This window comes from Copadichromis virginalis, linkage group LG1, assembly GCF_057382275.1.
Source record: "Copadichromis virginalis isolate Kocher_CV1m ecotype Utaka linkage group LG1, C_Virginalis_male_GT1.1, whole genome shotgun sequence".
NCBI lineage: Eukaryota > Metazoa > Chordata > Actinopteri > Cichliformes > Cichlidae > Copadichromis > Copadichromis virginalis.
In genome coordinates this window covers 20,563,721-20,704,802 of record NC_140618.1, presented here as the reverse complement: position 1 = coordinate 20,704,802, position 141,082 = coordinate 20,563,721, and the positions used below count along the sequence as shown (strand labels likewise).

The 141,082-nt window shown below is 39.8% G+C and overlaps 9 protein-coding genes, 1 long non-coding RNA gene and 1 other non-coding gene across 19 annotated transcripts; 7 read left to right on the top strand and 4 right to left on the bottom strand.

Moving 5' to 3' along the window:
• Positions 1–1,064: 1,064 nt before the first annotated feature.
• On the bottom strand, positions 1,065–3,120 carry clec3a (C-type lectin domain family 3, member A). Its single transcript, XM_085450535.1, has 3 exons — positions 2,907–3,120; positions 2,734–2,820; positions 1,065–1,776 (listed from the first exon to the last, which is right to left on the bottom strand). Exons 1-3 carry the CDS (start codon positions 3,031–3,033, stop codon positions 1,379–1,381), a joined length of 612 nt encoding a protein of 203 aa, XP_085306661.1. The 5' UTR covers positions 3,034–3,120; the 3' UTR covers positions 1,065–1,378.
• A 1,878-nt stretch (positions 3,121–4,998) lies between these two features.
• Positions 4,999–18,511, bottom strand: vat1l (vesicle amine transport 1-like). Of its 2 annotated transcripts, none has more exons than XM_085453931.1 (9): positions 17,986–18,511; positions 17,304–17,433; positions 16,862–17,077; positions 16,534–16,676; positions 14,447–14,550; positions 13,731–13,786; positions 13,397–13,591; positions 9,411–9,494; positions 4,999–5,268 (listed from the first exon to the last, which is right to left on the bottom strand). In XM_085453931.1, exons 1-9 carry the CDS (start codon positions 18,198–18,200, stop codon positions 5,113–5,115), a joined length of 1,299 nt encoding a protein of 432 aa, XP_085310057.1. In that variant the 5' UTR covers positions 18,201–18,511; the 3' UTR covers positions 4,999–5,112. The 2 variants fall into 2 exon arrangements, with proteins under 2 accessions (XP_085310057.1, XP_085310049.1); XM_085453923.1 differs by lacking the exon at positions 4,999–5,268 and adding an exon at positions 6,922–8,884 and having other exon boundaries at positions 17,986–18,505.
• Positions 18,512–20,385: 1,874 nt separating this feature from the next.
• On the bottom strand, positions 20,386–25,131 carry bola3 (bolA family member 3). Its single transcript, XM_085453921.1, has 4 exons — positions 24,969–25,131; positions 24,727–24,850; positions 21,676–21,764; positions 20,386–21,039 (listed from the first exon to the last, which is right to left on the bottom strand). Exons 1-4 carry the CDS (start codon positions 25,035–25,037, stop codon positions 20,974–20,976), a joined length of 348 nt encoding a protein of 115 aa, XP_085310047.1. The 5' UTR covers positions 25,038–25,131; the 3' UTR covers positions 20,386–20,973.
• Positions 25,132–26,421: 1,290 nt separating this feature from the next.
• Positions 26,422–45,312, top strand: LOC146718685 (polycystin-1-like protein 2). Its single transcript, XM_085465018.1, has 41 exons — positions 26,422–26,743; positions 27,557–27,715; positions 27,807–27,995; positions 29,105–29,215; positions 29,399–29,546; positions 29,632–29,861; positions 29,950–30,360; positions 30,460–30,587; positions 30,693–30,840; positions 31,262–31,460; positions 31,558–31,669; positions 31,750–31,891; positions 31,998–32,225; positions 33,005–33,147; positions 33,253–33,432; positions 33,546–33,683; positions 34,138–34,284; positions 34,375–34,499; positions 34,575–34,695; positions 35,091–35,219; positions 35,299–35,524; positions 36,411–36,601; positions 36,700–36,930; positions 37,102–37,203; positions 37,351–37,529; positions 37,615–37,761; positions 37,865–38,064; positions 39,079–39,302; positions 39,395–39,611; positions 39,692–40,158; positions 40,405–40,501; positions 40,623–40,763; positions 40,846–41,031; positions 41,313–41,643; positions 42,300–42,433; positions 42,527–42,654; positions 42,759–42,919; positions 44,031–44,241; positions 44,376–44,477; positions 44,564–44,695; positions 44,842–45,312. Exons 1-41 carry the CDS (start codon positions 26,422–26,424, stop codon positions 45,007–45,009), a joined length of 7,485 nt encoding a protein of 2,494 aa, XP_085321144.1. The 3' UTR covers positions 45,010–45,312.
• Positions 45,313–52,850: 7,538 nt separating this feature from the next.
• On the bottom strand, positions 52,851–57,880 carry LOC146718684 (ubiquitin carboxyl-terminal hydrolase 37-like). Its single transcript, XM_085450110.1, has 15 exons — positions 57,821–57,880; positions 57,567–57,622; positions 57,195–57,267; positions 57,006–57,089; positions 56,282–56,337; positions 55,968–56,024; positions 55,736–55,867; positions 55,520–55,643; positions 55,283–55,434; positions 55,078–55,177; positions 54,861–54,937; positions 54,575–54,683; positions 53,883–53,940; positions 53,554–53,711; positions 52,851–53,467 (listed from the first exon to the last, which is right to left on the bottom strand). The coding sequence occupies exons 1-15, from the start codon at positions 57,845–57,847 to the stop codon at positions 53,462–53,464; spliced, it is 1,269 nt and encodes a 422-aa protein (XP_085306236.1). The 5' UTR covers positions 57,848–57,880; the 3' UTR covers positions 52,851–53,461.
• A 5,364-nt stretch (positions 57,881–63,244) lies between these two features.
• Positions 63,245–106,059, top strand: nfat5b (nuclear factor of activated T cells 5b). Of its 7 annotated transcripts, none has more exons than XM_085453871.1 (13): positions 63,245–63,537; positions 82,835–82,960; positions 90,188–90,794; positions 91,810–91,996; positions 93,092–93,282; positions 93,414–93,586; positions 95,738–95,872; positions 95,960–96,012; positions 96,898–97,030; positions 97,701–97,775; positions 97,920–97,984; positions 98,181–99,954; positions 100,877–106,059. In XM_085453871.1, exons 1-13 carry the CDS (start codon positions 63,465–63,467, stop codon positions 101,113–101,115), a joined length of 3,831 nt encoding a protein of 1,276 aa, XP_085309997.1. In that variant the 5' UTR covers positions 63,245–63,464; the 3' UTR covers positions 101,116–106,059. The 7 variants fall into 7 exon arrangements, with proteins under 7 accessions (XP_085309997.1, XP_085309985.1, XP_085310012.1 ...); XM_085453859.1 differs by having other exon boundaries at positions 98,178–99,954; XM_085453894.1 differs by lacking the exon at positions 63,245–63,537 and adding an exon at positions 78,080–79,889 and having other exon boundaries at positions 98,178–99,954.
• A 752-nt stretch (positions 106,060–106,811) lies between these two features.
• Positions 106,812–119,372, top strand: kars1 (lysyl-tRNA synthetase 1). 2 transcript variants are annotated; one of them, XM_085453835.1, is made up of 15 exons: positions 106,817–106,893; positions 107,606–107,764; positions 108,052–108,190; positions 108,307–108,472; positions 108,559–108,652; positions 108,989–109,175; positions 113,594–113,719; positions 113,882–114,001; positions 115,119–115,281; positions 115,587–115,760; positions 115,918–116,003; positions 116,087–116,172; positions 116,259–116,385; positions 116,509–116,652; positions 118,862–119,372. In XM_085453835.1, the coding sequence occupies exons 2-15, from the start codon at positions 107,634–107,636 to the stop codon at positions 118,934–118,936; spliced, it is 1,818 nt and encodes a 605-aa protein (XP_085309961.1). In that variant the 5' UTR covers positions 106,817–106,893; positions 107,606–107,633; the 3' UTR covers positions 118,937–119,372. The 2 variants fall into 2 exon arrangements, with proteins under 2 accessions (XP_085309970.1, XP_085309961.1); XM_085453844.1 differs by lacking the exon at positions 107,606–107,764 and having other exon boundaries at positions 106,812–106,893.
• Positions 119,373–123,092: 3,720 nt separating this feature from the next.
• On the top strand, positions 123,093–127,225 carry gcshb (glycine cleavage system protein H (aminomethyl carrier), b). The gene is made up of 5 exons (XM_085453823.1): positions 123,093–123,274; positions 124,294–124,373; positions 126,650–126,713; positions 126,809–126,940; positions 127,118–127,225. Exons 1-5 carry the CDS (start codon positions 123,133–123,135, stop codon positions 127,210–127,212), a joined length of 513 nt encoding a protein of 170 aa, XP_085309949.1. The 5' UTR covers positions 123,093–123,132; the 3' UTR covers positions 127,213–127,225.
• Positions 127,226–128,568: 1,343 nt separating this feature from the next.
• Positions 128,569–130,227, top strand: LOC146718680 (uncharacterized). Its single transcript, XR_014918267.1, has 2 exons — positions 128,569–128,878; positions 129,535–130,227. It is a non-coding gene; the product is annotated as an uncharacterized LOC146718680 (long non-coding RNA).
• Positions 130,228–133,138: 2,911 nt separating this feature from the next.
• rpl13 (ribosomal protein L13) lies at positions 133,139–138,234 on the top strand. Its single transcript, XM_085453811.1, has 6 exons — positions 133,139–133,221; positions 133,653–133,770; positions 134,603–134,744; positions 136,669–136,842; positions 137,571–137,627; positions 138,032–138,234. Exons 2-6 carry the CDS (start codon positions 133,667–133,669, stop codon positions 138,188–138,190), a joined length of 636 nt encoding a protein of 211 aa, XP_085309937.1. The 5' UTR covers positions 133,139–133,221; positions 133,653–133,666; the 3' UTR covers positions 138,191–138,234.
• On the top strand, positions 137,809–137,883 carry LOC146718679 (small nucleolar RNA MBII-202). Its single transcript, XR_014921782.1, has one exon. It is a non-coding gene; the product is annotated as a small nucleolar RNA MBII-202 (small nucleolar RNA).
• Positions 138,235–141,082: the final 2,848 nt, after the last annotated feature.

Genomic DNA, 141,082 nt, shown 5'->3' with positions numbered 1-141,082 from the left:
CAAGATTGGTCCACTTGTCTAGGAGGAGATAGAGAACACATAATGTATACACTAAAGTCATTATAGTATGACGATAGCTGGATAAAAGGTTAGCAAAAGGGATGGATGGGTTGGTACACATCAGTTTTGGCCAGCACTCAGTCTACAGAAAAGGGGTGGAACAGGTGTTTAATGGGGTCCCAGCTGCTCGTTTTTGCCTGGGGCTCTCTTTTAGAAATGTAATAAAGCTGTCTCCATATACCGCAGATGTGAATTCATCATTTTTTAATAGCTTATTGTGGGGAGGGATATAGGTGCTCATTACAGATTGAAGATTTAGCACAAAAAGAGGGAGAGAGACATAAATGTCCCTGCCTTGAACCGTGGTTAGTCGCCATCTCAACCATCTCAGCTGGCTGTGACTGAAGAGCAGATGTGGCGGACAGTGACACAGTAGTTGCTGAACTCTCATCTGTAGATTGTTAAACTGGTGTTTTGTAGTTAGATGACCAAAAATATTTTTCCTATAACCGGACATCTGCACTGCAGTGTGGCAGCAGCAATTCGGAGCAAACAGGGGTAAATATTTGACATTGTCACCTCACGAAGGTTCAAGGTGTGATAACGGCTCTATTCGGTGTCACTGCAATAAAAAATCTGAAATGTTGAGCACAACTGAGCCTGCAACTCCAGTTTTATCACAGCCCTGCTGTGTTGCTCAGGCCTCTTATAGATTGTAGCCAGGAAATGTTTAAACGTTACTCAACATTCAGAACTGCTTGTGCTACTTTTTTTTAAGTCAGTACATTTTATGACTGTTGTGCAACAAGGGTCCCTCAAACATGTTACATTTCCCAATAAAACAAAATGTTATCATTTTGTGGGTTTTGTTGCAGTTTCACACCAATGAATGTGAAACAGTCAAAAATACTTCATGAGAAGTTGAAGTGTGCACCGAGGAACTTTCTCATACTTATGTATGGAGTTGCATTAATGTAAAGTGTAAAATGATGAAATTAATAGACTAAAGCTAATGTAGAAAAGTAATGGTGAAATGAAATCATTTCCAGGAAACAACAGACGCTTACATTTTTGTTTATTTCAGTGAAATTTCACTCATAATTTTTAATTTCATGATCTGCTCAGTCGATGTCCAAGCCATTGGGAATTGCTTCATGTGAAGATAAAGTTCTTGTATCACAGAGAACTCATATAAAATCCACCTATAGTTACTATTTTGAATATTAGGATTGTTTTAGAACCCAATTAATAACCACAGAGAAAAAAACTTCCTATCATAGACACAAGGGTTTGTACAGTTTTAGTCAAATAAACCTGCATCAGTGATCATCAAATCGTCAACATCCTTTTATTTAATTTCTTTTTTCCACTTCTGGTTTCAGGGAATGACATATTCACAGATGTACTTTTTCAGGCTGCGACACACCTCATCATACCACTTTCCTTGTGCAGCCACTGAAAGAGCAACACAGCTCTCCCTCTTCGTTCCTGTGGGCTGCTTCTTGGAGCGATCCCAGTTAAAGAAGCGGACTGGCTGGCTGTTGACATCGACATACTCGCCTTCTTTCACTATGTCTGCCACACCGATCCAGAAGTCCTTAGACCCGGGAGCACTCCTCTTTGCATAGTCTCTCAGTTCATTGTTTTCCAACATGTCCCGCGGTGTTGCAAGAGTTCCACCTTGTGCAATGCAGTCTTCATTTGCTTCATGGTAATGTTTGGGTTCCTCAATTGTAAGATAACACTTTCTATGAACTTTGATGCCCCGGAGACACACTGAAAACACAAAGCATTTACTTCATGAATTAATGAATGGTAAAGTAACACTATAAACTAGTCCCATCAAATTACATTGCAAGAACTATTCATGTAACCATCATGCAGCTTGCAAGTGAACCTGTTACTTTGCATTTAAAGGCTTCTTGGAGTGTTGCTGCCCTCTGCTGATAAGCTGGCACCATAAGGTTCATTCTACAATTAGGGGTACGCTTCATGTCTGCAGGCTGTATTGATCAATTTCATTAAATATTAATTTCAAGAAATTATCAAGTTTATATTCAGGCACATTTCTCTTTAATTAATACAGAAAAAGTCAACAGTTTTCATAATTTATATAGCAGAAAATTGGTATGCTATATCAGAATTAGCCTTTTGAGTTTGTGTATTAATTTAATTTTTATTTCTTCAAAGTCTCTTCTAACCCATTGATTTTCATTAAATCATTCACTTTGTGTTCAAGAAATCCTTGTTAAAGATTTAAATTCCTTCTGTTGAGGGAATTTGAAATGGTCAACTGTAACTTGACCTCAGTAGCTGATTAAAGAATAATTTGCTCTTCAGCATCCTCAGCAGCCTCTTCTCGGCCACAGAAAATCCAGTGCTGTTCTCAGACTTCAGATTTTGAAATCAAATAGGTGGAAAACCTCCCAAGAGACTCGAGGACTTTCTATGACACTGCTAATATCTGACAAAATATTGAATTTAAACATTAGCACTTAAGCAGCAGTTGATGGATTTTACACACTATAGGAGTATGTTGTGAAAGCGTCTCGATTATTATTTTTTCTTCCTTTTTTAGTTGATATGAAATGTGCGTCAGATTACAGAATCACTCTGACTTTTAAACTCTGGCTATTAAGTTATAAATGCAGCACTGTTCACACTCTTGCTCGTCTTACTTGTCTGTACATTAATATTAATTTATCAGGAATGCAGAAACGCTCTCACTAATACCTGTCTGCAGTGCCTGCATCTCTTTCAGAGAATTGACCTCCTGCCACAACCTCTGGAGCTGTGACATCACATCCTCCTCCTCTGTAGCTGCACAAGGAGGAGACAATTAAGAAAAAAACACACACACACACAGGTCAGATAAAGCCATGATTTGATAGGATTTATACAATTACCTCCAGACTGGCGAGGTGAAACAGCCTTCCTGGTGCGAGATGGACCGCTGTTGCAGATGTGGAGCAAGGAGAAGCTGAGGACGAGGAAGACAGGGAGGCCCAGGCGTGCCATGTCTGCGGCCAGCATACAGGACACAGTGGCCCACGTTGTGCTGCTGTGAAAGGAACCAAAAGCTCTGCAGGCTGCTCAATATATACAGGTCCTCTGTATGCCTTTCCCTGTATTGGCTCTAAATGTGTTTGTTTTTGCCCAGACATCAGGAGGAGGTGAGGGAGGTTAAAAAGGGTGGAGGCCAATAATGATTTCCTTGTGTCGAGTTATTTTTAGATAAATATTTACTTGGGACAAGGTGCGCTAAGAAGCATTCACTTTCATTTCACAAACAAACCTGAAATCCATTGACTGCTTCAATACTACAGAGTGTTCTTCCTCTTTTCACATGTTAAGTTTGGACGTAATCAACTTGAGACTTGAAAACTTATACCACCTCTTAAGTGTCAAATGATGCAGCCTGGCAGTGAATTATCATTGTGCTCAGGAAAGGTTTAACCAACCACTTCAATAAATTTAAGCAACTAAATATACCTGGTACATCAATACAGCCTAGCTCTAGGCCTGTTTCAATCACAGGGACAGTTATGCAATATTTGAACATAAGGCTGCTATTAGAAGTCCAGTTTACAGCTTTAATGCAGGCGAGTTATTTTTAGAGGGAGATGTATACAGATGGGAGTGGGAGCTAAATAAGAAAAAAAAACTATTGGGCATATTTGCTCAATATAGCTATTCAACTGTCAAAACCAGTTCAAGCACGTTTTCCTATTTTAGAATCTCAAACTGTTTTTTTAATAATACATCCACCCCCTGAGTGACATATTCTCTGGAATAATGCATTCCAATTATTTATTAAGAAATTTAATACATATAGATGCATATATGTCAACATGATGCGGCGAATGTGTGAGAAACAAACAATCCTACAAAATGAGCTTTTATAGACTTGTTGCTTAGTGGCAGGAATAAAGTTGTGCAAGCACATTAATGTATGATGTTTGAATGCAAGCTACGTAGCAGGTTATTTCTGGTTTGACTAATAATTGCTTATTGCTCAAGACCAAATGTGTGTGAATCTTCAAATAAGGCGGCGTTTGCAGCAGTTTTGCCTAGAGTGCACTCCTGATTCTGACCAAACAAACTGGGGGGAAATCACAGCAAAAGCCAAAATGAAACGGAGTAATGTTCGACCACCATCGTCATTAGACACAAGCACCATTGTCCTCCTCTGAGATCCATATGTTCTTTAGCAACACAACTGTGTTTCAGCTCTCTGTTTAAAGAGAAATCCCTGATGCTGTTGTCATCTTGTGCAACACTGAAGGCTTACAAAGAATCTGATTTACTTGTATGTCATGAGTTTTGTGTTTCAGATTCCTGTTAATATATTTTGATATTATGTTTCAGTTTTTGTTTTGTTTTGGGGGTTTTTTATTCCTTTTTCTATCCTGGTATATCATGAGTATTATTATTTTGAGTGTAGTCCCTGCTTTGATTTCATAGCCATCTCCTCATGGGTTTCCCTGTAAGTCCCTTTCCCCTCTTGTGTACCTTTTTCTTCTCCTCTCGGTCATCCGGTTACTTCCTGTTTTACTTTCAAGGTGTTTTTTACCTGCAATTTTTCTCCTTTGTGATTCTCAGCCCCACCTTGACTGTCTTCACTTGTCTTGATTAGTTTCAGCTGTGCCCCGATCCCCACCTGTTTCCTGGTAGTGTATAACCCTGTGTTCATCTTTGTTTGCAATGTTCATTCCTTTTTGAATTTCTTCCTTGGTGCATTATTTACTTTCATGGTGTGTTATCCTGCTGTAGACCATCAGATGGGTACACTGTCGACATTAAGAGATGGACACGGCGTGGTGTTTAAATGATGCTCAGTTGCTACCAAGAGGTCGAACATTGTGCTAAGAAAATATCCCCCACACCATTGCACCAGCAGCAGTCTAAACTGTTGACATGAGGAATGCTCTCACGCTGTTTACACCAAATTCTGACCTTACCCTTCAAATGTCACAGCAGAAATCAAGAGTTGTCAGACCAATTCAATAAAATTTTATTTATATAGCACCAAATCACAACAACAGTCGCCTCAAGGCGCTTTATATTGTACAGTAGATCGTACAATAATAGATACAGAGAAAAACCCAACAATCATATGACCCCTATGAGTAAGCACTTTTGGTGACAGTGGGAAGGAAAAACTCCCTTATAACAGGAAGAAACCTCCAGCAGAACCAGGCTCAGGGAGGGGCGGCCATCTGCTGCAACCGGTTGGGGTGAGAGAAGGAAGACAGGATTAAAGACATGCTGTGGAAGAGAGACAGAGGTTAATAACAGATATGATTCAATGCAGAGAGGTCTGTTAATACATAGTTAGTGAGAAAGGTGACTGGAAAGGAAAAACTCAATGAATCATGGGAATCCCCAGCAGCCTACGTCTATTGCAGCATAACTAAGGGAGGATTCAGGGTCACCTGATCCAGCCCTAACTATATGCTTTAGCAAAAAGGAAAGTTTTAAGCCTAATCTTGAAAGTAGAGATAGTGTCTATCTCCTGAATCCAAACTGGAAGCTGGTTCCACAGAAGAGGGGCCTGAAAACTGAAGGCTCTTCCTCCCATTCTACTTTTAAATACTCTAGGAACAACAAGTAGGCCTGCAGTGTGAGAGCGAAGTGCTCTAATAGGGTCCTACAAGGTCATTAAGCTAAGATGGTGCCTGATTATTTAAGACCTTGTTCGTGAGGAGCAGGATTTTGAATTCAATTCTGGATTTAACAGGAAGCCAATGAAGGGAAGCCAAAACAGGAGAAATATGCTCTCTCTTTCTAGGCCCTGTCAGTACTCTTGCTGCAGCATTTTGGATTAACTGAAGGCTTTTCAGCGAGTTTTTTGGACATCCTGATAATAATGAATTGCAGTAGTCCAGCCTGGAAGTAATAAATGCATGAACTAGTTTTTCAGCGTCACTCTGAGACAGGATATTTCTAATTTTAGAAATGTTGCGCAAATGGAAGAAAGCAGTCTTACATATTTGTTTAATATGTGCATTGAAGGACATGTCCTGGTCAAAAATGACTCCAAGGTTCCTCACAGTGTTACTGGAGGCCGAGGTAATGCCATCCAGGGTAAGAATCTGGTTAGATACCATATTTCTAAGATTTTCAGGGACGAGTAAAATAACCTCAGTTTTATCTGAATTAAGAAGCAGAAAGTTAGCGGCCATCCAGGTCGTTATGTCTTTAAGACATTCCTGCAGTTTAACTAATTGGTGTGTGTTATCTGGCTTCATGGACAGATAGAGCTGGGTGTCATCAGCATAGCAGTGAAAATGTATGCTATGTCTTCTAATGATGCTGCCTAAGGGAAGCATGTATAATGTAAACAGAATTGGTCCTAGCACTGAACCCTGTGGAACACCATAATTGACCTTAGTGTGTGAAGACGACTCTCCATTTACACGCACAAATTGGAGTCTATAGATATGATACAAACCACTGCAGCACAGTACCTGAAATACCTACAGCGTGCTCTAATCGCTGTAGCTATTTCAGGCCAGGCAACATTTTTCCAATCTCACATTGTCTAATTTTAGTGAGCCTATGTGAACTATATCCTCGTGCTCTTAGCTGACAAGAGTGGCTCCCAGTCTGTTCTTCTGCTGCTGTAGTGCGGCTGCTTTAAGTTTCAATATTGTGGACATTCAGAGATGCTCTTCTTCATACTGGTTGTAATCAGTTATTCACATCTGACATGAACTAGACATTTTCACCCAACAAAGTATTTCTGAAATAGTCAGCCCATCTGTGACCAAAAAGCACGAGTTCAAAGTCACTTAAATCACCATGTTCACCATAATAACCATATCTAGATGCCTACATGAATGGAGTTGCTGCCATGTGATTGGCTGATTAGACATTTGCATTAACGAGCACCTGAACACGAGTCAAAATCGCAAGAAATGCTTTGCAGATAAATTTATTCAAGTAAACAGAGCAGTGCTCAAAGAAAGTACACAACAAAAATGTGACAAAAATATATCACAGGTAAACCATAGTTTGAGGAATTTTGTGAACACACTACAGTGCTGAACAAGTTGTACACATTTCTTTCTTTTGTTTTTTTTAAACGAGGCAATATGAATACACATACAACTGTCTCTCTCACGCACACAGACACTAACAGGGACATTGAAGGCATCGAATTTTAGATTTTCTTCCCCAAATTGTCTAAATAACGCCCTAAATTTCAAGTCTAGGATATAATTTATCTGATCACTTTAGTAAACCCATTGAACATCTTCTCTTCACTGTTTATCACATTCAAAGCATGCAGTGTTTACTCATAACTTTTAAGCTACACATTGACTAGTTTCTACTTTTTTCAATTACAAAACACTGACATCCTGTGTTGTTTTTGTAGATGAGCCTAAAATGATGAAGGATTCAGACAGCTAGCCGATACAAACACACCGAGTAAGCAAGGTAGTGTAATTAGAGAAATTGAAATAGTGTAGCAGATTCTCACAAGTTTCAAAAATAAAATCGTCTGAGTAGGTGGGTGTACTTGCAGAGTAAAGGCAGAGCTTGCCATACTTAACTAAAGCGCTGCACAGTGTTCCTAAATCAGCCTCATACACGAGCTCACTTTAAAAATACGTCGTCAGTTATGGAGTTTTACGGCACTTTTGTTGTGAGGCACCAGCAAGTAAACAACTTTGGTCAGACAGGCAAGCTAGAGACTCTAAATACCTTAAACTGCAGTCTGAGTCCGACTAACTACTTAATGCTCAAGAAAAACCAGGATTTTGACGCAGGTATAAATTGAAATTTGTCCTGTTCTACTCAAGTGTTTACAAATCTGTTCATGGTTTTCTGATCGGAAACAATAAATGTTACAATCGTGGTGTTACACATTATGTAAATTCTGAATATACAGTTCAGTGGGAAAAATAAGTCCAAATCCCTCTTATTACATGATCCAATGATGTTTTTTTTTTTTTTTTTTTTAAACAGATTACACTTCATTTTCCACCTAAAAATAACTTTTTGTTTGTTTGTTCAATGTGAACTGCACATAAGGAATACATTTCAAGCATTTTACACTTGTTTGTAGCTCAAAGGCACTAGTGATCCCATAATATAAGGTTGGCACATTAGCATAAAATGTCATGCAAATATCTACACTCAGTCTTTTCTGCCTCTCCTGGCTTACATATTAGTTAACACAACAAAGGGATGCACTCCCTTGATCGGAACAATTAGAACACTGGGGTCACTTTCTCAAACCTATTTCAGCTGTTCGCTTTTAATTCTCACAGCCGAGCACAGAAAAATACTTCTTTTTTCCCCCTGTGCTGTGAAATATTTAGAAATGTTTCCTTGTTACTATTTGACACTTAGGCGCTTTACTTAATCTATTTCATGGGGTGCTAATCATAAAACGAGAATAGCAGGTCGGCAGGTTTAAATGCTTATGTGGTTTGCTGTTAATTTAATAAACTGTGGGCAGATGCAGTTAACTATAAAGTGAACACAAACCTATTCATATTATTGGCTAGCAGGTAATTACTTCATAGTACAGCATATAATGTAACACTGTGTTGAAAATGGCTCTTGCACATTGTGGCATCCTATCCTTTGCTTAGACTAATCAATTGACACATAATAGGAAACGGACAAGAGGCACTAAAGTATACTGCACATACATACATTCATGCATACAGCACATGCACACAAACACACACGACTGGGGTTGTGTTGCTCTGGTGAAACTGTGCTGCCTCTCCAGTGTCTCTAGGTGTGCTGCAGTGGGATTTTGTCGGGTCTAATGGATAAAAGGCATTCGCTCCTTGCTGTCGTTGTCTCCCTCGGGCTCCTCTTCTTCCTCTCCTGCTTCACTGGTCTCCGTGCTGTCGCTGGCCATCTACAGATAAAACATTTTTTACTGCCACCATTAACCGTTTAGTGGAAACAGAGGTGGAAATAAATGTGAGCTGACATCAAATCACACAGCGAACTCTACTAATGGGCAGAGGATGGGCTGACATGACAATGGAAATGAAGAGGACAGCAGGAAATCCAGCTCTCACAATCCTGACATGAGAAGAAAATGTGCAGTTACTTATGTGGTTTGCTGTTAATATATATATATATAGTTTTACTACAAATGCCACTTTGTATGTCAGCTAGCAAATGAAGTGTGAGAAGAATACCTTTTGCATTTCTAAAAAAAATCATTTTCATTATAGATTTTCTTAAAAATGTGGACTTGGAATTCATATTTATCCAATTTTGCATCCAGACAATCCTACATAAACTACAGTAGGCTTGAATATAAGACCGATCCATACGGAGAAATTAAAACTCTTAACAGCCATGTCTGTTTATGTATGCAGTCTGTCACCTTTTAAAAGAGAAAATGTCTATATAGCAATAAAAGCCTTTCGTACCAGAGGGGTGGGAGACTTCTCAACATCCAGAATGAGTTTTCCTATGTTGCCTCTGTCATGAATTCTCTGCATCGCCTCTTTTACCTGAGAAGAAAAGATCTTATTCTCAACATGTAAAAAAAGCTGGTTTAACAATAAAAGATCTCTAACAGAGAGACTGCTGTAAAATTGGATTAAAAAAAAAAAACACCAGCTGATAAAATTTCAAAATCACAAAAAGATTCAATAATTTTCTGCAGATTGTAGACACGGGATCCATTTTTAGCACAGCTATATTACAGACTTCCTGTGCGAGGAAAGTTAATGGCCTTAACGGTGACAAAATGATGCTGACTCACTCTGCTGGCTGATATTTGACATCACGCTGAACACCTCACTGATGCAAGATCTATAGCAAGAGATTGAATTGAAAATCTGGCAGGGAGGGACAGGCTCTAATAACAGATACATTAAGAATAACTGTTTCTGCAGTCTTATTCCAGAAATGGTTTATTCTACACTGCAAAAAATCTTAGTCACATTCTGCAAAATAAATAAAGTCTCAGACCACACCTCCTAATAACCTGGCTCACTGTTATCCCCACATTCAATAGCTACAGTAGATAGAATTAAAAATAAAGAACAACCCTTCTAGGAACTGAACCAAGGACTCCAAACTCAATTAGGCAGCTACATCTATAGCACACATTATGCCGTCTTCAGAGATAAAATGTGATGCTGTGCACTACACTGCAGAGTAAACCATAGGTGACCTATCACGTCTGTGATATAATAAAGGACATCATGTATCAACATGATAGGGCTCTTAAACTATCTTTAAATGAAGATGAGGCTTCTGCCACTCGGCTGTCTGTGGAAAAATACCATGACACGTTCAAATTCAGCAAAACCCCTCAATTCAGTGCTCCTGCTAGGAGAGCAAAACTGAGTAAGACAGTGAGTCAGAATCTTTTAGGTTTGTGTGATCTTTACTGCCAGCTAAAGAAAATCAGAAATAAGGTGTGTATTGTCGGTAGACTGAGGCAAGCGGGCTGCTGCAGAGAAATCCCTGTGCACATCATCAGCGCCTGTAAACAAAATCCCAGAACACTAAGCACTGCGTTGTGGCGAACTCTACAGCTTGCATTCAAATGAAAATAATTCAATATCCAGTCGTGATGCAGCAGTTGAGGCAACAGTTTGCCATGCACTGACAAGGCTCCTGCAAATGTACACTGTTTTCGAAAAACCCACACTTCATATGCTGTCATAAAACATCACGCTCGTGTTCACCAACACAGCCTGGGAGCAATAAGAGGCACAACATGTGACAACGAGCGACGCTTTCCGGTTCCGTGTTGCCATCCAGCAGGCAAAAGGAGACCAGAAACAACGTTTATGAACGACTGCTAGGCCATTCAGTCATCATTATTTATTTTGCTGTGACAGCAACTTACTTAACAGGTTAAAGAATCAACTCTGTTAGGCATGGTGCTACTGATAAAAGGGCAAAAATAAAGTCAGACCCACCACAAAAGATTACCATGCCATATCATGCACTCACGCAGACGCAGCTGAGTGTATGCCTTTGTCTGGAACCCGTTGTGTCACAGAAATCAAGCCAATAGGAAAAGTGGGTCATAAACCTGTACAGCACTTTGCTGTTAGGTAGCAACTTTCCAGAAGAGGTTGGGGGTTGGATAAATTCCGCTTACATTTTGAGCGAATTAGGTCTCTGTGCATAATGACCAATTTTCATGCAACGTGGGTTCGATTTTGTTTTTCAGGATTTTTAATAGCATTCAGCGTAGAAGCTGTACAATATTTTCCTGACTGAAACTAGCAGCGATTAGAAAAACTCCCATTATTCTGTCCCAGCCATGCATATTGTCCAACTTCTCATTCCGGAAAGAAAGGTTGCTATGGTCAGCATGTAAACTAACCTCTCCTTCCAGGCATATAAACAACCGAGGCAAGCTGTGCCCCTGACACTACATCCCACGCTATCCTCCCCTCTAATGAGATTCTTCATGGGCAATGGTTCCAGTGAATAGCCTGAACAATCTGCCAAAGTAATGACAACAGTGCATGGAAAGTTTCCCATGAGAAATCATTTCACAAAAATATCTCTCCGACTGTAGACAGAGTCTAGAATAACTTACAGTAAGCTTTTTGTGATTATTACTTACACTGCCTCTGCTTTCATCTAAATTCCTGAGGTATTTTTCAGTATGAAACAAAGTCCAAGGATAAACTTTCTGCTTCTTTTTCCAGTAACCAGAAAATCAGTGGACTGGGGTGGCCATGGATCAGGAGATAGAGCAGATTGTCTACTAATTGGAAGGTTGGTGGTTCAATCACTGCCTGCTCCACTCTGAATATTATAGTATTCTTGGGTTGCTCCCATTATGTTAGAGTGAAAGTTAGATGTTGAAAAAAGGGCCCGTTTTTTAAAGTGCTTTGAGTAGAAATGCACTATACAAAAACCAGTCCATTTAGTCTCAAGTCCCCAGCTGCAGGTTCTTCATTGATTCTGGCGTTTGTTAGGTCTGAAATGGTGCAGAGGTAAGTCATTCAGAGCTGCAAGGCTTTGCCGAATTCATTAACCTACAAGAATATTAAAAGTGCAGCTTTTCCACCCCACAGGTGCAGAAAAATGAATAAATCAACCACCATCTGTACAGCCCACACATTCCTTGTTTGCAAATGGTTTAATTAAGCAAATAAGAGAAAACAGCTGTGGCGATGGGCCATGGTTGTCCCCATCTTTGTGAATCATTTAACTACAGACGAAAAACACAGAACTGTTCCTGCCTTACTCCGATCCCCGTTTTACTGTATCCACTGCAGGTACACGTGGACATCAGAGGAAGGATCACAAATATGAAAAAGGGGTTAAACTGAAGCTGTTCTCATGAAGGAGCCCAGCAGTGGTCAAATGCACACCGGCTAAACCCGCATCACAAGCCGGAGCTTTTATGGATAAATATGGGGATTAAGTGGATGAATAAGCATGATGGCCCTGCATACAGTTAAAGTAGTGAGTGTGTGTTACCTTGTATAAAACAAATCAGTGCATTTTCTGTTATTTCGGACCATTTTAATAAACAGAAATGATTATTATGCTTGGACAACTAAAACCCCCAATTAGCAAACTTGCTTTATAAAAAAAAGTATTTCATTACGATGCCGGTGATTGTCCTTTGGCTTGGATTTAAGCGTTTTTGGGGGGCACTAAAAATTCTTTTAGGCAGGAAAAACCCTGTAAGTAGCATAGGTACGCTCTCTTAAAGTGGTACTTTTCCATTAGGCTTATGTACCAATGGGGATGTGAGCCACAAATGCCCTTGTAAAAATATAGCAGAGCGAGCAAAGTAAAAAGAGGAACTCGAGCATAGATGTGGTAATATTCATCTGTCTGTAAAATTGCCTATGTGATGGAAAGAGTCTGGTTTTCAATGCTTCAATATGTTCTACACACAACCAATTGTGACAGTGTATTTATGAGTCTCTCTTTTTCCAGTCATGGGTCTTCATTTACTACTGATGTTCCCCTGAACTCAAATCCCTTTTAAATGTTGCACAATGCAGGAAAAGACTGATCCGGATCTCTTAATGTAAATATCAAATTATTAGAGGAAACATGCATCTACTGTACAAAGGTTCCTGAGAAACTGAATGATCACAGTTATAGGAAGACTTAAAGAGTCTGTAGAAATCGAGTGTCAAGTGCTTGATGTATGGGCTGTTTGGCTTTTTGTGTTGGTGTGACATAATAGTTGAACAGGAAGATTCAACCTACCCACCATCTGTGGAAGAATGTCCAAGGACAGCTGACAACGTTCAGCAGCGACAAACAACACATTATATTCTGTCCAGGATGTTTAAACCAATTCTTCTTAAAATCTTTTCTGGCATCTCGGATTGCCCGACGTGATCGGGTCATTTTTAATTTGATCCTCATCGATCTCTGTGTCTTAAACCCTCTGATTACTTCAAGTTCTTACCTCCTCCAGCGCCCAGAGGGAGTCCACTACAGGCTTGATCTTCTTCTCTTCATACAAACACAGGAGTTTGTCCATCACTGATTTCACGAGGCCACATCTCCCTTGTTTGAAGAGCAGGTTGAGGAGCGAAAATCCAGCTATGACTTTGTTCTCTTCGTATAGCTTAATAGGGTTCACCTTCTCCACCTGCCACCACTGTAAAAACAAATAAACAAGCAAACGAGGGTGACGGATGTGTGCGTGCGTTTCATTTCCTGTGACTTATAATTGATTGGGCAGTTACAGGGTGTAGTTTCCTTTCAAATATTGATGATAGACTGCATCTCTGACTCACAGATTTTGCAAAGCTGAAGAAACTCTTTGTTTCCCCAGTTACCATGTTTGACGCGCCTGAAAAAACAAAAATAAAAGGATTTCTGTATACTGGACAGAAGTGACTAGTCAATAATTGGCAGCCATGAAGCATGAAGGGAGAGTGGGGGAGGATCAGCTGGCACCTTTAGCCCTTTAGATCTGTGCAAGTATGCCTTTGCACATTTTGAGTATGGCTGCAGATAATGAATTAATCTCTCTGTAATCATGTTACTTGATTCATGAGGCTTGACAGAAGCTAAAGTAATTAACGGAGACCAGATAAGACTGGTTGCTGTGAAGGACAATACATTCAATTTGCAGGCTCTGGAGTATATATTATTCAAATGACACTCACTATTTTGCGACTAGATCTGTGCCACTCTTATGGGTGTGTGTAAAAATTGAAGCTGCAGCAAGAAGACAGATAGATTGCCATGAGGAATGTAAAACAGCTACTCGGGCTCTGTGCAAAAGTAACAAAATCCAACTAAAAGTACCTCTAAAGCTTCTTTAATCCACACGCAAACTGGTATAAAAATCTCTGCGTGTTCGTGCCAGACTGCTTTTTTGGGCCAGGGAATTTGACTCGAGAGTGAGACTGTACTTCTCAATATTTGAAGTAAGATTTAAAATGTAGTTATTTTGACTTTGAAGCGATACATTTTTGCACAGTAAAGGAATACATATCATCCCCACCATACAGGATGTAAGTTCCCAGTGGCTTCAGCAAACTCAGGCCTTTGCCTGTGTTCTCCCCACACAGGCAGTCAAGCACAATGTCCACTCCCTCTGGAGAAATCCTGAAACACCAAGAACAAAGGGACAGTTAAAAAATATTCAATTGAGCTAATAAACATGCAACATGCAGAGATTTAAACACTTCATTAGAACCAGTAAATTATTTGAATGTTGTCTCATAAATGAACAGATTATTTTAAACACAGATTTGAGCTGAAACATTTAGCCTCGATGGTAAGATTAGCAGAAAAAAGATTTGGACACATTTTGGACAAATTTGAATCGATTTCAGACATAATACTTTTTTTTGCCTTTTTAATGTAGTATTCCACTTTTGTCTAAGAAAACAAGTGATTTAAGGAATGGAGGCAGTTATATGAAAGGTTTCTACTCTTACTGAGCCCGCAAGAAACTTAGACGCTACAAGCCACATTCACACAGCACTATATTTTATCTGTCACCCCCACATTCATTTTGGGGTTAAGCATCTTAACGTTTTGAAAGGCAGACCGGAGGAGCTGCGGATCACACTACCCACCTTTCAGCCGGCGGATAACCCACTCTACCTCCTGAGTCCCAGTCACCCAGATTTAGAAAGCTCACAAGGGTAAAAATATAACCAGTAGATTAATCTAAAATCCAAATAACAGGCAACATTCAATTACCATTAATCAGTTAAGCAACTAATTGTTTCAGCTTTACTGAAAATGTCATGAAGAATTCGAGCAGTTGAGTTAAAGTACAGTGAAAGGCAGAGATATGACTGCACTGGCTTGTTTGTGTCCACAAGCACTAAATGTAAACGTGCAAAACATACTCTGTAAGCATATATATAGATATATGTATATATAAATATATATATAATTTATTTATATGTGTGTGTGTGTGTTTTCAGCCTGTGATTCATGCTGGAGCAGCTTCAGGTTTTGTCTAATCATGGATTCATAAGATAAGGAGCTTGGTTCTCTGGAGTATTACTCTGAGAAAAAGTTGCAGCCCACGTTTTCTTATACAGGGATTATTGATGTGTTGCAGTGCCCACGTAGCTCCTCATCGGTAACATATTTTACACTGTGTTACAAAAAGTTTCTGATCTCATCGCACACAGAATCAGCCAGTGGAAAAAAAAGGGCCATAATGAGACTTTTTAGAGTACGGTATATGAAAGAATGAAAGGCATGTTATTATCAAGGGGACATTAAGTCCATACTTTCTGCCTTGTGGCCCCAAACACCCGGCTGGCTGAACAGCTTGGTGGTCTTGTGATTCTCATGGTTTTTTGCCTTTTGTAAAAGGGCTAATTTAATTGTACTTTGCACTTGATCCTGAGAAGAATGTGTGGACCAGTGAGATGAAAGGCATATTAATCCACTACCACTGCTGACATGTATGCAGAAAGCACTCAACATCATTTCCTAATCAAGCCATTTGCATCTGTAGGTACTACAACGTGGCAAATATGGATTTTCATACATCATACTAATGCGCATCTACCCTGTTTCTAGTATAGCCACAGATAATTACTGCCAGAGCTCTGTGAAGCAGAGGAGGCCGTTTGGTGATGAAATAATCAAAAGCTTTGCAACATTGTTAGAACTACATGAAACCTCCGCAGATTAATTGTAGTAGACCTGTGGCATACCGCATCCAATCCCATGAACGTTTGCAACCAGCGGTTTCTTTGTAGCGTAAACCGTCTCTGATGTCAGTGTAACGTGTAAGAAATCGCTCCTCTGGCCTAATTGGCTCAGCTGTTCCACATTGCCGCTACAGACCTCCACCCTACACAATGCTGCTGCTTGCTGAGATGAGCTGTGAGTTGCCATGGTGACCACAGCCACACATGACCAATAAAGCAAGCAGTAACATCTGCATCCTCCAGCAGGCCTCTTACCCTCTGTTAACTAAGCGTTGTCACGTTAGTTTAAAGGGGTAACCGGCAACATCTTCACCTGACTACATCTCCACATTCAGTCTTGACTCAATGAGTGAATGTTGCCAAAATTTGTCAAAAAGAAGTAAAACCACTTACACAACACACTTACTTTTTGACTTCTTGGATGTAGTCAACATTTCTGTCAAAGAGGTGAGCCACGGAGTCTCTAATGGCTGCGTGTTTGAAACACGAAGCGATCCCAAACACAGTGACATTAGGCACGGTGGAGCAGAGCTGAGCCACAGCTTGACCCTGAACATAATAACAGTTATAATAATGTATCAGTGCCCGAGAGCACAGAGGATAAGGAAAGCAGACATAAACATAAATCATACCACGGCATAAATAGCACTATTAACAGCGGGGATTAAACAACAATTCCATATGTGTGCATTTGTTTAGAGGGTGTGCACTAGTCATATGAGAACTGGACTTACTACACCACCTCCTACTGAGTGGACCAACACTGACATCCCTTCTCGCAGATTGGCAACCTCAAAGAGCATCATATAAGCAGCCACAAAGTTCAGGGAGAAGGCTGCTGCTTCAGCGAACGTCATTTCATCTGGCATCTTGTAGACAAAATCCACGGGTGCACAAACCACCTCCGCCCAGGCGTTGTAATTCACAAAAGCCATGACTCTGTCGCCTATCTGAAAGAAACATGTGAGGGAAGGAGGTCAACACACGGCAGACACTAACGTGAGCCCGTCATGTGGCAGTAAATGTCATCAGATTATGAATTAACAGCAGTATATTTCTGATTGTTACGCTTACAGCACTTATTGCAATCTGCATCCTCTCTAGTTTTATTGGTGTACTTCTCTGGCAGCATGTACTCATAGAACAACTGCATCAACAAGCTGTAATTACACTAACCTCAAATCCCTTTGTGTTTTCACCCACTGACTCTACTATTCCAGAGCACTCAAATCCAGGGACAAGAGGGGGTTTGGGGGGATTATCGATAGTCCCCTGACGTACCATCAGGTCCAGGAAATTCAAGCCACTGCAACAAAGAATAATTCTTGTTTGTTTACACTGGAATCCATCTGATTCGATATCTGGATGACGACCATGACCCTGAACAGTCTCTAACAGCTTTTTAATATCAAATATTTAGCATGAGGTGTTAAGAGATGTAGGGATTACCCAGCACTGTTTATTGCATTATTATGAGCAGTGAGTCACAGGCTTTTCCTCTGTGAATAAACAGTACACTTTAATTTTCCCAATGTTACACTGCTAACACTGGCAAAAGCTCAGCTGCAACCTGGGGAAAAATGACTTGCTCAATATCTTGTAAACAAGCGCTTAGAAAATAGAAAGTGTGACATAGAATGACTGGAAACTGTGGCATCAGATATGCTTGTTATGAACATCAGCCACCCAACCTCCTGTACCAGAAAAGACCTGTGGATTCATGACTGCGAATTTCTGTGTAAGCCTTGTTGATCAGCGTTTAGACTTCACAAAAGCACCATGCAACGTGGGAGTAAAAGACCAGATCAGACCGCAGCTCACAAGTACAAATGAAAAACACTGACACCCTCATATTTACCATGTTTTCACGCGGATCTTCACTTCACCATCCTGAGGCTCGGGCATTGCCTTCTTGGTCACCCTGAGTTTGTTAAGACCCCCAAAACCTGACAATATCACCGCTCGCATTTCTTTGGCATTGCCAGACGTCTCCACGTTGTCTATTTCTTTCTTCACATTTTTGTCTATCATGTACTCGGTTTCCTCTGTCATGTCTGCTCCTTCTTTAGCCATGTCGAAGACCAGCTGCTCTGCCTCCCCGTTCCTAGTCGAGAGTGATTTGGGCGTGCAGCCGGTGCAGCCTGCACACAGGCAGGCGCTGTATGGACGGTTATCCACAGTGGAAGCTGAATCCTCATCATCTGCAAGCGACGTGCACTCACGCAGGTTTAAAGTTCCAGTATTTTAAGTCTGACAGATGGCGATTAATTCAACAAAAAAAACTTTGCTATTTCAAATCAGGAAATTATTTCATCCTGGTGAATTATCCTTCCTTGCGCCAGTACGACTTATAAAGTGCACCATCTGGTGGTGAAGCGCCCGCAAAACTTTTAAGTCTGATGAACTCCTTCAGATGCCCTCGGCAGCACAACCAAGTAGGATATAAATAAATAATCGTTAACCTCATAATAAAGATTCAAAGTTTTATAGTTTAATGGGATGTTTTCTTTTATTCTCCTTTAAAGGGTTAAACTATAAAAATGACCAGAGGAAACAAAACAAACAAACCTGGAAGAATTAGCGAAGAATTAACAACTATCAATCATGGTATGCATGATTGTGTGCGAGTGCAACATTCCTATTTAAAATAATGTATTCGTGACTTGTAGACTTGAAGTTTCTTCGAGGCTATAATTTTTTTTTTAAATTTGGATACATTTAATACATATATAATACATATTCTTTTACATCCCTCGAAATCTCTGTTTAAATTAACTATTAAACAGGGCTAAACGATGTTTAAATGACAATATATAATAAATAAATAACTAAAAGACAGATTTTTTAAAAATTGATAAATCTGTCAAAATTGACTTGAGTAACTCAAAATGTCATATTATTAGTTTATTAATAATAATAATTTATTATTTATAGATACATAACCCCAAATTCTGAGATTAAAACCTCAAAAAAAAATTTTGAGGGCAAAAAAAATCTTTTTTCTCCTATTCGTAAGTCAAGATTGAGATAATAACCAAAAATTTGTAGATAATATTTTTTCCCCCAGTGATGGAAACAAGATTCTGCATTTAAAGCTCGTGAATTAATTTCTTAATTTGTATATCACACGGTTGCAACCTAAAAATAAGGCTTTTATAATGACTGTAAAAAAAAAACCAAAAAAAAAAAACCCCAAAACAAAACAGTGAAAAGCATTTCACTATACAGAGGACACTATGAAGTCTTTATGGCTGGCTGAAAAGGTTTATAGGCCTCTCTTAGATATGGATAAACATAGATTCAAGTAGCCTGGAGTGGTTCAATGTCAGGTGCTACAATTAATGAGAAACTAGCAAAATGCTAATTTATCATATTCTTTAACAAATTTTGTGTGTTTGCTACCTAACACAAAACCTAATATGTAAAAGTAAAAAGCCTTTTCGCAATAAAAATTAATAAATCAGGTGGTGTAATATTTCTAATGTTTTGAAATTGACTTCTAATTTTCTTTGTAGAATAAACTCCATGGTCATGGAGAAAATAACTTCATCAACTGTTGCCAAGGTTGCGGTGTAACCCTGTAACCCTGGCAACATCTTAAAACAACCTGCTGACGCATTCAACTTCCTGCATCATAAATTGCTACACTCGCTCCTAATTTTATCGTAACTGTTTTCTTTTATAAACGGACCTCTTTGCAAAAGGTTTAATCTAAAATTTCTCAAACACAAAAAGAAGCCAATGATATGTGCCAAGCATAAATAAATAATAAAATGAAAAGTTATTATAAACGTTACTGCTTACTACACATCCTGAAGAAGCCAAGACGCCATAATAACACTTGTCTAACATTCACTTTTTGTACTTCTTTGAATATCTGAGCTCAAGAACATGCTAGCTGCTAACGTAGCTAACTGCGGCAGCCTGCTTAAATAACAGGAAACTCCAAAAAGGAGCGGAAAGATTTTCAAACAGATTTGTAGAACTACAGATCAGAGCGATGAACTTCCATCACTCAGCTATACACTGGTTCAGCTGAAATGATTTAAGCCTATTGTTTAAGGCTTCCACTTGCTTTCTGCCATCATTTTTCAACATTCAACAGCAGCAAAGATGTTATGAAAAACTTCATATTTTCACTTTTAATCCTCAGCGTGATTAATATTAGATTAATTTGACAGGCAGTAATAGTGAGCGCATTTCCTTTTTTATATAAATGGATTTTTTTTTAAATTTAAGCAACAAAAAGAAAACAGTCAACAAAAGTAGCTTCCTTTTATTGCAAGGTACATTAGAAAGGAATAGGTAGCATAAACACAGGAGCAAAGTACAATCCAATGCCAGTAACCAATTTTGAAATTAATCATCTTAAGCTAGACGGTAACACAGACTGTGGTCAGAGTTAATGACATTGCAAACTAATGCTCCATAAACAGATCCCTCCCCAGTTAAAAATAGAGTCTGTAGCTATTCTCCACCATTACGAGACTGCCCATTATTACACCAGCATCACCATCAGCCCTCAGGAGACCCCACAATGGGAAGAGCCTACATGACTTGACACTTTGCTAACAATTTAGCAGGCCATTTTGTGCGTATCACAGCTTTCATTGGTTCAATATATTATCTTAGAGTACATGATAACTCACTTAGCAATCATGCATGTTTCACACTGTCAGTGTTTAACTGCTACAGATAAGGTCCTGTGCGTTTCTGCCACTGGTACATTAACATCTATGTCACAGGATTAGTTTAGTACATAACAGCTTTTTTTCCTCCCAGTTGTGCATTCATACTAGAGAGGGTGAACAAAGGAAAGGTTTGTGGGCCAGAAATAGGACTTTTTCTAATGTTGTGGGACATCAGTGAATATTCGTAATCCATGCATGTTTTGAATCTCATCTTTGAGTGCCTGTGGAGGACAAGACATACGCAATACTTGTGATTAAAATATCAACTATTGCAAATATAAACTACAAGTTTTTGTTAATTGAAGCCAAGACGACAGACTTAAAAGAGGACATGAAACACTAGATCTATGGAGGTTAATTTACCTCATGGAGTGCTATACAAACCCAGACACTGCAGCTAACAGATGGATTTTCCCATTTCAGTGCCGCTAGCCAAGTAATGAGAGCCAAATACTGCTAGAGACAAGACGGTAAAAGTGGACAGTATATCCTTGGTTTCTTAACATAAAACTCATTGTTATACCCAGGGGCAGCACAAACCTGATTATGATTCTGTCACTGGTTAGCAAACATAAACTAATGTAAGACTATTAGCTGCAACCCAGTGACATCACGTTCCATACTAACAGAAGATGGTGCTAAACATATTTAATCCAGCTTCACAGACAGAGTTACATCTATGTCAGTTTTTGAGAGCAGGGCTCCATGATGTAAATTATCCTTTATATGTGTAGCGTTTCATGTCATCTTTAAAAAAAACAAATAACAAGCACATACAAGGTTCAACACAGACTAAATAAAACATCAACAATTTTAGATTTAATACATCAGTTTAGACAAGGTTTCTAGGGGTTTACCTGATTGACTAACTGGTGTTGCTGAACAGTCCTTTTTCCTTTAAACTCACTGGATTCTATGTGGATCTCATACATGGCCCCACAGCCACCTAATAACAGAACAGAAACACAGAAACAGAGAATCTTATGACTTGCTTTGCTTGTTTGTTTGCTTCCTTGGCTTTCAGAGTTTTCCTCAGTTCAAATGCACGGCTTCAGGGAAGACCTACATGTCCTACCAGGCAAATTCAACATAGTTGGGATTTCTTTGCATTAGCCGATTCTGCAAACCTAAAACCATATGAAGTGGGTGGGTATCATGAAGGCAGTTAAAGACTTAACCTGGGCTTTTTACTCCAAGACATCTAAAAAGTGGTGTCTGCTGCATCATTTGAGTCTTTAAGCCTTTTCGAGTGGTTGATAAACAAAACAACAATAAAAAACAAGGTATCAGAAAAGGGCCACATTATTGCTACAAAGAAGTTGAGAATAATACCACAGAAAACCAATTATTTTTGTGAATTTTGACTTGATATATTGATTTTATAACTCCATGTGCTCTGTGTGTAGTTCAAAAGTGATACACACATCAAAGGATAATCAATGTAATCAAGTCTGACATCGTCTCGCAGAGGGTATTAATAAGTGGGTGACCAGATGAAGGTGAAGTTAATTTTACTGACTGATTGTTCTTGGTATTAAATGGGCCACAAATACTCTAATCTGTTGGATGTTATTTGCCATTCATCAATTTAAAACAGACTTAGCAGCAGAGTACGACCAGGCAAAAACAATAACCATAAATAAATAAATAAATAAATAAATAAATAAATATATATATATATATATATATATATATATATATATATATATATATATATATATATATATATATATATATATATATATATATATATATATATATATATATATATATATATATATATATATATATTAGAGCTGGGCAATATGAGATTTTTTCATATCACGATATGTTTTTTTCATTTCAGGCGATAACGATATCTATCACGATATAAGCCAAATAACTATATTTGTAAGATTTAAATGTGCCGTTGCTCACAAGTAAAATGTGAAATAATCAGCAGCTTGTTTTGATTTAAATATTTATTTCTCATAATAAGTTCAACAGGGTAGATGTACTTAAGGAACATGAGACTTTTTCAGATAAATAAAGGCAAATATTGCAAACTACACAAAAGGCAGCCGCTAAAGCGTTTAAGTTTCAAAATAGAACAAACAAAACAGACTAAATTGTCAATTCCACTTAGAAACAAAATATTAATTCTAAAAATAAATCTTAGTTTGTTTTACAGAAGAACAGACAAAACTGACTAACTTTTGTCAATATCAAATAAACTGAGAACTAAAAGGAAATTCTCAATCTCTCCTTGTTGTATAGCTGAGCTTTTCAAACAGTTTTAACAGTTACTTTAGTCTGACAAAAGCCGAATGACGAATTAGCGCTTCCAGTCAGAGACTGAGGCTACGTCCACACGTGCACGGGTATTTTTAAAAACGGAGATTTTCCGTTTTCGTTTTAAAAAAGAATCCCGTCCACACATAAAGGCAGAAATGAAGGAAAACGCTGCTATGAACATGCCAAAGCAGCAGGTGGCGCTAGATTCCTAACCGTGCAGAAATGTTGGCCAATCAGAAGTCTAGAAGCCTCGGTGGGAAAAAGTAAACAAAGCTGGGGAATAGAAGCAGAACCGAGTCGTAAGTGTGGAGGGACAGTAACTGTGTGTATGTGTAAGCATTTAAACACTGCAGAGAGTAGAATTAACAGTAACAGTATTGTAGAAATTCATTTCACCGAAACAATAACGTGGCGCAGTGTGACGCATGCACCAGTTTATTGTATTTCCAGACTTGTTTTCGGCACAATTTACAGTGCACGCTACTCTGTTTTTTGTCAGACTTGAAATAGCCGAAATACCTTCACACTACGGAACTTCTATGGCTCTTCCGTTCGACAATCTCTCCGGCGTTGGAACCATCATCTGTTTTCTCTTCGGTCACGCTCGGTTGATTTTTCTAGTCGGCACACTCATTTCCTCCATTACGCGCTGGCTCCATTACCAGCTGGCTGCTTCCCAAACAAACACACGTGCGGCTTGGCACTTGTGCTGTACCGAACAAGTCACACGACGTGACGCTGCGGCTGTGATTGGTTCGGCTCTGCGCTACTGAATTTGGCTGACTTTTTTTTTTTTTAAGAGAACAAGAGCGGCGAGGTCTATCGCGATAGCTTAATTTCTCTATCGAGTAAAAGTTATATCGCGATACATATCGTTATCGTTCTATCGCCCAGCTCTATCTATCTATCTATCTATCTATCTATCTATCTAGATATATATATATATATATATATATATATATATATATATAATTTTTTTTTTTTTTTTTTTTTTTAAATAGCATATTTAAGATTGAAAACGTTAAGCTCACAAATCCTTTAATCCTGCATCGGAATGCAGGATTGCATATTTTTAAATATGCTATTTAAAAATAGCATATTTAAGATTGAAAACGTTAAGCTCACAAATCCTTTAATCCTGCATCGGAATGCATCCCTCTGAGGGTCTTTTGAGTTAGCTGACTCAAAAAGCTTCAAATCAGTGATAATGGGTATCACATGATATAAACCAGGGGAAAGTATTTATCCACAGTGTATGTGCAAATAACAGAAAAGTTTACACAAAATTAACAAATCAAATACCACCAACCAGAGTTAAAAGGAGCAGATCGGTTCCTTACAATAAAAGGAAATAAGGGTGTTGCTAATAAGCAAAGAGAGGAAAAACATGTAATCCTGTCAATCTGGGTGATGTCTTTGTTTTTAGCACCGTCACTGCCTGTCAGTAATTCCTCATGTGGCAGCTGCACAGTAGATGAATCCTTAAAAATTTACTCAAGGTCTGACACTGCCCCCACTGTGTATGAACCAAAAGTTTTGTGTAGCTTCATTTCCAGCCTTGTCATTTCCCACGTGTTAAGCCGTGCTCCCGTCTTAGGCGGATCAGGATCATTTCCGCGGATTTAAGTGTTTACCTGATATATCCACAACTTTGAGTGACGAGGCTGAAGGGAACTTCTCCTTCAGTATCTTTGCGATGCGGACCTCCCCGTCGGTTTGCGTGGACAGAGGTCTTTCCAGCTGTCCAGTGACGGCAGTCTGAGGAGGAGGAGATGAGTTTAAGTTCAGCAGACAGTTTCTGCAAACTGGCGGCTAGCATTAAGCTAAAGCTTGACCCTCTGAAATGCACTGCTGGTACTGCTAAAGGTGTTTTAACCTGATTACTGCGCAGAAGACGGAGTGCAGACACCACAGCGCTGTTCAAACTGCGACTACAAGCAAACATTGTGAAAACGGAGGCACAGCTTGATCAGGGGGAGTTTGTGAAACACACACCGGTTACTTAACTGTCATGTCCTCAGACAGCGCGGTCCCTCAAATATGACGTCACACATCCGGGTCACAAATCACTTTGGGTTTTTTAACACATTTGAGCGCCCTAGTTGTTGCTATTTCTAATATTGCCATGGTATGAATATAAAATTAATATTTTGAATGAATACAAGATTCATACATGTCATTTTTTAATAGATTATATGTTATGTATTAATACTGATTGCTATGAAGGTCATACGTACCATTTAGTACAGTTCTCTTTTCAGTCTTACATTTTATTATTTTATTTTATCATTCTTATAAATAAAATTATACATATTATTGGTTGTATGTGTTTTTAAAGTCACTATTTCTATTTTTATTCTTTAACAATCATGATTATTTTCTGTAACACAGCAATTTAACACTGTAATCCACATGTGTCAAACTCCAGGCCTCAAGGGCCGCTGTCCTGCTTGTCTTCCAACTAACCTGCCCTTGTAGCTTTTTATTGGCAAAGCACACACATCTCAAAAACAAGCAGGATGCTGGCCTTCATGGACTGGAGTTTGACACCCCTATCTATCTATCTATCTATCTATCTATCTATCTATCTATCTATCTATCTATCTATCTATCTATCTATCTATCTATCTATCTATCTATCTATCTATCTATCTATCTATCTATCTATCTATCTATCTATCGACATTTTAACTGTTTCCGCTCTCGAGGTCCCTTCACATGTTACCTATGTACATGGTTGCACACACTAAAAAGTAATTATTGCTTTAATTATTCATTAAGTGAATAATTCCAGGTATTTTCCACAAAATACATTTTGACATGTCACAGCAGGTAGAAAAAGCAAACTTACTGTTTTGCTATGACTGTTTGCCCTTGAAGAGATGGAAGTCATTGTCAGTGTGATTCGTAACAAATTAAAATCTCAGCTCTCAAGAATACAGAGCTTTCTGTGCAGGGGAATTCATTAGTGTAGAATTGCTCCAATAATTTTTTTTTGATTATCCTTAAAGGTGTGTTTTAACGTGAACAAGTCTGAACAAGATCAAGCTCACAGTGACGGGGGTTACATCAGGTATGACTGTGAGGCTTATCTCACTGTGCAGGTTGTGAAGCTCTGCAGTAATGGAGACAGAGGAGCAATCTGGCTGTTGACAGTGAGCTTTTAACCCTTTTCACTGCACAGGCAGGCTTTGTTTGACTCCAAGGATTATGGCCACATACAAAGCTCTGCACCCATCAAGAAAGCCATCCCTGTCAGAGCTACTGACGTCATTACTCTTTAAAAACAAGATGCTACCAGAGAGTCTGAAGACTGTTCAGCTTCAGAGATGGACAGAACCGCTTCAGCTACGCTCACTTTGGTGGTTTTCTTCCTCTGCTGGAGTTGTCACGCCAAGGACGATACTGAAGCTCAATCCTGCCCAGAATACCAGGAAGGTTTCGATGGCTCGTGCTACGAATTTGTGGATCTGCAGCGATCCTTTCGAGGTGCTGAGGAATGGTGTGAGCGAGGCGGAGGACACTTGGCCTTTATCCTGAACGATGAGACGCAGCAGTTCCTTCAGAAGCACCTGAAGCCTGACAGGAACTGGTGGCTCGGAGTGGCACCTGCTGCTCCCAACCTCACGCTTGACTCTGCTGCCACTGAGGGTGAGAGGAGGCACTGAATGACTTCTTATGACTGTATGCATTTCAGTGCTAACATAAACAGTTAGAAAAAAGGTTTTGCAGAAAGTTAGTAAAATTATTGCTTCTTTAAAATAGACAAGAACTTCTTTGAAACACACTATAAATATTAAGTATTCTGGTGCACTTATTGACAGAAAAGAGGTATAAGTGATCAATGATTATATTACAAAGTGCACCATTTTATCTACTGTTATCTACTGTTCTGATTTTATCTGTTTTGATTTTATATACTGTTTTGTTTGTTTGTTTGTTTGTTTGTTAATTAGTTAGTTAGTTTATTTGCTTGTTTTAATCAATTTTAAATCATGCTTTTTATTTGTTCTTGTTTCTAATATCTCTGTAAAGCACTTTGAATCACCTTGTTGTTGAATTGTGCTATACAAATAAATTTGCCTTGCCTTGCCTTGCCATAAATTTCAGAAATGAAGGCATTATAACCTCTACTGCTATCTCACTGGGCAGCTTGTGTGTGCATTGTAAATAACTGTGATGTGTTTGTTTACTGACATTCGCAGTGAAAGGAGCCCAGTTGGATATCTCAGCCAACAGGTGTAATGGGAGATAATTGTCACTCTTTTGAACTATTCAATAGGGTGGCTGTCACAAGGCCTGATTTACAGTGGTGTGTTTGTTTCCCTTCACAGAGGACAAGACTTTACCATTTATTCACCCCGTCTGTTCTTTACTGTCAGAAAGAAAACAAATGGGCATGCAGTAATAACATTTCCACCGCATTTCGCTTGATTATCAAAAGTAATTGTTGTGCTTTTTCAGGTGTTCTCGCTTGGTTGGACAGCTCAGATGTAAGTTACAGTAACTGGGTTAACTTGCCAGATGATCAAGCAGCCTGCGCGCATGTCCTGAGACACTCAGGCTTTCAGTGGGAAGCTACAGAAAACTGCAGCCAGGAATTTAACTTCATTTGCCAATTTGGTACGCGCCCTTAAAAAACTTCATATATGACAATACAATTATGCTGCTTCTTTTTCTTATGTAAATTTTCTTCCGTTTTTTCTCCCTGCAGATTCTGGGAGATCAATTGCATGTGATGGCCAAAACGCTACACTGCAGTGTGGTTCTGGTCAAGTTATAGAGATTGATGACAGTTTTTACGGTCGTAAAACAATCCACTACTGCCGATCCCAACTTACACCCTCGCCCACGTCTTCCCAGGAAGAGTGCAGCTGGATGGATGTAACAGATTATGTAACAGGTATTATGGGTCACATCTTTTTAATTGACTTGATCCAGCTTTTGATGGCAGCTATGATACAGAAACAGAAAAACATGTTTACAATAGGTTGGGCTACTCGTCATTTACTTAACCAGTTATTTACCTCGTTACATTTTAGAATGGTAAATTCTGCTGATGCGTGCAGTGTTTGTCTTTATTAAAGCAACATCATCCAAAAGCCAAGAAAAAACTTAGTAAAATCAATACTATTATGTTTTTGTTTCTCGATTCGTGTAAAACATAAAAGCCATCATTGCTCTGTGACTGCAGACAAAGGGGTTATACTGCCAGAAACTAAATTCGTGTAATCCCTCCCTGTTGGAGGTGAAAGATGGGTAGAGTGAATCTACATCCATATTCATAGCAGTATTAGTTATGCTGGAGGGGTTAGTAAGCTTCTCCCTCTTTAAAAAGCTTTTATGCAGTCTCACCAGAAGCTTGTAGATACAGAAGGAGGATGTTGAAATTTGATAGTATGAACATTAAATAGCAGCATTCTTTTTAAACATCCTTACCAAAAACAACCTGGGCAAGATTTATTTAGATTTAAATCCCATGTATGGTAGATGCAAGAAATCTGATTGGAACACTTATTCATACTTTTTGGGACCTTCCCCGTCTCCTTAAATTCTGAAGGGAGGCCTTTAAAATCTTGATCAGTCTCCAATAACTCCAGTATTTGAAATATTTGGTTGAAATAATATGCCTTCCAACATATAGGTTGCATTTGCTACACAAATAGCTAGAAGTTTAATGCTTATAAAGTGGAAGGATGAGACATGTCCCGACCACACTCATGGGATCAGAGACTGAGTGCATTTCCTGGACTGACTTTGAAGAGATCAAGTGATAATAGCCATTTATCTTGGTGAAGAATGCCAATTTCGTGACACATTTATTTAAAATAATAAATATTTATATCTCACTTGTTTATCTAGCTAACTCAATTTTAGCATTTATTGTTTTTATTTGCTTTTTGTGTGACTTTTTCTGCGTTGCCTGTAAAGTCTTATCATTAATGTGCAAACCCTAATAAATAAAGTGTGTTTTATTGCCGTTTGCTCGGCTTGCTGTATGTGTTATTGCAGCTCACTGCCACGGACTGCAGGCTTGCCAGGCTGGAGTAGATCTGAGCACTTTTGGTGAACCATGTCCGGCGCTGGGAAGTTACCTGTCTGCAGAGTATCGCTGCAAAAATGGTCAGATGCACGATTTCTTGTTTTATATACACTTTTTGCACTAAACCCATCAGCCTAAACTCAACCTAAATTCATAAAGACCAGCTGATCAAAACAGATTCCATAGTGCTTATGATGTTATGTGCAAAGATCTTTGACTGTATGTTTCCACAAGTCTAATTCAGTGGTGTGATTTCCTCCTAGGGCTTCAGCTGCTGATGAGTAAACTTGCAGCTGTCTTCGATAATGTCACCATCACCGTGAAGTGGCTCCTTCATCCATTCCAGGGAAACTTAACATGCACAGTGAATGCTGGGGATGGCCACACTATTGATCCGTACAGCCCAGAAGAGTGAGCAAAGATTTGCAGTTGACCAAATATGTTAGATGGATCTTAGTACTTTATTTATATCACAAACACTGCTGCTTTTTCACAGGATGGAGAGCACAATTATACACAAATTCACACATCCTGGTGTCTTCCTGGTTGGAGTGGAGTGCACTACCAGTGACTGGAATATCGCAGCTCAGAAGTCTATAACGATTCAGGAGCCAGTTGGAGACTTCAGTGTGATCATGTGTAATGGCCAGAATATGTCAACAGGTGGCACTAAATGCAATGCCCTCTTCAATGTTCCAGTTCAAATCCAACTTGCAGTGGAGGCAGGTGAGTCAGTTTGGCAGCACAAGGGGTGCGACGATACGTCCATTTCTCAAAAATAGAAGATCATTCTGTTCTTATTTTCTGTAACTAGGTACAAATGTTTCCTACACAATTCATCATGAAGCCCATTTAGTCGCAAATCAATCAGTGGGCAGCGGAAAAATGCCACACAATATTACCCTGAATGCAAGCATGGTGGAGAAGCTCGGTCATGGTTGCCACAACTTCACCTTAGCTGCATCTAACAGGGTCACAACCCGCACGGTGTCTGCTCATCTAGAGCTGTGTCTGCTGCATCCCGTTGAAGGCCTGCAGGCCTCTGTGATTGCGGAGGAAGACGTATGTCCCGACTCTGCTGATCTCATCATTAACATTTCACTGGAGCGAGGAGCCCCCGTGGAGCTGCTCTTCACACTCACTGGAGCTGAGGACACTCTGTCGGAGAGCAGAGACATGCTCGCTGATGGCTTGCAAACTTACACATTCTCCAGCCCACTTAAAGGTACTTAAAGCTTGAGTCATGCTCCTGTTAAGACAAAACAAGTACCAGTTATATAGGATTTGTGCCCGATTTGGTTAAACATGATCTCTTTTGGTAAAGGATCTTTGCAAGTGAACGTAAGAGCCACCAATGGTCTTTCATCCTCTGATGTCGATGTGGACTTAGACAAGATTCTTGAGGCTTGCCAGAATTACTCTGACTTTTCACCGAGCACCAATGAACATACAGTATGTAAAATATCATTTTAAACAGAAATAATCTGGGAACTTGTGCAAAATATGTAGCCTGTTGCAGAAATGACTGCAGCACAATGACTCTGTTTTCATCTCCAGGCAGATAATGTGAGTGACAGTGACTCTGCTGACTTGAAAATAATTGCTACTCCTGACACTTTGGTTGACTACACTCAGAGGGTTACACTGACAGTAACTGGAACTGAATCACTGCCTAGCAAAGAACTGGCATATGAATGGGAATGCAGTAAGTACAACACTAATTCACTGATCACTAAATTGTGATATGATGCATGGGTCGAGGGAAACCTGGTCATTCAGATCCTTGTTGAAACCCCACAAGCTCTGCCACTGCATCATCGTGAAATTTGTTTTGGATGTATCGGGAAAATACGTAATCACACAACAGTACAATCAAACTGCAACTGTAATCTGTGATCATTACAAGACAAGAAACACCTAGAAGAGTGCATTATGCCCTAAGTCAAGAAAATTTGCACGGAAAATAGTGTCAGATTGCAGTTTTAGCAAACAGAGCTGATGCTGCACTGCATTGCTTATACAAAATGTTTTATGCTTCATCTTGCTATACCACAGCATTATTATGACATCATTATTATTGTGGTCTTATATTGAGACTGTTTCTGCTTTTTTTTTTTCCCACACAGGAGATTGCAAATGCAAAAACAAAACAATGGATGAAACTCATGTGATTGAACGAGAATGCCTCCCAGATCCATTTGAAATGTTCAGATACATTTTAAGAGTAAAGAGAAGGACTTGGTTTAGGAAATGGGCTGAACTTGGAACAGCTTCTAAATGTGTCTCTGTTGTTCCTTCAAAAGAACTCACAGATGTCACCATCAGGTAAAATGGGTTTAATTAGAAACAATGGTATTTGTACAGGATTGCAAAAATGCATCAGGAACTACAACCAGTTACTTTATGTTCTTAATTCTTGCAGCTGTGATAATTGTGCTTCAATAAATGTGAATGACCAGGCAAAGCTAAGACTGAGCTGTTTGACGACTTGCCCGCATGTAGTTTGGTATATTGAGGACCTTAAACCTTTGACAGTAAGTCTGAAACAACAACAGGAAATGTGGCTAAATAGACCGGTGTGACAAACAAGAAATAACTAATGAGTTCTCCTCAGGGTAGCCTCGGTAGATGCTACTCCAAAGTGGGAAGACGGCCCCTTACGGAGAAGCACGATGGCAACATTGAATATACCGTTCACAGCCAATATCTAAAAGTCTCAAGGGGCATGCAGCAGAACATCACTGTAATTGCTTATGGTGTGTTTTCATGTCATAGATAGACACAGAATGTGTCTTTTAAAATACATTTTTGATCAAAGTCTAGAAAACAAATTATACCTGATTAATTTTTTTTTTTAAACAGACAAGAAGGAGCCGGGGTTTGTCAAGTACACACTTCCGATACCAGACCCCGAGCCAACTGAACCACCTACAAACTCAGTAGTCACAACTGATGCACTGATGGATCCCTCAGTGCCCTCATGTAGCATCTCCCCACCGTCAGGAACTGTGCTCGATGCTTTTGGCATTACCTGCAAAACAACTTCTTTCTGCTCTACAGGCTGTCTCTATTGCTTCAAGACCAACACAGGTGAGAGTGTGGTGGAGTGTAATTAGTGTTATTGATGAAAGCAATCTCACAGCTTTTCTGTTTTGATAGTTTTATTTAGCTTTTTAGCCCTTGCCACAAGAGGTCACCACAGCAGACAGCAACCACATGTTTGATTTGGCAGTTTTATATCTGGAACTAGTGACCTTTTGTTTGCCAAGTGAATATGTAAACCACTACACTATGGGGCCACTAACTCATGAGCAGAATATAAATAAAGCTTTTGTGGTATTTTCGGACCACGTGCCAGCATCAGCTGCTGCTTTATCAGTTCAAACAAATTGTACAGCTCAGTTGAGAAATGTTTTTTTGTTAGATCGTAGCGCTTTAAAATAAAAAATCTCAGTAGGTGGAGTCGTCGTGGTCTGGGTCAGCTGACCCAGCATTTCTCAGTTTGAACTTTCTAGTATTTATTTAAGAGTCTCTTTAATTCCAGGGTTGCTTAATGTTTATGGTTTTCTTGTGTTTTCCTCTTTGCGTATTCAGTTTGTTCTTAGTTCCTCATTCCTTTAGAGCCATTCCTCTTTCCTGTCTCAAGTCTGTGTCTATGATCTTTGTCTTGAAACTTACTTAGTGCGTGTTATTAGCTTTAGGTTTACAGTTTTCAGTTTTCTTAGTACAAATCCCAAACATAAGCTATAAACCTGCCAACAGCCGGAGAAAGTAAATTAGTTTTCATTTTGATACTTTATCAACCAATGTGTAGGTACGTAATTGAGAATCAAGTGCAACCGTGCTAAACTGCTTCTTTTGTCCTTTAGGCACACATCTACGATGCAGTACTTCAAATGAGGTGAGGTCAGTCTTCTTGCCTCTCGGCGATGCCAACAACAAGTACAGTTTGTCTGTTGTGGTGACTGTGAAAAATGAGCGAAAAACAGCAACTTCAACTGTCATCACTCAGGTTGGTCATCAGTCAATTATTACATTTTCTCAAATACAAAAAGGAAGATTAGAGAAATGCTAATGATTAATTAAATAACCTCAGTTATTGTGTTTCTACCTTAAGGTACGGAAAGGTGACTCCAGTGCCTCCGTTAGCACTCTCCAGTCTGCAGTGGAGGACTCTGTGAGTCAGTTAGAGGAGCAAGGTCTGCTCACCGGTGAGGCGCTTGGACAAATATTTGCTTCTGTTTCCGATATGCTGAATACAGTGAGTGGCCAACATCAGAGGGACGAGCGGTCAAAGGTAACAGAATGCAGTTAATGTTATAACTGGACCGGATAACACTGCTGTGATGTTTACGAGGCCCACAACTTGCGAGTGGAGAACATGATAATCATTGTTTCCTTCTCTTTCAGCTGAGAGAGCAAATGCTGACCAGAATGAGTACAGTTCTGCAGGACTGCCCCAGCAACACGACTCAGGAAGTGCAAGTGACCGCCAGAGCTGTGGCTGGGCTCACGCACCGCTCAGAGGAGCTCAGTCCTGCTGCTCAAGTATAATACATTAGATATGCAATAAAGTGCAGTGCAGACCACCTGCTTTGATAAGGCTGTAACAATACCTGCTGTCTGTTTGCATTATTTATTTAAGGATCAGTCTGAAGTCTTTAATCAGTCAAAGCTGATTAAAGACTAAAAATGTGACGTTGGCACAGATGTGTAAAACACAGCAGGATTAAGTGAAACCAGTATTCAATCATGCAAAGTCAGTCAACTTCTTGAGTAGGACTCTTGAGAACAACTGTTGAATTTAACTGTGCAATGAATATATTTTGCAGCAACACCAAGCTAAAAAACAACAACAAATTAAGTTTAAATACTTAATTTGGGTAGTTTAAATACCCATTTAAACTACAGGTTTAGTGTAATCATAAGCCTTTTTTGTAGGCTTAAGGCAAATCAACACTGACCCTTTTGTGGTTTCTGCTGCTGCATTTCCTCTCTCCAGGAAGAAGCGGGTTCTCTGTTGGTAGACCTCAGCTCCTCCCTCAACAGTATCAGCATCAATCAGCAGAGCACAGATGATGTAGAACTGGTGCAAGCAGCTGCACCCATAGTTGAAGCAGCCAGTAATATTTTGAATGTTTCATCAAATGTGAGAACAAAATTATGACATATCATGCTGGATGTCATTCCTACGTCCACTGCGGTCTTTACCAAACAAGATGTTGTATGTTCTCCTTAGAAAAAAGTCTCAGAGTTTCTTCTGACTGGGATAAATAATGTCCAGAGTGCTCTGCTGAATAACAAAGAGCTGAACGGAGAGCCTGCCATCATTGACTCTGGTCAAATCAGTGTGTATGTGAACAGGTAAGACATAACAGGCTCTGACTTGGACATGTGCTCAAGAATTCCTGAAGATAATTATAACACCGTCTTCTCCAGGATTTCTCCAGAAAGCATGCAAATGCTGGATATAAATGCTCAGAAAAACAGCTCCTCGAGTTTTTCCTTCCCTGCTCTTCCTCCTCATATTGTCTCTCCAGATGAGCCAGTGGACGTCAGAGTAAGTGTTTGCACGCTGGAGGGAAGTGGACATCATCATCAGTATATTTTTGAGATTTTTCTCTGTTTTCTGTTCTAGTTTTCTTTTTTAGTCAGCATTTGTTTTTTCCTATAGCTGAAAGTCCACAGTTTAGATTTGATGAACGTATCATTTTAGCTCCAGCAATAAGAGATACAAACAGACCACCTTATTTGTAGGGTTATCTCTCTTTTCTGGCTTTGTAAACTATAAGATGTTGGAACCATTTAAAAGAATTACAAACAAGTAAAATCATAGAAATAAAAGCGAGAAGGAAAAGGTGTTTTCAGAAAGCAAAAGCAAAGTTTTGTAGATGGGAAAAAAAGGCTTCACCAAAATCATCTGAGCCTCTATTTATTGTATTACCTACTTTCTAGATGATGAGTTTTGAGAAGAATCCATATTCTTGGAAGGAGGAGAACATCACAGGAACTGTGGGATCCGTTTCCCTCACCAGAGTGAATGGCAATGTCATTCTTGTTGAGAACTTACCTGAAGAGATAGAGGTACTATTGTATAAGAGATACTTTTATTTACTTTAGTTTAAGAAGCATTTGGGGCATGATGTCTTTTCTGGAGTTTCAGATTCTCCTACCCCGGCTTGACAGTGGACAGGAGAACAGCACAGTCCTGGACCTCGCCAATTTCAGCACATTAATAATTGACGTTCCCTCTCCGGATGTAACACTGGTGCTGAAAACTGAGCCTTCTGAAGACATTTCCTTCATGCTCTTCCTGGGATATAAAGATTATCCAAGTGATAAGGATTATGTAGCCAAGACAAAGATCCCTATAGAGAGCGCGAGAGAAGGTCAGTATTTTGTTTTTAGAAAAGAATATTAGGGTTGCATATAATTAATGTAAATTCCTTTTTTATCTGGGCTTCTTTTTCTTAAAATAACCGACATCCCTAAGTATCATGATAACACAAACACTTCTTTTGCGTACTGCCATGTTAAAGTTTAGGACAGCACAATTAGAAAAAGACTGAATGAGCCTTTTTAGCTTGTTTTGGAGGGGTTTCCAGGAGAAAACCTCTTCTCTCAGAAAGAACATGACAGCACAGCTTAGGGCTACAAAGTTTCATCTGAACAAACCACAAGAGTTCTGGAAGAATGTTTAAAGAGATGAGACCAAAGTGCAGCACCATGTTTGATTAAAACACGCAGGATATCAGCACAAACGCCTAAAACCAAACCTCAGCCTGATTGAAATGCTGTGGTGGGACCTCAAAAGAGCTGTGCATAAACTAATGCCTAAAAATGAAATGAAGAACCATTGTAAAGAAGACTGAGCCAAAATTACATCAGAGATCAATGAAGCCTAGCAGAAAGTGATTATTTTTAAGTTACTGCAGCTAAAGGTGGTTCTACAAGCTCTTGCCGGGCGTGGTAGCTTTCTTTTTCACGTGACTGCAGAACAAACATCCTTTTCATACTTTGCAGATAACAAATAACAGTAGATCCCATTCCTGTGTGGTCATGCATGGTGAATAATGTACTGTATAGTATAATGTAGATGTAAATCTGCATTAAGTTGAAGATAGCTCTCAAATTGTGGGAACCAGAGCCACATTATGAGGGCATCTCTACCTCATGAAGACAAGGATTAAGCATTAAGGTTATGCAAGCAGTAATTATGGTTAAAGTTAGAATGAGTCTTCTTAAAATTATCTCTGTCTCTCTGTTATAACACAGAAGAAAAATTTACTTGGGTGCTGAGTCCCAAAGACAGAACAGATGATGTTGGTGTGCACTACCTTGTTATAAAGCCCATTGTAGAGCCAGGAATCAAATCCATCAACGCCAGTGTCACTGTCATCTCCATCGCTGCCCAGTGCAAATACTGGAATGAAACTGGGTCTTTTTGGAGTGAGGATGGCTGCAGGGTAGGTGGAAAAAAATCACATCCAAACTGATTGCATTATTACTTCCTTAAAATGTGGAGTGTGAGGTTTGATCACCTGGCTTCCTGTTTTGTTCACAGGTTGGTCCACTCACCACACCTTTGGTCACTCAGTGTCTCTGTAACCACTTGACTTTCTTTGGCAGCTCCTTCTTTGTCATGCCTAACTTAGTGGATGTGTCACGCACCGCTGAACTTTTTGCTACATTCACAAACAACCCCGTTGTGGTGTGTTTTGTCGGAGCCATTTTTTGTGCTTATCTATTGGTGGTGGTATGGGCGCGCAGGAAAGACATGCAAGATTCAGTCAAGGTAAAGTAGAGCTTCACCAGTTTACACCTTTTGCTTTTAAGAATTTCATGCTAACCTTCAATGTTTCATCTTGATTTTACTTTAATTTTGTCTTGAAATTAAAATTTTACCATCATGTTTTTAAAAAAAAAAAAAAAATCCTAAACGTTGCCCCATTGCATCCACTTCCAGGTCAAGATAACAGTTCTTGAGGACAACGACCCCTTGGCTCAGTATCGTTACCTGCTGAGTATTAACACAGGACACCGACATGGGGCATCCACTTCCTCTCAGGTCAGTGATGTTGATGCAGACTTGGATGGACTCACAGCAAAGGCAAAACCCATCTGATGTTTTTGTTGAACAACGTATGATTGCGGTATTCTGATGGCTCTCACCATCCAAGCCTCGACTAACCATTTAGTTATTTTTTTATTTTAGGTAACCATAACTCTGCTGGGTACAGAGGGAGAAAGTGAGCCCCACCACCTGACAGATTCGGAGAAGCCTGTGTTTGAGAGAGGTGGGGGGGACATGTTTCTGCTGACCACACACTTTTCTCTTGGAGAGCTGCAGAGCATAAGACTGTGGCACGACAACTCAGGAGATCACCCTGCGTGGTACGTGGGTCAAAGGGAAAAAGGCTAATGATAAGCTTGAGCTGTATCAATATTTTTGAGGATCTATACTTCAATCAATGTGCAGGTATGTTAGCAAAGTGATGGTGCAGGATCTGGAGACTGGTCAAAAGTGGCACTTTCTCTGTAACTCCTGGCTGGCTGTAGATATGGAAGAGTGCACTCTCGACAAGGTATTCCCAGTAGCAACGGAGGTGGATCTAAAGAGATTTAGGTGAGACTTGTCATTTATTCAAGGGATTTTGAATCCACTCTGTTTTTGGAGTTTGTTTTCTTGACTTTAATTTCTTGAATCACTTTTCTTAAAAACTTTTTAGTAATCTGTTCTTCATGAAGACAGCCAAGGATTTCCGTGACGGCCACATCTGGTTCTCTGTCATTAGTCGACCTCCGTGCAGCACTTTCACACGTGTGCAGCGAGTGTCCTGCTGTTTTTCCTTACTGCTGTGCACCATGCTGACCAGCATCATGTTCTGGGGCATCCCCACAGACCCCTCTGAGCAGACGATGGACCTGGGTAAGTAACAAAATGTACACAAAGCTTTCACAAAGCTGAAAAACAACAGTAGGTAAGTAATTTTGTAATGCAAAGTGTTTAATATTTAATCCAAGAGTTTTTGATACTTCTGCATCATAAGTGTAATTTTTTATTTTGTTAAAAACTTTATGAATACAATCAGACACATGCAGCAAATTATGCAAATTAAAATTCATATATGCAAATTGATGTTTAAATACTTTTTGTTAAATAATTTGTTACAAGATTCAATAAACACAACAGGTTCAAATATTTTGATTTTGATGTGAAGAGAAATCTCATGGTTGATGTGGAGTTTGATGCTCATGATGCTCATGTGAGTTTTGGATTCCTGCATTCATTTTATTACACTCTCCATGAATTCTAGTGTTTTGTTTCTTGTTTGGTTCAGTTTTGGGGGCCCTGTTCCCAGTTCAGGTTTTAGAATTGAGTGTTACGATGTGTTTCAGTTTGTTCTAACATTTTATTTCAGTTCATGGCTTGATTTTAGTCTGTTTCCCAGTCTGTATTCCCGTTTCTTTGTTTATGCGCTCGCTCCTTCTGCATCCTTGACTTCCTGCTTAATGGAATCCTTTATGGATGGATCAGGTCTGCTCCTCCCTGATTTTACCTGTTGTTAAAAACTTTCTCATACATCCAGCCCTCACCTGTGTCTTGTTTGTCTATAACTCTGTTGCATATTTGTAGCCCCGTCTTCGCTTTTTTTGTGGTTTGGTCCCAGATTACTTTGCTCACTTGTTTGTTTGGACTTACACTTAGTTTTCAGTATTAAAAGCTTTTCTTTAATTGCACATTTCCTTACCTTCAAGTCTATGCATCGTCAAAACTGACAAGATTTACAAATTTTACATACGTGCAAACGAAAAGAAGAATATCTGATTGATTTTTTACAAAAGATTTGGTAGCAGGAGTAAGTAAGACCAACATAAAAAGATTTAATCTTTCATCAGTGTTCCTTAAAACCCAATTCAAAGTAAGACTTTAACTTGGCAGGTCACATCGAGTTTACCTGGCAACAGGTTATCATTGGAGTTCAAAGTTCAATCATCATGTTCCCCATCAATCTGCTCATCGTGAGTATCTTCAGAAACACTCGTCCTCGAGAGAAAACCACCAAAGCAGATGCAAAACAGGGGAAGACTGTCCGAGTTTCTCCCTCACAGACGTCGTCCCCACAGAAAGAGATAAAGGACATCACACCAGATAACGTGATGAAGGTGAAGTTTATGTTATTTGTACCTCTTCAGTGTAGTACCAGTAAATATTTTGTTCTCCATGTCTGAAGAGCTTGGTGTGGTTTCTTGATTAGGACATAAAAAGAATTGCTCAGTCTCTCTCAAAGGCCATGAAGAGCCCACTGCCACATCTGGAGCTCCATCACGGTCAGCAGGCTGACATCAACAGTCTGCTGTCTCTGGTGGAGGACATCATCAGACAGCAAAACCAAGCCGCTGAAGACTTCTACACTGATTCTTCTAAAAAAGATCAAGCTATGATCCTTAGTTTGGGTGCAGTGAATCTGCAAGGTAAACTGCACTATAATATTATAAATGCTTTTAAATTCTATATATAATTGATGTCCTTCTTTGTGTGTTTGCTTGGACAGAAACCAGTGTGTGGGAGGGCTCTGAAAAAACTTTAGATCTAGCCCAGAAGAAGAGCAACAAGAGCCGGTACCTGTACAGGCAACTGCAGCTTATCGAGAAGGAGCTTGGTATGTTGGGACCTTCTCAGTTTCCAAATCCAGACAGCTACAACCGAGCCATGCAGCAAGTTCATGGAATGAAGGGGCTTCTGGAATACCACCTACCCATGTCAATCCTGGATGGAGACAAGCTCAGCTGTTTCCCCGGGCCAGAGGAGAGTCTTGGTGGGAAGAAGAAATGCTGCCAAGGAGGGCTGCCGTGGTGGTTTGTGTTTATCGGGTGGATACTGGTGATCGCAACCAGTGGTGTGTCAGGATACTTCACTATGATGTATGGGCTAACTTACGGGAAAGACCGTTCTATAAGCTGGCTTATTTCCATGGTGGTCTCCTTTTTTGAGAGTCTTTTTATCACCCAGCCTTTAAAGGTGAGAAACATTACAGTATATGTAGGAGCAGAAGATTTTAGCCCACTTTAGAAGATTTTTTTAACTGACATTTTATTCAATTTTAGAAAATTACTAAACAATATCAAATCCGTTTTTGTGCGAAATACTGCACTGATTTACCTGTATACTGCAATTACTGTTACATTTTCTGAAGACAATCCACTCTAGACAAGCCATTTTTAAATGGGAGAGTCTGTAGGTCAATCTCTCTATCTTTTGCTGCAGGTTCTTGGATTTGCTGCTTTCTTTGCCCTCGTCCTGAAGAAAGTTGACCAGGAGGAATACGGAGAACCAGCCATAGAAGAAAGTCTCAGAAGCCCAGGTAGTTTTATTTTGTATCCTTGGTTTTTTTTTCTTTTTTAATTTTGCATTGCATCTTTTGCATTGTTTTGTGTTGAAGAACAAAAAATGCAATGCATCTAAAATCTAAAATCCTTCCCCAGACAATCCGGATGCAGTCCAGGCAGCAAGAAGAGACAGCACCTGCAGTTTCTATAAACCACCACCTCCCACTGATATCGAGAAGATGCGGAACAACATGATTAAAGAGCAAAAAGTCTTTGCACTCATACGGGAGATTGTCGGTGAGGAAACCACTTTGATTCAAAGCAAGAACAGGAACTAACATTTTAACAAACTGATGTAAGGGATCTGTTTTTGTTGCAGTCTATACGGGATTTATGTGGATGTTACTCCTGGTGGCATACGGTCAGAGGGACCCCAACGGCTACTTTCTGACTCAACACATTCGCAAGAGCTTCAGCAAAGGCATCTCAGACACAATGAGCATTCAAGATGTGTTCAACTGGGCAAACACGACTCTGCTGAGCAACTTGTTTGGAGAGTACCCAGGTCAAATATCAGTGACGCTAATTGGCACACAGAATGTTTTACATGAATCCCTTATGAAATTTGAAAATCTTTTAGTTTAGTTTTGATAGTTTTTTTTAAAATAAATAGCTGAAGCTTATCTTAATTAAAAACAATTTTAAAAATGTAACAATTAAATACAAGATATTAAACAACTCCTGAGAATTTAACAATATTACCCATGTGAAACTAACTCTATATTTATGTAGTAAAGCATAAAGATTCATTAAAATTTCTTCTTGTCATTTGGAAATTGGTACCAGGATTTATCACTGATGGAAACTCAAGGCTTGTGGGCAACGCTCGTCTCCGCCAGGTGAGGGTGCAGAAAAACTCTTGCCACATAGCTCGATCCATGCAGGAGTCTATCCCGGACTGTCACACTCCGTACTCATGGGAGCTGGAGGACATGGGCTCCTACGGCCCAGGTTGGACTCGACCTGTAGGTCGTAATGCTTCAACGAACATTCACGACCCGTGGAAGTACAAGTCTCAGCGTAAACTGAGGGCCTACCCCATCTGGGGCAATGTGAAGCTCTACAGAGGAGGAGGGTTTGTGATGGATCTGGGGCCAGATTTCCAAAACTCCAGCAGGTAGTTAATTTTAATTGCGGGTGACATTATTGCACTTAAATGGTATAAAGAGTAAACTGAAAATATTTAGAATTCAGAGCATTTATCAAATAAAAATATTAAAATTAAAATATTGTTTCATACATAATAATTGCAGTTGTAACTTGTGGGTTGCAGGTTTAATTACTCTTATTAAGACAAAGTAAACTTAAATGTATGATGAGTAGACAGGAGCCATTGCATTGGTCTCCAGAAATATGACTATTATGACCAAATAAGTAATTTGCTTCTCAAAAAAAGATCCACATCCACATGGCTCAGCTGATACTCTTCTCAATGAATATTCACTTTATAAATCACATCTATGCTACACTTTGGGCTACTTTAGCCTGCTCACAGTTGCAGCATGTAGCAGCAGGCAGGTTTTCAACCATCTCCTCCTGAGCTGACTTAATCAGTGTCATATCTCTTAACACTGATAGATGCTTTGCCCTTGCTGGTCAGAAGATCCCATTTATACTGGCAAATCTAAATTTCTGCAGATAGAAAAAACTATCTTGTGTCCCTGACTGGTTCTGATTTGTCTTTTTTATCCTCGTAGGAAAGAACTGTTAGTCTTGAGTCACGTTTTAAAGTACAAAATCTGTAAATTACTTCGTTTATCGTTGCTGCTGTAGAACCCTTCAGTACCTTTATGAGAACACCTGGTTTGACGTGTACACCCAAGCAATCTTTGTTGAGTTCACTGTGTACAATGCCAATGTCAACCTCTTCTGCATCGTCACACTCATGCTGGAGACCACAGCAACAGGTAAGTAGACCAGATGTAGATATTCTGTGTGAGTTGCACAAATCCTCAACCGTTATGAGAACCACCTAATCTGTCATACCGTGTTTCTAACAGGAGCGTTCCAGTTCTGCAGTGAACTTCAGACTGTGCGTCTTTACCAGTCGACCGGTGGCCTTCACATCTTTGTCGTGGCTTCTGAAATCATCTACTTTCTTTTCATCATCTATTACATGTTTGTTCAGGTGCACAAGCTTTATCTTTTCTTTGCTAATATAAATATAAGTTATTACAAGTGAAGTTATACAGTAAATATGCTCACCTGATTCTGTTTCCTATGTGTTTACAGGGAAAGTTGATGAGGAAACAGAAATGGACTTATTTCAAGAATAAGTGGAACCTGCTCGAGTTGGCGATCATCATTCTCAGCTGGAGCGCCCTGTGTGTTTTCATCAAGAGGACTTTACTCGGGAACAGAGACATGAACTATTACCAGAACAACAAAGAGCAGTAAGCAATAAGAAATGCTGTGAGTTTATGAACCACTTATGTATTGCTCTGCCCACCAGGAGCTGCACAAATCAGGTTTTTTTCTATTTCTCAGCATGCAAGGTCACAATTTAGTGGCTCTCCAGTAGCATGACCATGCATTGATGAAACGAATTCACTTTGGCAGAGAGTGCATACATCATGCTGTGCTACTGGTAGTTTGGGAACACTAATTTTAGCTAAAACAAATCATTTGTGTGTGTGTGTGTGTGTGTGTGTGTGTGTGTGTGTGTGTGTGTGTGTGTGTGTGTGTGTGTGTGTGTGTGTGTGTAATCCCTGTGAGCCAAAAGCTCAGGCTTCAGGTTTAAATGGTCTGTTTCAGAGAGTTTTTTATCTTTATAGGGATGGGAAAGGGAGCTAAAATTGTTTGTTTTTGACAGTGGATGAATTGAAGGGCTTTACAAAGGTCTAGTGTACAGCCTTGAATATATCTTCCCCATCTGTCCCCCAGGTCTGCTCAGATCAGGGTGAGGACAACCTCATCATTAGACAGCGAGCGCTAGGGTCCGTGTGGATGTTTGTGTGTCTGTCTGCTTTTTGTGACCACGTGGGCTCGTCCATAGAGAATTTACATTACACCAACAACACATCCACCCCGGGTGATGGATTTCAAGCGGACTTCAAAGAAATATAATAGGGATAACTACTCAGCCGAAGAGTGTCCACAACAAAGACTTAACGTGTGAGAGGATTATTTTTAACTGTGAATCAAGTGAGGCTGTCTAAATAGAGTTCAGGACTGATGTGGAGTTGGAAATGAGCATCAGAGGTCCACTTTAATTCATTTTTAACTGGTAAGTTTTTAATCTTGTGTGTACAAGATGACATAACAAAAATAACTGGTGCACATAAGATAAAAATGTGTGCAGATGGAGAAAGATCACCTTAAGGAAACGAAAACATACATGCAATCCACATCAAGAGTAACTGTGCTATATGACATTTTAAATCTTGATTTATGATTGTGATGGTGAAAATATTTATTTGTATTCTACAGTGAGCAATAAAGGCTTTAAAAATAAAACAATTTAAAGAAAATAAGTCATTTTCTTTCTGTTTCTGCTCTGTCCAGGTTCGTCAGTTTCCATGAAACAGCCAAGGCCGATGCAGTGCTTGGATATCTGATTGCCTTTCTGGTACTGCTGGCTACAGTCAAACTGTGGCACCTGCTGAGACTGAACCCCAAGCTGCACATGATTACAGCCACACTGCAGCGAGCTTGGACTGATATTTCAGGCTTCCTGGTGGTCATGACCATCATGTTTCTGGCCTACTCTATTGCTGTGAGGAGTTTCCCACGCTTAACATCAACATGCTGCTGGAGTCCATGTTTCTCTCTCTGTTTTATGTTTACTTTGTGAAATAGAAGTCATTTAAAGGTGGTCACTGACACAGAGGTGAACTTTCTATTTTCCAGTCTAACCTGATGTATGGCTGGAAGCTGTACTCCTATCGGACTCTGCTTGATGCTGTGCAGACCATGGTCAGCTTGCAGCTTGGTATTTTTAACTATGAAGAGGTCAGTATGAGACAATCATAATTCAACCACAGCTCACTTTTGCTGCTCATCCTCCTTCACTATAGTTCTTGCTTCTGGTCCCACAGGTACTAAATTACAATCCAGTGCTCGGTGCTTTCCTCATCGGGTCCTGCATCGTGTTTATGACCTTTGTGGTGCTGAACCTCTTCATCTCCGTCATTCTGGTGGCATTCACTCAGGAGCAGATACATCACAAGGTAACTCACCCACACCATGTCTGAAATGCTGCTGGTGTTATTGTTCAGTTCCAGTAGAGACCTGATTGTTAACATGTTTTTGTTTTTAATGACCTGAGATGAATTAATAATCCTTGAGTTATACTGAATGCTCACTGTTCTTGCAGCCGTCAGAAGAGGATGAGATTGTGGACCTGATGCTAATGAAAATCTGCAGTTTGTTTGGAATCAAATGTAAGAAAGAAGGAGACGGCCTGACCGGGACGCCAGACACGTCGTCTGCGCCGAATAACACACTCTCAACTATTTCTTCTGGGAATATTCATGATGGATGATAAGTGGGACAGGGATAGAAGGTTAACATTGTGATACCCATCAAATGCTTTGCTTTAGTTCCTGCTTGCCTTCATTAGCATGATTTAGTTGTCATGTTGTTGTTGCTTTGTAACGCAATATTTTAACCCTTCCAAGTGTCTGTATTAGCATTTTTCTGTGCTGCTGCAGAGCTGGAACCATTGTACGAGAAGCTGATGCACTGCAGATGCTAGAAACTGAGGCGATCCTTATTTTATCCACATATGAGGCATTGTACGTAGAATGCAGTTTGTTGTGATAAAGGAAATAAATTAGTATTTATGTGACTAAATCGTGGACAATATGCATTTATTCCATATAGGTACTCATGGATATTAGTGGAAACTTGCACTGGCATTACCCTGGCAAGGCTAATCAATACTGTCATTACTGTCCAGTAGTCAGCAGCCATGCCCAGTAGTTAATAGTAATATACTGAGCACTGTGTTGTGCTTAGCATTATATCCCCATGACCAATTCCTGTAAGAGCATCTCATATAACACAAGTTTAGACAACATACACAAGAGAGCAGAGCACAGAACATTCCAGTTAATGTGCAAGTTCTTTAGACTGCTCATAGCATCTTCAAGACCTCTTAAAGACGTTATCGCGTGAAGTCTTATCCATTCAAGCTACAAAAAAGGGAATTTAAGACACTTCAAACCCACATAATGTCTTCTTCCACACAGTGCATATGGTAAAAATCCATAGATCAGTGAACCATAAATACCAGTATGCAGTTCATATTACCGGACAACTGAAATTCTTTTGTTGCTCTAATGTGCATTAATGTAAAAGTCAAATTTTCTTTCTCTCCTGTCATCTAGTCTGGGATAACTGGTAGTTCTACATCACCTGCAGATGTAAATTTTGTCTGTCTCAGCTCTTTGAGTGAGATTTATAACCTATGAATGGATAGATAGACGGATACAGACTGCTTTAGACAATTCATCTGTCACTGGGTCTTTACCAACAACACCAAAAATGTTAAAATGAGAAAAAGAATCAAATATTACATTTAAAATGTTAAAGTGTCTTTTGAAAACATGCCAGCAACGGTACTGATGACTTGAAGACCTGAAGGTTCCCTAGGTGCTGTGTGCTTGCTGTAGCTGACCAGGCTTGATTTTAAGCCTTTGAATTGAATTGTGGCACTACAGGGATCCTCAGGGCTGGAAGCAAACAAGCAGCAAGCTGCTAAGGACTTTTCACTTTCTATCAAGGCCAGAAGCCAACAATATGGAGATAGTGGGAGAGGAGCTTGATGAAGGATAGGATCAAAATAACCTGGAAAGCTTTTTGGCCCCAACATACAACAATTTGCATATAAATTGGGTCAGAATTACATCAGAGATCATCTCCATATATATATATATATCTCCATATATATATATATATATATATCTCCATATATATATATATATATATATATATATCTCCATATATATATATATATATATATATATATCTCCATATATATATATATATATATATCGATATTTTTAAAAAACTCGATATATCGCCCAGCCCTATGAACTATGTATTTGGACATATCTCCAGAATTGATTACACTGCAACTTATATAACTCTACAATTTTATCAAAGCTTAAAAAACATTTAGTCCCACAGTCAAATAAATCTGATACATTAAGGATGCCTGCTTTACGCCACTGTAACCAGTCAACCGATGTCCCTCCAATTAAAATTCTTTTATTACTCCATAAGGTTGCCGAAGGTGATTTAATAAAGTCCCAGCGACCTGCCCTATGTAATTTAAACCACAATGTCTTTGCAATTATAGGATTGGTAGTTTTATGACTGCTATCAAACAGCTCCCTCCAAGGAGAAATACCGCCATTAACTTCCGTCTCTGTATGGGACCAGATGGGTTTAACTGGTGCAGTAGGTAACCAAGCTCTAAGTTGTTTCACGTTCATCACCCAATAATACCATTGGAAATTAGGCAATGAAAAACCTCCTTGTTTTGCACTCACTTGAAGTTTCTTAATACTTAAACGATGCAGTGAGCTACCCCAAAGAAACTGCTAGATTAAAAAGTCTAGATCTTTGAAATACTGGAATGTGTAATGGAATATTAGATAAAATATAAAAGATCATGGGTGCAGTCATCATCTTAATACAACTAATTTTACCCCATATTGTGAGACGTACTCTGGACCATCTACCAAATTCCATTTTTATTCTTTCAAACATTGGCTCCATATTTGCTCGAACCATCTTAGTGTAATCCGAGGTAATTTGTATCCCTAAATACCTCAAACCATTCACGGACCACCGAAACTCCCACTGTTTAAATAAAGTATGGGGGCAGTGTCCTGACATAGGCATTGCCTCTGATTTATCCCAGTTGACGCATTCTAATAGGGCTGGAATTGACTTCCCAGGCTGGGTCATAAGTAACAACATATCATCTGCATATAATAGAAGCTTATGTTGACTATTACCCATTGAAATTTCAAATATATTTACATTATTTCTCAGTTTTTGTGCCAGAGGCTCTATAGCAATTACAAAAAGACCGGGGCTAAGGGGACAACCCTGTCTTGTGGATCTCTGTAAAAGGAATAGGTCTGATATGAGCCCATTCGTCAATACTCGCGCTGAAGGCGAATCATATAATATCTTTATCCACCTAATAAAATTGTCACCAAAACCAAACTTTTATAATGTCTTAAACAGATAATCCCACTCAACACAATCAAAAGCTTTTGCAGCATCCAGCGACAGGGCCACTGTTGGATATACTGAATCATATACATAATTTTGCAAATTAACCAACCGCCTAATATTATCTGAACCATAGCGGATTGGAACAAAACCAGATTGGTCTGCATGAATTATTTTCACCATTACTACTTTTAATCGACCCGCTAAGACCTTTGCCAAGATTTTTTGGTCAGAATTCAGCAAAGATATGGGGCGGTAACCACTTGGGTCTAAAGGGTCTTTTCCAGTTTTAAGAATAAATGTTATAAATCCAGAGTGCATTGGCTGCGGTAATGAGCCTACTTTGAACGCCTCATTATAAACATCGAGCAACAGGGGACTTAACATATCCTCAAATGCTCTATAGAAATCCAATGGTAACCCATCTAATCCTGGAGCTTTATTAAGTGGCATACTGTTAATTGCACGGGTAATCTCCTCCACTGTAATTGGAGCATCTATAATCTGCTGGTCAGTAGTAGAAAGCTGTGGCAGGTTTAAATCAGTAAAGAATGCTTCGAGTTTCTGTTCATCTAAACTACCTTGTGTAGAATAAAGATTGTTGTAAAAGGCCCTGAATCCATCATTTATATGTCTAATAGAAGTTGAAATAACCCCATGTGATCGTCGTATACCTGGGATATGGTTCATACTGTCTTTCTGTTTAAGACGGTATGCTAATAAACGACTCGGCTTTTCTCCCATTTCCCAATATGCTTGATTAATGCGAAATAAAGCGTATTCTGCCTTTCTGTTGTACAGTACATTCAACTTATATTTAACTTTAACAATTTTATTCAACGTAACTCTGTCTTTTGTATGGGAATGTACTGCCTCAAGTGCCTTTAATTTGGCTTCTAACATAATGATATTCTTGTTAGCTGCCTTCTTTTTAAAGGAAGCGTAAGAAATTATCCTCCCCCTTAAGTATGCCTTCATAGCATCCCACCAAGTAGCCAATGTAGTGTCCTCTCGATTATTTGTCTGTTTGTAAAATTGTATTTCAACTCTTATCAATTTAATAAACCCAGAGTCTTTAATTAAGGACACATTTAAATGCCATCTGCGGCTTTGAGGAATCTGTAAAATATTTCCAAGACATAGAAAAATTGGCACATGGTCCGAGAATACTATATTACCAATACTTGAATCTATGGAGTTATTCACTAAGGCTTCAGAAATAAGAAAGTAGTCGATTCTAGTATAAACATTATGAGGCGGAGAGTAAAAGGAATATTCCCTGCCTTCTGGATGCATTGTCCGCCAAATATCATTCAGACCTAAATCTGAGGTCATCTGCCTTATGGCAACTACAGATTTACTCTCTGTGCCTCTCCTAGGAAGTGATCTATCTAGGTCTTGATCCAGTATTTGATTAAAATCTCCTCCTACCACTATTTGTGCACCTTCTAATTCCAAAAGATACTGTGACAGGTTATGAAAAAAGGCGAGTATGTCCGCATTAGGTGCATAGATATTACATAAAATTATTGGTGTGTCCAGTAGTTGTCCATAAACCAATATAAATCTACTTTCCTTATCTGTTATTACTTTTGTTTCAGTAAAGCTAACTGCTTTATGAATCAGAACTGACACTCCCCTACTTTTATCAGTTCCAGGACTGGAAAAGACTTTACCTACCCAGGAACATTTAAGTTTTAAGGCTTCTGACTTGCACATGTGCATTTCTTGAATAAAGGCTATATCAACTCTTGATAACTTTAGATATGTTAATATTTTCTTCCTCTTAATCCCGTTATTCAACCCCTTAACATTCCAGCTGGCTATTTTGAAATCTGTCTGTCTATCCATCTTATATGTTGTCTCCTTGACCTGGAGACAACATATAAGATGACACCACCATGGACCTCAACCGGCAGGCTTTGTGTTACCTGTTTCTTTATACAGGAGCATGTAGGGGTGGACTGCCTTTTTATTTGATTACCCTTTTCTCATGTTTTTGTTAGTTAGGGACATTTTGGGGGACGTTATACTCTTACTTGTTAAACACATGCTCCCATCCACTGTCTTGGTCCAGAAGCTCCATAATCCAAGTGTCCCAACTCAGGTCTGATGGCATTTTTTCAGTGGTGTTTTTAACCTCTTGGGAACTTTCACTACATTCCTTACTTGATGCAGAAAGAAGAAACGAGTCAGGGATGCATAGCAAGCACAACAAGACACCAGCAGCCCAGACCTTTCACCAACTGAAGACATTTGCAGCACCATAAAACATGACAGAGAAGAGCTGGGACTATGCGAAAGGGTGAAGTGCTGCAGTAAAGTTGCAATGGTCCTATCTTTTATACAGTCTATGGTTCACTCTATTAAGATGTGATTATTTCCAAGGTCCATTTAGTTTTAGTTAGCTGAAGCTAAACCAGAAGTTAAAACGAGATGGTGAAAAACATTTTTAGTTAATGTTACGACTGTTGTTGTAATGTTGTCTCATATATAAATCTGAGTGTGCAGGTGCATCTCCGTGATTGGTGCATCCATGGGACGGACCATACAGATTGGCTAATGACCTGGAGACAACATATAAGATGACACCGCCATGGACCTCAACCAGCAGGCTTTGTGTTACCTGTTTCTTTATACAGGAGCATGTAGGGGTGGACTGCCTTTTTATTTGATTACCCTTTTCTCATGTTTTTGTTAGTTAGGGAGATAAGACATTGTCATTTGGTTTTATTCTTTTCATAAATAAGTTTTGTACATCCTTTAGATACGGCCCCTTTTGTTTGTTGTTTTGGGGTCCACCCCGAAGCTATAGTTCGCTCCTTTCCTTTGTTAGAATTCAATCACTGTGAAAAAAAATCACCATCAAAATTGTACCGGTTGTGTGATGTGCTGCTTGGGGTCAGACAGGGGTGGATCACCCTTATATTATGGTCTGGCCACCCTTAGACAGGCCATAACACTAACTCAAATGAAAATTAAAACTAGACTTATAACTGGCTGTCTGGTGTCCTTACCAGTGACCTTGGGTCTGAACTGTGGGCTCCTCTTTCCAGGTGTTCGTACTGCCTGAGTGGGACCAAGATGTGCTGTCTTGCCTCTATTGGGTTTTCTGCATGTTTCTGGCTCAACATGCAAGTATCCACTTCTTGACGTTCGCTGTTGGTTGCAGCCACTTGAGGTTTTTGGGCTCATTTGGGTTCTCAACACTGGGTGACTTTGATGGGAGTGAAAGCATCCTCACAACATAAATCACCACACTACCTGCTTTTGTTTCAGATTTTTTCTTTATCCTTGTTAACATGTTTGGGTACTGGGTTTACCTGTAATGCATTTTGTGCTCCAAAAGCTGTTATTTTGTGCAGCTGTGCTCCAAAAGCTGTTAGCATGACCTTTCTTATCATTAGATTGTGCCACACCAGCACCTGAGAGAAAAGCTTTGAGTTTGATTTTGTGTTTGTGTTTTGCAGGCACTCAGGAGAATAAGTCATGATGTTTCTTGTGCTTGTCATCTTAGTATCTCAGTGCTTGTCAATCACCAGTCAACAGTGTCACCACTGTGAACAACATCCTGCGACTGTTTGAGCCAAAACCTTCGAGAAGTCCCTGCAGCCGCTTCAAAACTCATCACTGAGCTCGATCTCTCTTTTAACACATTGGAGACAATAATGAAAGATGACTTTCTTTCATATGCTGCTTTGAGGGCTTTGTTTGTGAACAACAACAGAATCAAAACCATCCATGAAGAGACATTTCACCCGCTGATTAATTTGGAGAAACTGGACTTCCACAAACCAGTTGGAGACTTTGTCTTCTGGATGGTTTCAGAACCTGATTTCTCTCCACTATTTCAATTTTGGGAAACAAATATACAACACTGGGTCCAGGAAACCTTTTCCTGCCACTGAGGAGCTTGAAGACCCTCCATTTTTGAGGAGCTTTCCTTCAGTCTGTCAGTGAAAGGGATTTTTTTTTTAACCTTGAAACTGCCGTGACCCTGTCCAAAGACCAGCTGGCCGGGTCAGTCATGGATATTCACAAATACCCAATATTACTGGTGGAAAAGAAATATCGGGGGGAAATGCAAAGAGTAACAGCTGCGGTTAGCTGACGGCCATCATACCCCTTAAATCTGAACATTGATTGGTCGGGGTTTAGTAGCTCAATAGGACAGTATGTAGGCCTGCACACACCACCAACAGGGACACGTGGCGTTTGGGTTGCCCGTTCCAGCAATTCGCTACACAGAAGATAATAGCATTATGCAACTGGCCCTTTGATCAAATGATGAGAGCTGATAGTCAAATAGTGCGCCCTGACATAGCACTGACATTTCCACATGTTGTAACGAGTAGGGACAGACCACGTTTAGTGTGTCGAGAGCATAGAGCCGCTGTATCTGTGCGCACCACCATCTTGCATTTTTTGCATGTTTGGATGTGCACCGATGGTGTGCGTCCAGTGGTGTCAGCTGGTGAACCAGCTGGTCATTTAAAAACCGCCTTTATGCCCCTCACCATTAATGGAGGTGCCATTTGAGCGCATTGGCATGGACCTCATTTTATCGATGAGAAAAAGAAAGTCTTTAGTTCAGCTGTTGTTAACTGATCTTGACTTTGTTGATTAAACGTTGCAAACCTGCCTTCAGTGTGTCCTGTTCAGAGGCCATTTAGTACACCACAGCACAGTGAGTTTTTTGAGCTGATGAAGTTCAGCCAAAACAGGAAACATGCAGCAGGAGACAGTAACTTGTTAAAATGTTATAAAAGGTACAATTAAAGATTTTCACCCTACAGGGTTGTCAATGATCCAAGGATAAATGTCTAATTTGGTCAAAGTTTTATAAGCCATTTCTGGAGAGACTGCAGCGGAAATGTTGTCACTTTTGGACTTTGCTACCTGCAGCTAAACATTTGCAGCTAAATCATTTATTTAAAAGCAGAAGCTGCAACTGATCGAGGGAATATTTGTCTGAAAACTTAAACTGAACTCCAAGGGTACCATTGCTCCAGCTTACCATCTTTACCTGCGTGAATCAGTTTGTTGAACAATCTAAATGATTCAGAAACTTCTGTGACATCAACTTAACTAAGGCTCATTACAAATTTCACAAAACACTGCTGAATACTTTTAATATTTTTTTATTAATTATTTTTGTTTTGTTGTTATTTTGATTTTAATAAAACAAAATAACATAAAGAATTAAATAATTTCTTTGTTTTTTTTAATTTAATTTATTTTACAAGTAAATTAATAATATTAATAATAATAACAATAAAATTAGTGATGTCAGCGTTGACGTCATTAGTTAAAATGACGTTAACGCTGACAGCACTAATTTGTTGTTCCCAGAGAGCAAGCCAAACACTGGTCTAGTAAAGGACGATCTCTAGTAGTGGTGAACTACTAGTAGATTTCCGAATCTGATGTCTTTGTTTTTACATTCATCAGGTCCCAATCAACCCAAATGGCACAGAGAAATTAAAAATGCATGCCATGAAAGAGTTCAGGTCTTAGGATATTAAAAATGTCCCTGCTGATGAGACCAGTGAATGTGGGGCGACGGTGGCAAGAAAAAACTCCCTCCTGGAGGAAGAAATCTTGGGAGGACCAGGCTCTCTGGGAGGACCCTTCCTCCTGAGGGCAATACTTACCTCCAGTGTGCGATGGTGGGCTGGGACGACTGCTTTTCCTTCTCAGCATGATGACGACCTTAACTTCCTTCCTTCCTTCCATTTCCTGTTTCAGAACTGAGAATGAAGACAAAACTGGTTAACAAGGTAACAGGACATTTAAAAATTCTCTCACTTCAGGATGAGATGCTTTGCCTTCTTACGTTTCTCTTGTAAAACAGCATGTAGGCCGAGTGCTGCTGTTCCTCACAAACTGCAGATCCACTTGTGTGGAGCACCTGTGCGTCATTATAGGTGAGCCAGCGATCTGATGTAGAGTGCTGACTCTCCTCAGGATGGACAGAACTACAGATGTAGTGTCCTGAAATCACATTAAGACAAATGAATCCAACTTCTGGAAGTCAACCGATTCAAGCAAACAGTGATTTTGACTTAGTGCTTCTTAGAACATCAAAAGCTTTTGTGTGTGAGTCCTTCACTAAAAAATTTAGCAACTTTTCATTTTCTGTTTGTAACAAGTCTGTTGTTTTACCTGACTCTGTGCCTCCATAATGACTGATGACGCTGACAAGACTATAACAGCCACCACCCTGAGAAGGAACAAATCCAAAGAGTGTTAGTTTCACAAAGTCTCACATCAGAGCCATAATTAAGCGGATTTGCTGAGGCTACGTCCACACTAATGCGTTTTCGTTTGAAAACACATCGTTTTCTCTCCGCTTTGACCTCCCGTCCACACTGAGATGGCGTTTTCCTCAAGGAAAAACACAGCATCTTGAAAACGCTCTCGAAAACGCACACATTTCAAAACGGAGTTGTCCCGTCGCAGTGTGGACACTCGAAAACGCAGACTTTCTAAAACGATGACGCATTTTAGTCATGTGATGCAGTCATGTGAGCAATTAAACAAAGATAGCCGAGTGCATTATACAGCAGTTGTTTTGATTGCTCTCAACTTTGACAGCCCTAAAAAAGATTAATATCAGTTTGTACATGCTCCGGATAGCTTTTCTTCAAAAGTGAGAATTACTCACTGCGCAAAAGTGAGTAATTCTCACTCACTTTTGCGCATGCGCAGGATTGGAACGTAAGCATTTTCGGCCGTTTCAATGCAGACGCACAACTATTTGAAAATGACTGAAAACGCTAGTGTGGACACGGAGTTTTCAAATCTATCCGGGCTAGTGTGGACGTAGCCTGAGACGTTCTGCAGTCTGTTTTTACCTGATTGGATGGCACCACCAAGTCCCTCTGCAGCCTGACGGGGTCATCCACCTTCTGAATCTTGTAGGTTTGTGTAAAGCCAAACCTCTTCAGATGCAAGATCAGAACTCTGGCAGAAAAGAAAAAAAAAACACAAACAAGGTAGAAAATAAGAAGAATGAGTGTCAAACACAAACAGAAGATGGGAGAAAACGACTGCTCAAGTATTGTCTCGAAAAACTGATATTTGATGCGCCACAGTTTGGAAACCTGGTCAGTCGATCAATTCTGATGTGACCTTACTCACCTTGGCAGTGTATCAAAAGACGACTTCAGTTCTGAGGCCGTCCCTCCACAATCACAGCGAAATTCTATTTCTTGTTCCTGAACAACAGCACAGAGAAAACAGGCTTTATGGTAGAAAGAAATCTCAACATATGCACACACACATACGCACAAACACTAACAAAAAAGGTGTGTTAAGATCGCTGATACGACAACTCTATTGGAATTTGTGATCTTACCTTCAAGTATGTCTCTAACATGTTTATAATAGACCCCTCTGGAACAAGGTCAAGAGACAAGCTGGTGAAGTCCTCTTGCTGTGATGATTGGTGACCACAGCTACACATTTCAGGAGTAACGTAGTTAAAGTAAAGATCAGGTAGGTGGAAAAGAGGTATATGAAAATATTGCAACCAGCTCTGCGTTTCTGAAAGACAGGCCTACCTCTTGCATGTCCTCATGTTTTCCATTTTAAAAATGTGATGGTCTTCTACTGGGCAGGCATAACTTTGGCCCAGGAGAGCTGCGTTCCTCTCCAGGTGAGGTGCGAGCCTTTTGACCTCATCGAGGAACAATGTTAGGAATTCATGAGCGTCCTGCAAGAAAAGCAGAGAGATTTAAAACAGTACATCAAAATCAGATGGTAAAGCAAAAAACGAAATGTCCAAATAGCTGACGTACTTTCTGTGCACTGCCAGTGTATTCAGGAGCTTGATTGCTGAATGCCTTCTTAAAAGCTCTTAGGTGGTGATCTTTAAGGCCATAATCTGTTGACTCATGACAGTCCCTGACATCAATGAGCCTTCTGTAGAAAGGAAAGGGTAAACAGACATTTCTGCTGTTAGATCTCTTTGTTCTTCAGGTTTTTGAAGAAAGTAGAAGGTTGACGTAGCGCACCTTAAGAGCTGAGCTTCTGGATCTGTGCTCCACAAAACCTCCTGACGCCTGATGTCTCTTATGAACTCCTCAATGTTGAGGAGGCTCTGCAGGCAGGAGTTCATGTAGCAGGTGTTTCCGATGTTTGGAAACCTGACACACACGCACAACGTTTACAGTATCAGTGTAAAAGAATTCATTTTCTCCACTTTGACAAAGTGAGCTTTGGTCTTTGTGCACCACGTGTACTCACCCGAAGCAGTCTATAGTCCCAGTTTGACTTTCTATTTTTTTTCCACCGCATGCTACACTGCTCCAAAAAGGTAAAAACACAAACACAAAATTAGGAAAGATGTCAGGATGCTGAGCAGTGTATGTGCATGTATGCATGAGCTTTGAAGTTGAAACATTTTAACATATAAATAATAGACAAGACTAGAAGTAGTAAAAAAGATGGAAATACACAAGGTGGAAGAAAAACGCCAATAAAAGGGAAATAAAAGAGCTCCAACTAAACCACTGCTATAAATATCTCCAGCAGCATTAAAGAGTGGCACATTTCTTTACCTCTGATGAGACGTAGAAGGAATTTCCTTCTCTGCCACGTTTTGTTTGTGTAATTTCTGTTTAGAAACAAGAAAACCAACATCAGTAATGGCATAAAGCAAACATACCAAGGGAGTCTCTCCATGAAAAGTGTCCAGTTAGAAAATTTGGTATCATTTCATATTATTTATCACTTTAGTGAGCTGTCAGCTCATGAAGCAGATCTATAGGAATATCTTTAAATAAAATAAAAACAATTTATTCATGCTTTAAATCGAGTTTTAAAGTTTGTCCTATGAGATACAAAATCCTTCACTTGGTTCTGATCAAAATTCAGTTTTTACAGTTTTTACCTCTGTCAGTGCGCCCCAGGGTGGCTGTGGCTACAATGTAGCTTGCCATCACCAGTGTGTGAATGTGTGTGTGAATGGGTGGATGACTGGATATGTAAAGCGCTTTGGGGTCCTTAGGGACTAGTAAGGCGCTATATAAATACAGGCCATTTACCATTTACAGAAATCATCCATGAAGCTTCATTAAAAGCTTCAAAAATGCTTATTTACCATAAAAAATATTTAGAGAAACATCCTACAAGTCTCTTCGAACTTACCTTTCTGTGAAAAAAAAAAACGTTTAAACATCTTTGAACTTAATTTGAGGACATAGCTGTGTGCTAAATTGCTCTTAATTCTTCTCATTTAACTGTGATGAGTAAATGCTTGATGACTCTTTCCATAAAACATACCTTCCAGAATTTAAAAAGAAACCAGCGACACTTTTTTTGTGTCTTCACAGTGTTGCTCTCTGCCTCTGCATCGCTGTCCGTTTGCTGCAGAGGACGAACAAACGTTTATTAAAAAAGTAAAGTCACTTTAAATTAACAAGTGCAATTTAAAGAGAATGTGCATTTCATATGTTTTGTGTAAAAGCAAACCGAGGAACAGCAGAGGTGTCTCCATTTTCTCTTCTTCTTTTGACCATTTTCAGTAACAGAAGCATCCGGGATGCTGATGAGGACAAAAGTGTAAATGTTATTTTTCAAAGTGGAAATTTTTTAACAAGGAGTACATGCTGGAGATTGCAAATAAAAATTAATAACTGTAATGGAACAAAATCATGTATTTTGTACATTTACACTCTACATTTTCAAACGCTAATCTCTGAATCAATATAAATTATAGACAAGACTAGAAGTAGTAAAAAAGATGTAAATACAAAACACCAATAAAAGGGAAATAAAAGAGCTCCAACTAAACCACTGCTATAAATATCTCCAGCAGCATTAAAGAGTGGCGCATTTCTTTACCTCTGATGAGACGTAGAAGGAATTTCCTTCTCTGCCACGTTTTGTTTGTGTGATTTCTGTTTAGAAACAAGAAAACCAACATCAGTAATGGCATAAAACAAAGTATATGGTATGAAAATACAAAATCCTTCATTTGGATTCAAAATTCAGTTTTTACAGAAATCATCCAAGAAGCTTCCTTAAAAGTTTCAAAAATGCTTATTTACCATAAGAAAATATTCATAGAAATGTGCTGCGAGTCTCTTCAAACTTACCTTTCTGTGAAAAAGAAGTTTAAACATCTTTGGACTTGATGTGATCGCAGCGAAAATCTCCTCAGCTTTGCAAAAGTTCAACTGAAAACAAGCAGTCAAAGGTTGTATATTTATAAACTTTCAGCATAGAATGTTCATACCCTGAACAGCAAACATCATCATTATGATATATGGGGCTAATTTGCATATTTTGGAATGTATGCTCATTTGAACTGTATGGTACTCGTCTCCAAGCAACTGCTCCAAAAACAGGTCAAGTCAAGTGGCTTTTATTGTCATTTTAACCACGTGCAGTGCAGAGGTACTGTACAGAGTGAAATGAGACAGCGTTCCTCCGAGACCCTGGTGCTATATATGACATATACGGACAAACCCAAGACTACATAAAGTGCAGTGTGCATAAATGGCAAAAATAAACAAGACAAAACAGTGCAAAACGTGACAGAACAGGACAAAACAGACACAAGACAATGGAAATGTGCAAAATGCTGAGTATTGTGCAAAAGTAACTTGGTGTCTGTATGTATATGTATGAGTGTGAGATACTGCAGATAAGTGCTTGGTAGTGACATGTGTGAAGGTGTGCGTGTGCCAGTGCAGTCACTGAGTGTTCAGGGGTCTGACGGCTTGTGGGAAGAAACTTTTCCGTAGTTTGGTAGCGAGGGCCCGGATGTTCTGGGACCTCTTTCCAGAAGGCAGCAGGGTGAAGAGTGTGTTTGAAGGGTGTGTGGGGTCCTCCAGCAAGCGGGTGTTATAAGGAGGGGAGAGGGACTCCAATGATCTTCTCAGCTGCTCGATCCAATACGCTGCAGTTACCATACCAGACAGTGATGCAGCTACTTAGGATGCTCTCGTTAGTCCCACTGTAAAAGGTGGTGAGAATGGATGGTGGGAGATGGGCTTTCCTCAGCTTCTGCATGAAGTAGAGATGCTGCTGGGCCTTCTTGGTTATGGAGCTGGAGTTGAGGGAGCAGGAGTGGTTCTCCGCCAGGTGGACACCAAGAAATCTGGTGCTCTTGACGACCTCCACAGAGGATCCATTCATGTTAAGTGGGCAGTGATCCCACTGTGCTCTCCTGAAGTCAACAATCTCTTTTGTTTTGTCCACGTTCAGAGACAGGTTGTTGACTCTACACCTCTACAGATGGCCCGCAGTGCAACCCTTCAGCTTCCTAGTAGATGCACCTATATACAAATGTAAAGACTTAGGAGACTTACTTCTCGTCACAGAGTTGTAGCATTCACAAGATTTTCAGAAAACTTGACCTTTGAACTTGAGGTCAAGGTCACTGATATTCAAACTGACCCCAGAACTTTAGTAGATGCACCAATGGCATCAATTCAAAATCCTGCCCCTCGTTCTCAAATTATTGTCTTGACCAAGCTGAGTATACAATTATGAAACAATCATTTTCCATTTTTATTTCACTATCTGTAACTAAGACAAATAAACAGTATTTGGGACACAAGTCACTATTAAAGTGGTTAGCGAGACTCCACATCTGATAACAGGGACGTGCAGGGGGGGGGGGGGGGGGGCTAGAGGGGCTTGAGCACCCGCCCCTTTCCTGATGAGTACCCAAAGTGCCCTTTTGTTGAGGCAACTTTTAAATTTTTTTTATTTATTTATTATTTTTTTTATGTGTGTGTGCGTGCGGAGTCCTGTCTGTGCCCCTCAACAATAATATTTAACTATTAATCATAGTTTTGCTAAATAAAAGGATCTGGCTTGCATCAGTCACATGATCACATTTAACCAATGATCGCCCTCGACGGCAGAACGCGCTGGTTACGAGCCGGGAACGAGCTCACAAAGAGCACGCGCATTTTTTGCGGTCCGGAGCTGTAGGAGAAACACAAGTTAACTCAGAGACACAGACTGATGCGACAAAACCAGTAAGTAGGTGTACAGCGTACACTGTAGTGTGTAGCACACAGGAGTATCAGCTTATTACGTACACGTTGGTAAGCTGTCTTGTTGCAACTGACGAACTGAAACAAACGAGCGTGCTGTGTGTGCAACAGCGCGACAAACATTACCTGTCCTTTTATTAACTGCACAAGTAGTGCTGGTCATAGCTGCTGGCTACCTGTGTAAGGCTGTCATGGGTCTGTAGCTCTGTCACCGTTTTAGGGAACATATTTAGTTTTAAAGTAAGTTTCTGGGCATTTCCTGCCTTTCTGGAGGGATTATATTTCACTAAAAAACGATCTAATATGCATGTCCACATAATAATTATTATAATTATAATATATTAAAAAACACATGCTGTATTTTAAAGAACATACATTAAGAAGCAGATTATATTAGATTTATATTTTAAATAAGACAAAAGATTGTATCTCTACAGTTTAAAAATGTAATAAGCTTTGCCCTGCACAGAGTGGATAGTGAAACAAATGGAATCATCATAAATACATTATTTCATATTTATTACTTCCCCCTCCTCATTGCTTTATTATTGTAGCTCTAGTAATAAATAATAATGTAAGGATGCCCATAGTATATACAGTATTCTGAAGAAGGTCTAAAATGTCACTGTGTGTGCATGTGTGTGTTTTATGTATATAGATTTTTTTAAATTATTACTCATGATATAACATTGTGCAGAGATGGCTGGTAAGGACATGAGGAGGAAACAGCAGGAGCTGTGTGAGGCTACTAAAGGCAGGGCTATAACATTTTTCTGTCATCATTTTATTATAGATTAAGTGCAAGAGTTGTTAGGTGTGGATAATTAGATTATAGTTTATTGCAATAGCAAGTTGTGCCTTGTTCTCAGATAGACAGCAAGTGGAGAGTGATATATGAAATGATGGGAAGGAAGGGAGAAGAGAAGCAAAGAGTGATTCACAGGCAGAGCCGAGTTTATGTCACAGTTTTTCGTTGCCTTATGGTTCCAAGCGCTGTCACCAATCTTTGCATTTTGTTATTATCTCATGACACTTGTTTAATCAGCTACCATCTCTCCTGTGGACTTTTTAATGTCTACAGTCTCAGATCAACACAGCCCTGCCCTTCCCATATTAGATTCTTGATGAATGTGTGTTGTTGTTATTCAGCATGGTTCAATGTGCCCCTTTTTAACTTTGAGCACCCGCCCCTTTAAACCTCTCTGCACGTCCCTGTCTGATAACAGTATAACACACTGCTTATTTATATAAAATTGTCATCAATAAATGTGTTCAAAACAGAAGCTACACTGGCTTTAAAAGTTTTTGTTAACTCTGACTACCTGTCTGCTCTTACCTGTTTCTTTTGCTCTCTGCTGTCTTCATCCTCCATCCAACTCTACAGCTATTGTTAGGGATGACATGATGAAACTGAAGGGTGTCTGGGCACCAAAAAAAGAAAAGAAGAGAGATTGGATTAGGCTGCAGCTGGCGTGCCATTCTCTCACTTCAGGATGAGATGCTGTGTCTTCTTACGTTTCTCTTGTAAAACAGGATGTAGGCTGAGTGTTGCTGTTCCTCACAAGCTGCAGATCCAGTTGTGTGCAGCACCTGTGCGTCATTATAGGCGAGCCAAGGATCTGATGTAGAGTGTGGACTCTCCTCAGGATGGACAGAATTACAGATGCAGCAGCTGTTTCCGATGTATGGAAACCTGACACACAAACAAAAGTTTACAGTATCAGTGTAAAATAATTCATTTTGTCCAGGTTGAGAAGGTGAGCTTTGGCCAATCCCCACACCACCACTCTGTCATTACTCCTCTGTTCTTCAAGTTACAGAAAGCCAGCTTGTAAAGGGGGACCAAATACAATCATATTGATGCAATTTGTCTAATAAACCATAAGTCACTTTTTCGTAAGACGCCAACTTAGCCATTGTCTTTAGCCACTCTTCATAGGGAAGGGGGGTTCTTTTTCCGCCAATGTCTTAGCAGGACCCGTTTGGCTGTAGTAAGAGCCAAAATAATCCATCTTTTTGTATAACTAGAAAAATCTCCATCAGAAAGTTCTGTGGTTATACCAAGTATGGACAGTTTTGGTGAGATACCAAATCTCCTTTTTAAAACACTGAAAATTACCTCCATTATATTTTCCCACCAATCCCGAAGTGCCGAACAGCTCCATAAGATATGTAAAATCAAAGCATTTTGACCATCACATCTCCAACATTCGGCCGTAGAGGCCAGGTTCCATTTATACAATTGTTGCGGTGTTCGATGCCACCTATGGATTGTCTTAAGTTGAATAAATCTACTGCCTGTTTCTTTATACATAGTATTAACATTTTGAAAACATGAATCCCATTCAACTGAAGATATGTCCAATGCCATGTCCTGGGCCCAGTAGCCCTTAACTTTAAGGAGAGGGTCAGCTGACCGTTCTTGCAATAAGTGATAAATCTTAGAGGTAATGCCTTTACCCAAGGGTGATCTTGAGAGCAGGACTTCCATAGGGCTGCCCACAGGACAACTCAAAGGGGTTCCCAGCCACTTCGATAATGAACTACAGTATGGTGTTTTGTTGCTCGCTGTTTCTGTTCTTTTCTTGGATTTTGGGTTCCCCAAAACATTTCGCTTGCATTTCCATTATTAATCTATACTATTTTCTATTCATATGCTGTCTTAATTCTTTTACACACATTCATATTCTGCACATTCAGATTTTTTGCATAATGACTGAAACTAGCACCACCGAAGGAACAATGGGCTGGGAGGTCAGTTTCTTGATCATTAATATGCAAATTGTCATGACCATTGATCAACAACCACTGATCAAAGCTCAATGATCAAAGACCATGAGTACCATTCACAGAGAGTTGGGGAATGGCTGCAATCACAGCATTGTAAGACGGCGAAAGATGTACCCTCCTCGATTCAGAGATGGTCTTTCCCTAGTGTTTTGGGGTTTAAAATAAAATTAGACGTCTTTACAGTGTAGCTTACAAAATAAACGCATTCGTAGGTTATTGGAAAAGTATTATTTGAAAAGTTACAGTATTTAAATCCCATAATAAAGGGAATATTAATGGTAAATGGCCTGTATTTGTATAGCGCTTTTCTAGTCCCTAAGGACCCCAAAGCGCTTTACACAACCTGTCATCCACCCATTCACACACACATTCACACACTGGTGATGGCAAGCTACAATGTAGCCACAGCCACCCTGGGGCGCACTGACAGAGGCGAGGCTGCCGGACACTGGCGCCACCGGGCCCTCTGAAGTGTCTTGCCCAAGGACACAACGACCGAGACTGTCCAAGCCGGGGCTCGAACCGGCAACCTTCCGATTACAAGGCGAACTCCCAACTCTTGAATCTGCATATAAATAAAACGCTCGTGCCCCCCCATACCCCTCGTGTCTCTGGTAAGCTACTACACAACTCCCAACGATCTTACGTATCCCCGACGGCACTTTTTACGTGTTGCGTCACGGCTGTAGGCGTGACTATCCACGTGAGCCAGTGATCTCTGCTGGTCCGCTGACAACAAACATGCGTCGTTGGCAGCCCGAGGGGATACTCTACAGCAGAGTAGCGGCGGGGGCAGTTAACCAGCTCTAAGGACACTCTCACGCTAGTAGCGACCGCTGTCCCGTTCAAAGTTTTGGGGCTTTCTGTTCGGAGAAACAATCAAACGTTTTAGCGACGCTGTGTTTGACGGTGTCCGGTTTCCTCACACTGAGGGATTGCAATGCCCTCTGACTTTATCTCCCTTTTCAGCGGGGACCTCGACCTGAATTCACCCAGATCCTTGTACTCTAAAGGTAAACATTTTTTATTCACGTTCTCTCTCGCTTGTCACTCTCATTTGCCACTTTTCGGAGTTTACATGTGCGACTGACCGCCTGCCGCGTTTGGTCTAAGGGTTTAAACAAGTGTGTGCGTGGGTGTGTTTTTTGGAGGGGTTTTTTGTGCGGTGGCTGAACTCCCTCCTTCACTCTCATTCATCTGTAAACCATCTCTAAAACGCCTGCTCAAAATAACGTGAGGTACTGAATCTCTTATAGATAATTTATAGATATTTCCTGTGTGTACTGTGTCGTGGGATTGGCCCTTGAAGCAACGTGGAATGTTTTTTCAATTATTATTATCTTTTCTCAAAACTAAAGCCCTGGGCAGCTGCATGCACACCGGTCAGACCAGTTTACCAATTCCCTGGCAGCTGAAAAACGGTGATATCTATGTTCTGGGGGTTGTTTGAATAGGCCATCAGTGACCCCCGCCCCCCGAAGCACTACATATACAGGGCACTGCCCCCAAAGCAACGCTGTAATGGGATCATGGACATGAACTGTGAGAGCCTCATGCAAGCTTTTACATAGCATAGCCTAACTTAAATGAACTTAACTAGGTGTAAATTTAGAAAAACACAAAACAAAAACAGCGTCATTTTGTAGTACCCTGTTAATTACATGAATGAGTTTATCCATACAATAGGACACACATGTGGGAGCATGCTGCTTTGCATGATACTAGTGAGAAAAGTGGAAAAAATAAGTCTCCCAAAACTGTCATATGTAGAAATATCTTTTGGAAGCGATTTCATCCAACAGGGGGTGTGCAAAGCTAATATCAGTTTTTAAGGTTAAGAATAGTATGCTACCCTTTTCTCATAGCAGTGGGCTTCATTCATGCTCGTGCGGAAACTTTGCATCATTAAGAATCTTAATTGGAAATCTGTTGCCAGTTTTAACCTGAAAGTGTGAGTCGATAATGGGAAAATAATATAATTAGTAATTTAATTTATGGGTCTTTGTAAAACACAAAACCAAAATGCCATAATTCTGTAAATCAACAACTGATTTTCCTGGCAAACGCTGCTTTTACAATGATCTTAGACTGAAAAACATGTTCTTAAATAAACATGAAGGTCGTGGTGCAGAATTCAACGCTCAACTTTACTGCGGCTGATCATGAAGAGAAACGATCATGACTCAAGATAACATGCAATAATGACACATTGCCTGAAAGTATATTTATCATCTTTCTGTAGAAACGTTTTGCAATTTGCAATAAGTTGGAGAGAAAAAGTTGAAAAGTTGAAGCATTTAGGTTGTTTTAGAATGTCGCACTTCCATTGCAACCTCTGTCCAGAATTGTGAAATGCTTCCTCTTGTTATTTCAAATTGTCATGCTGTGGTTTTGGTTTGTGTCAAACTTTGAAACTATTACCCAAATGGATGCTCACAAATTGTGTTATATCATTTCGCTGGCTCAATCACTGGAAATGTGCAGCAATGAAGACCTTCTCTGCCTTTTCTCCCTGCCCTAGCATATTTACCAGAATATTAACATCTTTTTCATCAGCTGCTTTCCTAGATTCAGGAGTCCATTAATGTAGTAAACAAGTTTAACCCAGTATTGCTTTTATTTTACCAAATATGTGTTGCACTGGCTGCTCATATTAAACAGTACTAAAGTTTAACATGAAGGTCACCACATGGTCAAGTAATTGCTGTGAACCAATAACCCACATAGCAAGGAGGTCTGGCCTGGATCTTGTACCAAGCCGGTACTGCTGGCTGACTTCTGGCATGATATGACGTATGTCATCCAGATATGGGCCAGGCCTGGCATAGGTGGTACTGCCTATGTGATGGCATGCCACATCCGGCTCGATTGTGGTTTGGTTTATGTGGCCCAGGCCCATAGAAAACAGGTCTGGCCTGGATCTGGCATCAAGCTGGCACTTCTGACTGATTGGTGTCATGGCAGGGTGTATGTCAACCAGATGTGGGCCAGGTCTGGCAATGATGGCACTATTTATGTTCCTGTTTTCCTATTTTAGTTAAAAGACCCAAATGCCATGTTGCAATACTATACTGCTATGGTAGCCAACATTTCAAATGCAGGTTATTGAGTGTACACTTTATCCAAAACCTAGTGACGGTTTACTCATGTTTACCACCTACTGAGCGAAAGGTTAGTGGTTCAATCCCTGACTCCTCCAGTCTGCATGTCAAGAGTGTGAATGTAGTTAGGAAGCACTGAGTTTAGAGAAAGTGTGTAAATGTGGCATGTTGTATAAAGCATTTTGAGTAATCCAGGACATGAGAAAAGCGCTATGTAAGAATCAGTCCATTCACTGTCTGAACAGAGTTATGTTACTTTTGCACTGTTTTGCATGTTCTGGCACATGTTGTTATTATTTGGCTTGATTAAGGTTCGCATTCGGCTGACATCTGGGGCCATAGCTGAAACTGTTATGGGCCAGCAGTGAGTCTACAACTGGCCCGTGGCTGCACACAACTTACACATGGCCCACATACTGCAAAGAATGACGGCCCTTTGGTGGCCCAGATCAGGTTTGCCAGAGGTAGTCCACACATTGGCCAGCACAGGACCACCAGTGTGTCTGCAACTGGCCTTAGGCTGGCCCATGTGTGGGCCACCTCTGGCAAACCAGATCTGGGTCACCAAAGTCCCATCATTCTTTGCGGTATGTGGACCATGTGTAAGCACATTGTGTGGGCCAGATCCGGGACATACCAATTTCGCTATGTGGCAAAGTTCAAACTGCTCTAAATACTAATTTTTAAACAATTTCTTCTGTGACATAAGAGAAAAGTGATAATAAATATAGTAAAAATATTACAGTAAAAGCAACTTCAATGCTTTTGTAAGCGGCATTGATCATTCCCAGTAATGCTCAAGGATAATAAGATAACAATTTGTTTTTGCTGTCAATTATATAATTTAACTTTTTACTCCTAACTCTAGACCGTGAACTCTTATGCACCACATAAATCAGCTAAAACTCCTTTGAGATTAAGGCCAGTGGTAACTTGTTTTTAAACCTGTTAATCGCACAATTGTGTGTCGACACCATGGTCTGTTTAGTGGAGAAGCTGGGTTTCACTGTGTTGGGTATGGTCCTGATAAGGCCCACTCTTCCACAGTTGATTTTTTTTTTTTGGAAAGAAAGCCCCAGTTATCTTTTAACTCCTTCACATCAGCTTAAGTCGTACCCCAGCCCAGAAATAAAATATACTGTCGATCAGAATTTTTTGCTGTTTTTTTTATTTTTATTTTTTATTTTTTTTATAAATAGGTAATGCTCGTCTGTAAAATGCCTTTCTCACACAAGTGGTCACAAAGAGCTGTCCCCAAGATAGAGCAAGATGAGTAAGAAAATAAATGCCATTTAAAACAATAGAAAAGCTGCATTAAACAGCAAAACATGATGAGGAACATATTTTTAGCTTGCTGTTGCGACAGAGAATGTAAAGTAAATCCAATAAACAATAGCACTCAAGACAAGACTGTTTGCTATCTTTTACTGATGGAATGTAAGTTAATGCATGTAATAAAATGTCTCTCCACCAGTTTCACATTAAGTTGAAGAATGTTATGGGTTCTGCACTATCTATCCCAGTTAACAATTGTACGACCCTCAGATCTCGACATAGTTTTTTTCTCTCTCTTTTTTTTTTTTCTATTGACACGACCAAAGCCTGGTCAATCATTACCTTGCTGGTTGCACTGTGTATAAACCTGGGCTTAAATAGCACTCTATTAATATTGACTCTGCTGTGTTAAGCAAACTTAGCGGCATGCTCTTAGAAATATTTGACTCCCTTGAAAGCTCGTTGAGATCTGATGACGAAAGAAACAATATCATAGAGGGGAACCGTCTGAAAAAGAGCAGTGCATTAAGAGTTGGCGCTTTACTCTGAATGTTTCTGACGCAGACACGTCGCCATCTGTGGACTCTAATAAACTCCTGTATTTGGAGATGTAAATAAACTCATGAGTCAGTGGTCTTGGGAACTTAAGCTCATTGTGAACACGGTGAAACGCACAGTAAGGTAACTCACAATCTTCATCTTTTTTAACATCAACCCAGACCTGTTCGACGTACTTTAAACCGTCGCCCTTGTAGATATATATTTGTGTGTCAAGTTTGCCTGGTGTCATAATAAGATCACACATGACACCATACCAGCAATATGTTGATTACATGACATGGATTTCCTCCTCAGCTTTACAATATTCAACACAGCTTTGTGAGCACAATTTGCATTGCGTGCAATGAGTCCTGTGAAATGGGGAATGTCTACAAACTGCTTACTGGTAAAATCTCTTCACTTTTCGCTCATACCCCTCTTCCTCTGCCATTTATAAGTGCCTATCATAACTGTTTTCTATATCGGGCCTGCTGTATAATGTCCAGACTGACTCTGTCTCAAAGGACCTTAACATTTATTTTGACTGAAGGCCATTGAAGCTCCATTATGGCTCCTCGCCCCACAAAATTACTACTCCTGTAGTTATACTCTCTCTGAGGCCCAGCCATGTTGACAGAGCTAGTGGTGGTTTTTGTTTGTCTTTTGTGGCCTGGAAGTGTTTTATGATATTAATTGTTATGAACAAAGCTACATGCAGCTGGCAACTTGACTAATCTAAGGAAGAAGTAGATCAGAGTCGACTAGCGAAAGTGGAATGCAGACAGACGGGCATCTGGACTAATGGCATGTTCGGTCTTCTATCCCCCAGTGTCTCTGTTTAAACATGACATGGCTGTGCAACTGTTACTTTCTGCACATACTACCAAAGTAGCTGTAGTCTTGCTTTTAAAATAGAAGAAATGTAACACTATTATTAAAGTTGAGATCTGTTTTGTCTGGAGTAGTGAGCTGTTTAAGAGTTAGGGGAGATGGAGAACATTTAGTTTTTATGATCATCTTCAAGTAAAATACAATCTCCTATTGTAACATAAATCACAAATGCCAGTGCTCGATGCATTCATCTTCAGGGTTAACTGTTAATGAGCTCATTCACTGCTCCTAAAAAGCCATAAAGTAATTCAGATTACTCACATCTAAATGCGGCCCAAGTGTTCTCACTTACCTTCTTTGAAATCTCTTTGATCAATCATTAACACTAACCAAACTTCAATAAAAAGTCTAATCAGTGTCCGGTCAAAATATCGCCTCTTCTGGTATTTACTGCACACTGGTGACTTTGTTTTGGCTGCGGAAAATCAATATATGAGCTTTTTAACCAATCAGAGCACTTGAAGTTTATACTAAAGTGTCTTCTTGTGTGTGTGTGTGTGTGTGTGTGTGTGTGTGTGTGTGTGTGTGTGTGTGTGTGTGTGTGTGTGTGTGTGTGTGAGAGAGAGAGATTGTTGAGGTCAACTATTGAACTACTTTTTGCTATACGTATAGATCTCCAAAATCTCCTTTGTTGTATTGCAGTGAACACAAAAGCCGTGTTGAGATTTAATGCTTAAAAAAAAAAAGAGAAATATTTTACAAAAACGAGCACGTTTGTAATAATTAGCACTAGTATCACATTTGTGTCATACATATATAAAAAAATGTGTGTTCCCAAAGTTACAAATACCTTTTGTAGACATTGAAAAGTGTTCGTTTTTGAAACTGCAATTCGACAGCTTTGCGCGCACCTTTATAGATTTTACGACGTGTAATGAAGTTGCCGAAATCACGGAACTTATAAAGTATTATACGCGTCTTTTAAAGTTTTTCCGTTCTGCCAGAAACTGGCCTTTAATAAGTAATCAAGTAAAGATTCTTTGTCTCCTTGGCCTATTTTAGGTGAGCAGGTTAATTGTGTTCATGAATTGTTGCTCTCAGCAAGGAGATTATCTGCCAGACAGGTGTTGCTGTGCAGCAGGATAGCTCTGAGAAAAAAATACAGTAGTGGGTTACGAAGCGGAGCATTGCATTGTATTTGCCCCACTTAATTTTGTGTCCGTTACCATGTTTCAAAGAGTCCTGTCCACAGTACTGTCTGGTTTACCGCAGTTCAGGATTTCCAATGCAAAATAACAGGAATAGGACTCGAGCATAGCGCCTGAACGCTTCTGCTTGCACAGATCTTGGAGAATATTTCTCAACACTATTCTGTGAAAAGCCCAAAGCACCTGTGACATCTTACAGCCTGCCCTTGCGTTTCTGGCCCAAGGAAGATGATTCTGAACTAAGACATTAAATATTGAGTGCGGTGAATCTTGGCTTGCCGCACTGTTTCCATTGGCAGGTGACATGCGGCAGTTTAAGGTGTCAGAAACTCATAACTAGGCTGTAAGCGCAGTGTGTGTTATATTCTGGTTCAAAGTAAGAGGCTGTTAAATTGAATTCACACATTTATTCATTTATTTTTCTTTCTTTCCTGTTATTTCTAAATAAAAGCAAATGTACATGCAAGTTCCTATCAAGCCAGTCTGTGTTTGTGTATAAATACATAGTGGTCAGTTTACAATAATTAACAAATAATAAAATGATAAGACTTTATTGTCTAATTGTTAGACAAATAGCAACCCAAAACGTGTTTACTTTAGAGTATGGTGTTTTAAATGTATGCTGAAATCAGAAACCCGAACACGTACTTTGGGTAATCCGATATACTAACCTTACAACAAACCCCTTCTCCGTGGAGCTTATCATATTCCGTTTTTATTGAGACAGTGCCAGAGAGCTGTGGATTGAAATGGTCTTTAAGGATCGCTCTCCAAAGTGGTTTGATTGTCCTGCAGCAGTCGTCTTGCTGCGTTGTTGTTCTGACCACTGTTACTGCACCATGTTGGTTAAGTGAATGATGCTTTTATTAGTTAGCTGTATTTAGCATATATCATTCCATCAGTTTTCATCTAATGCAATACCAGTTGGCAGTGAGACATTAAACGTAGTGCTATTGAAACATGATAACATGCACAAAGGACCTGTTGACTAACTTCATGTATGTGTTCACACATGGTTGCTGGCACGTATATTTAGGGTTGGGCTTTTTCTTTCAGGCAGTTTCACACAGTACATAGTAGTATCTTGTGTTGTTCTAAGCCCCTATGGATTTCTACATTTTAACCAAAGCTGCATAAATACATCAAATTGAAATTGCCACCTTCCCCCCCCCCCTTTTGTCCTTCATGCTGTTTGGGCTTGATTGAGACTGCACATGTGGCTCTCTTTTGAGACTTTGAACTGCATCCATGGTTTTATTTTCCTGCAGATCCAGAGCCAGAGCTAAGGCAATTTTCCTTCAGTGCTGAGTCAGTTTAATCACATCTGTAGCCGTTTGTTAATATCCTGGCACAAAATGAAATGAAAGGTGAATCTGAGGCTGTGTTAAGGTCTGCAAGCCAGTTCAAGTAGAAGAAACGTTACTTGGTTATGAACATATGATATATTCTCTTAGCTTTTTATAGCTTTTTTTCTTTCTTTTTTCCCCTCCCCGGCAGGTACAGAATAGCTGCTGTCATCTAGCTTCAAAATCCTGTTGTAGGTTTGTTAAGCCTGTAAGGGATTTTTTTTCTCCCTCTTACGTTTGACACATTTTGTCACAGATCTGAGTTTCCTCACACAAAAAGGTATTTCATAACATTCAGTAATGACGAATTCTTTGTCACAAAGTGCTCAAGTGATCCACCTCGCAAGCCAGCAGTTGTGGTATGCCAGTATCCTGAGTATCCTGAGTCATCTGGCTTCCCCAGCAGACCGGCAGGTAATTTGTGCTGGAATGAACTGGAGCATTGATGTCCCCCTGTATCCTGTCATTGATTGTATCCTTGCTTGTTCTTGTTGTTGTGCACTCTCACTTGGCCCACATTCAGTCCAGCGAAGCCAAGAATATACCTTTTACGCCACACAGATGCATGCGCAGGGTTTAAAGTAGCGTCTGCACAAACACAACAAGTTGGAGTGCATGCAAACATCTGCACGGAGACTCGTCTTCACCCTCTGATAACACTGTTTGCATTAGACAAGAACCCTGACCAAAAGTATCAGCTTTTCCCCCCCTTCTCCTGCCTGGCAACCACCAGTTGTGAACGCCTGCTGTGAAATCAATTGCTATAGTCCCAGTCTCGCAGGCCTAAAGACCACAAGGGAAAAATCTGTCTTTGGTTTGGTCACACTTTTTCAAGTTTCACTACCACTTAGTGGTTAGTTAGCAAGTGTTTGCTGTAGTGCATTGACTTTGTCTGCAATGTGCTGTCAATCAAAGCAATCAGAAGGAGGTTTTTGATGTAGCAACCTCTTTGTCGTTTGTTGCTAGGTGAAACTGTTACCAGTCTTCAGGAAACCCTTGCTTACTGGTTGGGGCATACACATTTTTCCCTAGACACTGATGGGTCTCCAGACCTGTGTGACCTTACCAAACAGTTTTTCCTTTTGTACTCTGACATTGAAAACATTTTTTAAACTTTGGCATTATTTTTATTTTGTCTGGTTTACCGCAGCAATTTTGCCCTCAGCTTTAAACCCCACATTGTTCCACAAAATTCAAAGAGTTAAAGATGTGCTTTACCTTTTATTGAGTTTTTTTAAACTAAATCTGATTATAAAAGTATAATGATGGTATTGTATAGACGTTGCCTGATGCAAAATAAACCTGTACTTAGGTTGGATAATCATTAATCGTGTCAGTTTTTTATGATAACATCAAATCTTAAATATCTAGAGCGTGACATCTGGTCACAAGGCTGCTAACTGCATTTTTTTTCAAAACATTCGGTAGCTATTTAAGTCACTGCTTATCTGCTTGATTGCATTATGGTCTTTTTAACCTTGAGGTGCCCTGCCATAGTTTCTTGTTAAATCAAAGGTCAGGTTCATTTATTAGTTTGGCACAGTTTTTTTGTTTTGTTTTGTTTCTTTGTTTTTTGATGAGTCAAATACCAGTTCATTAGAAGAAAAAAACTGTTCATTTCTCACCATATCAACAAGCCACAGCTTGCTTGAACAATGAGCAACAGAAATATGAGTCTGCATCTTTTTTCTCCTCTTCAGTGAGTGAAGGTGCAGACTTAAGTGTGCAGTCTGACGTAAACCTGTTTGAGCACGTGGGGCAGAGTAGTAAGCATGCTATTTGGGAGGAATTTTTGCCTTAGGTGTCAACAGAAATTACATAAAGAGGGCTTCTAGATCAAAAGCTGTTGTTGGGTGCCAATCTTTGCATGTCCAGACAACTACACTAACATGCAGACTTCAAATTTGAACACAAGTTCCAATATTCCAATATCACCCCTTGTTTTTGTTTTTCAGTTAGTGGCCTAAACCCTGCCAGAGCAAACTGCATTTTGCGATAGAGGAGTTTGATTAGTCTTTGCCATTCTGTTGTGACTTTTGCCTGACAACTCATTCTCAATCCTTATTCGGAAGTAAATCTTCCTATATAAGTGGTAAAGTTATAGGCTTAGTCTACAGGCTGTCTCACAACAGTTTGTCAATAGAAATCTTGAAAATATTACAAAGAAGTAAAATCTACAACACAAGGATAAGAATTCAAAGCAGTTATTGTTCTGAAAAACATTGGTATTAGGAGCTAGTCCTACATTCTGGACTTTTTCAGTGTAGATTTAGTGCACCTCAAGACCTTCCCAGTGAACTTTAAATGTTGTCTCAGTGCCAGATTTTTTTTTTTAAATGTTTATTTCCCCCTTCTTATCATTAGAGTCAACAGCTTTCATCAGAAATCAGCCCACAGAGTTTCCAAAACTAGACCTTTGTGATACTACAAGCTATTTTTGCGTAATGTTATATACTGACGTGCAGTGGCTAATGGAGATTTATTCGCATCTTTGAATCATTATCTCCATCATTTGCTCACAGATGCTGATTTTATGATGTGCATACATACTTTATATTAATTATGAAATGAGTTGTTGCATTAAAAAGTCTCAGGGTAGTCCAGGATAGTATTATATTAAAAAGACTCGGAAGGTCTTGCTGATAGTGACTGTTCCAGTCTAAGAAGCTAGGGTGCTGTCCCCCCCCCCCCCCCCTTTTTTTTAAACACCCTTGTAGGGCTGTTTGATATAACGATTTATATCGGATGACGATATAAAAACGTCTATTGTTTCATTTTACGCTAACGTTTGTTTTGTGGTGTCGCAAAATAAACTGTTTACGGTAATATTTTTTCATCGTTTTGATGGTCACTGTATTAATTTCTTAAAGTTCTCTCTTTCTCTTACATTTAATATAACCACACTACAGATGGACAAGTGCCTGTTTTTATGCGTTGTCGTTAGCAACAATGACGGTAAAACCATCGCGTGTCCGCTTGTTTATTTTCCAAATAAACCTTTCACAACAAAGCTCAAGATCCTGTTGAGACTTTTCAAAATAAACTGAATCGCGTGAAAGAGCAGATTATTTACGGATGAGAAGCAAAAAAGAGCCGTCAGGTGCTAAAAAATAAACCTTAGACTAAAGCGTTAGAACAGGCTTTTCCCCGCAGCACGCCGTGTAATAAATATTTCCAAAGAAAACGGCGGCCCTTACAACTTATGTCTAAAAATGTATAGTTTCATACATCGTCAGAAATCCCTGTTTTACCACATCGTGTGTGTGTGTGTGTGTGTGTGTGTGTGTTCTGATTCACTGGAAATGGGGACTTGGAAAACTTCTCATCAGCAGTTAGACATGAATTCGCTGGAAATTTTATGGTTTGATCTTTTTTTTTCTTCTTTTTTTTTAAAGTAATTATTTTCTGCGACATTGCAGATAAAACACGTTTTTCTTTTTTTTTTTTGAAGGGTGAAAAAAAAGAGGTTGATATACAGACATGCAGTTTCTACAGGAGTATATACCATCACTCTCTGATAAGTTTACTTCGTATGTTACAGCCGGCTCATAAAGAATATGAATAAAATTTCATTTCCAGCATTTTCTCGGCTAGTGTTTGCACTTTTAGTATTTTAATTCAGGTGATGGCACATGGGCCACACACTTAGGTTGCAAAGGGGTGCATATGTGATATGTAAAATCGAGTACTCAGCAATGTAATCTGCCTTTGTAAACTTTTATGAGCGAATGGGCTGTTCTAAAGAGCACACTGAATTTGAGCATGGTACTGAAATAGGATGCCACCATTGAAATAAGTCAGTTTGTGAAATCTATTCCCTCGTAGGTAGTCCACGATGAACCACAATGTAAGTGATTGCAAACCATGGCAACTCGGCCACCAAGTGGTAAACCACTAAAGTTAAGAGTGAGGTCTCCTGGTCGTAAGGCCCATGGTGCATAAAAACCACCAGCGTTCGGCTCACTTAATAACTGCAGAGCTCCAAACCTCCTCTGACATTAACACAAACAGAAAGGTATTCTGTTGATGTAATCTGCATGTGGTACCCTGATTTTGTCCATATAATGTAAATTCTACATGCCGTCAGTAAGAAAAGATTCTGGACTGCTTTGTTGAAAACATTTACTTATTTATTTGGAAACGCAGGACAATCAAAACGTGTGCATGTATTAGTAGATGTAAATATACACGTTTTATGTGTAAAATTGCCACAGTGTGTCTGTTTGGCTCTCAAGTGGCGCCATCATGATGATGCACTGGTATTGAAGATTAATCTTTTTAAGAGTCTTTTTGTTTTCCTTCAATAGATAACGCTCCAAGTTTTTCAGAAAATTTAAACATCCTCGATGACCACCACATACGTGAGTAAAATCTGAATTTCACTCATTTAGTGGTTGCTGGAGGTCGCAAGGATTATGCGTTGCCATGAGGTTGTTGACCGGTCTCTAGGCCAGTGTAACAGGCCTTTCAGCAAAGTCATGGTGTCTTTGAGTCTGCCGACCAATCACAGGCTGTGCAGGCTGGTCTCAGTGACACTGCACAAAGTAATGGTTAATATTTGCACATTTGGTTAGAATTGAAATTCACCCACACTGTCCCAACTGTGAGGCATCTACACAGACATAGATATGTTGTGTCGGTTGTCCCTGATCATGTAAATATTTATAGATTCATATGACATTACTGCAACCAAGGTTGCAAGGTTATCAGAATCCCTAATCTCACATTCTATAATTGACTTGTTTAAAAACAAGGTGTGACAAGGTTTAGGTTAAATGTGGCAAACACAATGGTAAGAATCTTATATTGTGACAGCCTTGCTTTCAAAGCTGACCATGCTGTATTTGCCAGCCTTTGTGTAAGCCGTCCACTGCAAATAGTTTGAATTCCACTGCTTTTTGAAGTCAAGCTTTCAGGTTAAGTTGAATGACCATTTTGTCTTTTGGGGCCACTGGTAAGCACAGAGCTAAAGGTAGATGGGTTTAAGAGCATTAAATTCAGTCAGATTGTCACTATTTTCTTTTCCAGTAGTATCTGCTGACAGTAAAACAGACTCCATTGTGGTACTGTTTAGATAATAAATATGATAATTGACCTACCTTGCTTTCAAAGATGACTTGTGGATGTGTGGTTTGGCCCTCATAGAGTCTCAGCGGGCATTTTTTTTTTTGATGACGCATGGAAGTTGTTCCTGGTTGCTTCAGGATTAGCTGGGATAAAAGGGCTACATGCCACAAATGCTGAACCTGGTGTGACACAAATAACTTGACCCGCTCCAAGGCTTCACTGACTTTTACGTTGTTAGATCGCTGTGTGGAAAGAACAGTCTGTAAGATTTTTTTTTTCTTTTCAAAAACGTGACAAGGACGAGGTGATGGTCAAAATAGAAAATGTTGACATAACTCAAGTGAATACATTGTTTATTTCAGATGCATCTAATTAAAAACACACATTCTAAATTTGTACTCGGATTGTTTTTCCTTTTTAGGCCAACTTTTCCAATATACCCTGAAACAAAAGTTGGGGAATTTACATTTCTATTGAGAGGAAAGATGAAACTTTGTCTTTTTAAGTATTTGGGTAAAAACAGTGTTTTTTAAGAGTTAGATGGGCACAAAATAGTTACCGTTAAAGTGAGAAAAGTTGGTTTATGTTCCATGTATTCTCATGCAAACTCAGGTAAGTGTGAAAGCGTTTTTACATATGTCACTGTACACTTCGCACTTTACACGTATTATGCAGCTTTGTGAAAAACTTAGTGCACCTTGTGATTCCGTAGCTTTAAGATCCACCTTTAGCAACAATAACATAAAGCAATCATTTTCTGGAAGATTGCCAGTCTTTCATGTCACTATGTCTGAATTTTGGCGCACTTATTTTTGCAACTTAAATTCGTTGAGGTTTGTTTACTTTCGTTTTCCCCGGTCCTTGTCAGGTCCTGGCACAGTATTTTGTTGTGGTTCAGGTCTGGACTTTGGATGGACCACATTGATTATTTCCATTTTCTGTCATTCTGTTGCAGATTTGCTGCTGTGCATGGGATCATTGTCCTGTTGCATAACCCGTTTTCTGCCTCACATTTAACTCTAGAATACTTTAGTATACAGAAGAGTTTGTGGTTGACTGCAAGTTCTGCCAAGCCCAAATCATCAGCCTCCACCACCGTGCTTGACAGTTGGTATGAGGTGTTTGTTCTGATATATTGTTTGTTTTTCACCAAACATGGAGCTGTGCATTATGGCCAAAAAGCTCCTCTTCAGTTTCATGTGTTCAAAGAATGTTTTCCACTTGTGGTCAACTTGGAGAAAAATGGCCTAAATTATTTGGAAACCTCCCTTCCCAGATTTAACGGCAGTAACAATTGCTTCTCTAAGATCATTGCTAACATCCTTTCTTGTCCCCCCCCCCCCCCCAATTTCGTTAACACACATCTGAATGCTCCAGACCTAAAACCTGCTACAACTTGTGCTTTAAAAAAGGTGCTCACAGTTTCTGATGATCAGTTAACCAAGTGCATTTGATTGTCAGCACCTGGCTACTACTTAGCATCTAAATTCCTATGGAAGCAGTGAGGGTGTATTTGGTTTTTCACAGGACTGTAGCTTAGTATTACTCCATAAAACACACATGAAACAACTGTGGTTTCACAAATAGTTTCTTCTTGTGCTTTGGTAAGTCTTCTGAGTTTCTTCATCAGGTAAACTGCCAAACACAATGATGATGGTGTTGTGTTTTTTTTTTCTTTTCCCAAATGCAATATGTGGTTAATACCAATACAATATAATACCAACACTGCCTGCTATTGTGCAGTAGGTTGAAAATCAATCACAGTAAGCTTTGTTTCAACAGTTTTGTAGTCATCATGTGTGATGCAATTATTTAAGAAATAAGTGACAGTGTGTTGTCAGAATGAAAGTTATTTTGTTTGATAATAACTTAATAATGTTATAGAAGACTCTGTTTTTACTACTTAAATTTAGACTTTTTTCCCCCATCTGAACTTGTTATCTACATCTTTGTTCCCTCCAGATTATGTGTTTTAAATATGTATCATTACTCTTTATTAGTAGGATATTTGATTTCATATTCTGGCAAAAATTAAATAAATTAGAAAATATGCATTTTTTTCCCACTAGTGATGTAATTAATAAAACAGTATGTCCTACTATTCGTGGGAAAGTGGTTTAATACTGGGTGGGTGGTTGTCATATTCGGGATTACTCAATTAGCCAAGTACTACCTTCACTGTATTTTTTATTTTTAAATACGTGGCAGTAACCAAGAGTTCTGAGAAGTTTATGGACAAATACATTGTAGCATTGAAGAGTATGAACACATTGGCTTATGCTCTACACAAGTAAGTGGTGGTGGCAGCCTGTCAAAATGCATTGTCCGGACATGCCTTCACAGCATCAGGATCATGACAGGAGAAAAATGGTGGGCTTGTCAGAGAGGTTAATGAAAACAGGGCAGAAGCGATTGTAACACAACATTCCTTTCTATGGGCCACAACCATTAAAATAAAAAAAGGCAAAAAAATTTTATTTAACGACTTAATTTGTTATGCCAATGTAAATGTAGCTAGGTGCAGCAGAATTTGTTTAAATTACAACTTTGATTTTTGGGTTATGTAATACCAGTCACCTGTATGCAGTGTGACAGATGCACTGCGTATATGGTCATGTATACGTAGTGCATCTGGTTTTGCATCTGGCTCATACGTATGTGCTGTATCTTGTTGGTGGTGGTATTTTGGGCTCATGTGACTTTTCCCATGTAATTACTGCAGAAGGAAACCGTGCAAAATCATTTCACTTATGCGCGTGCACTTGTCTACTCGTGCATCATTCCTGCATACATATGCCGACATGTTATATTCATATTGTGCACAGGTTTGTGACAAGTTTTGTTCAACTTGCCAAGAGGCTTTTGGGGTCAAGTCTTTGGTATTTGCCTTTTGATCCTGTGCTTTGTGTTGCTGTTAAACTGAGTTCCCCCCCCCTAATCTTAGCCTTCAATGATAACATAAATATAAAAACATAATTCTCAGTTTTGAAATATGAGCCAATGTGTGATAACATGTTGAAGATTACTAGTGCTGGTTTGAAGAAAAAGTCACCACGAGGTACAAATAATTACCTTTTGTAAAGGATTTGTGGTACACCAAGGTTTGCCTGACATATTTTTTTATTTTTTTCAAATAAAAACAAATGCAGCAGATCACAAAATATGCAAGTTACTACTAACTTGCATATAGTCTGTTCTGTGTAACTGCTTTGATTCTTTCACTGTTCATACCGAGACTGCTGACTTTGACTGGCTCTAAGCTCTGGGTAGCTTTAGCGTTAACCATGTTGCCTATTTTAGCTTCTTTAAAATGTCCAGTGTAAGTATAAAACTAGGTCATTGCTGTTAGCTGTTAGTAGGGGGTGGTAAAAATAACATGGAGTGAGATTTTAGTACGATGTTATAAACTGAAGCCACATACCGATTTTTATTTATATATGTTCGAACTTCATTGCTCAGGTATAAACCTGTATTCATTTATGCCTTAATAATACTGCTTATTTTCTAATTTCTCCATGTTGGCTCAGAAGCGAGACAAACACTCAAAAGAGTTGTCTCTCGATCTCTGTTGCTATGGAGTCCCTGGTAGCCTACATGTAGGTCGGTTGTAAACATTTCAGGGTTGCTGTAGATGGTTTGCTGCAGTTGCCCGTCGATTAAGCTTGTGCTCCTCATTGCATTTTGTGAAATCCCACAAAGTCTTTGCAGCCTGAAATTTTTCAGCAAGTAGGTTGCACTACTGCTCGGTTTCTGCATGACAGGATTCCACATGACAATACCACTAACCTGTTGAGCAGGATGCACTGCAGCAAAGGGTCTGGAGCACAGTAAACAAGACGGGGAGAGTGTAGGTGGAGTGGAGGAGGGGGACAGAAGTGAGTTAAATCAGTCACTCGGCTAAAAAACCAGTGCCACGCCCAAGGTGCCAGGGCTAGTAAGAGCAAGCAGGAGGAATGTGAGGGAAATGAATGGGATTGTAAGTCCTACCATTCACATGGTGAGTTCTTTCTTCTTTTTTTCATCTTAAGTCTGCACTATTTGCCACATAAACATATCACAAGACATGATGAGTATGATCTGTGCAGAATTCCTGATGTGAAACTCAGATTGTGAGTGTGTGTGTGGTTTGTTAGTTTAGCTGTGAGTCAGTTCAGTTTTTATACACACATATTTCAGTGCATTGTTAGCATGAGTGCTACTGATCAAAACTAACCACATGTGTCAGTGTGAATTATTCTGGTTGTTATGATTGTCACAGAAAATGAGAGGTTTTGCTCTGTGGTCAGCGGACTGCACAACATCGCTGTAGTCTTAAGGTGAAATCAAAACATCACGTGGTGTGTGTGAGTCCGTACAGTTTATTGCCCAGTTAGCAAGGCTTTATTATTTTTTTTAAATCTTCAGAGTGAAAGGGACAGTGTTTTGTCACGTGTAAATAAAGAACTGCACTCTGTCTGTGCGTCAGGAAACAAACATGCAGCAAAATAAGAATTTTCATTCAGCCCTCTAAAAAAGTCCAAGGGACTGTGGAAACACTTTGAACAGGGCAGCCAGTGATTCGACACTACTGCTGTGAGAGAAGAGTACATATTTTCTGTCTGTGTGGTTGGCAATCTGTTTACTGGAAGGGCTGCTCACTGAGAGCACATGTTGCTGCATGTGCAGTCAGTGAGGCCCAAGAAGTTAAAAGTGTAAATGCACGGGCAGGGAAAGTGTTTTTGTGGCAGCGGTGGGATATGTTTGTGTGCATGCATGTGTGTCTCTGATTTTGTTTGGAGAACGGAGCCAAAAAAAAAAATAATTTTTTTTTTAACCCCAGGAAAACCACACTAGAATCCTCTGTGTATGTGTGGTTCACTGGGAGTTAGGAGTTTGTTGGCTCCACTTTTAAGCCTCTTTCTGGGAACCAGCATTCCCTGCTCTTCTAAACCGAGCTGTAAGAGGCTGGAGGGCTTTGGGAATGAAGAGGCATGGGCTGGTTTCAGTATGTCCCAGGTTTGTCTTTTGTACACAGCGAGTGGTAACAATGGGAGGGTTACGTATCTGATATACACACCAAACCCTGGGACTCAGCTGCAAGTAATTAAAGCTGGCAGTTGGCAGAGAAGAGAGTCAGGCGACTGTAATGGCCGCTCTAAGTTCATACCATAATATTTGGATGATGAATCAGGCTGCTAGTAAAAGTGTTGTCATGCTGTTGACCCAAGGCTTTCTCCCTTCTCCATGTCCTGTTGCCCCAGAAGGGGGCACAGAGAGGAGAGAAAAGGCTTTGTATGACCCTGTTTTTGGTCTGTAATGAGATCTGCTATTTATTTTGCATGCTACAGCATTTGATATGTCTTAAGTTGCTGGCTTTTCCCAAAAGTGTACTCCGAGTCTTGACTAACTAGTTCAGATATATGATTCTACCGACTGTCCTCTGAGAAAAAATATGCAGCTTTCAGTTTTGGATGCTGTATAGTAGGGGGCAATGGGTGTATGCATAAAGTGCATACAAACAAATCTGTGCTTAAACTGTGCGTACAAAAGTTTCACTCACAAATTTTCTGACCTGAATTTGTTTGTGTGCTGCAAACAAATGAACTGCCTCAGACTGTGAGCACGAATAATCAAAGTCCTGCTGTCTCGGAAATATAAACAAATTTATATTGAAAGTAATGATGGCTTAATTTACCTCCCACCTTTATGAAACATACTTTTAGAGAAATTTTTAAAAGTTCCAGATATTTCACACATAGTCTTGAGTGAAAATGGGCATCATTTCATCCTCGATGGATGTCATCATCACAAACTAATTTCTTGGTATTTTCTCACTTGTTTTTATTTTTTCTTTTCATCTTTAGTTGACACGTTAGATGTCTTTCCAATTTCTTTTTTATTTTCTTGCCTGTATTGATTTTTATTATTATTCATATTTTGCAGCAACTTTAATGATGAACTTCAACGATGGCATCATTTTTTTCATGTTATAATACAGTGTTGGAGTGCTGTTGCTTATATGTGAAAACATGGTGGATAAAGGCTCCTGTGTCAGTAAGAAATGTGCTAAATTACCTCAAATGAGGTCATTTAAACACTACAAGTTGCTTGTTGAAAAAGGGAGAGGTGTTAAAAGAGAGTGAACTTCCATGACCCCTGTGGCGACCTATCATCTCTGTTTACAGCCATTAGCCCGAGGCAACATTAGTGCCTTCTGTAGTATAACAGAACACACCTGAATCTCTGGCTGGACTGTTAGTAGCATGTTGCATTATAGCTAATGCAGCCGCCAGGCTTTAACAAGCAAGAAGAATGTGGTAAATTAGATAATATCTTTGCATTGGCTGCAGCTATGCTATTTTTATCTGTCTGTTGTGACATCAGTAGTTTTACAGAAGATACGAGATAAATTTGTAAATCTTTTAAAAACCATGATGCTGCTTTTCTGATATGCAAAGATTCTTTACATACATTTCCATCTAATGTCAGTCACATTATATAGCTTTGAATTCCCCTTGAATTTTTAGTCTGTCAGCAAATTGGGTGAAAGGTGTGGCATGACTATTCATACTTGCAGCCTGTGACAGGCTTTGGCTTTAGTGAAAAGGTGAAGACGCGTTTGGCATCAGAACTGATGGTGAAATATGTTCCAGTGCATTGTTCCAATAGCCCTAGCTTTGTATCATGGGTATTTGTGTGTCATTGTGTTGGAGTCATTGCCAAGAAGGTCATGGTGGTTCTTATGACTGTGTAAGAGTGGTGATATGACATTGCTGTGTAATTATATAATTTCAGAAGAACGTATGAGCCAAAACCAAAAAGGTTTAATCACTTTCAGGTTTCCCGTTTACAACTCGGTCATGGAGCTGACACATTTGATGGTGCTCAACAAAAGCTGTTGAGATCCTGTAAATCTGTCACCTTACTGTCGCTTTTATTGGTTCCCCCCTCCTTTCACAACAGAGTCAGTGTATGACCTTCTTCCCAGAGAGCTGCAGTTGCCTTCATCCACTCAGCAAAGCCCAAAAGTCATGAGTCAAAAGAGCGGCGGAGAGGCAGGGCCTCTCCCTTCAGCTTCTCTAGCATCAGGTAGGATCCTGCTTCTCTTATCCTTATTTCTCCTCTGCAAGCAGGACTGATCATGCCCCACCCTGAAAAAAGTACAACTCATGTTATAGTCTGTACCTTCAGGCAAACAAACACCTGCATGTGGCAAGAAAGCCAGTCAGGCAACCATCGTGCTCCTCTGTGATTCTCACGTGAAGGAAAAAAAACAAAACAAACAGTAATAAAAGGCTGGTGAGGGAAGTTAATGGCAGCTGAACATAGCTAGCTGCCTGTATTCACATTGCTATGTACTATATGTTGTGGTCTCTTGTAGCAACAGTTTAGAAATATGGTTTATGCACATGTTTTAAGACAATGATATTAGTGCATAATGGTAATTAAACTGCAAAGTAGAACAATTGTAGACCATAAGAATATGAGGCCCCGGCAAAGGCCTGTTATTCATTACCCCACAGACTAAATCTACTTACCCATTTTTTTTTTCTTAGCCTTTTTTTCCAGAGAATTAAGAAGCTTTGAATGGCTGTAATCACCTTGTTGACCATTCTGCAGTTCCAAGGTGGAGCTATTATTTACAGAAGAAAATCTTCTTAATAGACCAACACGGAAGTCCAGTATAAATGAACAGCTAATGACTATTTCATACTAGAGCTGGGCGATATAAGATTTTTTCATATCACGATATGTTTTTTTCATTTCAGGCGATAAAGATATCTATCACGATATAAGCCAAATAACTATATTTGTAAGATTTAAATGTGCCGTTACTCACAAGTAAAATGTGAAATAATCAGCAGCTTGTTTTGATTTAAATATTTATTTCCCATAATAAGTTCAACAGGGTAGATGTACTTAAGGAACATGAGACCTTTTCAGATAAATAAAGGCAAATATTGCAAACTACACAAAAGCAGCCGCTAAAGCGTTTAAGTTTCAGAATAGAACAAGCGAAACAGACTAAATTGTCAGTTCCACTTACAAACAAAATATTAATTCTAAAAATAAATCTTAGTTTGTTTTACAGAAGAACAAACAAAATTGACTAACTGTCAATATCAAATAAACTGAGAACTAAAAGGAAATTCTCAATCTCTCCTTGTTGTATAGCTTTTCAAACAGTTTTAACAGTGACTTTAGTCTGACAAAAGCCGAATGACGAATTAGCGCGTTCAGTCAGAGATTGCGCATGCACCGCTTTATTGTATTTCCAGACTTGCTTTCGGCACAATTTACAGTGCGCGCTACTCTGTTTTTTTTGTCAGACTTGAAATAGCCGAAATACCTTCACACTACGGAACTTCTATGGCTCTTCCGCTCGACAATCTCTCCGGCGTTGGAACCATCATCATTTTTTTCTTCGGTAACCTTCGGTCACGCTCGGTTGATTTTTCTCTAGTTGGCACACTCATTTCCTCCATTACCACTGGCTGCTTCCCAAACAAATACACATGTGCGGGTAACAAGTCACGTGACGTGACGCTGCGGCTGTGATTGCTGCGCTACTTAATTTGGATTGGCTGTTGTTCTTTTTTTTTCTTTTTTTTTTTTTAAAGAGGACAAGAGAGATGAGGCCTATCGCAATAGTTTAACTTTTCTATTGAGGAAAAGTTATTTCGCAATACATATCGTTATCGTTCTATCGCCCAGCTCTATTTCCTACACAAGTAAAAGTTGCCCATTTTTTTTGAGGACTGTTAGCTTGTTGAGAGCTCCAGATTTAGATCCGGATTGGAGGGTGAGCCACAGATTGTTGAATGTGTGAAGATAAGCATATCTTTTACCCGCCATTGTTGCAGTTGGGTTTATGGTTTCACGGTGGAAATTAACACATGAGAGTTTTGCAAAGATTCTAGAGATTAATTAAAAATCTCAGCATGTGCTTCTAAAAACAAAGAAACAGCAAAAAGTGCTGTGTCACTGATTTTATTTTATTTTTTCTAATTTATCTTTTGATGTTTTAACTTGGTGTTCTATGTTCACTTGATATTTGAAGTTATTCAAATGTTTCAGCTGACCTGAGACTTTTAAGTGACTGTTTTAGTAGTTATTCGAGGAGAGATGAACACTTAGGGGTAATAATGCAAGCAAGGTGGGCTCAGTCCAGGAGCTCCAGACTCCAAAATCAAGTCAGCCACTTTTGCATGCATGGGACTTTGACAGTACAGACTGCTATGATACAGACTTTATGGTAGGTTCTATTCATTGCCTGACCCAGGCTTTTTACCCCCTTTTTTGGTTTTTATAAATATTTTCCTGTCCTGCCTACTTTTGATTTTTTTTTTTTAATACCAGTCACAGGTCACTGCTTCCACAAGCAATTCATGTAGAGCAGGGGTGGGCAACTCTGGGCCTCAAGGCCTGGAGTTCCCCACTCCTGGTAGATATTTAGATATCATCCTGAATCCAATGATTGGTTCAGTACCAGAGCTCTGGAGAACTTCAAGCCATTTAACTCAGCTGTGTCGGATCAGGGACACATCTAAAACCTGCATGACACCGGCCCTTGAGGTCTGGAGTTCCCCACCACTGATGTAGACCAAATAATTCATTGATAGATTCGTACCTATTGATGTTTTGCAGTCACATGACTGCTAACCATTTGACATTAAATTGTTTACCATTTTGGACATGTGACAATATTAGGTCAAGTGAATAAGATCCCAGTCACACAGGCCTAGAGACCAGCTAAACATCCCGTGGTCTATTCCCATCACTTGTGAGATTTTGGGGTTCCTTGACTAATTGGCATAAACCACCTTGCAATTGCTTTGGTTGGTGACAGATTGCCATGGTCGCCTAAAGTTTGCATGGAACAGACTAAAAATTTTTCACAGACACTCACTGGCTGTTCTACAAGCGGTAGTGAAACTCTGAAAAGTGCAAAACCAACCAGACATGGAGACCTTTTGCATTCAAAGTAAAACTTGTACCTTTTGAAATGTTTTGGCTCCAGTGCCAGGGTAAAGCTTTTTGCTTAGAAAGAACGTTTTCCATTGTCGTTACACTTTTTCAAGTTTTCCTACAGTTTGTCACTGCAAATGCCTGCCTGTTACATCTGTAGTAGACTTTATTGTGCCAGATAAAAGTAGGAAGACATCTGTGAAGTTTGTTTGTTTGTTTTTTAACTTCTGATTATTGCCTTTACATTCCTAGGATCGACTGTACACGTGTCATAAGGTGATATGTTTAAAAGTTTTAAATGTCCCTCTGTAAAGCATTCTGGTGTCTGAACAGGGCTATGCAAATAAATTTCACTTGAGTAGTTAGCAAGCATCTGAAGACAAGTCGGCATCGTCCATGCAAGCTACAGGCAGCCACTGCTATCTGATAGTGAACAATGCAATCACAAAGAGGTTTTTGGTGAAGCAGCCTCTTTCTGACTGATTTCACCTCACCAGCCAGTCAAAGAATACAACCCCGACCCCCAGCGCGACATGTAGTTGTCTCACGTCCAATATGGGGGACTACTATCAAGCAATTTGTGCATGATGTCCTGCGAGAAACAGCCATAGTTTTGATGTTTTCCTGGTTGTTTGGAGAAAAAATTTGTTGTTTGAAGTATTAATCATTTGCTCTCATTTGTTTGTTGGCAATTCTGTATTGTGGTTTCTGATCATATGTGTTTTTGTCTCATGATACTTGCTCAAAATGACACTATCTTCATGCGTTTTATGCGCTCTTTTTTTCTTCCAACCGTTTTTTTTCTTGTAAACCAATGATTCATCCAAACGTCAACAATGTCAAGACCAGTGTAACTGTTTGTTTATAATCTGCCATTTTATGGCATTATTTTTGTGCCACTATTCTGAGCGCATGTAAAAAAAAAAACTGAGCGCATGTAAAAAAAAGTTTGCAGGTGCAAGTGTTGTATTTTGAGGAGAAATTTATTTTGAGCGAAGAAAAGCTGAATTTGAGTGAACAAAATTCATTGCTGCGTGCAAAAAATGTATTTCAGTGTTTGCTATTATCCACACACACACACACAATAGCAGCCCCTCTCTCTCAGTTTTTGCATTTGCGCTCGCTCACAACGTATTGCTCACACTCTCAACATTTCTGCCCGTGCGCGCTCAACTCTTTCTCTACACAGTTATATTTGTGACACAAAACCAGCCAATCACAGACTTGGATGCAAAAAAATCTGATTGGCTGTTCTGGTCTCCAATCAGCTCGAAATGACAAAATGCAATATCCCAGAATCCATTTCGTCCAAAACTCAAACGAGGCAGTGGCGGAGGAACACAGAGTGGCGGATTTTGAAATATTACTCTTTCTGGGTCACAAAATAAACTTTTACGATATTTTCATGCGAGAATGTTGCTGTGTAAACTTCAAATACCTGCTCGATTCATCAAGACATCACATATTTGCATAACTGCTCTAACGTTTTCGGAGATGCCTGTTACCCACCAGCTGACCGGGTGGTCACTCGGGTTAAACGTAATATATAAGGCTGAACTGACAAAAAAATCACCAACTACACCACCAGGTATTATAGGAAAAACCATAAAGCCTTTGAACTAAAACAAACGCTGTTGTGACAGTGACGTACACTGTCTTGTTGGTATATATGTATGATTTGTATCACCTTCATGTTTCCAAACCGATATCATGAGCAGCAGCTTATACAGCTGTGGCTCCAGCAAACATCAGCTGATACTAGAAATTAATTTTAAATAAATTCTAACAACAGCTTATCAAGCTTGAACGTGCTGCTGTTGTTGTTTAGCGCAACATCCACTGGTTTCCTGTTTCTGGCGCAAAGTGGGAGATATACAAACAAGAGAGACGATCAGCTGATCATTGATCAGTTTCATGATTGACGTAGCAACAGGAGAGGGAGGGAGAGAGAATGAGGGGAGAAGAGGCAGCTGTGCAACGTAAAGACAGAATAACTCCAGCTTTGTCTTTTTTTTCATTCTTGCTGAAGTCCAGAACAAATCGCGTTCCTTTTCCTCTCCATACGGATGTATTGTAATTGGTCCAGCCCAGAGTTGATCATGACCAATTGGCCAATCCACCACCTTTCATTGTTTATACCGTTACAAAAACAAACAAACATAAAAATGAAAAATCATCATCGGCCCACCGGGCAAATGCCCGGGATGCCCAATGGCCAGTCCAGCTATGCGGTCAGCTGGTGGGTAACAGGCATCTCCGAAAATGTTAGAGCACTTATGCAAATATGTGATGTCTTGATGAATCGAGCAGGTATTTGAAGTTTACACAGCAACATTCACGCATGAAAATATCTTAAAAGTTTATTTTGTGACCCAGAAAGAGTAATATTTCAAACTCCGCCACTCTGTGTTCCTCCGCCACTGCCTCGTTTGAGTTTTGGACGAAATGGATTCTGGGATATTGCATTTTGTCATTTCGAGCTGATTGGAGACCAGAACAGCCAATCAGATTTTTTTGCATCCAAGTCTGTGATTGGCTGGTTTTGTGGCACAAATATAACGGTGTAGAGAAAGAGTTGAGCGCGCACGGGCAGAAATGTTGAGAGCGCGAGGAACACGTTGCGAGCGAGCGCAAATGCAAAAACTGAGGGGCTGCTTTTGTGTGTGTGTGTGTATGGATAATAGCAAACACTGAAATACATTTTTTGCACGCAGGAATGAATTTTGTTCACTCAAATTCAGCTTTTCTTTGCTCAAAATAAATTTCTTCTCAAAATACAACACTTGCACCTGCAAACTTTTTTTTTAGGTGTGCTCAATTTTTTTTTATACGTGCGCTCAGAATAGTGGCACAAAAATAACGCCATACCATTTAACCATCCTTTCCCCACACTCTTTATATAGTTCATTTTAAACTCTTTTGAATATTTTTGAAATAACAGTGTGCACCAACCAGCCACAACATTAAAACCGCTTGCCAAATACGATAGCTCTGCAAAACCTCTAAAGGTGTCCTCCAGGCACCAAGATGTCAGCAGCAGAGCCTTCGTTGTCGTGATCTGTAGATCACGCTATTTTTTTTCTTTCTTTCATATCCTTCCTCACTGAGATTGCGATGTGGGAAATTTTCAGGCCACACCTTGATCTGTTTATGCTTCTCAAACCATTCCAGAGCACATTTGCAGTGTCAATTCTCCTGGTGGAAGCTGAAATACAGTGAATGCATTTGCATGGTCTGCTGGAGTGTCTCGAAAGGTGACATGCTTCAACGTAACAATACACAAGATTGTTAGGAGCTAATATTCTCTGGAGTGTCACACTGCCTCTGGTGGCTTGCCGTTTTTCCATAGTGCGTCCTGCTGCTACCAGGTGAAAGAGGTGCACGCACCCAACCGTCAACAGGACTCACGATCCTGCTTATGTGCACATTGTACCAGAGACATGGGACAGGATGGCCACTGCATTAAATCACTCAGTTCCTTGTGCTTGCCCATTTCTTTCACTTCTAACACGTCTGCTCCAAGAACTTTCTGCCTAATGTGTCCCACTCCCCTCACATTTACCACTGTATTCCTTGTTATGTTGGTGGTTTCAATGTTATGGCTGATCAGTGTATATAAGCATGTTGAAGCAACATGATTTTTGCCAAACAAATTTCCCTGTTCTATTGATTTCTTTTTTTCTCTTCTTTTTAATAAAATCTGAATACGTTTTTTTACTGTTCAGCTTTTATTGCTTATTTGCTGTCTCATTTTTATATTCCAGGAAGTTCCCTATGAAGCAGGGAGTGTCTGCATTTTATATGCAGAAAATGGTCTGCAGTTCTCTGCTTCCTAGGTCAGAAGCTTGTTTATTTTGTCTCAGCGGCTACGCTCAGTCCCCAAAATGAACACTGATAGAAAGCAAGATATAAATAAACGAAAAGTTCCCATAATTGGCATGCCTCATATTGTACAATATTATTATTGTCGAGATTTTTATTTGAGCATGCACAAAATGCTAGCAATAATGAATTTCTGTTGTTTTTGAAGTTGATTACAGTACATTGAAATAAAATATAGTGGCCTGCTCAACCTTTGTCTTCGTTTTTAGTCTTCTTGACATAACACCTCCACTGTGCTACAAATACTCCACATTTATAACTTCATCAGAATCAGATGCACATTTATATGTAAGATCTAGTAACAACACAGTTTCTTTTTTGGATGACAACATATAAAAAAAATGTAATAAAATCAGCAACAAAAAAATTGAAACAGAGAAAAAAACTATTTTGCTGTAAAATTGGGACTACTAGCCAACATTAGTTGAGATGCCTGTATTAACTATCTAATTATTTGCACTGTAGATGCCTCTTCTCTGACCATGGAAGGCCCTCGCAGTGCTTTTTCCACCTCTTCCAGCTCCACCATGCATTCCAGTAATCTAACCAATGACCAGAAACCAGTTAAAGACAGTAATGTTGATCCAGACGACACCAGGAGTACCAAAGTGGTACCAGAGGCTGCTGGAGCAGAACGTGGAAATGGTAACGGCAGGGGCAGCGGCGAGCTAGCAGGAGGAAAAGGTGTAACAACCCAGGAAGGCCCACTGCATCACCCACTGACTCCATCAAAGCGTCGCACCGTACTGAACATCTCGCCACCTCCAGAAGATTTGTTTGATGACAGCCAAATGTCCTGCCAAGATGATGGGACCCAGGATACAGAGCAAAGTAACAGCATCTGGATGGATGAATCTCTGTCCAACTTCAGTGTGACGAGCACGCTGTCTTACAATGACAACACAGAGGTGCCACGGAAGTCCCGCAAACGTACCCCCCGTCAAAGGCCTGGCCCTAAGACGGCGCCAGCAGGGGAGGGCAGCATGGATGTGTTTGATGCAGACAGTGCCAAAGGCCCACACTTTGTCCTGTCGCAGCTAGGCCCTGACAGCAAGGGAGGACATAAAGGAAGGTTTGTACTTTTTGTATTATGATCACCAGAAATTTGTCACATGCCTCTCGACATTTCATGGAGTTGTCAAAAATATTTCCAGTGGTTTCTTCCTGATTAAAGGGAGGTTTTCCTTCCCACTGTTGCCAAAGCGATTGCTCATGGGGGTCATATCATTGTTGGGGTTTTCTGTTTTTTCTGTACTATTGTAGCACCTTGAGGCAACTGTTATTGTGATTTGGCACTATATAAATAGAATTGATTTTGAAATAAATGATGTTACATTATCAGTAAGTAAAGAAAACACATTGATTTAGGACATTGTTGACTCACTTGTTAGCTAGCTTTTTGTTCATTTAATAGTTTCCTTTGATAGTTGCACCAGCCCTTTAGTAGTTACTTGGGTACTCAGCCTTTCTCTGACTATAACTTTAAAGACCCGTTTTAATAATTTTGCTCAGCCCTCATCGTTATTGTAGAAGGAGGTAGTATCACGAAATGATACGTTGGCACACACCGACAGATGGAAATCTTTACCAAACTGATCTGGCTCTAAATTTCCCACCACACTTTGACTGAAGGAGAGCGGTTAGATCAGAGGGGAGGGAGGGGCAGGATACTGAAGTACAAACAATGGTCAGCCACAGTGAATCACAGAGCCCTTCTCAAAGACCTAGGATAAGCAGAGCAGATTAAATAAACAGATAAGGCTGAACGTTTTAGGAGCTGGGGATAGAAAATGTTTGGTTGATGGACACCCTCTGAACTCTGCATTGCTTAGAGCGCCATGGCAACTTCAGAGCAGTTTCACTGTTGTGACTGAGAGCTATGTACTGCAGCAAACCCCAGCCAATTGCATACAGATATATAATACTGTTAGGGTTCTTTTTATTTAAACTGGGGTTCTGAACCTAACATTGCTGCAAACACTTGCATGGATTAAGTTGAAGACTTTTTAATCCATCATAGGCTACATGAAAACGTTAGAATTAGAGATCATCTGCTCGTGTCTCTGTCAAATTGGTCTTTGCTGCAGTTCTGATGAACCTCAGACTACTATTCAGAAAGGAGGAACTCTCTCGATGCAGTTCCCACAAAAGAGTGAGGGGAAAGAGTTGAAGATCCTCGTCCAGCCTGAGACCCAACACAGAGCCCGCTATCTGACTGAAGGCAGCAGAGGATCCGTGAAGGACCGCACTCAGCAGGGCTTCCCTACTGTAAAGGTAATTGTAAAACCCCTCTGTAGTTAATGTTGAAATTCTACTGCTTTAGCATCCCTGTGTTTAACGTTAGCATAAGGTGAAAGTAAGTGCTGATATTGAATTTATTACTTGCAACATTTTCCAAAGAAGTTGGGGCACTCCTGGGCTTCCCTACAACTTTTTTTTTTTTTTTAACAATACTGTATTGAACTGAGAAGACAAGTTGCTGTCATTTTGAAAGCAAAATGGTCCCTCAATTTTCATTTGAGCCTCCTAACAGATAGGCCTCTTGTGTTTTACGTATATCAAATGTTTTCTCCAAGTGATGGGTCTGGACTGTGTTCACTGACAATGATTTTGTGAAGTGTTCCACTTGTGTTCAAGTGGATATCCACGTCCTTGGGAGGATGAAATGAAGTGTCAGAGTCTGTAATATTTCATGAGACTGTTAGTTCTCACTGCTGTTCACAAATGAGGACGTTGGATGAGGAAATCAGCTCCTTCAGACTGTCAGTCACTTATCAGGAATCCAACTTTCACTTGAGTTCATGTGTGAAAACAGGGACCTAAGCTTTAAGGAGCTGTAGCTTGATGAAAAAGGAATTAAATTTTATGTACTCGCTCAGACTAAAGCTGAGCTGTAGTTAACCGACTTCAAAAGCAGACAAAAACCAGACGTTAGTCAGAACAGGCACATTGTCTTGTGTTTGATCATTCATTTGCCCAGGTTCTGCAGATGGTCACAAGGCAGCCAGAGCCCAGAAATGACAGGTGAATCCAAACTGATAAAACAATCACCAAAGCCATAAAGAACTAAAGCTGACCGATTTGCATCTGAAAGCAGAATCCAATAATAAATTAAGCTAACAATGTCCTTGAGCAAGACATTGACACCATCAATGTCAGGGCAGGTAGGTGAAGATGCACAAGTTCAGCTGAATGCACAGAACTGATTGGGCATTATATGATGGAATAGTGTAAACTGGGAGCTCATTATTAGCACAGAAGTTTCAGAAATAAGCAGTTCATAGTCCATAGTTTTGTATGAAAATGTTATGACACAGCAGATCTACAATGAGCTCCGTTTGATTGCTCATCTGTTTTTGCCTTGCACAGTTGGAGGGAGTGAGCGAGCCAGTGGTTTTGCAGGTGTTCGTTGGCACCGATGCCGGCCGCGTGAAGCCTCATGGGTTTTACCAAGCCTGCAGGGTTACTGGTCGCAACACCACAGCCTGCAAGGAGGTTGATATTGAAGGCACAACTGTTATCGAAGTGTCCCTGGATCCAAGCTCCAACATGACCCTAGCGTACGTGCTTTTAAAACTGAAATTGTGTCATTTAAGTGATAGTTGTTAGTCCTACTAAGAACATTTCCTTATAATTGCCAAAATCCTCTTGAGAGCAAGTAAACCCAAGTTAACACTGCCCCTCACTGCAGGGTGGACTGTGTTGGGATCCTGAAGCTCCGCAACGCTGATGTAGAGGCTCGCATTGGGGTGGCCGGATCAAAGAAGAAGAGCACACGTGCTCGGCTCGTGTTTCGGGTCAACATCCCCCGTCCAGATGGTTCAGTGCTTACACTACAGACTCCCTCATCTCCAATCCTGTGTAGTAAGTCATTTTTCTCATACTTTGACTGGAAATACTATGTTGTGAAGTCGGTATATTAGTTAAACCACTTAAAAAAACTTTGTGCAGAAAATTATCCAGCAAGGTTTAATTACAAGGTATTATTTACGATATTCATGTAGTTATGACAGGTTAAGTGTGCGAAAATGGGTAGCTGACCTGTAACATGCCTGTTAATAATGACTATAATAATGTAAACTGAATTTTTTTCAGCTCCTGTTTCTCCATTTTTAGAGTCAGAGATCAGGAGACTATTGTCTTCTGATATCAACATTTGGAGAGGAAGGAGACAAAGATCCCATTAGACTGAGTTGTTTAATAATGCCTACAGAATGCAGAAGTACAAAGGTGTGGTTGTTTTTATAAACGGGAAAGACGCTTAGGGCCGTAAAAAAATATCTGTGTCAGTGGATTTGGGAGAATTTGCTCTGAGAGTGGCAGGGGAGAAAGAGAGGGCAAGGACGAAACAATAGGTGTGTGAACTTCTATTGTTTACACGGAGCCAGCATACAACCCAGGGAAATATCTTTCCACGAAACAAGAAAAAACAGTAATCCTGCTTGGCATCTTAGTGTGTGTGCATGTCTGTACGTGTGCGTGTGTGGGGGCGGATATTACTCATATCATGGGGACTTAAATCTGTTTATACAGTCATATTATGGAGACTGTAACTCGTGACCTGACGAGGTAGTTATAAGATTGGGTTAGATCTGAGAAAATAATGGTTATGTTTAAGGTTGACATGGTTAATAATATCCTTTGAAGTGTGTGTGTGTGTGTGTGTGTGTGTGTGTGTGTGTGTGTGTGTGTGTGTGTGTGTGTGTGTGTGTGTGTGTGTGTGTGTGTGTGTGTGTAGACAATGCCCCCCAAAATCAGTGTTGAAGGTAAAGGGTATGTTAAGCATTTGCATTTACAGTTTTCTCAATACTTGGTGATCAGTTTTTCATTTTTGATAAAATATCTTTGAAATATTTATATTTACTGAAAGTTTTAATTTGAAAAGGCAAAACAAAGCTGCCAATCTCCTTAGAAATTTTTGTTTTCATATCCATCCATCCATCCATCGTCATCCGCTTTGTCCGGGGTCGGGTCGCGGGGGCAGCAGCCTAAGCAAAGAGGCCCAGACCTCCCTCTCCCCAGCCACCTCCTCCAGCTTGTCCGGGGGAATACCAAGGCGTTCCCAGGCCAGCCGAGAGATATAATCTCTCCAGCGTGTCCTGGGTCTGCCCCGGGGCCTCCTCCCGGTGAGACATGCCTGGAACACCTCACCCAGGAGGCGCCCAGGGGGCATCCTTGTCAGATGCCCGAACCACCTCAGCTGGCTCCTTTCGATGTGGAGCAGCAGCTGCTCTACTCTGAGCCCCTCCCGGATGGCCGAACTTCTCACCCTGTCTCTAAGGGAGAGGCCAGCCACCCTTCGGAGGAAGCTCATTTCTGCCGCTTGTATCCGCGATCTCGTTCTTTCGGTCACTACCCACAGCTCGTGGCCATAGGTGAGGGTAGGGACGTAGATCGACCGGTAAATTGAGAGCTTCGCTTTTACACTCAGCTCCCTCTTCACCACGACGGACCGGTGCAGCGTCCGCATTACTGCAGCTGCAGCCCCAATCCGTCTGTCGATCTCCGGCTCCCTTCTCCCATCTCTCGCGAACAAGACCCCGAGATACTTGAACTCCTCCACTTGGGGCAGGAACTCATCCCCGACCCGGAGTGGGCACTCCACCCTTTTCCGGCTGAGAACCATGGCCTCAGATTTGGAGGTGCTGATCCTCATTCCCGCTGCTTCGCACTCGGCTGCGAACCGTTCCAGTGCGAGCTGGAGGCCCTCACCCGATGAAGCCAACAGAACCACATCATCTGCAAAAATCAGAGATGAGATTCTGAGGCCACCAAAGCGAAAGCCCTCCGCCACTTGGCTGCGTCTAGAAATCCTGTCCATAAAAATTATGAACAGAACCGGAGACAAAGGGCAGCCCTTTGTTTTCATATTAGTTTTTTGAATCACTGCTTCAGTCCTTTCAGCATGAATTTCTTTGCTGTTACTGTTAGATTTCATTTTATTTCTGCCTGGGTTGCACGTATAAATAAAACTTTAAAACATAAATGCATGACGTGTATCTGCTGTGTTTACAGCCCAGCCAGCAGGAGTGCCTGAAATACTGAAAAAGTCACTGCACAGCTGTTCAGTGAGGGGTGGAGAGGAGGTCTTCATCATTGGAAAAAACTTTCTTAAAGACACCAAAGTCATATTTCACGAGAATGCCTCTGGTCAGTAGTAAAGCTTTATGTTTTGCATGGTTATTATAGGTGAGGTCATTTCTCTGGTTGATGCTTTACATCGTTTCTGTGTTTCAGATGAGAAGTCATGGAAGGCAGAGGCTGAAATTGACATGGAGCTTTTTCACCAGGTGTGTTTTTTATCTATTTTTAATCTTTTTTGTGACAAAAAATTATGGTAATGGCTAACGAGCTCAGTAGATAGATGCAGCCATTTCAGACTGGTAAGTGGCTTTAGATGTAATCATCTTAAATGGCTGCTGTTCAAAGGTTTGAGTAGTCTCATTGTGTTCTGACCTAATTACACTCCATCTTAAAGGCTATTACTGAGTGTGTCTCAACAGTCCAGTCTGAACCTTTGCTCTTGTTAAATGACATGACCAGAGCGATGAATCTGCAGCTGCCAAATGAAAGTATTCACATTTTGCTAAGACCTTGACACCCTCATAAACCAGTTTTACAGTTATCTGAAGTTGTGATGTGTATTGTTTGGAAAGGCTGAACAAACATGATTGAATGAACCAACTCGGCTAACTATGCTTTGATGATTTGAAAGATAATTTGGCATTACTTTGGTCGGTTAATGGTCTTCTGTGCTTCTTCATTATTGAGCCAAGTTTTACCGCCACCAGCTGCTGGTAGCTGGAAGTGCTACTGTCATTGATATTTAGTTGACATGGCTGCATGTTAGTGGCTAACACATCTGCCTCAGACACAATCAGATCCCAGGGTCAAGGCTGGAATGCTAGTGGACTCAAAGTGCTGGTCCCAAGCCTGGATAAATGGGAGGGTTGCATGTAGGATTAATATTAATAGCAAAATAATATCAATATCTGGTAGCTGCAAATCCATCGTCTACAGCGAGAGTAAGAAATATGATTTATTGCCCATTTATATTTGGTGTCACTGTGATGTCAGATGTGTCATAGAAATCTCTATAGCAGAATGCTGAAGTTGGGTAGTCTTATTGTTGTAGTCGTGTTTGCTGATGATTTTTTTTGTTTATCATCCCAAAGAATCACCTGATAGTAAAGGTTCCTCCCTACCAGAACCAAGTCATCACATCTAAAGTGTGTGTAGGAATCTACGTGGTGACGAATGCTGGGAGATCCCATGACGTTCAGCCATTTACTTACACTCCAGATCCAGGTTTGTTTGAATCCGTTTCACACTAATTCACATGAAGTGTGTCCTTTTTACAATCGGCTGATAGAAAGATGACCATGAAAATGTAATCGGGATTCTGGTAACCTTGCATGTAGCCTTCAGATTACTGGGTCATTTCCCACACATGGCTGATTAGATTTACTGACTGGTACCAAAGCAGACCAACCTAGTTAGAAAATAAAGCTGGATTGTATTTAACACCCCAGACACACAGGCCAAATTTTCACTCTCTAGGTGTTTGGCCTTGAGGAATACACATTCTTTTCCTGGTGACCGATGGTTGCCAGGGGTTCGCAAACCAGTCTATCAGCCTGTGTGATTGGGCCTTAAAAACTTTTTTGTTTTAATATATAATTATGCTTTTATGAATGTTCTTGTGTACAGTAGTCATAAGACTTACATCACTTCTTTGTTGAGTATATCAATATATTGTCATTGTTATTTTAGCAGTCATTACCTTTTAAATTGTCTCTTTACTAGTTAATTTGATATCCTTTTAGTCCTCTGGGTAAAACACTGTAAGGTGTGACAAAGTAACTAAACTAAAATTTAGTAAGCAATTTAATTAGCTGTCCACTCACATCATATGTAGCTTTACTTAACTAACATTTTTGCTGTGCATTGATTTTTGTCATTTTGCTGACACTTGCAGCAACAATCGATGTTCCTGTGAAGAAAGAGTTGCCTTCTCCAGTGAAGACGTGTTCTTTTGATGAGCAAATTAAAGGTTATTTTTTATTTATTTCAATTTTTTAACAAAGACACCAAGGTTTCCTATATATAGTAAAGTGAATACATGGAAAAAAATTTAATGTAATCCTTGCTACTCGTACGGTTGTAGATAGATCCCTGATGCCTTTGTTGTCTTTAGTAAAGAGAGAAGATGTCACTCCAATGGAGGTGACAAGCAACCTTCAGTCTTCAGGAGTATTTAAGGTGAAGCTTTTATCTTATATGTTGCTTTCATAATTTGTTTTAAAGTCAAGTCGTTCAGTTCGTTCATGTTTTATTGTCCCTGAAATAAAGCATAAAGGTAGTATTCTGTGTTTTGAAAAAGAGAATAACAGTGATGCATAACTGAAAAGCAAAGTGAAGCACATCTTTTGTGTTCTGTTTTGTGGGTTATCAGCAGACTGGTGATCTGTGCCCAGCCCAGCAGAACTCTGATATGACGGCAGGACATCTAAATAAAAACAGAGTATTCTCCAGCAACCTGTCTCAGCCTGCAGGTGATCCTGACAAAGGCCAGGCGCCTGTTTTTACCAGCGCTGAGCCCTTAAGCACCATCCAGAAGCAGGACATTGTTGCGGGCAGCTCGTTCTCTGTGCCTGCAGACTCTCTGCTTCAGCAAGGATCACAGCAGTTCCTTTTGGAGACCAGAGATGGCCTCAGGCAGGAGAGGCCAGGTGTCAGTTCTGGAGCTGTGGGAAGGTTGTGTGGGGAACCTGCATCTCAACCGCAGCAGCTGCCACTCTTTCCTCCAGATGAAGTAGCCCAGCTGGAAGAAGCAGTGAGACAACTAAAAGCCAAAGGATACTGTAACTTATCACTTCAATCTGACAACCCTATAACCAAACAGCAGCAGCAACACATCCAGCATCAGCAACAGATCCAAAAACAGCAAATTCAGCAGCAGCAACAGCAGCAGCAGGTTATGGAGAATCTGCAGCAGCAGCTGTTTCAGTCACAGATGCAGATGCACTGTGCCATGTTTCAGGATGCATCCCAGGCCAAGAATGGAGAGCTTCAGGTCTCATCACCAGGTGTGGTGACTAACCAGGGATCACTTTTCCAGCCGGACCAGCAACAGCAACAACAGCAACAACAACAGCAGCAGCAACAGCAGGCAGCTCTTTTTCAGCAGGCAAATGATCTTCTTTCTATCCAGACAAACTTCCTCCAGCAGACCCCATCTCACTCTTCACCACCGATGTTTCACAATCCCAGCACTCTGGCAGAAACGCAGGATCCACAGGGGGCGCTGTTTCAAAAAGCCTCCCAGGAACAGGTCCAGGCTGCACTCTTCCAAAGCACCATGACAGTGCTACAGTCTCCAGAGCAGCAAGCCTCATCCCCTGGACTCTTCCTCCCCCAGACCTCTATGTCCAATCAGCTTTCAAACAACAGTTCCCAGCAACAGCAGCAGCAACAGCAGCAGCAGCTGGCCTTCCTTAGCGCTTTACAATCTTCTTCCCCTGAACCACAGTCAGTATTTCAGACCCAGATCTCCCCCATCCAGCAGAGAAGCCCCATGGAGCAGGAGCAACCATCTCAGCCTCAACACCACACACAGCCAGCCCAGCAGGCCACCCTGTTTCAGAACATCTCCCCACATTCATCTACAAATTCACTTTCTCCAGGCCAGCAGCAGCAGCAACAGCAGGCTGGCTTGCTGTTTTGCAGCAACACACTTTCCACACCAGACCAGGGCTCTAGCATCCTTTTCAGTAACCAAGGCCAAATGCCTCCTTTGACCAACAACAGTCTAGTTTCTCAAGAGCCCCAAAACACCCCTCTGCCCTTTTCTCAAGCCAACATGGTGACGGTAACCCAGCAAGATCGCCCAGAACCCATGACCTTAGGGAACCCTACTGAACCACCACAGCAAGCCATGTTTCAGGAGCAACAACCTATGCAGCTGGGGAACAGCAGCAACAGAGAGGAGCAGCCTGTGGGTCTCTTCATGCCTCAGTCCACTATGGCCTCTCTGCAGGGGGGTCTGGCCGCTCAGGAGCTTGCACAATCAGCCGTGTTTGCCTCACAGAATGGCGTGGCAAACCTCCAGACAACTACGTCCTCCCCTGTTCAACAGCCAGGATCTCTGTTTCAAACAGCTGTGAGTGGGAGCGTCAATCAATCCAGCCAGCCTCAACAAGCTGGCCTCTTCCTTTTCGGTATCCAGAACGGTAAGGAATTTATTAGGCAAGTGCACGTTGTTGAAACTGCTGAAATGACTCAAAGTGAGAAGTGAGGAACAAGATTATCACTTAGTTACTTTTAGTTCACTCTGGTTGCTCTCATTAGAGTTGTTTCCAGATGCAGCAAACAGCTGTTTATGGCAAGAAAAGATACAGTTAGTAATTAGCTGGTAAACCTAAAGGAGTATTACATAGTCAAAAAGCCCATTTTTCTTCTTCATTATTTAGCAGAGCTAAAAAGAAGCTTCGTTGAGTGATGAGACTCACAACTTTGACTACTGAGCATTGCTTCGTATCTATTCAGTAGATTCACCACATCAACTTAAAGCGTGATAGAAAGTTAATGTGTTCATTGCATAGACAAGGGCTAGGCAACTCCAGGCTGTGTTGGATCAAGGACACATCTAAAACCTGCAGGACACCAGTACTCGAGGCCTGGACTTGCCTACCCCTGGCATAGACTGTATCTCTATGTATCACTACTTGTTTCTGCTGCCCTCAAGTGGCAAAAATGAGTTACTTCAGATAAAATTTCACATGTCTGTGAAATACCAGTATTAGAATTTATCCTTTTTATTTTTATTAATGTTCATCTTTAACATATTTGTAAAGTTGTTTTTTTTTTTTATCCCCATCCTTTAATTGTCCAATAAAAGAAAAACAAAACACAATTTTTAAGTCTGATTTATAGGTTGCAAATTGGCAAGAATTGAGTACAGTCAAATCTGGATTGTGAGGACTCATTATTGACAGTAAAGTAGTGTCTCCACTTTTCATTCAAATTTATGACCAAAGCATAAGTAATTAATAATCTGTTCACTGCTTACTTTATTCAAGGGCCTGTGGTTTGTTATTTTCTTGACTGTGGTTCCTGTTGAGTCATGAAGCTCTTTCTGTTCCTTCCTTGCAGAATGCGGCCAGTTGATGGAAACTCCTGGAAACACGCTGTCAGATCAGATAATAGCAATCAGCCAGTCTGGTCAGAACCAGAGAGAGAGTGAAGCGCACATCCAGTCCCTGCTCAGCCAGTCCCTCTCTCAGTCTGGCACTGTGCCGAACACCATGTCTGCCTCTCAGAACATGGAGAAGATTGACGATCTGCTGGTCAGCCTGCAGGAGCCGGGCAGCAACATAACTCGTTCCTACTAATTGAATGCAGGTTTATAACTTTTTCTTTCTTTAAAAAGTTTTATATGTGGAAAGATTGTAAAAATTTGTAGGTCCAAATATTGTCTCTTAGGAATTTTATGTAAGTTAAACCTTTAAAATTAACCCTCAGTGATGTGTTTATTTGTGGTCACTTCATGTTTTGTTTTTTTCTGAACTATATGCATATGATTTGGTCTTCTTTTAAGGGTGTGTTAGGAAAGAACAGTTAAGATGAGCTAAAGATTTTATAGTGATCATGAAGATAAAGTGGACAAATTAATATTCGGATAACTAAAAGAAATGAAACATAAACATCTCTAACTCAATGACTGAATGGCTGAAAATGGCAATGGACTCCAGAGAAGGAAACTTCCGTGAAACTTTGAAAGATGTTGAATTTAGACCTCGGGAAAGACACTAACCAGCAATCCTTGGAATTTGTTAGAGTTCTATCTGTAAGTAGAATTTCACTAATGTTATTTGCAGTATCTTTTAGTTCTTGTGGTGTTTTCACAAATCACATTCTTTTTTTTTTCCTTTTTTAAAAACTTTTGTATTTTGGTTGCACGGAGCATGGATTGTGTGACACAGTGAGAGGAGTGCGGTATGTAGGGGTTGAAGGGGTTTTAGTTCAAGGACCACATGAAATCAGTTTGATTTCATTTCAGTGGGTGTTAGGGCAGTTCAATAACTTAACTTCAACTTTAAAAAGTTTAATAAACATAAGTTAATGAATCCTCCATTTTTCAAAAAGAAAACAAGAACCAACAGTCTGAGATGTTTTTGGTTTAACCTCAGTGTAGCATGACAGGCCATGAGTTATTTCTTTTTCAAGAGGGAGTTGGTTTAGACAGCCACTCTCATTAGTTGGATGATTTTTAATTACTTTTAACTACTGCTATTAAAAAAAACAACAGACTGAAGAGACCACAGATTGTGCAAGTTCTACAGTTTGTTAAAGTCTTTGAGTGGGCTGAATTGGCTCCTCTGCCCTCATGTTTGACACCCCTGGTAGGTAGCTTCTGTTGAGTCATGTGATCCAACAGTGTAGAAAATGTGAAAGAAGGCTGGAGCAGGCAGAGAAATGAGAGACAAAGGACGAGCTGTAAAAACGAATACACACTAATCTTATGTAATATCGCAATTAAGTTTTGTTTGTTTGTGGGTAATATTTCATTGTTGTAGCAGCAAGCTTGCACCCGATAGTGTAAATAAATCCGCTTTAGTTGTCTTTGTCACAAAGTGACTTTGGTTTCATCGATGATGGAAGCTCAGATGCTCACTAGGTGTGCTGTACTTTTCTGTGTTATATTTTGCTGCAAATCAGTCTTGTCAAGGCCAGTTGAGTAGACTGATGATGTGAAACACACACCAGTCAGCCACAATAATAAAACCTTCAATAGTTTAATGCAGTTTATCGCCCCGCTGGGAGAACTTGGTTCCTGACATTCATGAGGATAACTGGACCTGTTGTTTGACCAGCGTAAATACAGCTCAAGGAACATCACGCTTCCCAGATCCCAGTGATGTCAAGCATCGACAGTTTGAGCTGGAACAAGCCTGGTCTACGGACTCCTCAATTTACTACCGACCAAGTCCAGAAGGATCCTCGCCACCAGAGATCAGGACTCCGCCAGAGGTGTTCTTGAGGGACCCATGCAATATTAGGAAGATGGGTTTTAATGTTGTGGCTGATCAGTGTCTTTTTGAGTATGAAATACTTTGCAGTATCCACCACAGTGTACAGGCTTTGTAATGACGGCGTGACAAAATTTAAGGCATTAAAAAAAAAAAATCATCACCAGGAGGCAGCAAGTTTGCCTGAAGCTGCCTCTTCTGCATTGTTTACAGTGAATATGAATATGGATCATAAAAACAAATTACCACGAGAGTCTGATTTAAGCCAGTATCGCTAAATGTGTCCAAATTAGTTACTGTATAACAAAAATGTTTTAGAACAGTGTGAATTTTTGACATCTATGTTACAACTGTCACTGTTCATTCACAGAAAAAGCTAAAACATTATTAGTCCTTTATTTTATTTATCCAGGTAAAAATTCTCATTGAGATTAAAAATCTAATTTCCAAGAGAGACCTGGCATCGTACTAACATATTAGAATCCTAAAAGCTGTGCTGGAAAACTGGACAAATCAGGAAAAACTTACATTACCTGCATTAAAATGTTAAATGCTAACTTCAGATGACCTATATCTCGTATATGTACATGCACCTAGAGCAGAATATATTATATGTAGAATATATATATTATATTTTTATTGTGTGCTTTAGTGTCATTTTGTTGGTGTCATTCTGCGGCAGGCACGCATGAACAGGAGTAGTAGTCTTTTTTCTTTTTTTTTAAAGCCTTTCCAGCAGGTTATTAATGTGATTGATTCAGTGAATGTTGAAAAAGCAGCAGCATTCACTAATGCTACTGCACATCTCATCCAGGATAGTGTAGTAACATGCACGAATAGAGCCCGCTACGTATGTTTTCTTGTAAATGGATACTGTACAGTTTGGATACTGTACTGTACAGTTCATGTCGCCGTAAGCAGTTTGCCAGTGACCTCTGGACCAAAGGTTGACTCAAATCTTGCTCTGAATGAATCCAGGAATGATGGAAGGCCAGTTTTATGGCTCATGAGTTTTTATTCTCTTTTTACAGGCTTGCATTTTAGCTTTAAGATCAGCGTAGTTTTTTTTTTCTCTTCCTTTACAGAATTTACAGATTTTATTTTTAGATATTGTTCTACTGTTCACGCTTTCCCCCTCAATGTCATGTCTAATTTCCCTTTAAAGTGTGTGCACGAACAAGGTGCTGGTCTCTGATAGGATCGGCCCCGTTTTACGCCTCGTTGTTGCCGTGTTTTCTGTGTATAGTTTGTCAGAAGTACATCAACGCCGCTACATTTTATACGCTTTCAAATCTGATTTAGCTGTCGGTTAGGATGGAGACGATGTAAACAGGGCGTAAGTTGGAAGAGTTGGAGTGGTTTTTAAAGGGACCCGATTCCTGAAGAAAACCCGTCTTTGGAGAAAAGAGCTTTCTGAGACTGGCTTTCTTCAATTTGTGACTTTGTTTAATAACTAATATTTCCAGTGTTGAATATTTATGATTTAATTTCCTTTTGTTTGTAGATACTAATTCTTTTTTTTTATCAGTTTAGTACTTGTGCCTCTTTTCAGAGAAGTATATCTTAATTTATTTGTGTGTTGGTTAGTCTCCAAATTGTAATCGCAGCTGTGTTTCTAACTTCGTGAATGACACAGTTCGTGATTCGGCAGCCACCCCCCAAAGAGACATGCACACATGCTGATACAGGCACCTTGCGATGGATATTTCCGTGCACAGTTCCTTCTGTGACTTGCAGAAGTTGTAGTTACACCTTTAAGCTGACGTCACATGTTTATTTATGGTTTGTAATTAGACCGAAGGTCCGATGTGACCAAATACTTAAAAACAGGGCAACAGTATTTTTACAATGAAAATCATCCTAAATGTGCATCATGGTTGTAAAAGTGTCATTTTGAGACACAGTGAATGAATGGTACACATAAGGGGGAGGTGATTACTTTTTTTTTTTTTTTTTTGGGGGGGGTAGTAGTTTCCTCAGTTGTGTATATTATGTGTAATTGTTGATCAGATATGAGTGTGTTTCCCTCATTTACACCGTCGTGTATGGAAAACAAGAGGGAGGTTTTTGTTTTATTTTGAAAAAAGTTCTCGTTTTTCTCATTTTATTTAATTTTCTTTTTCAGTAGAACAAGATGTGGTTTTCTTTTATTATAACCTATTAATATTATGTCAGCAGAGTCACACACATTTTAGTTGTTTTGTGTTTTTGTTTTTTGTTTTTTGTTGTTTTTTTTTACCATATACACTGCTTAAAACACCCATAAAGATTGTACACGTGCCTTAACGAGATGTTGTAGCAACAGTCAGATTGACGTTTTACCATATCTGCTTGTTTAACACCTCGCTGGCCTTACCGGGGATGGTTAGTCCTTATTAAATAGAATGTTTCAAGCCATAACACTTTGAGTGCGCTTTAAGTGCTCGACAACAGTGACCAGATAAATGAGGTTGTGGTGGATTCATGTGTTGTGCAATTTGTGTCATATCTGACTTGTTTGTACTGAAGTACCCATTGCATTTATGTTGTTCGACACAGATGCAAAAAAGATTTTTCTCTGAAACTGCTATGCAGCTAATAAACCTTTTTAAATGTAGATCTATTACTTTTTGAACATATATTTTTCTATATAGCCTCTCCCATTTTTAGACTAAAGGAGAAACCAAAATAGATGTTCTTTGTTATTTACAATTTCTGCCTGGTTTTAATTCTGTTAGTCAAAATGCTAACTTTTCAGCAACAATTAAAGATGCTTTCTTGTGTTTTCGTTGAGACAAGGGTCACAAATGTGTGTTTTCTTTGTTCCCATCTTACTTAAAGGCTTTGTTAGGAGATGTGAGTCATACCTCCGTCTATACCAGTTGTTTACTGTGCAGTGGTTCCCTTTCTTCTGATGTCCCTCAGGGCATCCTGTTAAACAGGATGTAATTTTAATTGTCACGAGTCATTTTGCTCAGATCTGTCAGACCAGTAAAAGGTGGTGCACACTAGGTTTGTTCTGCAATTTGAAACGGTGTGGATAATTATCTTTGCCACAAATTCTCTACAAATTGTACTTTCCATTTCTCTGCCATATTTAAAGCCTAAGTGAACCACTCTTCTAGTAAACATCCGAAGGTGTAAAAATCTTCCTTTCTGTTTCTAACCATGTGAACAACTATCAAATCATCATTACCCAAAATATTAAAAAAACAAACAAACAAATAAATAACTTTTATATATCTGGCTTTTATTGGGACATTTTTACTCTTGCAATTAATTTTCTGTTAAACTTGCTGCTATCTGTAATAAATGTATTTACTTTAAGTTCTAGTTGGGTTTTTATTTCATTTTTCTGGTGTAAAACTATTACTTGGTTATGAGAGGAGGACACGACTTTTATTAGTTTTAGTTTATTATTTGGATGCCTTCTTAACACAAATTAGGTATTCCTAGTTTTGTGTTTGTTTTTCCACACTGGCTTTATGTAGATTATTTTCTGATGAAACATAGGATTATGTTTCAGAAAATAATAGTAGTATCATTTGGTATATTCTTACCAAAACACCCTTTTTTAATGAAATAAGTAGCAACAAAATATCAGATAAAGCAATCTGTAACTGAGAGTTAATTTATTTATTGCGCCTAATGGAATAAAGTCTGGCAAAATCGTTTTTAAACGTTTCTCCTAAGCGTAGGATGGAGGGAGAATAAACTGGACCTACCTTATTCCAGCTTTAAATGTGTTGAAAGATGATATCAATTAAACTACACGCATTCATGCAGCATGAAGGCGACAACATACAAGTTATGAAACATTTCAGTTCATGTTAGATTTCAGAACATTTAGTAATATTAGTATGCAATTAAATCCCGATTTATGTATTGATTTATTAATAAATAAAATAGAATATAACAAAAAAAACAAAAAACCCCAGCACTGACGATCTGTCAGCTCTCCACATTCAGCAGGCCGTAATTTGGGGCCCACCTTGTGACGTATCCTTGGACGTTTCAGTTTTCTGGTTTCCGTCAGTCCTTTGAACGCACCACTCAGTTCTCGCGTTTCTGCGGCGCACGCATGTCAGTTTCTCTTTCTGTGCGCTGCATCAAGAACATGGCAGACGTGAAGACGGTGGACGGAGACAAACTCAGCAAAAAGTGAGCTTATTCGTTTCTTCTTTCGCATTTTCACCGCTCTTTACCTCTATCGCTTTTGTCACATCGTCCAAGATTTTTTCCTTTCGACAGTTATGGCAGTTCCAGTTTGGCACCGCAAAACATCAGGTCAGAGCGTGAAAACGTAGTGAAGGTCCCGTATTGAGGCAACGTACTAGCCTACATACCCCAGAATTCAAGTCGTGTGTGTTTCTGGTAGTTGCAGTCCTAAATTTAATTTAAGACCAGTGGCGAAAGTGTCTCTTGTTGACGTGTGAAACTACAACATCCACAATACATTGTTAAACGACTTCGATACATCGTGCAATCGCGTGGGCGTCTTATATGTGCAGTTATAATTTTAGCGAATGATGGTTTATCGGGTGAAACTATGTATGCTGATTTGTTTATTTAGAAGGACGCTCTGTTTAATATAAAAAATCTTAAATAAAGCCAAGCGCATGTTACTTCGTTCTTCCAGATCATCTTTGTTTGCCAAGAGTAAAGCTGTAGAAAGTGAAACCGGAATCTAATTACAGGAAGTGTAAAGCTAATTATATAAAAATATATACTTGTTTACTTGTTTTGATCTTGGAGGGTCTTGCCAAATAGGAGGGTTCTATCAACCCCAGCAGGATGTAGTTTTGCCTGAAGGACAGGGCAGAGACAGCCTTCATATACTGTACACTGTCTTTGTATATGTCTATTTTCTCAGGTCTGTCTGCTGACTGTCGTAGTTCAGCATGCTGTGTCTGGTCAGGGCAGCCAGGCAGCAGCTGTGCCAAGCCTGTGGGGTCAGGGGACAGTGGTTAAAATATGCGCCCCCATGTACAGCTGCAAGCCCAGCTCAGAACCGCTGGAGAGGTGACAAAAGGTTGGTGGCTTTTCCATTCCAGTGCGGAAAACAACCAACCTTTTGTCATTAGAGCTGATGTGTTCGTCCGTTTTGCATGAATATTTGTTGTACCTCTCTGCTAGTAGAAAATCATGTTGTCCTTTTGTTTTGCTTTTATTTATTTTGGTTACAATAATAGAGTAGGTTATATGATGTGACTTTTTGGCTTTTTTGAATTCCAAAAGATATTTGTTTTTAGTTGCAAATGCATCATAAGGGCGAAATGTGGTATCCAACCACTGATTGCTGTTTTTGTTTTTATTCAGTGAGCTGAAGAGGCGAATGAAAGCAGAGAAAAAGGCAGCTGAGAAAGAAGCCAAGGTTAAAGAGCAGGTGGAGCAAAAAAAAGAATCAAATGACCAGGGAACAGAAAATGCCTTGGATGAGGAGACGCTTGACCCCAATGTGAGAGTTTTGCGTAGTTATTTTACCTCAGTGCATATATATATATATATATATTAAACCCTTTTTAAAAACATATATTAACAACAAGAACATCTGTCTTTTCCCATGTAATACAGCAATACTTTAAGATCCGCACTCAGGCCATCCAGGAGTTGAAGGGCACAGCGGAGGACCCTTACCCACACAAGTATAATGTGGACCTGTCGCTTACAGAGTTCATTGAGAAATACAATCATCTACAGCCTGGAGACCAGCTGACAGATGTTGTTCTCAGTGTGTCAGGTAGTGAAAAGTGTTTACTATCTCTTTTTTTTTCTGTGTGTTTGCACTTAATTGTAATTAATCCAAACTGAATATATGTTTGATAGGCCGCGTCCATGCTAAGAGGGCTTCAGGTGCCAAGCTGCTGTTCTATGACTTGCGAGGTGAAGGAGTCAAATTGCAAGTTATGGCAAATTCAAGGTACAGAAACAAAGTTGGGTTGTTGTTTTTTTTTGTTTTGTTTTTTTAGAAAACCCAAAGAGATTTCACCTCTTGACGCTGTGAATGACACACTCCCCATTTGGGAATTTGTTTTGGGTTTGCATGGATTGTGCAAAAGTAAATGTTACAGATTCATAATGATATATTTAAATTATAATGAGCTGATGATTTACCTTTTCATCAAGATTTCTTGATTATGTGATAATTATAAAATCTAAGGGAAAAAACTGCATTTACGTCTCCAAATAATGTTTCTCCTTATGAGGAAACTTCAAATTGTAGTGACTGATTTTCTGTGTTACCTTCTTTTTTCAGAAACTACAAGTCTGAGGAGGACTTTGTGGCTATCAACAACAAACTGCGCCGTGGTGACATCATTGGTGTCCGCGGTAACCCAGGAAAGACCAAGAAAGGGGAGCTGAGTATAATTCCCATTGAGATGACTCTACTGTCACCATGTTTGCACATGCTACCCCACCTCCACTTTGGTCTCAAAGACAAGGTAGTGACCAGCACACACTGTAGGGACAAAATTATTGGTCCATACCTCTTCATCTTTTAATTCATTTGTTTTCAGTCCCTTTACCACAGGCGCATGAAATATAACATCTAGCCAGGCAGGCTGCCAATTCAAGCGTGGTATTTTAATTGGATGCAGTCAGTTCTTGAAATTCATTCTGTCCCACATACAGTGGGGCAAAAAAGTATTTAGTCAGTCACCGATTGTGCAAGTTCCCCCACCTAAAATGATTACAGAGGTCAGTAATTTGCACCAGAGGTACACTTCAACTGTGAGAGACAGAATGTGAAAAAAAAAAATCCATGAATCCACATGGTAGGATTTGTAAAGAATTTATTCGTAAATCAGGGTGGAAAATAAGTATTTGGTCAATAACAAAAATACAACTCAATACTTTGTAACATAACCTTTGTTGGCAATAACAGAGGTCAAACGTTTACTATAGGTCTTTACCAGGTTTGCACACACAGTAGCTGGTATTTTGGCCCATTCCTCCATGCAGATCTTCTCGAGAGCAGTGATGTTTTGGGGCTGTCGCCGAGCAACACGGACTTTCAACTCCCGCCACAGATTTTCTATGGGGTTGAGGTCTGGAGACTGGCTAGGCCACTCCAGGACTTTCAAATGCTTCTTACGGAGCCACTCCTTTGTTGCCTGGGCGGTGTGTTTTGGATCATTGTCATGTTGGAAGACCCAGCCTCGTTTCATCTTCAAAGTTCTCACTGATGGAAGGAGGTTTTGGCTCAAAATCTCACGATACATGGCCCCATTCATTCTGTCCTTAACACGGATCAGTCGTCCTGTCCCCTTGGCAGAAAAACAGCCCCATAGCATGATGTTTCCACCCCCATGCTTCACAGTAGGTATGGTGTTCTTGGGATGCAACTCAGTATTCTTCTTCCTCCAAACACGACGAGTTGAGTTTATACCAAAAAGTTCTACTTTGGTTTCATCTGACCACATGACATTCTCCCAATCCTCTGCTGTATCATCCATGTGCTCTCTGGCAAACTTCAGACGGGCCTGGACATGCACTGGCTTCAGCAGCGGAACACGTCTGGCACTGCGGGATTTGATTCCCTGCCGTTGTAGTGTGTTACTGATGGTGACCTTTGTTACTTTGGTCCCAGCTCTCTGCAGGTCATTCACCAGGTCCCCCCGTGTGGTTCTGGGATCTTTGCTCACCGTTCTCATGATGATTTTGACCCCACGGGATGAGATCTTGCGTGGAGCCCCAGATCGAGGGAGATTATCAGTGGTCTTGTATGTCTTCCATTTTCTGATGATTGCTCCCACAGTTGATTTTTTCACACCAAGCTGCTTGGCTATTGTAGATTCACTCTTCCCAGTCTGGTGCAGGTCTACAATACTTTTCCTGGTGTCCTTCAAAAGCTCTTTGGTCTTGGCCATGGCGGAGTTTGGAGTCTGACTGTTTGAGGCTGTGGACAGGTGTCTTTTATACAGATGATGAGTTCAAACAGGTGCCATTCATACAGGTAACGAGTGGGGGACAGAAAAGCTTCTTACAGAAGACGTTACAGGTCTGTGAGAGCCAGAGATTTTCCTTGTTTGAGGTGACCAAATACTTATTTTCCACCCTAATTTACGAATAAATTCTTTACAAATCCTACCATGTGAATTCATGGATTTTTTTTTTTTTTTTCACATTCTGTCTCTCACAGTTGAAGTGTACCTCTGGTGCAAATTACTGACCTCTGTCATCATTTTAAGTGGGGGAACTTGCACAATCGGTGGCTGACTAAATACTTTTTTGCCCCACTGTATGTCACAGTCACCTATTAGTGGTATTATTCGTAAAGCAGAAGCATTTCAGCACTATAGCAAGTCGCCCCACAAAAGTGCTGAGGTGCATATTGTATTTGTAAGTCACAAATGCTTTGTTTACTCAGTAACCGGTGAGTTCCAAACCTTCTCTGGTATTAATATCAGCACAAAAATTGTTTGCCAAGAGCTTCATGCCATGGGATTGCATGAGAGAGCAGCTCCTGTAGCTGTAATGTGTAGGTGGTCCAGTACTTTTCTTCAGGTTGTATATTAAGGCAGTGTTAGTGAAACTAAACGGTACTTTTGTCGTCTCTTTCTTAAAGGAACTAAATCATTTATAAATGGGAGTGCTACCCAATTTAAAAGGTTAGCTTTAACAGCCAAGGCATTCATTCTTCAATTTCACGATGTGCTCTGCTTCAAGGCAGCGACAAAGTGCAAATGACACAAGCTAGAAAAATGTTCTACTTTACAAGGCTTAAATGTTACTGTGTTTCTCCAGTGTAGACCTTTTTTCACAGTAGATGTTACGACTTTTAAAGACAATAGTATCATTCACTGCAGCATAGTCATGTGCCACTTTCTTTACCTGCACTGCAAGTGTTGCACACTTGGACAAATGACACTTCCAGGCGTGCATGAGTTCAGAATCGTTCTCTTTACTTGCTCATTTGCAACTGCAAATACAAAACACAAGCACTTCAGTTCAGCGTAGCTGCGCTCTGCAGGCTATCTGTGCAGTAGAACACACACACGACCATTTTACATATAACTACTGAACACGTGTTAACAAAGTACTCATTTACTCAGTATTTTCCCACCAATGTTCATATTACAATATTCTGCACACTCGTATGCTCCTCCAACTAGTATTGTTGCGCATGGAGACTACCCTCTCGATCCCCTCATTACATCATTTGCGATGTGACATCCCGTTTAACACCAGTTCGGGTACATCATGTAAATCACAAACTTCGACATTAGCGTTGTGTTCCATTAATGACAGTACCTTACTCTAATACATTTCTCATACGTCAACATCATTCTGTTTTTCAACACATAACTTGTGCTCACCTGCAAATACAAAACACAAGCACTTCAGTTCAGCGTAGCTGCGCTCTGCAGGCTATCTGTGCAGTAGAACACACAGGACCCCAAGGCTGCCCGATTCAGTGCCTGCGTGAGCCCAAAGCTGCCCGATTCAGTGCCTGCGTGAGCACCACCCGTGGGAATCATCATTGATCAGAGTATCCTAGCTATATTGCCAGTTATCACAGTATGTGTCAGAAATAGTAATACAGAACTGAACGCATAACATAACAATGATAAGAATGCATGAGATTATGGAGGGGGGGCAATATCTATTACAATACTTCCATCTGTGCCCACCCATTACATGAGTCCCACACTAGTCTAGCAGCATTTGAGTTGTTTGTCTTAGTCTTATGATATTTATTCAGTGACAGTTAAGGATCACTTTTGTGTTCACTAACCAGCTTTGGCTGCAGTGTCCAATAAGCAGAAAGCTTTTACAGAGGAGCTAATATTGCTGTGAATGTAGACTTTAGCCTCTGTTAAGAGGAGGGAAACAAATATATCTGCTGTTAGAACTGCAGTAATCAGTATTGGGCTACAACAGTTCATCAACTAACTAGTTTCTTTTTTAATTCTCACAGCAAACATTTTGTTCAATGCTCTATTTAATCCACAGCTCTGTAGTGCGCAGTTGCAGCTGAAATAGACCTGCAGTAGAAATGTATTTAGGAGCAGCTTGTGAATAAAAGGTATGATGACGATGATGCTGCCATGGTTTAATATTAATAATGGACTCCCTTACTGAGAGGGTGACCTCAGATGGAGCGAAAAACAGCAGCACTTGTTACTTTAACAACCATTAAAACTTTTACTAGAAAAAAAGCTGGCAAGAGTCCTTAAACAAACCACCTCTTCAGCAAGACCCAACGTGGAGAAAAGTGAACTTCAGTGTAGCTGCTGCCATCCACTGCCGTTTGTTTGATACAGCAAAACTATAAAACTGCAGAAGGTAAAATAAGAGCATATCTGTGCAGATGAACTGCTAACTTACTCTGATATAATCTTTAGGCATGCTTTCTGTTTGAGTGATACCTGCAGAAGACAGGGCTGAATCTGGTCTGTTTTCTTCCACAGGCCAGTAAAAGTAAAACTCTGCACCACTGACCCAGTGCTGTTAGGCAGAACTTATTATTAACTCCAGTTCAGACCTGCACCATTAGAACATGTTTTTGCAGCACAGGACAAAACCCAGTTCTAAGGATGCTGATGTGCTTGCTTTTATTCATTGCACTCTGACAGACACTCAGTCATTCACACAAAACACGTCCACATGAACAAACACCTAATCTAGTGAAGGCTGTTTTAATTTATGCCTTAGCTTAGATTAAATGCAATGAAAGTTGTTGTTTTTTTTTATTTTTTATTTTTTGGCAGATGTTGTAGTTCCAATTAAACCACTAGAAATATTGCCAGTTTTGAAATGTAAAATGATGGGCAGTTCATTTTAAAAGACCTTTTTTTTCCCCTCTCTCTTTTGAATAATGAATGTATTTTCCCAATGTGAATTCCTTCACTCAAAGGAAACGCGATTCCGCCAGCGCTACTTGGATCTGATTCTCAATGACTACGTGAGGCAGAAGTTTATAACTCGCGCCAAAATCATCACATATCTACGCAGCTTCCTAGACCAGTTGGGATTTTTGGAGGTAAGTTGGATTTGAACATATACCTAACTAATCTGTGTTTGTCTGTTTGTTTTTTGGTGTGTGGATTTTATAAAATAATGTTCTAATAGTTTGTATATTTGTTTAAACATATTGTAAGTTTAAATCTGCCGTGCTGATTCATGTTTTATTTTTCTGCTTCAGATTGAGACGCCAATGATGAACATTATTCCTGGTGGTGCAGTGGCCCGCCCATTCGTTACTTATCATAATGACCTGGACATGAACCTGTATATGAGGATTGCTCCTGAGCTCTACCACAAGGTAATGTGCTATCCCAGAGTCATCCATGTATGTCATGCTCCTCTGTAATTGTTATGAAATTATTATGAAATGCATCTGTCAGATGTGTTGCACTAACTCTTTACAGCGTGACAACTGATGTGATGGAAGAGATTTACAGTTTATTTCAACCCTGGACTCTCACTACACCTTACCACTAATAATCACTAATACGCTGAATCATTTTATTGATCTTGAGTAGATAGACTTCTGCTTACTATTAAATGTATTTGTTATACACTCACTGGACACTTTATTAGGTACACCTTGCTAGTACTGAGTTAGACCCTCTTTTCCCTTCTGAACTGCCTTAATCCTTCGTGGCTTAGATTCAATTAAGGATTAAGGTCCTGGAAACATTCCTCAGCAATTTTTGCACATCATTGATGTGAATCTTCCATTTCATCACATCTCAAAGTTGCTCTCTCACATTGAGATCTGGTGACTGTGGAGGCCATTTGACTACAGTGAACTTATTGTCATGTTCAAGAAACTAGTTTGAGATGACTTGAGCTTTGTGACATGGCATGTTACCACCAGTGGATGGGTACATTCTGGTAATAGGTAGGCAGTAGCATGTTGCTCAATTGCTGCTAAGGGACCCAAAGTGTACCCCTAAACCACCACCAGCAGTCTAATGGCTTCATGCTTTCGTGTTGTTTGTGCCTAATTCTGCAACTAACTTGTATTGAATTGTAGCATGTGGTCTTCTGTAGCCCATGTTGTCTGTTCAGAGATGCAGTTCTGCATACCTTGGCATATTGGTTATTCTAAGTGGTTATTTGAGTTAACTGTTACCTCCTCTCAGTTCGAAGCAGTCTGACCATTCTCCTCTGACATCATCAAGGCAAGTTTGACCAGAAAACTATAAACCATAGAGATGGTTGTGTGGGAAAATCCCAGTCGATCAGCAGTTTCTGAAGACACGAGTTACTGCCATGTGATGAGAATTTCCCGGTTCTGCGATACCTAAAGCACATCTGATCTTAATCAGTTTTTTTGATGTTCTAGTAAATTGGGTGAACCACTCAAAACTCTTAACCTGTATTTTTCTACCATAACTGAATTATATACACTGTCCATCATATGTTTCCCACAGATGCTCGTAGTCGGTGGCATAGACAGAGTGTACGAGGTTGGCCGTCAGTTCAGGAATGAAGGCATTGATCTCACTCATAATCCAGAGTTCACCACCTGTGAATTCTATATGGCATATGCTGATTATAATGACTTGATGGAAATCACGGAGAAACTACTCTCAGGTAAGTAGAGACTACATCGCGGCCATGTTATTTCATTGGTCAGTGAGAGTTTTCTTTCACACACAGTTATGACATTATGAGCTGTAACTCAGATTACCTCCTGATAAATTGAGTTGCATTAGAATATGTGACTTGATTTAAAACCTAAATGGGATTCGTGATTTGCTATTTGGCCAATGACAGTATAGAAAGCAGTCTTTGAAGCACAATGATGATGTTCTAAATGGCTTCATGAAAACTGATGTTAAGTTGATCAGAGCTTTCTCCTCAGGGTCTTTTCAGTTTTGTCACTTTGTTTGCTGCAGGAATGGTGAAGCACATCACTGGAGGATACAAGGTGACTTATCACCCTGATGGTCCAGAGGGACAGGCCTATGAGATCGACTTCACGCCACCATTCAAAAGAGTGAGCATGACTCATGACCTGGAGAAAATTATGGGAGTGAAGTTCCCTCCTGCTGACAGCTATGACAGTGATGGTAAGAATCTGTGAAATCTATAACAGACACTTCACATGTGAAAAATTACTGCTTCAGAAAAATGACTTCATCATCCTTACAATAGTTGATCATTAGGAAATATGTGTATTATTCTCTTGCAGTCATTTTTTTCCTTTTACTGTTTTCCCTTTTTTAGAGACACGTAAATTCTTTGACGACCTGTGTGCCCAGAAAGGAGTTGAATGTCCTCCACCCAGGACCACTGCCCGTCTCCTTGACAAGGTGGTTTATAAATTTACTTAACCTGTTATTCTTCTTTTTTCCTCCGTTGAATCTGACTTGCTAATGGCTTTTTACCCCCACAGTTGGTTGGAGACTTCCTAGAGGTCACTTGTATCAACCCAACATTCATCTGTGATCACCCACAAATCATGAGCCCTTTAGCAAAATGGTGAGAAATGCTATCTTTAGCCTTCATATTTATTTAAAATGGCAATGTTCAGATTTATACTGACACTTCTGACCCTTCTGTTACAGGCACAGAACCCAGAAAGGGCTAACTGAGCGTTTCGAGCTCTTTGTGATGAAGAAAGAAATCTGCAATGCTTACACTGAGCTGAATGATCCGATTAGACAGAGGGAACTGTTTGAGCAGCAAGCCAAGGTGTGTTTAAAGGATAATATGGCCTGTTTCACTTCTACTTCAGTGCACTGTCCTGTTCCTGGTGTTCTGTCTTTATGCTGTGATGGTATTGCATGTCAGTGATTTGAGGTGGATCTTTTTCAGGCCAAAGCTGAAGGGGATGATGAAGCCATGTTCATCGATGAGACCTTCTGCACAGCTCTGGAATATGGTCTGCCACCAACTGCCGGATGGGGCATGGGCATCGATCGTCTCACCATGTTCCTCACAGACTCCAACAACATCAAGGTAAATTAAAGTCCTCATGGTGAGGATTAGAGATGTTCTGCTGCCTATTTTCCTAAACCAGGGGAAAAATTAGACTAACCAATTAGTCTTAAACTTAAAAAAACAAAAATTTGCAAACCGTTTAATGTCAGAAACTTTGTTAACAAAGTAATTAATTATTTAATCATGCTCGGCAATATTAAATTATGCTGCTTAACTGTGCGGCACCTCGCATCGTGCATTATGAACATCACATATTATAATCTAGACAAAGAAGAAGAAAAACACTTAAAGCAATGTCAAATATAATATGAAAACATGATACTACAAAAAGGTTCATGTATTATTAAAATATGTAAAATTTACCATCCCAAAACCTAAAAAAAACTGTGACTGAAAAGTGTTATGTCGTGCATTATGAATTAGGCATGCTGTTCGAAAATTCACGAAAACCACTTAAAACCACTCATAAATTATCCATTTTCTTTCGTGAAGTTGGGTCACGGGAGCAGCAGCTTAAGCAAAGAAGCCCAGACCTCCCTTTCGCCAGCCACCTCCTCCAACTTATCCGGGGAAATAATAAGGCGTTTCCAGGCCAGCCGATAGATATATTCACTCCAGCAGCACCTGTGTGTACTCCAGGGCCACCTCCCAGTAGGACGTGCCTGGTCTCGACACCCTACCCCGTAGGCGCTCACCTACGCCATCTGGTGGCAGATAGGACACAACTATTTACCAACATTTGGTATCAATTTAAATGTAAAGCAGTTAGATTAAACAACAAATACATCTGGTTCTGACTAGTGACAATAGCAACGATGGCTAGTCGGCTAGTCACTCACATCCCTAATGGGGATGCCCAATTTACTGCTGTTCTGAGGTGTTCAATAGGTTTAGGTTTATGTTTATATTTATATGCTGTTTTTTGCTGTCAGGATCAAACTAAAAATTTCATCTGTTCCAACTTCAACAGGTGAATCATTCTTAGTTCTGCCAATGGTTTCTTCTCTAATGAAATTTCTCTATTTTTTTTTTTTGTGAAAAATTCCACTTTTTCTTTTTTTATTATTGCATTCAACCAGTTTTAAATTAATTTACATTTGGTGTTAGAGTTGGTACCCTCACTGTTTCTCCTGGAGCAGAATAATCACAGGTGTATGTTTTTATTACCCATAGAGTGGCTGACAAATGCATTAGACACATCTTACAAAAGCTTGTTTAAAACTAAAAATTTCTATCATGTATTTCACAAATAACAAATTGAATTTATAACTGAATTTGAGGACTGGAAATGAATTAACATCCAAAAAAGGAAACTGATTTTTTTTTTTCATTCATGGATTCAAGTAAATACCTGTAATTTGGCATCTCAGTCAAAAAAATAAAAATATGCTTATTTGTAAAATAATAAATATTAAAATTCATGGCTCCAGTTTGTTCAGTTCAGTTCAGTTTTGTTTATATAAACTAAATCACAGCAAACGGTCCCCTGAAGATGCTTTACATTGACGTAATACAGAGAAAAAGTACAGGATAACAACAGTAATTATATTTTACCATTAAAAATAGTTTTGATAAACCATACTTGATAAATTTGTTAAGTACTGTACATTTGACGAAGAGAACTTACATTATAGGTTCATGTTTTTATAAACTTGGCTATTTTAGTTTTGCTAAATGTATTTATTTTTATTTACCCTGGCTAATTTCGTATTTTTCTGATGCTAGGTGTCTTGGTCTTTTAAATCTTAATCCTTGCTCGTAATCATGTTACGTTAAAGGATGAGCCAGGGTTGCTTTTATTAGGGATGCTCCTGATGACTAATATCTAGTCATTTAAATTAGAGGGGGGGAAAAACATGATCATCGACTAACGTGTTCAGAAAACATTTAAAACTGAATACACTTTAAATGCACAAGTGAAAGATTGGCCAAATTGTTGTTTAGTGTGTGGTTAATGGTAGTTACTGAGACTACATTAAAATTATTCCCCAAAAATCAGTTTGTAGCCTAACTATGTAAGACAAAATGGTGCCTTTCTTGACTTGTATGTTTAGACTAAACTGCCCCAGAAAAGCACAGAATTGGAGAACTACCAAGAATAATGGGTTAATGAGAAGCTACTGTATGAACAAAACAAACGAGCTGCTAACGTCTGCCGGGCAGTTGTTATATCTTTGTGTCATGAAAAAGAATTCTCTGCTAACATTTTGTTTTTTCACCTTCACAGGAGGTGTTGCTGTTCCCAGCCATGAAGCCTGATGACAATAAGACAGCAGCGCCATCAGAGGGCACCTCTGTCTAATAACATGACCTCGGACCTCTCCTGCTATCACACCTTTGCAGGAGTCGGCATGAAGAAGAAGAATGAGCCTTTACCTCATTGTTGTCATCAGTGGAGTTTCTGGGTCTTGTGTTTTATCAATGTTAGTTTGTCAAATGATTGATAATTTCTGTCAGTAAGGAAAATCATCAGGTCTCAAATACACGTTTTGGATTTTCTGGGTTTTTTGTTTGTTTTTTATTCCATACACTTTCGCAATCCTGTCTGATCAAAATATACTTTGAGCTATTTAAAGGGATGCTTTAGGGTACAGCATATAATAACAATGTTCAAGACCCTCTAATACTCAAGTCTTTTTACCAGGTCTACTTAAAATCCTTGTCTAAGTTTTTCAAGTTGGACTCCACAATAATCCTTTGCCAAGAGGTTTGAATAAAGTTCATATAAAGTAAACTGATTTCTTAAGTCTTGTGTATGTGTTTATTTTATTTATTTATTTTTTAACAAGAATAAACCTGTGCTCATAGTTTGACATTTGAATTTATACATTTGTTTAATATCAAGGCTCCTAAAATGTGGTATATTTAACTTTTTAATGTTTGGTTTTTCACTATAGCATAATTTGGCAAGTGAAAATGGATGGTAGGATTTAATTATGAGGGATTATTATTTTCAGTATTCATAAAATTTGACCTAGTAACTCAATGAACCGAGTCTGAAAATTGAAACGCAAATAATCTCTTTTTCATAAAGAATGTACTCATTAACCCAACACAGTAAGTGACACCAATGGAATCACAAATATTAGTCCATACAAAGCACTGTAGCAAACAATGAAAAGTTCAAATCCACTAATGAGCCTAACTGCATCTACTGGTGTGGTTATTCCCAAAAGTGTCTGTCATTGTGTTTGTGTAAACCACTTAGCTTTTGCTCTTTAAAAGAATCTCCAAAAGTTGATTCTGTTCATCTGGACGTAGCATTTTCAGTGGGAGAAATGTTTCCTCACTCATCCAAGTGACTTCAGTCTCAGCTGACTGCAGGTTTCCCCAAATTTATAAACAGTACATTTGTATAATAACTGAAACCAGCCCACTGAAGGAACAATGGGCTGGGAGGTCACCTTCATCATAATTATGCAAATTCTCATGACCATTGATCAACAACCACTGATCAAAGACCACTGATCAATGGCCATGAGTCCCATTCACAGAGAGTTGGGGAATGGCTGCAATCACAGCATTGTAAGATGGTGAAAGATGTATCCTTAGGCCCCCTCCTCGATTCAGAGATGGTCTTTCCCTTTTCACGTAAATGGCCTCCTTGACTCCGCACTCAAACCAGCGTTCCTCCAGGATTTGTACATCCTCATCATTGAAAGAGTGTCCACTGGCCAGTAGGTGTAAATAGACTGCAGAGTCCCGGCCTGACGAGGTGGCTCTTCTGTGTTGTGCCATCTGCTTCGCCAGAGGTTGTTTGGTTTCTCTGATGTATAAATCTTGGCACTTAACAGCGTACACTATGTTACTCTGTTTGTGTCGGGACACCCGATCCTTGGGGTGGACCAATTTTTGACGCAGCGTGTTTTGGGGTTTAAAAGCCACAGAGGCCCAGTGTTTAGAAAAAATGCATCTCAACTGAGTGGTCTTTGATCAGTGGGCCTTGATCAGTGGTTGTTGATCAATGGTTATGAGAATTTGCATAATTATGATGAAGGTGACCTCCCAGCCCACTGTTCCTTCAGTGAGCTAGTTTCAGTCATTATGCAAATGTACGTTTATGTTGACCTGCAGTCAGCTGAGACTGAAGAAGTCACTTGGATGAGTGAGGAAACGTTTCACCCACTGAAAACGCTACGTCCAGATGAACAGAATCAACTTTTGGAGATTTACTTACCTGGATGATTGAGAATGCATCAAGACTCTTTAAAAGAACATTTTAAATATTTGTTTACATGCAAGAAAAGTTAGGAAATTTAAAATAAACGGTTTTGGAGGAAGGTTGGATATTGTTTCTCAATCACTTTGTCTCCCTTTTGGAGCATCAAGTGTATATACCCTACTATCTTGTTTTCAGAGTATTTTGTGTTGTTGCTCTTGGCTTTAAAAAAAGTCCCTTTTCATGGTAGATTCAATCACCGGAGCTCTGTGTATGATCAATTTCATTTTAAGTGTCACCAAGCATTGGCTGGAGAGGGTAAAAACTCTTCTAGCTTGTGCCTTTTGAAAGTTTAAGATTAAGTTTACCTTCAAGGGCAAAAACAAGGCCCTGCTCTGTTTTTCTCACAAACAGCTCTGAGTCAAGAACCAATGACTTTTAATCTCTGTCACCCAGACTGTGGTCAAGAGCCAGAGGTTTCTGCAGTTGGGAGCTGTCAGTATTGAAGAAGAAAGCATTTTTTCCACTCCCATAATGTCCTGCTTAAACAAACTAGGCCTGCTCATACATTTAAGGTACGCCTTGATGTCCCCAACAACACTTCTGATCCAGAAGTGTTATTTATTTTATTTATGCTTTTAAAGTCAAAGTGCTCACATGCAAATAGAGAATCAGCAGTTGTTTCTGGACCAGTTGAGCTCCGGTGTAGGTTGAGCCTCAGCATCAGCTTGACAACCAGATCACTAATCTTTTCCCTACAAGCCAGTGCAGTGATGCCAGAGTTATGTTCATACATCAGACACTGAGACACCACAGCCTTCACAGCTGCACAGTCCCAGCAGCAGTTTTTCATTTTTTTATTGAGTAATTCTGTTTATACCACTGCTTTATATACTACCAAAGAAACTACAAAATCATTTTATTATTCTCTGTAGTCATGTTAAAAAAACAAAACAACAAAAAAACAAAACCTTTCTCCATAAAATGTACAAAGCAGTTGCAGGAGCAAACCTGTGTATAGTTTAAATGTAAACAGCTCATCATAAATTCATGCTGCACTCACAGGAAACAGAATCCACATAAGTGGACTGTTTCACTGAGATTTGCACAGCTGACGAGTATCAACCTTTATATGGAAAATTAGTTTTTTTTCATCAGGCAAAAGGTACTTTTGTTTGATTAGAAACATAGATTTTTGCCCATTGGATGAGCGCATTAATAGGAACAGTATAGTATAACTTATTACATTTATTTAAGTACTTTACTAAAGTACAGGTTAAATGTACCTGCACTTTATTTAGTATAAGTACATTTGCTTCTTCTCTAACATACTTTGTATGTAAATAGAGTACTTTGCGCACCATACTATTTATTTTACAGAATAAGTTACTTATTACTTTGCAGACAAACTGCAATTGCACAGATCAATCTACCCAGCAATACACGAGTAATTCAAACCGTCAGCAGCTGCAATGATCCAATAACGCATGAATCTGTTAAAAGTGTATTACTGGATTACTTGTTTTACAAAGTGGCAAGAAATATTTAAAATAAATGAAGAAATGCTTTATACTCAAGCAAAAATGTTATAATCATACTTCGGCTTTACAATCAAAATATATTTACACTGTTGTGAAGCACAACTTTTTTATGTAATAAATTTGTAAGACATAAGGAGCCTGATATTTTCTAGCATGTGATCACAATTCCCAGATAGCACTCATTGTTGTAGTTAGTTAATTTCAATAACAGGTGTTTAAAGTAATTTATAAATAAAATTTTAGTAAATATAAAAAGAAAACGTGTTTTTTTCACGGACTTGTTTCATGGACATTCTCCTCTTTTTTTTTTCTTCTTTTTGCCATTGCAAAAGAAATTCTCAGAAATTAAAGTCTTGGGGTCACCACCACCTCATATAAAATAAATCCTGGAAACGCCCCTGTTAAATAGGCTGCTATCCGACAGGTAAATTTTACGCAGGCACTTGAATATGTCAGTTTTATTTCAAACTAGAAAATTGCAGTTATTGATATTACTGTTATCGCGATTATTGTTTTAATATTATCGTTTTATACATTTTTTTCAATAGAAAGACAGAGCAAACGTAACAGCCATGTGCCGCCTTATCTACTGTACCTAAGTAGAACATGTAAGCATTTTCTTCTGACCCCATTAACTTTGAATAATTAGCATTTCTTTTTTTAAGTGTGCATTCACTCACTTTTGAGAGTTTTTTGGCCCCGGGTCTCTCACCTCCCACACCGTGTAGTGGGATGGTGCGCGCTCTCGCGGTCAAGTGATTCACTTTCGATCAAACTGTGGCTTCACACTGAGTGAAGATGGCGATGAGAGCAGCTCTGCGGTGCCTGTCTGCAAACTTTTCGCCCAGACTGCCTCAGCTCTCGCAGGTTTCAGCGACTCGGCTGCAGTGGAGAAGCGGCTCCCCGCGGACGCTGAGCACGTCCTCGGTCCTGTCTGCAGGTAAATATAATACATTTAAAAAATAATAATAATAATAACCCAGACTTGCCAAATGAGCTGTAATGGTACTACATGCGGGTTGCTCACACATTCCTGCCTGACTGTAATGGGTGGGAATAAAAGGGGTCACACAGTTTGTGTCACTTTCCCACAGGGCGGCAGAGAAAAGCGCGAGGAAAGACAACTAAAACGTTGTTTTAACTTTAAAGAAGCTTCACAGACCGAAGCTTACGTGCAGATAATTAGCCACCACATGTTATGCTGGCTAAAGGGTTCAGACGGCCGTATATATATTCTCTGTGAGAGGAGCACGAGCTCTAAATTGTGATGGTGACCAATTACCCGAGTCTCGTGCAGCCAGAAGCAGCTTGTTAAACAAAAGTCAGTGCTGGTACTGGGCATGAGCTACAAATGGCAGGGGAGGGATGACTATCATGTAGCTTTCATTAATTCTAAATCACAGACACCACCCTATCAGATATCCATACTTAAAAAAATATTCCTGAAGCAAATGAGTTACCAGAAAGCGTTTCTTGAGCCGTTTGCCTTGGCAGTTACTGTACTCCTTAGCAATCATCTTGCATAGTTCACTCTGGTTTGAACTTGTATTCTTCAGTGTTGGTCAGGTGCCAACACTGGAAGCTGTTGAGCCATTACAGTTCTCTCCTGCAGGGTAAACGCGACATGAGGAGCATTGAATCAAAATGGTTCAGTGTTTCTTTTCAAAACTGCAGCTCTGTCAGCTGTGGTTAGTGTTAAAGCAGTGATGGTGAAAATTGAAGATTTACCAAGCCAAAAAACGGGGATGTGACGTCCACACAAATGCCTCAAAGTTAGCTCTTGTAGACAGCACACAACTGGTGGGCTTCCCATTGATGTAACAGCTTGTCAAGAAATTGACGTATGCGAATCAAAAGCGTCATCACTGTTCCACTGGTTCATACTGTTATAATTTCATCTTTAAACATAATCATTTGATCTGTTCCAGACTAATTCTCCTTTTGTTTTTCTCTCTGTAGCATTAAAGTTCACAGATAAGCACGAGTGGGTGCAAGTGGAGGGTGGTGTTGGCATTGTTGGTATCAGCAATTATGCCCAGGTAGGTTTGTCTTTCTACTAATTTATGGCTCACGTGGTTCTGAGGTTTAACTATTACTATCTAAAAATAGCAATAAAATAGTCTGTAGAAAAATCTGCAGTGTGCACTTTAGAGCTGGTCTTTGCCCTCAACTGATGTGCTTTAACAGGCTAATTTAGTGCTTTTATGGCCAATGTTTGACACAATTGATCACTAGCATTGTGCAGGACTGGGCAGACACTTGGAGACATTCAAGGACTTGAATGTATACTGGAATATCTTTAAACATGAATCTAGCTTTTTAAAGAATCGTTATTACTGCTACCCCTCTTACACCTGACATACAGTGCTGTGAAAAAGTATCTGACCCCTTCACCTCTCTTTATTGTTGCATAGTTGCAACACGTCTGAGACTATCTAACAATCTGCGTAAATATTAAATGCAGTTTGATTTATTAAGGGACAAAATACAACCCAAACCTACCTGTGGAAATAAAAGTAATTGTCCCATAAGTCTTATAGCTGGTTTTTCCACCCTTGGAAGCAACACCTGCAATCAGTTTGCAATAACTGACACGAGGCTTTCACATCACTGTGAAGGAATTTTGGACAACTATTCTTTTCAGAATTGTTTTAAATCAGCCACATTGGAGGGCTTTGAACCATGGGCCTAGACTTGGAGGTCCTGATTCTCATTCCAGCCACATCACACTAATTTGCAGACCAACCCCAGTGAAAGCTGAAAGTTCTCGCTCGATGACTCTTAACAGAACCACATCATCTGCAAAAAGCAGAGATGAAATCCTGAGGCCACTGAACCTGACGCCGTCCAGGAGTTGGAGCCTTATTTCAGGAGTCATAGGATGCGAGGCAGGGTCCTGAGCAGATTACCAGCCAATCACAGGGCTAATGCAAACTCACTTCCACACCTGTGGTCACTAGTTAACCTAACAAGCTTCTGTGATCTGTGTAAGGAAACAGAAGCACGTGGAGGAAAGCCAGGCACAGGTAGAACACACACAAAGGCCCGGCTGATTGGGAGGTTCAAAGTAGGAGGTACTGCAGCAGAATGCCGTCTTTCTGAAATGTCATCAAATTCAAAATCTTTTCATTTTACCCATCCTTGCTTTTTCACTATTTCAATATAGCCTTAGGATGAGGCTTACAAAAGACTAATGAATCCATGAAACATCCATGTCTTTAAACTAAGAAACAACCCTGAAAATGTTTTTTGAATTCTTTCAGGGTTATTTTGTATTAATAAGCTGGAGGTAATTTAGTATAACATCGACAAGGTTGAGTTTCACATTTATGCTGTGAAAGCATTGTTAAAGCTAACTGTGGCAGGCAGCAGTTAATAAAAGTGTGGCAAAGCTAAAGCCAAATTTACAGTATATTCTGTTGCAGTACCCTCTACAGACTGCCAGCATTTTAAACCTATCTGGTGAAATCTTACTGTTTTGGCAACAAATTTCATGAACTGTCTAAAAGTAATTCCCAGAAATTGATTCCGTTCATCTGGACGTTGTGTTTTGTGTTTATCCTTCACTGAAAAGAGAAGAATTTGTGAGATTTCCTTACCTGGATGAAGCATGCATTAGAACAATTTAAAATAAAATGATCCATCCGTCCTCTTCTGCTTATCTGGGGCTAGGTTAAGGTGGCAGCAGCCTAAGCAGAGATGCCCAGACCTCCCACTCCCCAGCCACCAGCCACAGAGGCGTTCCCAGGCCAGGTGAGAGATGTAATCTCACCACACTGGGCCTGCTGTGGGGCCTTCTCTCGGTGGGACATGCCTGGAATACCTCAACCAGGAGGCATTCTAATCAGATCCCAGAATCACCTCAACTGGCTCCTTTCAATGTGGAGGAGCAGCAAGTCCACTCTGAGTCCCTTTCCTTCTGTGGATCCACCACCCCCAGGAGGTGCCGTAGGGGTCAGGCACAGGGTGGGCAGGGGTGGAGGCCCAGGCTCTGATTCTTGGCTATGTAAACTGGCTATTGGGACAATAAAATGATCCAGAACAGTAAAAACCAGACTGACAGTTTTCAGTACTGTGATCATTGAACACAGGGACTCTTTACTTTGAGCCATCCTGCTGTTGCTGACTGCTTATTAAAACAATAAACTGATTATAGTATTAGACCCCCCCTAAATAAGCGTTGTATTCCTACAGTGCTGTTAGATATTGAAGTACTGTATGAAGTTCTCTAAATCTTAAATAAAAAAAGATTCTTGGACAACCTCCATGTGGTTATCTATAATACTTTGTCATATAGTTTGTTTTGTCATTTTAGGAAGCATTAGGTGATGTGGTATACTGTGGACTCCCTGAAGTCGGCCAAAGACTTGAACAAATGGGTAAGAGCTGTGAATTTTTGACATATTTATCAAGTGATTGATTCTAGTCTTGAAATAAGAAGTGTTTTTCCTCTGTGTGTATATGTGTGTTGCAGATGAGTTTGGTGCACTGGAAAGTGTAAAGGCTGCCAGCGAGCTGTACTCACCATTAACAGGAGAGGTGACTGAAATCAACACAGAGCTGGCAGAAAATCCTGGACTTGTGAACAAAGATTGCTATGCAAAGGGTGAGCATTCACCACCCAATGTCGTACTTTGCCAGTACACTTGTCCTTGTGATTTCTCAGAATTGCAGGATAGAGGACAACCTGCCAAACCAGTATTACAAAGAAGTAAAATTACAGCTCGTTCTTTTCAGCAAGTACAGCTCTTGATTTTGAAATAAACAAACTCTTATCTTTCAGGATGGATAATCAAGATGACCATCGAAAAGCCCGAAGAACTTGATGGCCTCATGGATCAAGCTGCATATGATAAATTTGTCACATCACTTGAATAAAATTATAAACTCATTTTGCTTTGTAATTTAATCACAGTCAAAGATTAGTCCCTGCAAGGTTACTAACATGTAGTGTGTCACACTTATTCATCTGTGGTATTTATTCTAGTACCGGAATTGTGTCCTCAAACTAAAATACTCGACTACAAATGCTCAGTAACAGCTTCCACTTAGAAAGTTCCTTTTTGTTAAGCAACTAGCACATCTAAAGGGCTCTTAATCTCAAGATCTGTCCGTATTATTGGGTCTTGTTTGTGGTGCTTTGCTCCATTACCAATATACAGATGTGTTAAACAACTTGAACGTGCTGTTTCAAATCCATTTAATAAAATGTGGGCATTTTGTTTGGGTTGTTGTATTCAAACTTGGGAAATGAATCATTTCTCGCATTCTTGGCAAGGCAAGTAATCACAGAGGTGTGTATTGTGAACATGTAGGGACCTATTTGCGGGGCAAAAGTGACAGCACACCTTTAGCTGTAATATTTTTTGAAGCTCTTCAGACAGACACATTCAAACCAAATTGCTTCATATGAGCTGCCAGGACAGACTGCAGCTTTTTGTGTGTGTCTATTATAGTTTAAAATACTTTGACCTTTGCCTTCAGGTGATGATAGCCTGAGTTAGTCGAAGCTAGTTAATCAATGATTAATGCCGCAGTGGTTTTAAAATCAATGACTGAACAAAAACATGCACATTCAGGTTGATAATGAGAAGACTGTGATTGGTCTAAATAGGTTGTTTTCAGTTTATTCTTGCAGTGTGTTCACCACCAGTGTCTGCTGCTGACTGTAACAACCATTTTTCATATTCCTCCGTTGGATTGAAAAGGCCGGTTTGACCCTCAGTTGGCTTTTAAAACCTGGGAAAAACAGTTGTGATTGAGTAATGAGAGGAATTCAAAGCAGAAGATGGTAATGTTGTTGGGTTATTTTCTTTATTTAATTAGCTTCATGGACATTAGTGTCATTCTGCTGGTTTTCAAATGACTCCAACACCTTTGTAGGACTGCAGGTGGGGTAGTCCCTGAACATCTTTGTTTCCTCTTACAGAAACCTGTGCCTAATCTATATTATCTTCTACGGTGGCCCCTAGAGAACTCCAAAACACATGCAAACTAAAAAACACTTGCAAACTAAAAAGCACATGCAAACTCCAAAACACGTACAAACTCCAAAACGCTTGCAAAATCCAAAACGCTCGCAAACTAAAAAACACTTGCAAACTAAAAAACACTTGCAAACTAAAAAACACGTGCAAACTCCAAAACACGTACAAACTCCAAAACGCTTGCAAAATCCAAAACACTTGCAAAATCCAAAACACATGCAAATTCCAAAACACAACGGAAGTGCTCCAGGACGCTAGGGGCAGTGTTGAGCTTTTGTTACCTAGTAACTACACAAGCCAGGAAGTACCAATGACCGGATTTGGGGTTTGCAGCCTTAAAGGCCGCATTTTAAGGCCGATTACCTCACAGCGACAAGAGAAGGCTTTCCGAATTCCTGAAATGCGTCCTTAATTTCCCTGAATTTTAAGGATGGGTCGGTGTAGCCTTCATGGCCCAACATATCCCAGACTTCATAGTGCGGTGGTGGTGTGGATAATTTTGCCGAAAAAAAAAAAAAACAGTGGAAGCGGAGCGGAGGAAGAGTAAACTTTCAGAAGTAAGTACTGAATATTATGTCACTTATTAATGCGCAAATATTTTTTTTAATGAAGAACATGAAACCATTATTGTTGGCCACATGTCGGGAAAGTTGACATTAGCGATGTTTGTACTTTCAGAATTAACTTGGTTTTAAAGCCTTTACTTTAATAAATATATATATAGTCGACCTTAATCTTACAGAGATTGTGATGATTTTGTGGATAATTAAAGTCAGTCATATATCCACAAACACAACAAGCTGAAAGTCAGTGATGCTGCTCGGTTCGCAGCCCTGAATATCACGGCACAAGCAGGATTCACTGCACTGTTAACGTTAGCTATGTTATATTGCTGCCTCTGTTCGGTGGTGTCGAGCCAAACGGACTTTAACGTGTGTTTGAACGAGCTGACGGTTCACTCGTTAAGCTGAAAGAAAGATGCTTTAATCACAGCAGTCACACATGTGTCCACTGCACCATCTGGGAACTCTTCTTGTTTTGTAATAACACAAGCTAAATCCTCCTTCTTTTGTGCTGTTGTGTAGCAGTGTATACACCTGAGACTTTAACCTGTCTGTCTGTCCTGCACTCGCTCTCTTTTTCTTTCTCTCTGATTGTGGAATAAAAGTATGAACATGTGTTTATAAGTTACACTTGTGTTTGAATCCTGCAGCTTATCACACATTTGGTTTCCATGTGTGACAACTGCAAGTGTCCAGAGTGAGGACAGACTGAGGGACCCACTGCTGCACATCATCTGTGAGGCTTTGCATCCCTGATGATCCACCGAACTCAACAGTGTGTGAGGAAGAGGAGGAGGAAGAGCCAGCAGCAGCTGACAGATGGAGAGAATAGACAGACTGTTCCCTGTTTGTGAAGGACTGCTAGAAAAGTTTAACATAACTGTCTGTCCTGAATCAGTCTTATTAGGTAATGTTCAAATAATTTTATCCTCCCAGTGCTTTCAGTGTGGGAGAAAGTACTCAGGGCCTTCAAGTTACACACTATGAAAGGCAGCAACAAGTGTAATATTCAGAAACCTAAAGTATGTATCAGCAGCAGAATGGAGCTAAAAATAAATGTTTGTTCCACTTCTATGAAGCTTTGAGTATTTTGGATTAGTAGCACTGCTGTGTTTGTTGCATCATATTGCTGTAATTGTTTATATGCTTTATATATTCTGAGGTAAGTTGATCTATAGTGTTACATCATATTCTATAAGGATGTTATGTGTTTGTAGACTTTCTGCCCAGTTTGACCCATTTAGCAGAAGCCAGCCTGTTTAAGGCTCTGATATCTATTCTGTATGATTTAAAGCAGTTATGACATGGTCTGATTTTCTCACCCAATAAAGGAATATTTCATATATCAGTCTACTCTTCATTCTATCAGAAACAGTTATCACAGCTTGTACATTTTCTTTTTATAAATATATGTAAGCAATGAGCCAAATTTAGTAATGCCAACATGAAGGAACAACATTTGTCTCTTATATATGATACACCTATATATGCACTGTCAAAGATACTTGTCTTTGAGTGAAGATTTAAGGTGATAAGACATAACTGCAACTTGAATCTGTACTGAAGCTCAGTATTTGACACAGAGTTCATGTTCACTGCTGTAATAGCTAATAATGATTAATATAATAACTATAATATTGGCCATATTATATTTACATTACCAAAGTGATATGACTTTAGTCTCATGAACAACATTAGCTAATTCTTATTTACTAACTAATCTTAAATAACTGTTCAGTACAGAAATGAAGCCCAAAAATCATGTTTTACAGTCCTGTGGTCTCAGCCTCAGATACTTATCAAATCACACAAAGCTCTTGTAGAAACAAACAAACAAATGAACAAAATATATTCTCCTTCATTTCTGTCAAACCAAGTTGTATGACACGTTTCCAGCGGTTAGTATCATGGTTGCTAGGCAACCTGGGAAGCGCGACAGAGACTAGACCGTCCCATACAGACAAACTTGCAGTTTATTTTGCAAATAGAGCTCAACACTGCCCCTAGCGTCCTGGAGCACTTCCGTTGTGTTTTTGAGTTTGCAAGTGTTTTGGAGTTTGTACGTGTTTTGGAGTTTGCATGTGTTTTTGAGTTTGCAAGTGTTTTGGATTTTGCAAGTGTTTTGGAGTTTGTACGTGTTTTGGAGTTTGCATGTGTTTTTGAGTTTGTACGTGTTTTGGATTTTGCAAGTGTTTTGAAGTTTGTACGTGTTTTGGAGTTTGCATGTGCTTTTTAGTTTGCAAGTGTTTTTTAGTTTGCATGTGTTTTGGAATTCGCATGTGTTTTGGAGTTTGCAAGTGTTTTGGAGTTTGTACGTGCTTTGTTTCTAGGGGCCACCGTAATTTTCATATATTTACACTGCAAAAAAGGAAAAAGCAAATAAAAAAAATGGTGACTTTTTCCCCCCATGTAAATAAATCACCTTAACCTTTTATAGGACACTCATTCAAATAAAAGGAAACTCAAAATTTCAACCCAAGGGTGTTCTCAGAACATATTACAGCTGTATATTTATTATTATATTTATTAACTGACTGGAACTTTTCATAATTATAACATCCACACCAAAGTGCATTTCTGTCGATGCTCAAGCAACAGCTTCATGGGGAAGCTTATGTATGGTGGCATTCTCCAATAAGATGATACTTTCTTTCAATGACTTAAATTCATTCACTGACTTGAGCATATGTATACACCCAAATACAGGGTGTGCTGTTCTCTGACATGGTGATAGGATAGCTTCTGTAAAAGAGCCAAATAGACAGTTGCAAAATTCAATCAGAACTAAATAAACCACACACTGAATTACTACATTGATTTTAGAATTAATAAGACTCACAGTAAACATATATGCAATTTAAGAGCTTTATAGTAAAAAAATGAACACAATCACATATTACACTATTTTTTTTTTTATCTTGAAATTACTACAAGTGGTTTAAGCTTCTCACTGAGTGACTGTATAATGTTATACAAACTCGTGGGAGCTTATATGCTGCTCATTATGACTGTCATACGCTTATACCTAATAATTTATTTTTTAATTAAAAAAATGTTAACTGGATGCATCTGCTGCAGTTCAGCAGTTCTGTCTGAAAATTGATTTACCGACAGAACTGCTGAGTTCCTGAACTTGTACCTCTTTGTTGGATATGCCATATGCACCATGAGGTGCTGATGCAGTTGCCTTTTTTTGAACAGGCCCAGGTTTTAGCATGTTAATGCCTTATTATGCTACATATTACAATGAGGCTTTAGATAAAGTCAAGTACAAGGTCTGTTCTGAAAATAGCAAGATTACAAGGAAAACAGGCTCTTTAACAGCCTTTAATAGCAGGCTGATCGCTTTAATGAGGTAGAATATACCATAAAAGCATCCGACTGAAGATATTTCAACCAAAAAATAAAAATACTAACTGTATTAGAAAATACACTGATGTGAAAAAGCACTTTACCCCTTCCTAATCTCTTCTTGCTTTCTTTTTTAAATTAAGATTTCAGTTATTTTCTGTCAGAAAAACCTGAAGTAGAATGTCCAGCCATCAGTTCCATAACTCATAATTATGGTATATTCTCCTCATTAGCCTGTTATTAAAACACAGTTGTACTAGTTTAAAGATTAAATCTGTGTACATGTGGTTGGACATGAACTAAGGTATAGCCCTGAAAGTTTCGTGGGCACAATACAGTACGTTTTGATTTTTAAAAATATACATTTTTTTTTTTTACTGAATTTCTATACTTTGTTATGTTCATATGTTTTGGAAAATTGTTCAATCCTAACATTTTTCACAACTCGGTTCCTGCCATTAGTGATATTTTATGTTATAATTACAAATATAATCGATAGAACAAAGACATTGCTGATCCGTATGTAAGATACTGCAAACAAAAAACATTTTTGTGCATATTTCACTCAAGTTTCAGATCATTAAATCAAACAAATGTAATATTAGACAAAGATAACCCAAGTGAATACAAAAGGCACCCGTTAAATTATTTCATTTTCAAAGATGAAAAGTGCGATTCTCAAGCTACTAAAGCCTCAAACGACCCATTTCTATCCTTGCACGGTTTGTTAAGTGTCATTTTTCACTATCTGTATAGAAATGAAACTTAATGTTCACCGTGGCCTAGTATTGCTCATCTAAAGACGATATAAATTATTATTCTACACTAGATTACTTGAAGTACCGATTATGACTGACGTTTCCGTTTCCGTTTTTAAGGGGGTGAATGCTCCTTTACACACTCTTTGATTGGCTGGTTGTTACATATCCCACAATCCACCGCCTTACAACTTCCTTTTTCCTTTCGGCCATTTTCCTCCCTTGTAGGTATGTGAAGTTATCCTCCAAAGATTTTCAAAAATCCGTTTCAATCCTCGATTTTCTGTTTGTATTTGTGAGTTTAGCTTATAGTCTGAAAAAGTGCTTTTTGTCATCTTTTAAATAAGGTGATTATTATCATGATTTTTTTGTGTTAAATTGCTAAGTAGCTAATGTTTTTATGGAGATGACCGGTGAAGCGATGGCTGTCAGTAGCTATGTTTAAACACTGTCCTACTAAATAAAGATGAACCTACGTGAATGCCGAAATGGCGATGACAAATGGATTATTACATGTAGTAGTTTGTAAGGACATTATCGGGGCATGAAAGTAGCCGGACCCCTCGTTAATGCTTTAGCTTAGCATCTTAGCACTGTATGAAGCGGAGGTGCGCCGGCATGACGATCCGCTCATGTGTATGTGCCACGCTGTGTTGCAGGGAAGCAGGCAACCATGGCCCCCAGCCGGAATGGAATGATCCTGAACCCTCACTTTCACAAAGACTGGCAGAAAAGAGTGCGCACCTGGTTCAACCAGCCAGCCAGGAAGATCCGCAGGTGAGGACATGGACGTATGCTAACTTGAGCTAGCGTGCCCGTAAATGGTTAGCATCGAATTCGGTTCAAATGGTGGGAATTTTTGGCCCGTAAAGGATAACTAGACCATCCTGTGGAACCAGGATTCATCCCATGTGTACATCAATATAATATTTACATTGACAGACGTTTCTTATACTCTGTAGTTACCGTGTATTATGTGAACGTGCGTGTAACTGTCCCTCAGTCCCATGAGACATTATTAAACTATTAAATAAAACAAACTGAGAAAGTGGTTGAAGTAACTGTACCTTGTTTGATTTGAGCCACCACTTCAGCTGATCAAGCTGTTGGTCAAGCAGGACAGTCTTTACGATTTTGGCATATCTGTTTACCTGCAAAGTTATACTGAACTAAGCAGATACAGCAAACTTAATGTTTTTTGTTTTGCTTTTTTCTTCTTTTAATTGATATTGATATTTCACTGATTAGGTATAAGACTGAGGTTGGAGCATGACGCTGTAGTCTTAGAGCTGATGTAACTTTCTACTGTGAATCTTAGTAGACCCTACAACTGACTGGAGTCTTTTCTAGCAGTTAATGGTTTATGTGGCGCGTTATGCTATGTATTGTGTCCTGGTGTTTTACATGTGGTGTCAGCACTAGAAGTGAATGTTATGAGTGTCTTTTTTACTTTCCTATTTGGCAGTCTTTGTTTGGGTCAGTTACTTTTCAGAGGCAAACACATTTGTCCCTCAAGTACATCCTCCTTCGAGGAAGTTGTTCACTGTGAGTCCTTACAGATGTCTAAGAAGGTCTTTTGGTTGATCTAAACTTCCGACTTTTTCCTCAGGCGAAAGGCTCGTCAGGCTAAAGCTCGCCGCATTGCTCCTCGCCCTGTCGCTGGACCACTGAGGCCACAGGTTAGGTGTCCCACTATCAGGTACCATACCAAGGTTCGTTCCGGACGTGGCTTCACCCTCGAGGAACTGAAGGTACGATTATAGTTCTCTGTAAATGTTTCATTAGAAGGTAAAGCATATCTTTAATTTCTTTAGACCTAAAACTGTTAAAGTTACATGAAACATTCAGTGCGGCATTAATTAAAATGCACACTTGCACACAAGTGCTGCAGGCAAACTGATGTTTGGCAACTGTTTTGTCTGGTGGAAGTTTATTTCTATATCAAAATGAAGCGCTAGAGGCTAAAAACTTCAGAAGTGATATTTAGAGTTATTGTGGATGGAAACTTGAACAAACTATCAAGTCAAAGAACTGTGGCTGTAGAAGACCTTAATGATCTTGTCAACCTTTACCTTGGCAAAAATATCAGGTTCTCCCTGTATGAAGAAAGTAAATAAGCTTTAATCAGAAACTGCTGCGAGCGCGAGGGCTACTTTTGTTTTCTCAAGTTTTAGTGTTTTCATGCATGTGTAACCGTATAAATCAAATCATTTATCTGCCATAAAATTAATCATGAAGAGAGCTAAACTAAGAGTCTGATCAGCTAAGTAATGAATATCCATGAACTTTTAAGTCATAGCCAGCTGTGCTCTCATCATTGGCCATCGCTAGTAATAGGGCTGCCACGATTTGTCGACTAGTCACGATTACGTCGACTATCAAAATCGTCGACGACTGATTTAATAGTCGACGTGTCGTTTGAAGCTTTGTAAGATCGCAAAAGACGCAGGAATAATAGCAGGATTTAAGAGTGTAATAACGGACTGAAACAGAAGATGGCAGCACTGCATGTACAAGGATTCCAGCTGCCGTTAAACCCCGAAGAAGAAGAAGCAGCTGTGTCCCAGAATTCATAGCGCGGCCCAGCTTAGTTTCCAACAATGGCGGCAGCTAGTTAGTTTTAATGTTACTCTTATTATTCTTTCTGGGTCACAAAATAAACGTTTAACATATTTTCAGGCGAGAATGTAGCTGTGTAAACCTCAAATATCGGCTCAGTTTATCAGGACACCACATATTTTCAAAAGCGCTCCGACGTTTTCGGAGACGTCTGTTACCCACTAGCTCGATAGCTAGCCGGGGGCTAGGTCACTAGCGCCGTGAGAACACCGGACTCCCCGCAAATCGTTTTCAAACCCACCGCCGTCTTTCGCGACTCAGGTTAAATATATATGAGTCACTTAGATAAATTAAAAATGTTGTTGTTTGGCTTTTTTTTTTTTTTTTTTTTTTTTTAGTATTTTATTTGTTCCTGAGTAAATCGGTTTGGCTGAGATTAAAGTTATAGTTTTTACACAGCTGAATAAACGTCAAGCAGACAGCTGATTATCAGAAGTGTGAGATGCTGGAGAATATACCCCGGTGTCCTGTTATATTTTAGATAGCAAGGAGTTTATTAAACTTTACCGAAACAATCTGCAAATTTCATTAAAATTGAATAAACTATCATCTTGTCTTTATTTTTAGTTAGCACCTTAAAAGCTTAAAGCTGTAAGCTAATGATAGTTATATAAGCTGTAGTTTTACGTCCAGTGGATGATGATGATCTGATTAGTCGACTAATCGCAAAAATAATCGGTGACTAGTCGACTATCAAAATAATCGTTTGTGGCAGCCCTAGCTAGTAAGTGATCTTGTTTTTGCAAGTGACCCTGTATCCCATGGAACTATAAAATGTCTCCAGCAAGCGCGTTAACCATTGATGGCAGACGTGTTCAGGAATGTAACAACCACTTTGTTTTGCATCACAGCAGTTCAGATTATGACAAATCTCTGGACCTGCTGCATTTGCTTGATGAATACGTTGAACGCATTTTCTGAATGCTGAGATTTGTTATTTGAAAAGGAAGCGATTTTATGCTGACAGCTTGACATCAGTGTTTTATCATGTACAGGGCACGTGATCAAAATCAGAATTGTAAACGATCAAGTCCTCCTGTGCTAATGTTCCCGCAGGCGGCTGGCATCCACAAAAAGACGGCCCGCACCATTGGCATCTCAGTGGACCCTCGCCGCCGCAACAGATCCACAGAATCTCTTCAGGCCAATGTGCAGCGCCTGAAGGAGTACCGCTCCAAGCTCATCCTGTTCCCTAGGAAGGCTTCTGCCCCCAAGAAGGGAGACAGCACTGTAAGTTTTCACATGGCACACAAAGATTAGACTTTGGTGTTTCTCCTTGTTATTAATTTACTTTTTGTTTGTTTGGCTCATTTTCCTGAGGGGAAAAAAACAAGTGTTGAAGCATTCAACCAAAGCATGTGACCAGTAGGAGTTGGCTGTATATAGAAACTGAAAAAGCACAGTTTTGGAAGCCCTCTTTGGTGTGAATGTATCATTTCCTTATTTAAAATTACTTAAAAAATAATTTTAATGTATTAAAAAAATGGCTAAAATAAGACTTGCACATGCCTTTAAAATAAGACGCAGAAGAGATTATAGAGACTACAGCAGTTTTTTATGTGTTAAGGATAATTTGATATTTGAATACCTTTTCGGCTGCTTCCTTTAGACTCCATGGGATTTAAGGTTACCTAGGTAACCTGGGGACACGTCTGCTAATTATGAAATTCCGTTAAGCTTGGAAAATGAAGCGTACTGATGAAATTCAAGGTTTCTGTTAGATCATTATTAAAACATGCCGAATCAGCCGTGCATCAGTATAATAATTCCAGGCTGACTGCTGGAGATGAGCTGCACTCCCACATTCTGCCACCTTTAAATGTGAATATATAAGTACAATTCCCATTGGGGTGATTGAAATCAAACCAGACGGTCTTAATAAGCATTTATTTGATGCCCTAGTGAAAAGTCTTGCTGTCTGTTCCCTTTAAAAATATTTAACTGTTTTGTCATTTCAGGAGGAGGAACTCAAGATGGCCACTCAGCTCACTGGTCCAGTCATGCCCATCAGAACTGTAAGTGACAGCTCCTGCAAGGTTACCCTGTGTATCTGTTTATAGATGAGGATTAAGACGGCTGATGATAATTTGTTTTCACTGACGTTATTGGCCAGTTTTACCTGGACCAGTATTACAGAAGTAATGACTGATAAAAGATGCATTAACCGTCTGAACATTTTGCATTACAGCAGTCAGATGATGACAAATCTCCGGAATCTCTGTATTTCTTTGATGAAACACTTGAACCCTTTTTCTGATGACTGCTGTTCACAAAAATAAAAAATCAGCTAGAAAGCTGAACTGATTTTCACAAAATGTTAAATTCTCAAAATTAGACTCAGGCTTTTGGATTTGGAGAAAACCCTCATTTTGCAGTATTCGGTGTGTGTCTTAACCCTCATTTTGTTTTTCTTCTTTAGGTGCACAAGAAGGAGAAGGCCAGGGTTATCTCCGAGGATGAGAAGAACTTCAAGGCTTTCGCCAGCCTGCGTATGGCTCGCGCTAATGCTCGTCTATTCGGCATTCGTGCCAAGAGAGCCAAAGAGGCTGCTGAGCAGGACGTGGAGAAGAAGAAGTGAAAATAGTCACTATGGAACTTTGCAAAATAAAGTGTTTAAAAAGAGTAAGGTGTGAATGTCATGAATCTCATTTAGATTGACAGATGGCAGTTTTCTCGAGCTAATCATAGATAAGCTGGCAAAATTGTATTTCTTTGTCAGGGAGAGAGCCAAGTCGTGCGCTTCTGTCAGCAACATTACACACGAACACCACCAGGTTGCATTTCATAAAACCTGGAGAGGTGCTTGGAGAGCACGAGTGAAGGAAGAACTCGGTAGATAAATGTATTCTAATCAAATATTAAAAAAATGTCAGAACCTTGGAGGATGTCTTCACGGCAGTCCATTTCATAGTATAAAATCAGTTTAAAATAGCTGTTGGGTTACGACTGCTGTCTGATACGTGACAATATGCTGGATCTGAATATATTCCAAGTTTTTGCATTATAATGAGAGGAGAAAGAAACCCAGTTTGGGCACTAAGATTCAAACATCTATGAAAACACGAGTTAATCCAAAAACATGTTGATAGGGTCTTAATCCAGCAGGTGCTTTGGATGGCAGTCAGATATGTGGATACTAAAAACAGCCCACACGGCATTTAATTCACATCTGTGACTTGTGTCAAAGTTCAATTATTTTACTTTTTGTATTACATTTATGAGTCCTGGTCAGCTGCAGAGTAGATTGGTGGGGTTAAAAGTTGAGAGACCAGTCCCCAGTACAACACTGGGACACATCTGTCTGTAGTGCAGCAGCTGTGAACTTGCTCTAAATTTGGTTCAGCGTGTATAACTGACGCATTTACAACAGTAGGGGGCACTGTAGGTACAACATGTAGATCATTGATGCGGACTTCAAATAAATCGAGTAGTTCTAAATTAATATTCTTTTGTAATGTGTCAAACTTGATAATTTAATACTCTTAATCAGTGTATCAGTAACTCAGGAGTGGGAAATACTCCAGTTAAATCCTTCAGTTTTTTCTTAATGTGGCCCCAAAACAAAACTCAAGTTTAAAGCAGGGTTTAAGCCAGGAAGATCCTCTGAAAAAACTGATTGCTAAAATATTAAAAGACCTGTATATTATTTACAGCATGGCAATGCAAAGGTGAGTGGATATCAACAAAAGCCCGGAAAGAAGGTCAGGAGAGGTGGACGGTAATAGAAGACAGAAAGAAAGTTGGAAAGTTTTACATTGAACCGCTGCAGGAAAACAAAGCTGAATGTTAAATTCTCGACTTTTATCTGGCAGGCATGAACCAAGACTTATGTAAAGCCCTACTATTACAGCCGAGGCTCTGCACATTTTGCATTTTGTGTTCTGTGGGTGTTCTGATAAAATGAAATGAATAAATATACAAAACAACACCGGAGCAGAACAACACAAAATCTCGCTGATGGAGTGAGATTTCCTGCCTCCAATGCATTACTCACTACACTGTGAGGAAAGTGTCAAAGATTCTGTATGCTCAGCAAGTCAACGTACACAAGCTGGAAATAAAAAAGCAGGATGTGGGGGACTCCGTGCCCTTGAGTCTCCTTAAGAGTGTCTCTGTGGTCCTGCGGTCTGGACGTCCATAAATAATTCAGCTGATGAAGGTAAGTGGACAGTCAGGTTGGTTGGACAGGGGTGATTGATATGGCTGATAGGAGCTCAAATGGATGGTCATGTTAGTCGTATGATCGGGCTTTGCAAAATAACCGATACACAGAGAAAAAAAGCCTTTAGAAATATTGCTACCCCAACTAAATGGCTTATCTGCCATTTATGTGCAGTCATTTAATCAGGATGGACACATTCAACTATCACCGTGTCTCATTAATGGCCACTGGGATGAATTTCCTGTTTTACAATGCTGCATTAAATGCTTAACAAAATATAGATATTCTTATTGATTTCTGCCGGGAATCTCATTCCCTGCATTTTACCCATCCTGTGGATTAGGATAGAGGGCCCAGCCACCGGGCAGGAGAAGATTGTTAAGTCAATGTACCCCAGATCATAAAAAAGCCGCCCAGAGATGAGTGACTTTGTTTTTAGTTGATGGACAGAAATTCTTTTAACAACTTTAACAATCCCTTTAACTCCTTTATTCAGCAAGTAATCACACACTCACTACCTCAGATACACTTTTAAAGAATAAATCCATATCCCTGTCTCACCTTAATCTATAACTGTAGCGTGGAGAGCTGAATGAGCTGAATGTCTTCTTATTTTTTGCTGCTCAACAAAACATCTCACATTGACTGTTTGACGTCCAATTGCAGTCAGTGAGGCCGGGCATCCGGCAGTGTGAGCTTCTCTATGGTTTACCCTTTGTAAAAGGGGAACTGCAACCTTTTTGACCACAGTGTTAAAACGAGTCAAACATGACGCCTGGAGATTGCAGCTTCCATCACCGGTAAGAAAACTTTAGAATCAATAATGTCTTTGAAACCCTCTAAAAACCTTCCTGTGGACAGAAATACCTTCACTCAGTGGAGCTGCTGGTGGAAAATTTTACACAAATGCACTGAGGGAGCTTGACTAGACTAAAAAAAAAAATCTGAGTGCACCAGACCATGTGTAGAGATCCTCCTATTTGGGTTATTGTACATGCAATGTGGTCAGCAGCACCAAGGCAAGCATTGAATGTGACTGGGGAGAAGCAGCAGGGGGACTCGGAATAGATAATCCATGTGTAAATGCAGGGAACGTCCTGTGAGGTGCTCAACCGACACAGCAGCAGCAGATGGTCGTTGTTTGGAGCTGTGGCATAACAGGGCTCAGGTGTGTGCCCCAAAGCAGACGCTTAATACCACCTCTGAATACCCATGGAAGAAGAGGCAGTGAGGGTGAAAACTCCAGGAGAGATCTGCCTCTGTCGGAAAGCAGCCAGTGTGCGCGCGTTAAACACTGGCCGCTGATCC

Excerpts from the sequence above, each read along its gene's own strand:
- vat1l (XM_085453931.1), bottom strand. The coding sequence starts at position 18,200 with ATGGCTAAAGAAGGAGCAGACATGACAGAGGAAACCGAGTACATGATA. Across the intron at positions 17,078-17,303 it reads AAAACACAAAGGGATTTGAG|ATAGGCGACAGAGTCATGGC; the intron begins GTTAGTGTAATT and ends TGTTTCTTTCAG. Across the intron at positions 14,551-16,533 it reads TACATCCAAGAAGTCAAAAA|GATTTCTCCAGAGGGAGTGG; the intron begins GTAAGTGTGTTG and ends TTGGTGTTTCAG.
- nfat5b (XM_085453859.1), top strand. The coding sequence starts at position 63,465 with ATGCCCTCTGACTTTATCTCCCTTTTCAGCGGGGACCTCGACCTGAAT. Across the intron at positions 63,538-82,834 it reads CAGATCCTTGTACTCTAAAG|AGTCAGTGTATGACCTTCTT; the intron begins GTAAACATTTTT and ends CTTTCACAACAG. Across the intron at positions 82,961-90,187 it reads TTCAGCTTCTCTAGCATCAG|ATGCCTCTTCTCTGACCATG; the intron begins GTAGGATCCTGC and ends TTTGCACTGTAG.
- LOC146718685 (XM_085465018.1), top strand. The coding sequence starts at position 26,422 with ATGGACAGAACCGCTTCAGCTACGCTCACTTTGGTGGTTTTCTTCCTC. Across the intron at positions 34,285-34,374 it reads TTTTGAATGTTTCATCAAAT|AAAAAAGTCTCAGAGTTTCT; the intron begins GTGAGAACAAAA and ends TGTTCTCCTTAG. Across the intron at positions 36,931-37,101 it reads ACATGCAAGATTCAGTCAAG|GTCAAGATAACAGTTCTTGA; the intron begins GTAAAGTAGAGC and ends ATCCACTTCCAG.
- kars1 (XM_085453835.1), top strand. The coding sequence starts at position 107,634 with ATGCTGTGTCTGGTCAGGGCAGCCAGGCAGCAGCTGTGCCAAGCCTGT. Across the intron at positions 108,653-108,988 it reads CAAGTTATGGCAAATTCAAG|AAACTACAAGTCTGAGGAGG; the intron begins GTACAGAAACAA and ends TTCTTTTTTCAG. Across the intron at positions 116,173-116,258 it reads ATGAGCCCTTTAGCAAAATG|GCACAGAACCCAGAAAGGGC; the intron begins GTGAGAAATGCT and ends CTTCTGTTACAG.
- gcshb (XM_085453823.1), top strand. The coding sequence starts at position 123,133 with ATGGCGATGAGAGCAGCTCTGCGGTGCCTGTCTGCAAACTTTTCGCCC. Across the intron at positions 124,374-126,649 it reads GTATCAGCAATTATGCCCAG|GAAGCATTAGGTGATGTGGT; the intron begins GTAGGTTTGTCT and ends TTGTCATTTTAG. Across the intron at positions 126,941-127,117 it reads CAAAGATTGCTATGCAAAGG|GATGGATAATCAAGATGACC; the intron begins GTGAGCATTCAC and ends CTTATCTTTCAG.
- clec3a (XM_085450535.1), bottom strand. The coding sequence starts at position 3,033 with ATGCTGGCCGCAGACATGGCACGCCTGGGCCTCCCTGTCTTCCTCGTC. Across the intron at positions 2,821-2,906 it reads TTCACCTCGCCAGTCTGGAG|CTACAGAGGAGGAGGATGTG; the intron begins GTAATTGTATAA and ends CTCCTTGTGCAG. Across the intron at positions 1,777-2,733 it reads GATGCAGGCACTGCAGACAG|TGTGTCTCCGGGGCATCAAA; the intron begins GTATTAGTGAGA and ends TTGTGTTTTCAG.
- rpl13 (XM_085453811.1), top strand. The coding sequence starts at position 133,667 with ATGGCCCCCAGCCGGAATGGAATGATCCTGAACCCTCACTTTCACAAA. Across the intron at positions 133,771-134,602 it reads CCAGCCAGGAAGATCCGCAG|GCGAAAGGCTCGTCAGGCTA; the intron begins GTGAGGACATGG and ends CTTTTTCCTCAG. Across the intron at positions 134,745-136,668 it reads TCACCCTCGAGGAACTGAAG|GCGGCTGGCATCCACAAAAA; the intron begins GTACGATTATAG and ends ATGTTCCCGCAG.
- LOC146718684 (XM_085450110.1), bottom strand. The coding sequence starts at position 57,847 with ATGTTTAAACTTCTTTTTCACAGAAAG. Across the intron at positions 55,178-55,282 it reads AACATGAGGACATGCAAGAG|CTGTGGTCACCAATCATCAC; the intron begins GTAGGCCTGTCT and ends TGAAATGTGTAG. Across the intron at positions 54,938-55,077 it reads TGTTAGAGACATACTTGAAG|GAACAAGAAATAGAATTTCG; the intron begins GTAAGATCACAA and ends GCTGTTGTTCAG.
- bola3 (XM_085453921.1), bottom strand. The coding sequence starts at position 25,037 with ATGTTTGCTTGTAGTCGCAGTTTGAACAGCGCTGTGGTGTCTGCACTC. Across the intron at positions 24,851-24,968 it reads GTCTTCTGCGCAGTAATCAG|ACTGCCGTCACTGGACAGCT; the intron begins GTTAAAACACCT and ends CCTCCTCCTCAG. Across the intron at positions 21,040-21,675 it reads AACACCAGTTAGTCAATCAG|GCACTCAAAGATGAGATTCA; the intron begins GTAAACCCCTAG and ends TGTCCTCCACAG.